At 34.4% G+C, this 144,179-nt stretch overlaps 2 protein-coding genes across 2 annotated transcripts; both read left to right on the plus strand.

Moving 5' to 3' along the window:
- Positions 1-40,066: 40,066 nt before the first annotated feature.
- Positions 40,067-44,719, plus strand: LOC133199854 (uncharacterized). The gene has a single exon (XM_061335676.1). It carries the CDS (start codon positions 40,067-40,069, stop codon positions 44,717-44,719), a length of 4,653 nt encoding a protein of 1,550 aa, XP_061191660.1.
- Positions 44,720-66,914: 22,195 nt separating this feature from the next.
- On the plus strand, positions 66,915-94,588 carry LOC133199855 (uncharacterized). The gene is made up of 5 exons (XM_061335677.1): positions 66,915-67,023; positions 68,430-68,462; positions 69,004-69,068; positions 93,737-93,852; positions 94,018-94,588. Exons 1-5 carry the CDS (start codon positions 66,915-66,917, stop codon positions 94,586-94,588), a joined length of 894 nt encoding a protein of 297 aa, XP_061191661.1.
- The last annotated feature ends 49,591 nt before the right edge of the window (positions 94,589-144,179 follow it).

The following is a 144,179-nucleotide window of genomic DNA, read 5'->3' on the forward strand; positions in this document are numbered from 1 at the left end:
CCTGGGGCCATGAATTTCACAATTTTGGAAGAGGCACTTTTGCTCATCATACCTATGAACTTAGTAACTTTATTTAATACCCAGGAGCAGAGAAGAAGATTTTTAAAGAATTAATGCATTTTCACTATATAATCTATAGAGCCCCGTCCTAACACCAGAACCCCTGACCCTGGGGCCATGAATTTCACAATTTTGGAAGAGGCACTCTTGCTCATCATAACTATGTACTTAGTTCTTTTAATTAATACCCAGGAGCAGAGAAGAAGATTTTCAAAGAATTAATGCATTTTCACTATATAATCTATAGAGCCCAACCCTAACACCAGAACCCCTGACCCTGGGGCCATGAATTTCACAATTTTGGAAGAGGCACTCTTGGTCATCATAACTATGTACTTAGTTCTTTTATTTAATACCCAGGAGCAGAGAAGAAGATTTTCAAAGAATTAATGCATTTTCACTATATAATCTATAGAGCCACGCCCTAACACCAGAACCCCTGACCCTGGGGCCATGAATTTCACAATTTTGGAAGAGGCACTCTTGCCCATCATAACTATGTACTTAGTTCTTTTATTTAATACCCAGGAGCAGAGAAGAAGATTTTCAAAGAATTAATGCATTTTCACTATATAATCTATAGAGCCACGCCCTAACACCAGAACCCCTGACCCTGGGGCCATGAATTTCACAATTTTGGAAGAGGCACTCTTGCTCATCATAACTATGTACTTAGTAACTTTATTTAATACCCAGGGGCAGAGAAGAAGATTTTCAAAGAATTAATGCATTTTCACTATATAATCAATAGAGCCCAGCCCTAACACCAGAACCCCTGACCCTGGGGCCATGAATTTCACAATTTTGGAAGAGGCACTCTTGCTCATCATAACTATGTACTTAGTAACTTTATTTAATACCCAGGAACAGAGAAGAAGATTTTCAAAGAAATAATGCACTTTCACTATATGATCTATATAGCCCCACCCTGGGGCCAGAACCCCTGACCCTGGGGCCATGAATTTCACAATTTTGGTAGAGGGCTCAATGCTTATTACAATGATGCCAACAGTTTGACTGCTTGATGTCCAGGAGTAAAGAAGATTTTTAAAGATTGCATTATTTTTGGTGGTTTTAGCCCAACTCCTCAGGCCCCAGGGGGGCAGGGACCATGAAATTCACAATTTTTGTTCCCCTTCACCTATAGATGCTATATACCAAATTTGGTTGAAATTGGTTGAGCGGTTCTAGAGAAGAAGTTAAAAATGTTCAAAAGTTAACGCACGACGGACGACGCCGGACATAAACAGATAGCAATAGGTCACCTGAGTGACTCAGGTGACCTAAAAAGTATACAAACTCCATAATTTAAACTTATATTCTTCAAAATTCTATTTAACTTAGAAGTTTGAATTCTTTTCAAATTTTTTTAAATCGAAATTTCTTTTCTCGCACAGTTTTAACGTACCTGTGCTCAAAGTAGGTCTGGAAGCTTGAATTCCTAAGACCCTCCCAAGTTTCTTCTCTTTAGCTGCACTAGTCTTACTTAGGGAGTTTGTGGTGGTACTTTCATAGGTAGAATGCCGACTGGTTCTCGTGGTTGTAAAATTGACTGAAAAATGAATATTTAGGTTTATTTATTATCCTCACTTTGATTTGCTTTTCTAAATCAATAATTGTAATTAAGTGTACTTCATTATTTTAACTTCTTTTCTTCATAATTCTATTAATTTTAAAAGATTGAATTCTTCTCAAACAAATTTTTACAAAATTTTTTTTTTTCATTTCGGAGTGTTAAAACACCTATGCTCAAAGTAGGTCTAGAAGCTTGAATTCCTAAGACGCTCCCCCGTTTCTTCTCTTTAGCTGCACTAGTCTTACTAATGGGGTTTGTGGTGGTACTTTCATAAGTAGTATGCTGACTGGTTCTTGCGGTTGTAATATTGTCAATGTCTGAAAAATAAATAACAAGGTTAATTTAATATCCTTACTTAGATTTGTCTTTCAGATCATAAATGATAAAAAAAAGTACACAAACTCCATAATTTAAACTTATATTCTTCAAAATTCTACTTTACTTATTCTTTAAAAAAAAAATTATATCAAATTTTTTTTTTCATGTGAAAAGTTTAAAATACCAGTGCTCAAAGTAGGTCTGGAAGCTTGAATTCCTAAGACCCTCCCAAGTTTCTTCTCTTTAGCTGCACTAGTCTTACTAAGGGGGTTTGTGGTGGTACTTTCAAAGTTAGAATGCCGACTGGTTCTCGTGGTTGTAATATTGACTGAAAAAGTAAATATTTAGTTTAATTTAATATCCTTACTTAGAATGTTTTTATAGATCATAAATTAGAAAAAGAAGTATGCAGATGTAAACTTATTTTCTCTTCACAAATCCACATGTTAACAACTTCATTTTTTTTCCAATAAAAAATCCCGCATCCTCCATCATCATCCTGTCCCATTAAATTATTTAACCTTTAAATAGAACAAGTGAAGGTTTGACATTTGACTTTAAAAAAGGCGCCAAAACAAATGATCTAGGCCGTGGCACACTTTTTTTTTCTTCGTTCTTTTGAAGTTATTTCCATTAATATCCCGTCCCCCAGCCTACTTTACGAAGTTAAGTCTTATTAGCTTAGTAAATTATATGAAGTAAACTTACCACAGTTTGCACGATTGGCAGTTTTAAATGAAGTAAACTTACCACAGTTTGCACGATCGGCAGTTTTAAATGAAGTAAACTTACCACAGTTTGCACGATCGGCAGTTTTGATCACAGCACGACTAGGTGGATAAAAGAAAATTGGGGCGTCGCGTCGAGAGACCAAGACGGTTGTAACATATCCATACACTCTGTAACATGGTGCCGACATCAAACATTTTGCAACTGTAGATACTTTAGTACATTTAGTACACATTAGTACACATTGGATCGGCGACACTTAAACATAATACTGAAAATAATGCAGCCAAATTCCACATGCTGCAGCAGCACAACATTGTAAACACCATGTGTAAAGAAGTTAGCCTCGTTTTCAATAAACCGCGGGAACAGCCTAATATGCGCGGATCTCAAAATTCACAGATATTGACAACATTAGATCTGAATACTAATAGTTAAAAGATGTAAAAATACACTGAATTTAACGACAAATACTTTGAAACTAACAAAAAAAATATTAGGAAGAAGGAGAATGATAATAAATAAATTTATATACCAATATATATATATATATATATATATATATATATATATATATATATATATATATATATATATATATATATATATATATATATATATATCATACACCTATTTACTGGCCATGAGGAAAATAGCAAGTTTATCGTCCCCCAAGACAGCGACTATTTAATATATTTATACCTTTGTGTACATATAAAGACACACATTTTCAATTTAAATGAAGGCATTACAGGCCGGTGCTGCACCTGTAATTGCACAAGGTTGCTTATTAGGGATTGGAATTTGATATGCTCGTCACTCCTTTTCTATAAATTTCTTTCTTTGCTTCTTTCCTAGTACGTTTTTCGCGCTTAATAATGACATATTTTCTCAAAAGTTCAAGGTCACTAAAAAGGTGATCTAGATAGTCTAGGATCTCTTAGGTATACGTTTCGCCGTAATTATAATCATTTTAATTCACTGAGCTTGAATGAATCTTAATTTTTTTTTTAGTTAACACTATTGGAACATTTTCTTTAAAGAAAATATATATCTGAAGATAAGTAGTTCAAGTAAGCATCAATTATATCATTGCTTGACACAGTAACTCTTTAGCGCCAAAATATCGACATCATCTCTAAAATAATATACAGATGTTAGTGACCTGCATGCATATTAAAACTTAAGTATTTCAAGATCATTTATTAAGGCCAGGTCATTAATATATTTTAAAACAGGTTACAAGCACGGTATATAAATGTTTGAGAAGGTAACCTTTTTTCAATTCAGTTTTTTCAACAGTTATTTGACGATCTTCTGGTAGTTATCTTAGTTTGTGAAAATGGCAGAGGCTCAGTTATCATTCATGCAAGTAATTTATTTTCCTTTTCCTTTATTTAACTTTAAAAAACTTAAGACTTGAAAAAAGGCCTTATTGAAATTTTTTTTTTATTTTGAGTCATTTAGACTAATACCGTTTTCTTAAAATGTATTTTTACATGGACAAAATGAGTACACTTTTAGAGATAGTGTGTAAGTTTTTATTCATGGATCATTTTAATCTTTGATAAGCAAACATTAAGTAAAATTTTGACACGAGAGACAATGAAAAGATAACCATGATAGTCTTGTGTACATGTGGACATAGTCAATATATACATATTTTAATATAATTAAACCTTCATTTCCTGAATCAGAAAAAAACTTTATTTCTTTTCCTATATTTTAATTAGGAACGCCGAAAAGAAAATTGAGGGGAGAAATAAAAATCCAATTCTGAGGGAAATCCTGTAAAAGACCAACTACAGGAAATTCAGAAGCAGCCTCAACAACAGCAAACAAAACAGAAAGATTCATCAAAGAACTTTTCGGAATTCCAAATGTTGTGGAACAACTTACAAATTGAACTTGATGAGAAGAATTTCGAGTCTAGGTGAGTATATTAAAATATTGAATTTTATAAGCAATATAGAAAAAAAATATGTATATATATATATATATATATATATATATATATATATATATATATATATATATATATATATATATATAATCATTTTGATTGTAAACAATTATGCATAATTCAATAAGCATGAAAGTATATGTATATATCATTTACGTATTAAAAGTATCAGGAAACAAAATCAGTACAGAATGTAGACTATCTTCACTAGTGATATAAATTGCAGAAACTTAAACTATAATTCATCTGAATAAAAAAGTAACAAAAATAAATGCAATTTTTTTCATATTGTTTAAATTTTCAGTAACTCTCCACCACAACTGTTTTCCAGTCTCGACTTCCAAGACTTAGAAGACGAAAGCGTGCTGTTTCAAAAATACTTAACACCTACAGTTATTGAGGGTACATCAACACACCCCACTCTGAAACGAGGGAACTCGGCACCAAACGGTGCCCCTAAAAAAGATGCCTTCCCTGTATTTATCCCAATATCACCCCCAAAGAGTACGGCTGCTGCTTTCACAGACTCTCCAGCCACGGATACAGCTGCTACATGTATTAAGTCCCCAACACAAGGAAGCCAGGGAACATTCACGGGTGTGGAGGACTCAATTTTAACGGAATTAATGTGAGCACTTAAGCCGTCTTTTTTTCTCATTTTAAATTGAACCAATTTTCATTTAATGTATTTCATAACACGTATTCTTTAGATTTAATTATTTTTATTAAATGTTAAGTATCATCACTCTTGTATACATCAATATTAAAAAGCACACTTTTCATGCTTTCTAGAAGACGTCACAAGCTAAAACGAAAAATGGTGCAGAAATCATCATTTCCTACCTACCCCCTACAAGAGGAGCTGCAAACTTTAAGATCGTTAAAGGATGCCATGAATGCCAATCTGCAGCAGATGGAGATATTAATTAATTTCATGGAGGACTATTTCAGAAGACGCAGAGTGCAATTTGTATCCGTGTAATTTTCTTGCTTTATGAAGGACAGCAGTGGAAAAAGAGGAGACTATCACTGGCATTGAACTACTTATAACCTTCATAAATGTGCTAATTTAAGTTACCTAAGCTCCAGTTGCAGAGTGCTATGATTTTATAAATAGACGAAAATAGCTTAAATAGTGATCTGTAACACTTGTGTAGAGGAAGACTAGTTTTAATATATATATTTTTCACTAAAATTAAAGTTTCTTTATCAGAAAGATAACATTTGATCAAAGACCTCTGTATTTCATGAAATTTTTGTACTTAATGCTTAATGAATTTAATCATATTTACTGTATTCATTTTCTGTTATTTTTTATGTTATCACATATATCCTATTTGTATAAACAATCAAATAAATATTATAATCTTTACATCAAACTTGAGTTGTTTTTTTTCCCACTACATGCAAATTTAAAACAGAATTTTTATTGTTAGAAATTCGATTGGAGACAATGTATATTGTGTTCAATATTAATATTTTTAAAATGCTATATGGTCATGTATCCTTAGCAATTCAAATTTTCAAAACATTTTAATGTTTTATTATTTTGAAATAATTCTATATTTAAAAAAAGTGAAATACTGTTCATTTATTTTTTACTATTTTAGAAAATTGAAAAATCAAATAAATGGACAAAGTTTTGATTTAAAACAAAAATGGATTCTTCAATGAAAATTTTTAAATTAAATTTTTTTTGTTTTAACTTTTAGAAAGTTTAAGTTGAGATATTACATACAATAAGAAAGAAAGATTTTTTATTCAAAATTTTAGAAGATAAAAAAAAACGAGAAGAAATTAATGCACGTTGCACTTTGTAGAAATTTCAAAATTTTAATTAACAAATTAAATTTCTAAAACACCAAAACAGTTTGAAATTTTGAATTGGTACATTTTACTTGGATCTACTTAATCTCAGAATCGAGTCAATTTTCAATTACTTAAAAAAAGAAGAAAAATTTAAGAAGGGAAAAATCTACAAAATACGAAATGTTAAAAAAAAAACTAACAAGAGGAAAAAAAATACAAACCTGTCAGTTTACGAAATAATGTTAACCCTATTCTCTATTTTGATGTCACAACTGTATGAGTCGAACTTATATACAAATTCCTTGACCTTATTCCTAGATATACTTTGTAAATTTGAGAGCTCAAGGTCTTAACCTACTTTTTTGTTAACATGACCTAAGCCAGATTTGAGAATCATGATCTCTACATGACTTAGTTCAAGGCCTGGTCTATATGCTTTAGGTCAAGGCAATGTAACGTGACCTAGAAAAGAATCGAGACTTACGACCTTAAAATGACCTAGAACATGACCTAAGGTCAAACACTTCAGGTCAATGTTATGACCTTGTCCTTGTGTAATGAGGTCAAGGTTATGACCTACACTCCAAGGATTGGGTCAAGGTCATGACATTATTTAGGTCAAGGTATGACCTAGACCTTATGGAATTAGGTCAAGGTCATGACCTTGACCTTATTTTCTTGAGTGTATTGAGTGTTAAGTATACCCCTTGCTGCTCTTGTTACGGTTTTTCTTCTCCTTTATTTAAACATGATATATAAAACCTTTAACCGTAACTGCCTCTATTGATGACTGTTTGCAGGATGTCATTCAAACTGGAATCTGCTTTTTCTATAACAATAACTGAGTCATTACCGACATCGAACAATGGACAAGTTCTGCTCAGAAAAGTTTACTTTAGTTGTTAAGCTTTTAGCTAAATTGAACTTGATAATATATTTTACCTTAACAAGTGTTTTTTACTGTAGTAGACAAGCTGATGTAAATGTCAACGGACAAGAAGTAACAATAAACATCCCATCAAAGCTTCTTGATGACATATTCCAAACTAAAACCTTCATGTCTCGCTCCCAATTAATGGGACAAGACAAGGGACCAAATAAATAAAACCATAAGTACATATAATGAATTGTTGAAAGACCACAATTATAAGTGATAATGTTTACAACTCTTCATATGCATTTACCTCTTTTCAGGGATAGACATTAATTGTTAGATTCAATTGCCCGAAGGGCAAGTAATCTCAAACTTTGACTTGCCCTACTGAAAAACTTGGTTGCCCGTATTTAAGAAAGAAGAAAATAACTTGAATCATTGCTGGAAATTTCTATATGATGAGAAAAAAAATATGACTAGCTACACTTACTGTCTATTTGGCAGGTTGAGCTACATGAAAAAAAAAACCAATTCAATGCTTTGTTTGGACATGAAATTCAATGTTTACCACTGTCCTTGTCAATCTAACCTGGAAACACACACTGCCATCCAGCAAAAAACAAACCACTCTTGTTTTCTTCACTAATAAAATTCATACTTCTAAAAATTATTTTCGAGAAGATCCTTTCTGAATTTTGATTTTCGAGATAACTTAAGGTAGACTTGCTACGAAACGTACATGTCTTGATCAGGATTGCCAATCCCTGGAACTTTTTCACTCTATTTATGTAGCCACAGGAGATGGTTTATGAATGGTTCCGCATACACCTGCTGTTGGCATCCACCATTCCGTGTCCAGTGAGGATCAGGATACCTTGTGTTACTTATATTCTTTGAGTGAATAAGTAATCTTAATATTTCCTTATCAGTAGGCAACAGATTGTTAGACATAGAGCGTAATTACCATGAAAGACAACAATAACGAACAAGACTTTTAAATTGAATTATATTATTGAATTATAATATAGAATGCTACCGAGGGATTCCGAATGCAAAAACAATGTCAGGCACGTACCTGGTAGAAATCAACTGCTATAAATTTGTTTTTACACGGAATATTTCAAGAATCTGATTACATATAAATGTTGTTAGAATTATAAGTTATAAAGTTCCACAAAAAAACGAAGGCTTATCAACTGGCAAGACGAAATTGAGAATTCACTGTTGTATTGTGTAGTCTTAAGCACTGGGATTTGTCCAGAACAAATGACAAAGTCTGATGCTCAGATATCCAAATACGTTCTCATTCAGAAAATGGATATTAACAACAATGTAATTGGGTTGTTTTTCTTTTTGCAAGATGTCACTACTTTAATTTGTTATATTTCGTAAGTAAATCTCTATAGGGACGTTTCGTTGCCCGCGTGGCGCAGTAGTTAGCGTGGCGGAGAAAGGAGTTGATCCTTACGTCGCGGGTTCAAATCCCACTGTGGGACATGGAGACTGGTCCTTCGGATGAGACCGTATAAAGCGAGGCGCCGTGTCGCAGTAGGTGCTGGCACGAGAAAGATCCCACACTGCTCAATGGCCGTAAGTGCCGAGTATAGGTCAAAATTTGCAGCTGTCCACCGACAAGTGATGGCGTCTCCATATGAGTGACAAATTCTCGAGAGGGACGTTAAACAATAAACGAACGAACTATAGGGACGTTTCTCTGAAATTAATAAGTTAAGTATTTTCTTGATAATTCCTTTCAATGATGTTATAAGTTAGCAACTTTATAATACCTAGATGACTTAATGCCACTTAATGCAAAGAAAGGAATAAATTTGAGAAAACATTTCAAAAAATATTGAATGCAACGTCTCAGTTATCGGGACACTTTCCCTGGTAATATTTTTCAAATTTTGATATATCTCAATTAACAAGTAAGAACTTCCATCTGAAACTTTCAGTGGATACTTTTGCTTGTTCCTGTTGATAAAATGCGTCCAATATTTCGGAATTTTTTTCCCCACGGATTTGGACGCATTAAATTAGTTTAATATTCTTAAGTTTTTGTTTTAAATTCTTTTTGTATTTTTTTCAAACTTGATTCAACCTGAGCCTTTTCCTTCTGGTTATTTATATCTCCGCATTGCTGGCCAGAGATACACTTCTTCAGGGGGTAACCAATATTATCATATTATAATTAAAAACAAGAAAGTTTAGAGCTTGAAGTCCATAGAGACAGTGCTTTGAAGCATTTACGAAATATGAAAGACAAATTTTGTGGAAATATTACTCCCGGATTTGGAAAACACTGTTCGAATAATCATTCAAGACCGTGCAAGACAAAATTTGCTTAAGCTTTGGGTATTGTGATATTACAAAAATATACGAGAATAAAACTTTCGCGAACAGACTGGCGTAATTACGCAAAGATAAAGTTATCGCAAGAAAAGCGTGAGTTACAAACTAAATATATTGCAAATACATTTAGACAACTGTAACCCAACTCAGTATTTTACAATTTACTTGTAAACCTTTCTCAATATTACACAGGTACGCAGCTGCGATTCAACTCTGGATTTTATAGATGTCATTTTATGCTAGAAAACAACCAGGACCCGTGGGAGTAAATCGATCGATTTCCCATTGGGCGCGGGAAGGGTACGCTACCAAAGGTGTTTCAAGAACCCACAAGCAGGTTTCCGTAGAGGGGAAAAGAAGCAGGAAACGGCGTAAGTGTCCTGTTGAGGACTGCCCCGCAGAGGTTTTCTGACTTGAGGCGTCATTTGAAGCTGTGTCATGTCGTCGAGTTCGCCGACTGGAGAATGTCTGAGTTGGTCGGGCGACCCAAAAAGAAGCGCCGGGCTGAGGAGGCCTCGGTAGAGGACAGACCTGACAATCCTCCTCCTTCACAGAAGGTTGGCTGCCCAATCTTCAAGAAGCCTTTTCGAAGGCTTGAGAAGCACTTAAAAGCAGTACACGAGTTAGAGGACGAAGAGTATAAGCCATACCAGAACGCATTGTTCTCCCAGCAGGCTTAGGTAGCCCCAGAAAAGCTGCAAGTGCAGCATTCAAGGAGAGGTTGTTGGAGAAGTTCGAAACATGGCTGACCAGCTTAGGTGGCTCCAATGTACCGGCTGCGCAAGCAGCCAATACGTGCAGAATGGTAGGCCGTATCCTGGACATGTTGGTTCAGATGAGCGACGGCATAACCCTATAACCCTCAACCTTATGCCATTTCATGTCACTCGGAGATAAGGGAAAAGTCCTCGACAAACTAAACGTCAAGTACCAGTTGAGCATCGGTACGGTGGCTAACTATGCATATGCTGCCAGCAAATTTATTGACTTTCTTGGTCATGATTGGCAGCTTGTTAGCCCCTGGAGTACCTAAGAGGACTTTTTGCAGCTGAGCACTTGCGTGCACAGAATCAAATCGAATTTAGCAAAAGAACGGCGTGCCACTGCCCCTTAGGAACGGCCACGTACTGTGACCGAGTAAGATATCCCGCAAGCCGATCATGTCAAGGGCTACTTCTGCTCCCTTCCTTACAAATGGGTCGCGGAGGTATTGGACTCTTATAACAGGATCCTCAGTTTCCTTTATTGGAGATTTGTTTCTCCAATGCTAAAAGGGCTGGGGATCTATGTAACCTCACCCTGCATGAGTTTTCTCAAGCTCAGAGAAACAACGAGGTTCACATTACAAGAGTCTCTAAACACAAAGTGGAAAGTAAGGCCTGCCTTGTAGCATTCACCTCAAAGCAACCTCTGTGGATGCTTCGATTCATTACCTCCATGCGGCCAAAAAGCGACCTACAGAATCTTTTTGTCAACAGTAAGGGTCGGAAATTACCGCCTTCCGATGTGGTTCGGAACATGAACCACCAGTGGAGTTTGTACTCCACTGAAATCCGGGAGAAACTACCATGGTTTAGCACAACCACAATCCGCAAGGCAGTGGATTCTTACCATTGTCAGGGCAGGCACACCCAAGAAGAGGAAGCAGATCTGGCAGTACACATGGCTCATGACAAGTCGACTGCAGATTTGTATTATGACCTAGAGAGAGGGCGAGAGCGAGTAGCCGCCTCGTCAAAGGTCTTGCACTCAATGTGGAATAGGGATTTACATGAATCAAGATCCGAGTCCTCCTCGTCGGAAGAGGAAGACTCTGGAGACCATGCAATCCCACCTTCTAATACGGTTGAGAGCGAGGCGTCTTCGGACGATGGAGAGGATATAATCCCTCCTTCACCAAATCGGGCATCGACATCTCGGGAGAAATCCCCAGTCATTGCCCAGCAGGCGGTAGAGGAAGAGGCAGCGGCGGCCCCTCTACCAGCTCTCAAGAAGCCGGTTAAACAATGGGTGCGTCGGTTTAATGAGGCCCAGGAGGGATGGCGGATTATTTTTAGGGTGAAGGTGGTATGGGTGGGCTGCCTGAGAGGTAGGGTCCCCGTCCCGCAGTTTGGATACTGGCAGAAATGCTTGCCGATACCTCTCAAATGTCTCAGCTTATGCTCGTCTTCGCCGTTTGGGAAGTTGCTGTTCGGGTGAGGCAGAGTTCTCGTGCATTCGAGTTTTCAGTCTTTTGCTTGACAATGCTACCTAAGAGACTTAGCTTTGTTTGATGCTACCTAACAGACTTTTCTCTTCATTGACATGGGCACCTTGATTCAGTGCCATTTTTCATCCTCAGGCTTACTATGACAATGCTTCTGATGTTTCCATCAGTTATTATAATAAAAATAAATCCTGGACAGTACTCACATGGAGAAAATTCTTTAATTTTTTTTGTTCTTGACTGGGACGCTTAAAAGGTATGATTTCTGATGCTTTGGTATTGTGAGTGAAATTTCCTTTGCTGATCATATAATTTTAAGGGGGAAAAATCACACTAAAAGTGTCGCAGTACAGTTGAGGCTACAAAAAGGGGGCGGAGCCTTATTTGTACGGGGAATGCTAACTATGACATCATACAAAACCAACAATTCTTAAAAATACTACAAAATGAAATGATTTGCTATTTTAAACTATAGGAAACCATCAAAATACATCTAAACTTACTATAACATGCTCTTTTGTATGTAGTTAAATTCCACATAGCAAAGTATAAACAAATCACTAATCGCGATGCACTTGTCGATGTGACGTCATTTCGTAAAATCTGACGCAGTTTGTATGCAGTGAGAGGTGGATCAAGAAATATTTTCACAACGAAAAATGTATTCTATAAATAAATAAAATATTATTTAAAGATATTTAAGAGGCCATTAACTTGGATGCAATGTCATCTTTATGATTTTATTCATATATATTCCGTATATTTCCTATTTAATTGCCGTATATTTGTATGCAAATACATCGGAGGGTAATGTAAGGGTCTTAATAAATCTGTCTAGTGCAAGGGCATACACTCTATGAATCATAGTAAGTTTTTACAAATAAACTCTAGAAGTATTAAGGTATCTGAAAAGTGCTGCGATCCTGGTGAAATCTTGAAAATGAATTAATTATATCTATATTTAATGCCGTTGACCAGCACAAAATACATAATGCGGTCATATAAATTTGATTTTAACAATGAAATAGCGGAATCTATAGAGCATCGCAGCACTTTTCAGAAACTACGATGCGTGTTCAAAATATTTAAACTCTAAATTTAGAATTTTAACTTGATTATGCCCTTGCACTAGTGAAATTTATAGGTGACCTCAATACTGCAAGTATATGTGCTATATCATGTGACTGCCGCATCACGTGACGTCTAAATATAAAATCTTCTCGTCCTCAATGTATAGTTATTAACCATAATTAATTTGTCGGATAACAATAGTGTACTGAAAAGAATCGACATCCTGAGTAAGAATATATTTTCAATTCCAAAAATTGCCGATATTTCCATTGCTTATCTTAATTGAAATATATGGAGATATCGAACAGTATTCAAGCTCAAAAGTCCATTAAACAATACAAAATAGGAGCAGAGCAAACACGGACCTCTAAACATCAGAGGTTGGATCAGGTGCCATGAAGGAGTGAGCATCCCCTGCCGACCGGTCACAACTGTACTTATTCGTCTTAACTTATTCGACTTCTGTACTGCGGTAGGCTTAGTACCTTATATAAATAGGAAAAAACATATTTCTTTTAGACTTAATGATGCTAAAGAATATTTTTAGGGAATGCTTTGACACCAAAACAGAGTAAAACCAATGTTATTAGTGATCATTTTTCGCAAGAATCTGGAGAAACCGTTTCCGTTAATCATTTTCAAGTAGGATCAATTTTGAAAAATGAATAATTTATGGGTAGTCAACATGTTCAAGTGGTTTTACATATGTTTATTAAAATTTATATTTAACTCTGACTGTTAGGGCTAAAATGTCTGGCCCCCAAGAACAAACTCTATTCGTTTTCAAACCAACATTCTACAAACACATCAGGAGAATGTTTCTGAGGGCCTTTTCCCCCATCTACATCACAGATACCAAGTAAGAATACATTTAATCTGGTAATTTGAAAAGTGAATAACTGTCAAATAGTCTTACGTCCAGTAAGAATTATATTTCAGTGACTTGCAGGACTAAAATGACCGACCCCCAAGAGCAAAGTGTGCCTGTTTGATTTATTTTACTACATCTTCATTCATTTAATTCTTTATTTTTTTTTATTGCAAGAGAGTCTTTCACAAAACCCGCCTTTGATCCTTGGCATCACGGTAAACACGATAACTTTTTATAAACGCCAGCCTACTAAGAGACATATTCTCCTGACGAGTTGACAACCCCTGAATCTTGGTTTGAAAACAGGCACACTTTGCTCTTGGGTGTTGAATGTTGTGAAAAGAACTTTGTGCCATGTGCGTGACCTAGATCATAGTTTTGACGATTAGGGAATTTAAGTCGTAAGAGAAGAGACATGAACAGTTCAAGATCAGGAGAAACGAAATCGAGAAGAGTTGAAATCTGCATATTTAAGCTTGGGGTTCTAGCAGATGGACCTAACAGATGTCCCTTGTCGCAGTAGCTGCTGGCACGAAAAAGATCCCTCAATGGCCCTGAGTGTCGAACATAGGTCAAAATTTGCAGCTCTCCACCGGCAAGTGGTGGCGTCTCCATATGAGTGAAAAATTCTCGAGAGGGGCGTTAAACGATAAACAAACAAAAATCGAATTTTAATACGGAGCGTTAGGGTTAGGGTGTTAATTAATTTTCCAAAGAAAGAAAATGCATTCTTAGCATGTCATATTATGTAGAAAAAAACTACAAGAGTTTATAAGAATTATGATATACAGAGAAAGTAAATCGTATATAGTTAATTCTAGTTTTTGTAGGAATAACTTCAATATTGCAGTAAAGTGAGAAAGTATTTATTGAATAGCTCGTATAAGAAATAGGAAGAGTTATCTCACTTTGTGTATTTCATATATGTGTGTGTGTGTTATTGTGTGTGAAGTAATTAATGTCTATGTTTACTTCAGACTGTTGAATATTGAAACCTCAACTCCTGTTACTTTGTGAACCCAGTAACAATTAGATGGCAGCGAGAATGTTATTTGTTAGAAAATTGGCGAAAAATTCCATAATGTGTTCGACCAAGAAGCCTTACCTGCAATTGCATGCAATTTCGAGGGACAAGGAGCCACACGGTTACAAATATTAGCGGCAACTCTGAAAAACAACCTGAACCCTTCAAAGAGTGTTTAGTAGACATATTTTCAAACAAAGAATCAAACACTCTCCTTGGTTTAAGACAAGGCACCACGGAAACAACTAGTGAATATTTGGCAAGAGCCAAATTACAAAAAATAAAACACCCCATCTCTTGGTCATGATCTACCTGAACCTTATAAAGTCCAATTTGCTATGAACGGATTAAGAAACAATGTCAAGAAATGTGTTATTCCTAAAGAACCCAAATGTTTCCACGAGCTGAGACACGCAATGGACTTAGCGAACAAGAAATAGATTGTGATTCAAAACAAGATCTTAATATTCATGCTCTCACTTTACCTATTAGACAGACACTGAAAAATGAAATTAACGCTCTGTCTACCAATCCAAAGGTACAATTTCAAAACAAGTTGCATAAATAAGTTACATTAATAATTGCATGTTAAAATAATTATTCTGCATGTTGACATAAATGAGTCGCATGTCTACATAATTATGTTGCATGTTAACATAAATATCTTGCATGTTAATATACATGTAATTATCTTGCAGGTTAGCACAAATATACGGAAACGTATAACCGCCTCGTGTTGTTGCGTTAGAACGCGATATATTATTATAATTATATTGTCAAATACAATTGCTTCAAAGTTTGGCAATTTATTTATGACACCAATCTCATATGAATGACACTTTTTGAGATGTTTTGGACGACTTACACACTTTCATTTATCAAAGTTGAATTTATCAATGTCGCACTAAAAAAATGCGTACAAATTTTGCCGCCTAATTGAATATCGCAGACATTATTGCAACGCATCGCAGATATTATTGCAATATATTATACATGACGACTTCATGTTGGCAACTTGTTTAAATCAGAGAGGATAAGTCATCAAAATTTGGACGGCTTGTTATAGTAAGTGCAGCAAAATTGACATAAATTTGTCAATATGATGTATTGTATCAAATTTGAATCGTTTGAGTTGTTCATTTTTTTATTTGCCTCACAGTGGATAGGAGCTGTAAGTATAAAAAGAGAGAAAAAATCAGCAATGGTTATTATTTTCATTTATTAAGGTCTTCCGCTCCAGGCGGAAGACCTTCTACTGATTCTGATGGTTAAGATTATTAAGGTCTTCCGTTTCCAACGGAAGACCTTCTACTGATTGTGATGATTAAGATTATTCTTTTTTTTTTTTTCCTAGACGCCAACTTTGACGCTTCATATCTTCCTCATTTTTAAACAGATTTTGTTCAAATTTTCAGAGCTTTTAACCTTTACAAAACACTGTCAGAATACCGTAATACAATTCGGAAATTACCTTCTGTTCACGAGTTATTCCCCTTTGATTGAATTTTGCATGCCTTCGATTTCCAGACAAAGGCTCAGAAATGGTTATAATTGGAGCACAAAACCCTTTGAAATTGAAAAGAGGAAGCATTGAAGTTGTGCACATCGGTTTTTGTTTTTTGATTTTTGCATTAAAATGGCGCTAGAGAGGGGTCAAAAGTTAGAACGCGGAAAACAGCAAAAATTTTGACATATTTTCCTTTATATCTTGAAAACTAGAAATATTTTGTTAAGACATGTAGAACAAAAGTTGTGCATAATTGCAAGGGCTTTCATATTATACTATTTAAAAGGGGCTGGCCCCTATGATTAGGGATCTTGGGCCCTTAAAAGTTTTTGCTTTATAACTCAAAAACGGTAAATATTTCGATCTGGATCTTGGAAACAAAATTGTTCTTTTACACCTTTTTGATCTAATGAAAATGTTGTTTTGTTCGAGTATACCATGGGTATTGCGTAATACGTATTAGAAAGCTGGCCAGGTAAACAGGTAACATTTTTCATTCGGCAAGGAAATCAGACCTCTTCATGTGTATAACTTAAACAGACTTGCTATCAATAATATACCCTGCGGTATTTAATGTTAATTTTCTTTTTAATAAGGTTTAAAACGTGGTTTATGGTTCACTATTAAATTATTTATTACAACTAGTCTTTCTTTTCTTCTTTTTTAAATTAGATTAATAGTGTTCAAAAGCGGAGAATATTAAACACTGTTAAATCTATCTTTCTACGTTTATTATTACAACAAACTTTGTAAGTGATTTTAAACTGTATGCATTGAATAATTCACGATCATTAGCTGTATGCATATTACGGTCTCCATGTTCAGCTCGATGTTTAGTTATGTAACCCAACGCGCGAATCCCACGCCTTGAGGTCACCAGTGTACTAGCCACCTGTGGCCATAAACAAAGCTAGTATTTGTGATCGCGTATAATGTCAATTTTGTACAAAGGGCTATTAATTAATGGAAAGTTATGTTTTTAATTATATCGAATCAGTAAGATTACTTTACCGATTTTTTATAATCTTAATTCCAAACACTGGTGCATAAAAATCATTTTGAATTTTAATCGCTGTTTTTGTCTGTTCATGCAACAATACATTTACATCGAAATATTTCGAAAAAGCTGCCGTAATTAAAGTTGTTAGTTAACATCTTACTGATCTCAAGAAAACGTTATTTTGTTTGAGTCTTGTGTTCTAAATGAGCTAGAAGCATAACACATATACAGATAAGCGTTTTCATTCAGCAAGTAAACAAGAGCTCTTCATGCGTGTAATTAAAATAAACTTACTATAAATAATAAACCTAGCTACATTAGATGCTAATATTCTTTAGAATCGGGTTCTTGAAGTGTTCTGAGCTTTATTTCTAAATTATTTACTGACAACTTTCCCTTTTATTTCGTTTGTTTTCAAATTTGGATAAACCAGTCTACTTTACAGGGAAAAAAGATAACCTTTTCTTTTTATCATATAAAAACAAACAATAAAGTTAGAAAATAAAACAAAACTTTAAACATAGACCATTCACAGCCATTAAGTACACGCCTTTTACATTCACCTTGTGTGTTTACAATTATGTAACCCCTCCCTCGATAGCGCGTGGCAAAGGAGGTCACCGGGGATCAATCGGCGTGTGAACCAGCGACCTAAGGTCATACACAAAACAAACCATAGAATGGCCTTTCCAAATACATTTTGTAAACTAAGTGATGAGTGGATAAATATGTTGAATCTTTCAGATTATTTTATAATATCTTTAATTAAGTCGCTAGTACATTTCAATTTATATTTTATTCGCTGAATTACAAGAAAGTTGCATATTAATTTTATTTTTATAAACATTGTATTTCTCGATATCGAGATAATTGCGCTTTGTGAAAAATTACTTTAAAATCATTCAGAATCTTTCATATTATTTCGTCTTACTGTTTATCACTCGCTCGTTTTAATCAACTAGTCTTAACTGACTTCAAATTCAATGCATTTCGAATGCCGAAAAGACCACTTTGTTTGCGTATTAAAGAAACAGTTTATTTATCTCTCTAATGTTATTATTTAACGAGTTGCTATTTCTTTCATGAACATTAAACAGCATGTATATAATTATCACGATAATTGTACGTAGAGGTCACATTTTTAATTGTCAGGAAAATCGAAAATAAAATTAACTACTTTTGAGTTTGTATTATTTTCTTCCTAACTTACAATATTATTGCATTCAAAATACTAGGTCGGACGCAAGTAACCTAAATATTTCACTTGTATTTGAAAATTCTATCGAGCGTCGAATGAATTTTACCCGTTAAAAAGTGTACAAAAAAACCTTCCTATGCAGTTTTCTTTGGGAATCAATTGGCTTAGATAGTCTACTCCATGTGTTGACAAAACTCACGCAATGAGAAGCCATACATTTCAAACTTGTGACCTCTTGGTCAGTGCATGTGAAGATTACGCATGGCAATTAGTGTCTGGAAAACGAAGTATGTTTTATAAATGATTTGACAGGTTAAGATTTGTTCTCATTCCAAATTAAATACAACTTTACACAATCCCGTTATTTCTTTGTTATTTCATACCGTCAGTTATATTAGAGATTGTTTTAAAAACGTGTTGTTTAGGAAGATTAACCTTATGCATTTGTTTTATTTCATCTAATAAACTGAATTTTCCCATGATACGAATTACTGGTACATGCATGTAAGTACGCGTAAATGCGGTCTTATTTGTTTATGTGGAAGAGCGCCCAAAATAAATACACTTCGAACTCTGGAATTTCCCTACTTTACTGTTTAAATCATAGGTCCGCTCAGCTGACGAGTTGTTTTAATAACGGTTATAAATTATATTCAAAAAAGTCCTGGCCATCGATTGTTACGCTTGGTTACATTGCAATTAAACAGGTATATACTAATAAGATATTAAGATACTATCGGTATATATATTTTCACCTAATATGTTTTCATTGAGTGTTTTCATAAAAATAAATTGCTGGAGAATATCATGTTCTGCCTGATCATATCGATAGCGCGTAGAAACAGCAGTATATGAACACACGCTTTTGTGTACAAAGCAAACGTGTAAATCAAAAGGATGGGGGAAAACGATGAAATAAAAACATTTCTCTATCAACTGAAATTATTGTCTTTAGACAGATAAAAATAAATGAATATTCGCCTGAGAACATGTGAAAATTATACCCAAATACAATGTAACGAAGGATTTTCGGTTTAATCCGAGTACACAATAACAATGTTGTGTACATGTACATGCAGAATACCACTTTTTTATCCTTCGCCCATGTGTTCCTCCTTAACGGAAAAAATTATCAGTAAATTATATTATACCGAACAAGGTTTTTCTCATATCACTGTAAAAATGCCCTAAAAAACTAAAACCGTCTGGTTTGACTTTGTCAACGCGTTTTAGATCGGGTTCGAGATTTTTATTAAATATCTGGAGTATTTCGCTTATTCTGCAAGTCTTTATAACAAGATTTGCTTTTAAAAAAAAAAGCTGAGAGTCAGCCACTGGAATACAGAAAGTTTCTTTCCTTGTTTGTGATGGTATATGATTTGTTTTATCCATCATGTTGTGTTCATTAAAAGTCATTGTCGTCTAAGTTAAAATTCGCCCAGTCGTTTTCTTATTTGTAACATAATTCTGTACATAATAAATAATAAAGCATAGAATAAATTTTAGTTAAACTACATCGTGATCATTATGATGACCTCCAATTAATTTCTCTTGGGCGCGGACATCAGATAAAGTTCGTCTCAGAAATGAACAAAGCCACTATGATCCCAATCATTGAACGTGTAAGAATGTATACATTTTCATTTTTACTGTTAAATTCTATAAATAATATAGATTATGATGCTGAAAAGGAAGGTAGACCTTGGGTCAGATTGTGTTAATTATTATTAGATAAAAGTTTTTTAATCGTGCAGGTTCGAGGCAATGCATGATAGGGGAAAGGGGAGGGTGCATACTGTATGTATATTTAATTCAATTTCTAAATTTAAGCATCCATTTTAGTTTTATCAGGGACCTATATACTAGTATATAGGTCCCTGGTGTTATTAGGAAAGAAAAGAATTGCTTCCAAAATAAAGTAATAAACTGGAGATCGATTCAACATATTTTATACACACAGTACGTATACCCTAAAATGATACTGGATTCCATCTCGCTCACTCTCTCCAATGGGGGGGGGGGGGGGCTGTCTATAAATCCGCGCAGTTTCTCTCAACTATCGCAGTTCTACTGTGGTCAGTTTCTCACCTGTGGGCGCGTTCACGTGCACAAGCGGCACTTACATGTACATGTCTATCATCGTGTAAATTATAAGAATTTACACATCTTAAGTGATATTCTGACGTTTTCATAACTTTCATCATTAAAGTAAAGAGATTCTTTTTTTTCACTGTCTTGGGACCTTTGTGCAAGTGGATTATTGTGTGAATTCCGACCCGTACCTGTCTTATGCAAGGTATTGATCGAGGGAGTCTTGCATCAGGCATTCAGAGGAATACACACAAATCCTTGAACTTGCAACGGCGATTGAGGGTATATATCAAGTGTTAAATGTGCTCTGCATATAAACTTCTCATCTTCTATAAGAAGCACTGAAATATTTTCATAGTATCATATTTCCCACTTAGAACAATCTCTTCTTTAATTTTTCGTCGAGAACGACGAAGAACAATGCAGTCTATAAATAGATCGAGGTCGCGTCTTTGTTTAGAGGTGTTTGTGAAGAATCACGCCCTTTGGTCAGCTCTGTTGGTTGGAGCAAATAGCACGAGTTGTACATCTTTTTCCCAGAATTCCAAATTATGCAAGCGTACTTGCAGTTTTATCCCACCGTAACTAGTCAGCCCACGGGCTGACTAATGAAAAAAAAAAAAAAAAAACACTGGCAGATTTAGAGGAGGTTCAGGGGGCCTGCAAGCCCCCTTTTTGTATCCAAAATATACACAAGATTTAATAAATCAATTTTTATGTGGCTTTGGGCCCCTACCCCGACCCAAAACTGGTCGGGCCCCCTTTTCTAGATTCCTTTATCCGCCACTGAAAAAAAGAATGTGTTGTTCTCTTGGATGTCGATATCTGAATTATATTTTAATTAAACATCCTGTCTAATATATCATGGGCGCCCATAATAGGACGATTATTTCTTTTTTAAAATAAAGTGGTTCTTACAAATGTTAAAAAAAAATTACAAACGGCTAAGTAATTATTTAATTCATCTAGAACAAAAGTTATATAATCTAACTTTTATAAATTATCACGAAAGTCGTGCGATCGTATACAAATACTCAGAAGCAATCTTCATATTTAATGAACGTATAGGTGAATAAATTGCCTCTCATCGCTATACGTATACCCCCATCCCCGAAATAAATAGAATGTTTTCCTTCGCAACCGGTTATGTAAGTACAAGCGAGGATGGAGCTTTACAGAAGCAGGTGATGAATTCCGAGAGAAAGGCACTGCCTATTTTCACAGGTACTTGTGGACAGGACCCCCCCCCCCCTCCAATATGCCCCACAGGTCAAAAAATATTTTTATGTATTTTTTTCATAAATTATTCTTCTAGTACACATTTACAATGTATTCCATAAGAAAAATCCAAAAAATAACGCAGAATTAACGTTTTACTAAAAAATCATACCCGCGGTATTATGAAATAGAGAAGGTAAGTCACTTCCATTTGTTTACACTGGACCCCTCTTGGATATCAGGCCCGAAATATCATTTACCTAATACATGTCACCGAAATGTGTCATGATATCTGTTTCGGAAGATATTTTTGTCTTTAATCGTGCTATTTAATTGCCCAGGCATCCCATAATAAACCGAGTATTCATCGTCAAACGTGAAAAATGCTACAAGATTTGGAAATGTCAGAGTAGAAATTACGGAAGTGATGCAAAAACGACACCTAGCGTGTAACTCTCGAGTTCCGAGTGTTATAGAACTAAAGGAAAAGTCAGAGGTCTACGAAAAAGTTCGGGAAAATTTTGATAAAGAAGTCGAAATTGATTCATTAGAATTAAATTCTGCTTAAGATTTTCGAGATGAGCGAGGGTAGTCGTCAATATTCCCTTTAAAGGATGTTATCATTGATACCAAGTAGCGGTTTAAAAATCGCTTAAACATTATAAACTTGACATGTAACCCCCCCCCCCCCACTCCACCTCGGCCGCCTTCCCCATCTGCGTGGACATGGAATTTTCATTAAATTGTGTCTGCGGAAAGGTGGATATCCGTTAAATTAATGTGGTATTAAATATAATATTTAGAATGATAAACTAGTTTTAAAAATAAGTAAAGACAGAAATGTGATTATTTAAAACTGTACAAAAAAATCTCTTTGTTTCCCATTTGTTATGAATTCGCTACATGTATTTAATCAATATTGATTAATTTGGGGACGGGGGCTGTGCAACGTCATTACAAGTTACAGTTTTGGAGAAAAACAAATTGACTGGTTGATGAATGGTTGTACAACCCATGCAATGTTTAAACGTCAATTGCTACGTAATACAAGTTGCAATTATCTAACTATGACCGTTAGAAAAGGCGTACCTAAAGAACTTTTTAAAAGTCTTTATTTTATAGAAGTTAAGCTTCCGTTTGTTCAATTAAAATAATAGCAGCTTGATATATATGTAATCAAGGCCAGAAATAAACTCAGCAGTGCGACGCGAAAGTAAAGAAGAGCATGAAAATTATTTTTTAAAAAAAAAGGGGGTTCTGATTTTCATTCTTAAGAATTAATTTTGAAAAGACTCACATTTAAATTCCTTGGCAAATGATAATCATCGCATAAGAATATTAAAAAAATACACATAATTATTAAGCTTAGTATTATCGGAATTAATTGCAAGCATGTCCATGTAGAAGGGGAAGGGGGGTTACATATCTTGTAAGTTGTAAATAAATGTTTAAGCGATTTTTAAACCGCTACTTGGTATCAATGATAACATCCTTTAAAGGGAATATTGACGACTACCCTCGCTCATCTCGAAAATCTTAAGCAGAATTTAATTCTAATGAATCAATTTCGACTTCTTTATCAAAATTTTCCCGAACTTTTTCGTAGACCTCTGACTTTTCCCTTAGTTCTATAACACTCGGAACTCGAGAGTTACACGCTAGGTGTCGTTTTTGCATCACTTCCGTAATTTCTACTCTGACATTTCCAAATCTTGTAGCATTTTTCACGTTTGACGATGAATACTCGGATTATTATGGGATGCCTGGGCAATTAAATAGTACGATTAAAGACAAAAATATCTACCGAAACAAGATATCATGACACATTTCGGTGACATGTATTAGGTAAATGATATTTCGGGCCTGATATCCAAGAGGGGTCCAGTGTAAACAAATGGAAGTGACTTACCTTCTCTATTTTATAATACCGCGGGTATGATTTTTTAGTAAAACGTTAATTCTGCGTTATTTTTTGGATTTTTCTTATGGAATACATTGTAAATGTGTACTAGAAGAATAATTTATGAAAAAAAATACATAAAAATATTTTTTGACCTGTGGGGCATATTGGAGGGGGGGGGGGTCCTGTCCACAAGTACCTGTGCCTATTTTATATACATGTACATTCCTAGGGACCTGGTTTTCTGAACCGATGTCACTGTTATTCAAAGACCTAGCTAGAAATTCTCTCTCTCTCTCTTTGAAATGCAGGCCCGTCGATCGTAAAAAAATGACAAAATAATTTCAATTTTTATTATTTACATTTGCAAATATTTTTCTTAGGTGAACCTATTGAAGAGAAAATATGTTCAATTCTGTACAAACTTATTAGGGGGTCAGAGGTCATGGCGTGACCGTATCACACAGCGAGATGATATCTTGTCTACATATTTCTGTCTCGGTGACACTGGTTTCGGAACTTCTAAACCGTTAAAGCGATGAAAAAGATAAAATTATTGAAACATATATGTTTTTTTTCGTTCAACAAATGATCATTAGTTCTTTCTTCGGTGTGAAGAATGTTTTTAATTAGCCTAAAATCACGCTTACCTTTTTAACCCGAAATTTCTTTGAAGGTATGTAAACTGAGGACGATATCACCGCTTTTGACTTCATATGAAGAACTCAGATCATTCTCAGTAGCGATCATTGTTTTTTTTAATATATTCGATCAGTGCATATTATCTAAAGTCAGGTACTCTTCACACAATTGCTCCAAAGAAAATAGTTCCATTCATGATCAGTAGATACAACATTACAACAAATTTTAAGAATAATGATGAATATCTAATACGTTAAAGAAAACAAAATTATCGTGAAAAGATTTTAAGAAAATCACTTTTTCCCCAGAAAAGCAAAGAAAAAGTTTTCGTATTCCTACGCTCGCTGCCTCCTCAGTCTTTTTCACGAAATATATAGGTCATACTTCGATTGATAATGATAAATCTTTTCACCAATTATATTACTGTCATGATTATTGTTCGTTAATTGCCGTGTATTTTCTCTTGAATTAGAATATTAATCATTAACTGTTTGTTTGTTTTTTCCCCTCTTTTTTAAGCAACGGAATGGTTATTATTGTTAAACACCTGCAATCGTAACTTCTCGGCAAAGCAACGTGATTTTCCGAGCTCGTCGGAAAGGATCTTCGAACGTGTGTAGACCTAGGCTATTTGATCTTGCAAGCACAGGTGTGTGCACCGTTCGCTAGTGACGCTTAAATCATGTAGACTGGGTATCAGTATTTGCTACGGACATGAAGAAATTTAGAACTATACACCAGTTTCATAACAAGTGCAGGTTTTTTACTCAAGCCTTAGACTGGGCTAGAGGGACTGAGTTATCTAAAACGATGGTAGGTCTTCGATTTACTCAGTTTTTAATCAAGAAAATATACTATTTTTGTAAATAAAAACATTTCTTGAAACAAAATGAAGTTTTCAAAACGTCTGTATATTCAAAATCTATATTAAGTGTTAAATGTCGGATTCTATTCTATGACGAAGGACTATTCAGTATTGCTCCACAGCCGCAACCAATCTCGCGATTTCCTTTGCGTTTAAACAACGGCCGTGACACCGTCAATGCATCTCTGGACGAGTTCATTGATTACTCTAAAAGGTGACAGGTTGACCCATCTTTAACATCTGCCTATACTTTGAGTGATAGTACTTTAATAGCACAAAATTAAAAAATGAATTAAAATCTATCCTTGATAGATCTATGATAGTTTTGCTATTTAAAAAAAAATTGGACTATCTTTGATAATCCATAACGGCTTGAATTTTTTTCACAGAAGATTCTATCATTGGAAAGTTAGATGCATGTAGCACAGGCCCATAGTACGCGGGATTTTTTCGGAGCCCCCCCCCCCTTTCACTTTGAAAACGTTGCTATGCCTGTAACATGCTATTTGGATTATGAGTGAGGTGTTAAATACATTTTTAAAATTATACCGTAACGATTAATTATATTTAGTCTATGTTCTATGTGAAATTAAACCTATTTTTTATGCATGTGCAACTTTGTGATAAAGTCACTACAAGCATGTAACGATATATATATATATATGTACATACAGTTTGTTTCCTAGTACATGCATATTTTATTCAACAAAAGATGTTGAAACTCAGTAGCCTAAATAATATGTCATTTTAGGATATTTATGGCACTTTTATAGTTGACTTTCTACAGCTTGAGTATCTCTGACGTTTTGTCAGTACATGTAAATACTTGTTTTTTATTAGAAATCATCTGAGCACAATGAAAATTCGAATAAATTAAAAGTCGAATATCTTGGATATGGGGTAACCCATATCTTTTCTTGTTTATTATTATTATGAATAGATATTTCCTGAACTGGACTGCTGAACAGCAATATAAGTATTCAAATGTTGAGAGCGAGGCGAACTCTCAAGACCAAACAGCTTTTAGGTCACTTCGCGTCACAACATAGCATGAATACGGCGGGCCGTTCGTGTAATAAATGCAGTTCTTTTCAGAAAATTCGTCTCAAATGTAAATAAAAGTAATAAACATCAATGTTAAAAAGTTCTCTGGGAAATGAACTTGGTTGGTACCTGATCAAATCTGAGAAGCCCTTAGGGCTTCACAGGATTTGATCATGTGACCAACCAAGTTCATTTCCCAGAGAACTTTTTAACATTGTTGTTTATTTCTTAAATAAGTATCTCATCTCCCAAGCCCAAAGGCCCAAAGTAAGCTTTTCTGTTCATAATTCTTCAGCTTTGTTTGCTTTCTTGGTGTATATAAGCGTTATCGTCGTTGTCGTTCTAAAGTTACTTGTAAAATTTTCTCATTTTTATCTTATCAAGAACCACTGGGCCATAACAACGAAAATTAACATAGAATATTTTTGGTAAAGATTTGTTCAAATGAAGGGTCACATCCTCTTTTAACGGATACATGTAGTAAAAATTAGATGGGGTCCAGGCGCGGATCAAGGAATTTTTTTTTCCACGGGGGGGGGGGGGGGAGAGGGGATCCTAATAAAAAAATATTTCAACCCAGAAATTTCTTGACGAGCCAAAAAAAGGAAATTCTTTTCAGAAATGTGAAAAACCTATTTCGTGTGTGTGTTTGTGTGCGTGTGTGTGTGTGTGTGTGGGAGGGGGGGGGGTTCGTTGACTTTTAAAGCTTCATACCTAAGACTTTTCATACCATTTTAACACAGATCCGCGTTATCGAGGAAGGGTCTGCGTTTTCTAGGGGGGGGGGGGGGGAGTGGTTACTTTTACTTGCTTTAGTATATACATTTAACTGCCCCCAACCCCCTCTAGATCCGCGCATGGGGTCATTTGAAAATAGTATTCTCAAGAACCCCTGGACTAGAATGAGAAAATTTCCAACATAGCATACATTCATTTTATTTTTCAAATCTTGATTCCAGGGAGAAGGTTTGGGCCGAAAAGAGTGTTCATAATTTAACATAGGAATTTATATATCCCCCCAAACGAAGTGTGTTGGTTTGGGGTGGGGGTGTTTTGAGTCTTGGAATCACACTGTCCGTCTGCCTAGCTGTCCGTCTGTACGTGATAGTTTGCCCAGGATATAACTTTGCTATGAAGAAACTGGAAGGTCATACTTGGTACAAAGATTACTAATGATCCGAGGGTGTGTCATGGTTTTGATCCAACATCATTCCGGCAAGTTCAAGGTCACTTAAAAAAAAATAGCTAAGTTTTGTCCGACTCATTTATCTGTAATAGAGAGTCACCGGAAGCTCACTGGATACAGGAATTGCTTATGACAAAAAGGGTTTGCCACGACCTTCATTCAAGGTCATTCCTGTAAGTTCAAGGTCACTGACAGAAAAGTGTAAGATTACTGTATGTGCTATAATTTTGGAAGCTCATACTAGGAACAAAGATTGCTTATGATCCACCGGTTTGAGATAACATAGTACTAGATTGGCAGAAGAAGTGGCAAAACTCGTGCCTGGATTATAAATTTATAAGGGGTGGGAGGAACACAGGAAACTTTTTCTCAGATTGCTTGAGATGGGTTTGTCCTGACCTTGAATAGAGGTTTTTCCCGCAAGTTCAAGGTCACTGGCAGATAAATATTAATTTTTTTTCCATGCTATAACTTTGTAATATAAAATCACTGGAAGCTATTACTTGATACAGAGATTGCTTATGATCCAAAGATGTGTTTTGACCTTGATCCAAGGTGTTTCTGGTAAGTTCAAGGTCACTGACAGAAAAGTGCAATATTCTTTTTCAGGAATATCTTGGTCATTGAGTATCACTGGAAGCTCATAATTAGTTCAAAGGTTGTTTTTGACCTTAAAATAGGTCATTTAGGCAAGTTCAAGGTCACTGATATAATAAGTGTAAAATTCAAAAAGGTCTAGTCGCCCACGTGGCGCAGTGGTAAGAGTGTCTCCTCTAGAGTCGTGGATTAAGGAGTTGATCCTTATGTCGCAGGTTCGAATCCCACTATGGGACGCAGAGACCGATCCTTCAGATGAGACCGTATAAACTGAAGTCCCGTCTGGCAGTAGGTGCTGGCACGAAAAAGATCCTTCACTGTTCAATGGCCATGAGTGCCGAGTATAGGTCAAAATTTGCAGATCTCCATCGGCAAATATGGTGGCGTCTCCACATGATTGAAAAATTCTCGAGAGGGACGTTAAACAACATACACACAAACAAACAAACAAAAAGGTCTTTAATTTTGTAATAGAAAAAATTGCATGCATTTGTATTTCACTGAAAAGATGATAAATATATCATCCAAAGTGTGTAATGGCCTTGACTTAAATTCGATGTCACTTAGAATATGATGTTTTGGATGAATAGTCTGAAAGAATACGTGACTGTGAATTTTTTTTGTCGATGACATACAGATGGTGTTTGCTCTTAACCAGCTGCAGAATGTGTCCTGGCTTGACGCACGATTATTTGGACAAGTTCAAGTTCACTGACAGGGGAATTTTACATTCTTTTACTGTCTTTCTACTGTTGAAACGTTGGAAGTTGATGCCCCTTACAGGATTGTTTATAACCTTAAAATGTTGCATGACCTTGACTCAAGGTCGTTATGTTCTGTCCGGAGCTCCGACGGAAGACCTATTCGTTGCATTGCAACGAGCTCGGCTCTAGTTCTTATTATTCTTTTTTTTTTTTCCTAGACGCCAACTTTGAGATCTCATATCTTGCTCATTTCTCAACAGATTTTGCTCAAATTTGCAGGGTTTATAGACGTTACAAAACTCTATCAGAATGCTGTCAAACACTTCAAAAATTCACTTCCGCTTTTGGGTTATCTCCCTTTAAATGAAAATTTAGGACGCTTCATTTCCAGACAAAGGCTCAGAGACTACAAAAGCTGGAGTAGAAATTCTACCGAATTTAAATAATAAAAGCACTGAAGTTGTGCACATCTGTTTTTGTTTTTCAATTTCTGTATTCAAAATGGCGCTAGAGAGGGGTCAAAAATTAGAACGCCTAAAAGAGCGAAAATTTACACATATTTTCCTTTTTATCTTCTAAACTAAAAATATTTTGATAAAACATGTAGAATAAAAGTTGTGCACAATTTTAAGGCCTTTCATTTGACACCACTAAAAAGGGTCTAGCCCCTAAAATTAGGGATCTCGGGCCCTTTAATTTTTTTGCTTTATAACTCAAAAACGGTAAATATTTCGAAATAGCTGCCGTAATTAAAGTTGTTATTTAACATCTTATTGATCTCAAGAAAATGTTATTTTGTTTGAGTCTTGTGTTCTAAATGAGCTAGAAGCATAACACATATACAGGTAAGTGTTTTCATTCAGCAAGTAAACAAGAGCTCTTCATGCGTGTAATTAAAATAAACTTACTATAAATAATAAACCTAGCTACATTAGATGCTAATATTCTTTAGAATCAGGTTCTTGAAGTATTTTGTGCTTTATTTCCAAATTATTTACTGACAACTTTCCCTTTTATTTCGTTTGTTTTCAAATTTGGATAAACCAGTCTACTAAACAGGGAAAAAAAGATAACCTTTTCTTCTTATCATATAAAAACAAACAATAAAGTTAGAAAATAAAACAAAACTTTAAACATAGACTATTCACAGCCATTAAGTACACGCCTTTTACATTCACTTTGTGTGTTTACAATTATGTAACCCCTCCCTCGATAGCGCGTGGCAAAGGAGGTCACCGAGGATCAATCGGCGTGTGAACCAGCGACCTAAGGTCATACACAAAACAATCCATAGAATCGCCATTCCAAATACATTTTATTAACTAAGTGATGAGTGGATAAATATGTTGAATCTTTCAGACTATTTCGTAATATCTTTGAATAAGTCGCTAGTACATTTCAATTTACATGTTACAAGAAAGTTGCATATTTATTTTTATAAACATTGTATTTCTCGATGTTGAGATAATTGCGCTTTGTGGAAAATTACTTTAAAATCATTTCGAATCTTTCATATGATTTCGTCTTACTGTTTATCACTCGCTCGTTTTAATCAGCTAGTCTTAACTGCCTTTCACTTATTCACTTCAAATTCAATGCATTTTGAATGCCGAAAAGACCACTTTGTTTGCGTATTAAAGAAACAGTTTATTTATCTCTCTAATGTTATTATTTAACAAGTTGCTATTTCTTTCATGAACATTAAACAGCATGTATATAATTATCACGATAATTGTACGTAGAGGTCACATTTTTAATTGTCAGGAAAATCGAAAATAAAATTAAGTACTTTTGAGTTTGTATTATTTTCTTCCTAACTTACAATATTATTGCATACAAAATACTAGGTCGGACGCAAGTAAGCTAAATATTTCACTTGTATTTGAAAATTCTATCGAACGTCGAAAGAATTTTACCCGTTAAAAAGTGTACCAAAAAACCCTTCCTATGCAGTTTTCTTTGGGAATCAATTGGCTTAGATAGTTTGTTCCGACATGTGTTGACAAAATTCACGCAATGAGAAGCCATACATTTCGAACTTGTGACCTCTTGGTCAGTGCATGTGAAGATTACGCATGGCAATTAGTGTCTGGAAAACGAAGTATGTTTTATAAATGTTTTAACAGGTTAAGATTTGTTCTCATTCTAAATTAAATACAAACACAAACCCGTTATTTTCTTTGTTATTTTATACCGTCCCTTATATCAGACAGATTATTAGCTCACCTGAGCCGAAGGCTCAAGTGAGCTTTTCTGATCACATTTTGTCCGTCGTCCGTCCGTCCGTCTGTCCGTCTGTCTGTCCGTCTGTCTGTCTGTCCGTCCGTCTGTAAACTTTTCACATTTTTGACTTCTTCTCAAGAACCACAGGGCCAATTTTGACCAAACTTGGTACAAAGCATCCTTGGGTGAAGGGGAATTTAAATTGTTAAAATGAAGGGCCAAGTCCCCTCACAAGGGGAGATAATCAAGAGAAGACAAAAATAGGGTGGGGTCATTAAAAAATCTTCTTCTCAAGAACCACAGGGCCAGTAAAGCTGAAACTTATATGGAAGCATCCTGGGGTAGTGTAGATTCTAAATTGTTCAAATCATGACCCCCGGGGGTAGGGCGGGGCCAAAATGTGGAATCAATGTTTTACATAGAAATATATAGGAAAAATCTTTAAAAATCTTCTTCTCAAGAACCACTGGGCCAGAAAAGCTGAAACTTATGTGGAAGCATCCTGGGGTAGTGTAGATTTTAAATTGTTCAAATCATGACCCCCGGGGGTAGGGCGGGGCCACAAGAGGGAGTCCAAGTTGTACATTGAAATTAATAAGAAAAATCTTTTAAAATTCTTCTTCTCAAGAACCACTGGGCCAGAAAAGCTGAAACTTATGTGGAAGCATCCTGCAGTAGTGTATATTCTAAATTGTTCAAATCATGATCCCCTTGGGGTAGGGCGGTGCTACAATAGTGAGTCAAAGTTTATATTGATATATGTAGAAAAATCTTTTAAAAGTTTCTTAAAAATCAAAAGCCAATGGGTCATAAAAGATTAAACTTATATGGAAGCATCTTTAGGTAGTTTTTATTTTAAATTGTTTAAATCATGGGGAAGGGTGCTGTTTTTTTTCCGTAGTCTTTTTTTGCGATCGGGTTCGTTATTCCGAATATTACGATATCCGATATCAGAACGAGGCTCTTTGTTATAACAGCCACGGTTGCGTCGGGCGAAAGACAGCATTCGAGAACGGATCCAGTTTTAACTTAATTCAGATACCTGATTTGTTTTAGTTCATTTGTAGAGGTAATATAACATGCATTTTAAACATCGAACCGATTGAATGATGGAGATGCTACGTTTTCATTTGCGCATTTGAGTTGACCAAACTTTTTAGTTTTTGAAGCTTTTGACGTTGCAAATTTATTACGAATTCAACAGTCATTCGGCAATCAGTATGTATCGCCAATAAAGCCTGATGTCTAATGATTTTATAAGGGAAACTATTTATTTTTAACGCCATATTTGTGCAGATATGGTCCATGCTTATTCACATAGGTTAAAAAAAATAATAATGCACCGAAAAGGACGTGATTCAGGGGCTGACAAATAGATGTTAAAGGCACTTGCCCAAGGGCAAGTACATGGTCAAAATTCACTTGCCCTACCTGAATTTTTGCCTGCCCTACCATTAACTTATACTGTATTTATAAATATATATAAAAAATACTGAGTAGAATATTGGCATACATATTGATTTTATTTTTGATAATTGATTAAGTCACTTGCCCACGGGCAAGTGGATGATAAAATTTCACTTGCCCAACCCTAAAATTCACTAGCCCCGGGCGTCGGGCAATGGGATTTTTCATCCCCTGAGTGATTGAAACTCGCACTGTAACGCAGTAGATATAGGGGCGAGATGTAGAAAATGGCAAAACAATTTAGAATAGAAGATATATATTCTTATTGATGAATGATAATCGAAATGTACAGGTTATGGATAAAAAAGTATAACAGGAAAAAAAAAGAAAAGCATGGTATAATGTATTATGGAATCCAGTAAATTTGAAGTAACATATGCCAGAGTCTTCTGGCTGTAGGGTCATGAAACATACGTAGACTTCAGTCAACTTTTCAACCCCTTGTAGAATGTTTATCAACGATGTAATTAATCTAAATACTTGCAAATAACAACATTGTTTGAATTAATACTAAAACATTTTTTTAAATAAATTTTAATTGCTTGATATCCACAACATTGAAGGATAATATAAATTTAGACTTAAGCTAAAGATGTTTCATGATCCAAGGGCCAGGTTGAATAATAAATAAAAAAGACTAATTGATTTGTTGTTGTGTTGTTGCTTGATTATAATGTTATCTATGCAGGGATTACTCTACGTTTTGGGAGAAACTACCTTTCCTGGAGGAATACAGGTGGTTTCACCCCGATTTCTTGTTTGCTCTGAGTGGTTTCTCCCCAATTACTTGTTTATGCTGAGTGGATTTGACCCAGTTGGGTTTACCCATAATTATTGTCTGTTTGTCGGATGGTCGTTTGTTCAGTAGGATAATGATAAGCAGCTGAATAAAAATTAAAGATGAAGGCTGTCCTTTGTGCTTTTACATGAATCTATACAAAAGTTTTGTTTGCTATATCATTTTTTTTTTATAATGGCTACATGAAGCTGTATTCATTGCAAATAAACTGTTAGTATTTTTTTTTCTTTAACTAAAAAATTATAGGAAAATATTAAAATTTAGGCCTTATTTATTTGTCTATTTGAAATATGAACAGATATGTGTTGCATTAAAAATTCGTAAAGAATTTCATTCTATATCTGATATTGAAATGTTATTTAATTATCTACCGGGGTAATTATGACTGTGTATAAGTCACTTAAAAAAAGAACATATAAATTTATTACCTGTTACAGTGTAGTTAAACGAGGTGAAACCACTTGGTGCATACACTTAATCGGGGCAAACCCACCCGTTTCATTCTGGAGAAATGGGGAAAATTAGCCAGGGTCGGAGGACCAGTTCAAATAGGCAGATCCAGGGGGGGGGGGGGGTTACGGTATTGCAAAAAAAAAAGAAAGAAGAAAGTCCCAAGTTTTTGTTTGGTTTACATGTCTACATGTATATGTAAAATGTACGTTATATTAACTCTACCTCTTCACCTTCAACCCCCCCCCCCCGCCCCTTTGAAAAATTTTCTAGATCTGCGCCATCCAACGGGTGCAGGGTGAGCCCTGCTGGGAGGTCCAGTTTAATATCAGCATTTTTATGACCATTTAAAGTGCATAAAATAGCAAATTAAACTATATTTCACACCTCATGATAATTTATTTCTTCTATTTTCCAGTTTTTTAAAAGAAAAGAAATATTTGAGCTTTTTATTATTGTAAGGGAAAATTTTTACTCATTAAAGGGGAAATTGGGATATTCAGGGGAAATTTTCTCTTAGGGAAAAATACCAAACATTGGTAATACTCCGGGTAAATATGCCCTAGAAAATCCCTGTATAGTAACAATGAATTATCTTGATTGGAAATTGTATGCTAAAGATTTAATTATTTTATTTGGCGCTTTTTGAAAAAGAATAATTAATACCCTCCTTCGAAGAAGGGAGGGCATATTGCTTTGCTGCTGTCTGTTGGTTGGTCTGTCGGTCCACTTAGTTTCCATTCATTATCTTTGCAACTGTTGCACATACTGAAATGAAATTTGGTATACAGGTATATCTCATGAATATCTAGGTCAAGTTCTGTTTTGGGTATGATCACACCAATTTTGTCAGAGTTAATGCCCCTTGGACTTAGAAAAATTCCGATCATTTGCAGTTTCCGTTCATTTTCTTTGCAACCATTGCACATACTGGAATGAAATTTGGTATACAGGTATTTCATATGAAAATCTAGGTCCAGTAGTGTTTTAGGTATGATCACACCATTTTTTACAGAGTTATGCTCCTTGGACTTAGAAAAATTCCAATCATTTGCAGTTTCTGTTCATTTTCTTCGCAACGGTCATACATACTGAAATGAAATTTAGTATACAGATTTATCATATGAATATCTAGGTCAAGTTCTGTTTTGGGTACTATCGCACCATTCTTGACAGAGTTATGTCCCTTAGACTTTGAAAAAATTACAATTATTTACAGTTTCCTTTCATTAGCTTTGCAGAGGTTGCACATACTGAAATGAAATTTGGTATACAGATTTATAAGTAAAATATCTAGGTCAAGTTCTGTTTTGGGTAGATTGCACCATTTTTGACAGAGTTTTGGACTTGGAAAAATTCCAATTTGGGGGGAGGAGGCATAACTGTTTTACAAACATATCTTGTTAAATTATATTCCATTACTGGTAAAGACTAATCTCCACTTGAAATACTTTTTGCTTTAAAAAAAAATAGCCTTGATCAAACATCCCATAGGCAATAATTTAATGGGGAAGAAAATTACATTTCTGGTTAATTGCACAATATTCAGGTCATCTTGGTCATGCATACATATATACAGTTTTTGGTCAATGATTACATGATGGGTAGGCTTATCGAAGAAATTTCAATTTTGTTCATAAACAGCCTCTGGATAGAAGGAAAGATTTGCATTTTGAGTTTAGTTGGTAATGTAATAGATCCAATGGATAGGAGGAGTTGGGGAGAATTTCTTAATATCTAATATGAGGTTTAAATTGATTGGAATGAAAAATATGGAGACAACGAACAGAACTCAAGATCAAGAGCCCATAAAACAATCACACTCATTTATAAAAAAAAAAAAAGGGGGGGGGTAATTGAAAGTAATTAATCACACTCCCATATTAGTACATACATGTATAATCTTCCTCAATGTTGATCTTTATGTATTTAACAGATAGAACAAAATTTAAGTCAATTTTGTTAAGGTCAACAGTTGTGGCAACAAAAATACAGTGATGTGCATTGAAATGGTAAAAAATTTCATTTGAATGGAACATTTGTTTTTTTCTTGTATACCATCAAGTGTTGCATAACCTTGTGCCCATTTCTTAAAAAGAAAAAAAAAATGAGATAGCAATTTTCTGTGCAATATTGTTTTAAGACAACCCCACTTTGAGACTTAGCATGTATCAAAACCTGGTTATACCCCCTGCAAACGAAGTTTCGGGGGGGGGGGTACATAGGAATCACCTTGTCCGTCTGTCTGTCTGTTAAAACGTGTCCGGTTCATATCTTTCTTTCGGAGGAACATAAGAATCTACTACTCCACACAAAGATTGCCCATGACCTAAGGGTGTGTCATGACCTTGACCCAAGGTCATTTGGGGAACTTCAAGGTCACTGGAAGAAAAATTTCATAATTTGTGTCCGGTCAATATCTTTCTGACGGAGGGACATTAGAATCTACCACTCCACACAAAGATTGCCCATGACCTAAGGGTGTGTCATGACCATGACCCAAGGTCATTTGGGGAAGTTCAAGGTCATTGGAAGAAAAAATTCATAATTCATGTCTGGTCCATATCTTTCTTATGGATAAACTTGGTAGGTTCTCATTCCACACAAAGACTGCCCATGACCCATGGGTTTGTCACGACCTTGATCGAGGTCATTTGGGGAAGTTCAAGGTCACTGGAAGAAAAATTTCATAATTCGTGTCCAGTCCATATCTTTCTTATGGATCAACTTGGTAGGTTCTCATTTCACACAAAGATTGCCCATGACCTCAGGGTGTGTCATGACCTTGACCCAAGGTCATTTGGGGAAGTTCAAAGTCACTGGAAGAAAAATTTCATAATTCATGTGTGATACATATCTTTATTATGGAAAAACTTGCTTCTGAAAAACCCAGCGGGGGGTATTTTGTCCCGTTTGGACAGTTCTAGTTTTAAATTGGCAATTTACTTTTCTGTTTTGGTTTAATTTATTAAATATACTGCCTATCATTTGTTTTTTTTTCTATAAAATATTAAGATGATATGTCAATTGATTACTCAATTTATTTGATTGGTCATTTTAAAAATGGGTTAAAAATTTTGAAATTGTGCAAAACTTGAAAGAAAAGTTATTTTACCTATTCTTTCCTCCCTTTTCTATTATATAGAAGGATGTACAGTTGAGTCATGGTAATCAGGATACTTCACATTACTGATGAGGTGTGTTAAAAACAGAATGTTTAGATCTACAAGTAATTCGGGATTAAATTCGGTATTCCTGATGCTTCATAAACCAAGATTCTAAGAAGTGTCTGTATTAACAAGGCTTGACTGTACATCCGTAGTATCTATATTCATTATTTACTTTATCCTTTGTAGATGCCTAGAAGAAAGTATTGGAGGATGAGTGGTGCCAGGAAAGAGTTACGGACTGACAAGACTGAGGAGACTGGCCTCATGAAAAACAGTAAAACAATGTCTGACCTTGACTTGACTGAGGAGACTGGCCTCTTTAAAAACAGTAAAACAATGTATGACATTAGAATGACTGAGGAGACTGGCCTCGTGAAAAACAGTAAAAGCAATGTTGACACTGAGGATCCTGCCCTCAGCTTACAAAAAAACAGGTCAAACAAAGAAACTTGTGCAACAAATCTGCTGAATGATTTTTGTAAGACAAATTTGCTGAATGAACTATGTGAAACAAATCTGCTCAATGAATCTCATGAAAAGAATTTGCAAAACATTACTGAACAAAAATTGACAAACAATGCCTCAATCACTAAAACTGTACAACATAATCATGGTGTAACGGCTGAAGAAGGCAAAGCACTTAGTCATGCAATCGACCAGGTATGCAATACAAAATTTGTATTTGGGTCATTTCATCAAGGGGATGCAAGGTTTTCATCATTTTCTAGAGGAAGTCAGTGTACCTGCAATGCGCTTACTATGCTGATAAAAAGTTACGAAGGATTTTCATTCTCAACAGAATTTATTGATAGCACTTTAATAGCAGGAGATCAGGTTTATGTTATGTTGGTCAAGAATTTGCAGCAAAGACAATTGTTTCTTAACAAACTACTTAAATTTGATGAGTTGCCAAGTACCTTAACTTTAGGAGAAAATCATCATGTCATTGAGAAATTTGAAACCATGTGGGGAATACTTGTCTCTGATGAACAAAGTAGTCAAGTGAAATCATTGCATCAAGCTTTAGAAGAGGCTTTCCAGGTTTCTAGATATTTGCTGATAATGATAGGGGCAATTTGTTCTGGTATATACAAAGTGTCAGACAATGAATTTTACTTTTTTGACTCTCATCCACACGACAGTGCTGGCATGTCTGCCTGTGATGGTAAATCAGTACTAGTACAAAGCAAGACTATTGATGATTTGGTGTCATATTTGTACAGTATGTATAACAGCATGCATATAGATTTTAGAACGCAGTTTGAAATCTTACCAATCTCAATTAAGACTTTGCATCATAGTTTTCCAGAGAAAAGCCCATTGCAGAAAAGATTTTACAAAATGGATGATCATCTCTCATCTAGGACAAAATCGGATCAAAACCCATGCAGAAAAGTGTATATGAGAGATTACATGAGGAGAAAAAGACAGAATGTACAATTTAAGCAATTAGAAAGAAACAAAGAAACACATGCAAAAAAGTTACGAAGACAAAATGATGATATAAAAAGCAGAGAAACTGAAATTGCAACATTTGCAAGGAAATTGAAAAGGCAGAATGCTGAAATAAGACAGAAAGAAAATGAAAGAGAAGCAGCTGCTAGAAAGTTAAAGCGACAAGATACTGAAATTAAAACGAAAGAAAGGGAAATGGATAAGCTTGCAAGAAAATCAAAGCGACAAGATGCTGTAATTAAAGAGAAAGAAAGGGAAATGGATAAGCTTGCAAGAAAGTCAAAGCGACAAGATGCTGTAATTAAAGAGAAAGAAAGGGAAATGGACAAGCTTGCAAGAAAGTCAAAGCGACAAGATGCTGTAATTAAAGAGAAAGAAAGGGAAATGAATACTGCAGGTAGAAAGTTAAGGCGACAAGATACTGAAATTAAAAAGAAAGAAAGGGAAATGGATAAGCTTGCAAGAAAGTCAAAGCGACAAGATGCTGTAATTAAAGAGAAAGAAAGGGAAATGGATAAGCTTGCAAGAAAGTCAAAGCGACAAGATGCTGTCATTAAAGAGAAAGAAAGGGAAATGAATACTGCAGGTAGAAAGTTAAGGCGACAAGATGCTGAAATTAAAGAGAAAGAAAGGAAAATGGATAAGTTTGCAAGAAAAGTAAAGCGACAAGATGCTGAAATTAAAGAGAAAGAAAGGGAAATGAATACAGCTGGTAGAAAGTTAAAGCGACAAGATTCTAAAGTTAAAGAGAAAGAAAGGAAAATGGATAAGTTTGCAAGAAAGTTAAAGCGACAAGATGCTGAAATTAAAGAGAAAGAAAGGGAAATAAATACGGCTGGTAGAAAGTTAAAGCGACAAGATACGAAAGTTAAAGAGAAAGAAAGGGAAATGAATACTAAAGGTAGAAAGTTAAAACGTCAGAATGTTGAGGTGCAAGAGAAAGAGAAAGAGGGCAGTAGAGTTTCTAAAAGAAAATGCCGAGAAAATCCAACTGTTCTTGAAAAGGAAAGGTTAAGAAAGCAAGCTAAACGAAGTAACATTTCATTAAGAGAAAATGAGAGATTCCTAAATAGGGAACAGAAACAGAAGCAAAGAGCAGATAAAGAATATTGTGAAAAAGTAAATGAACGACAGAGACAGAAAAGATTTGGAGCAGATATAGGAGATTGCATTCAAAATTTTCATGAGCAGATTAGACATGGTCCAATTTTTGTATGCTCATGTTGTCAGCAAACATGGTTCAAAGAAAGTGTTTCTAAAGTGGAAAACATCATACTAGATGATAAATATAAAAACAAGTTTCTTACAAGCACTGTGTCTGTTGAAAATATGGAATGGATTTGCAATACTTGCTGTTCATCAATAAGAGAAAACAAAATTCCGAAGTTGTCTGTCTTAAATGGTATGATGTGGCCACTTAAGCCAATGGAATTAGATTTGTTTCCTTTAGAAGAAAGGCTTGTATCTCTGAGAATACCTTTTATGCAAATAAGTTGCCAAGGGGTGGACAGTATTCTGTAAGAGGAAATATTGTGAATGTTCCTGTTGATATTCAACCTACTGTAAATAGCCTGCCAAGAAAATTAAATGAAAATGTCACAGTTCCTGTCAAATTAAAGAAAAAGTTGTCATATCAAAAATGTGATTATCACGAAAATGTACGACCAACAAAAGTACTGATAGCGTTGCACTGGCTTATGAACAATAGCGACTTTTACAAGTATGCAAATATCAATGTTGATGACAACTGGTTTCAAGAAATTACAACGTCAGCAAGTGAAATTGTTCAGGAATTAGTGAAAACACAAGAGAGAAACAACCAAAATGCTGATGATCTTGAGACGATTGATGATGATGATGATGATGAATTCTGTGAAGTAGATGGAGTTGGTAGAGATGGTAATTGTGATACTCTTTTAGATGATGCTTCACGAGACATGAATCAGGTATACACATTTGCTCCAGGTGAAGGACAACGCCCGCTTAGTTTATATCAAGATCAGACAGCTGAGTATTTATCATTTCCAACAATTTTTTGTGGAAAGGGAAGATTACAAGATGATGAAAGACAAGTTCGTGTCTCATATGCAGATATTGCTAAATGGGAATTAAGGAGTGTTGATAGACGTGCTGCCCAGTCGGTTCCAAATTTGTTTTTCAAGTTGAAAAAAATACAAATGAAGCAAGTGACAGACAAATGCAACCTGGCTCTTAGGAAATGCAAAACCAAAGGAAAATCCATGACAGCAAATGAAATGAAAAATCCTGAAAATGTTAATAATCTTGTTAGACACGATGAAGGCTTCTTCGTGTTCAGGCAGTTACGAAATTCACCTGCATATCTTGAGACTAGAAAAAAAGATGTATTTGCTATGATCAGACAGTTAGGTCTACCAACATGGTTTATGTCTCTGTCAGCTGCAGATACAAGATGGAATGATCTCATCAGAGCACTTGGTGTGTTAAATGATGGAAAAGAATACACTGATGAAGAAATCGACAGTATGACTTGGTTTGAAAAATCAAAATTAGTACAAAAGGATCCTATCACTTGCTCTAGGTACTTTGATCATAGGTTCCGTATGTTTATGAATACAGTGTTGAGAAGTGATCATCATCCAATTGGGATTGTAAAAGACTTCTTCTACAGAACTGAATTTCAGCAAAGAGGATCACCACATATTCATATGATTGTTTGGATAGAAAATGCACCAAAATATCATGAAAATAATGAACAGGAGATAGTAAGTTATGTAGATAATTACCTGGAATGTGAAAAGAATGAAGAGAAGGATTTGACTGACTTGCAAGTGCACAAACATTCACAGACATGCAAAAAGAGAGGTAAAGCTGTATGTCGATTTGGTTTTCCCCTCCCTCCTCTTGAAGAAACTTTGATTTTGGAGCCACTAGAGTGTGATGTTGATAAGTACAAGAAAATGTATGATGATATTCAGAAACAGCTGAATGATATGAAAAATGGATGTGATTTGCCCTACAAGGAGCTCCTGAGCACGGTTCTAAAGATATCGGAGGAAGATTACATGAAATGCATTAGAAGTTCACTGAGAGGTCCAAAGGTTTTTCTAAAAAGAAATCCATGTGATATGAGGGTAAACTCATACAACAGTGTTGTTCTTGATGCTTGGAAAGCTAACATAGACATTCAATTTATTTTGGACCCATATGCCTGTGCAATGTATATTGTTTCATATATAAGTAAATCACAAAGAGGGATGAGCGATTTACTTAACAGAGCTGCAAAAGAAGCTAGAGAAGGAAATCTTGACATAAAAAGACAGGTACGTCATATTGGAAATCATTTTCTCAACAGTGTAGAAGTTGGAGCACAGGAAGCAGCATATTTAGTATTGCAAATGCCAATGACCAAAGCTTCAAGAGATGTTGTTTTTATAAACACAAGTCCATCAGATGACCGAGTAATTCTCATCAAAACAGATGCTGAATTGGAAAAGTTGACACCAAATTCTACAGATGTGGAATGTAGCAATGTTATTAAACGGTATGCAAAACGCCCAAAGCAGCTTGAAAACTGGTGCTTAGCTGATTACGTATCACAGCTAGATGTTGTCTTCCCTAAAGATACTGAAAAAGAGTTCACTGAAAATGAAGTGAATGATGATGATCAGGACAATCAGTCAGATAATGAAGACAATTCAGATCTTGAATTTAGTGAGAGTGATACACTTGTTACTCTGAGAAATGGCATAAAAATTAAACGACGGAAAGTACCAAGGGTAATTAGATATGTTCGATTTAATATCAAAACTGATCCAGAAAATTACTACAGAGAAAAACTCATGTTGTTCATGCCTTGGAGAAATGAATCAACTGATCTAATATCAGGAATGGACACGTTTGAGAAGTCATTTCATCTGAAGAAGTCATTTCTTACACACAAGGTCAAAGAATATGAATTCAATGCTGAACAGCTTGATGCAGCTTTGCAAATGGCAACTGAGGATTTTTCAGAAGCTTATGATGAATTGGCACCAGATGTTCAGCAAAGAGAGGCAGAAGATGAAAATGAGGGATCTCTTGAATCTGAAAACTTTGTTCAGTTTAATCCTGAGAGGCCTATTGAACAGAGACAGTATGATATAGGATCTGACCTTGGAATTCCATCAACAAGACAAATAACTGAAGAAAGTTCCGTTAGATTACCAGACGATGAATACTTGAAACTTTTAGGAAGTTTAAATGTAAAGCAGCGAGAATTTTTCAATCATGTCTTGCAATGGGTCAAAACAAAGACAGAACCTATTTATTCATTTTTGTCTGGAGGTGCTGGTGTTGGCAAATCTGTTTTGATAAGGGCACTTTATCAAGCTCTGCACAGATTCCTATGTTCCACAGAAGGTGAAAATCCAGATGACATAAGAATACTTCTTTGTGCTTATACTGGCAAGGCGGCATACAACATTGGAGGAAAAACTATTGCATCTGCTTTCCATCAAAAAATTAATCAAAGTCAACAAAGTTTGCACTGTGATGAATTGAACACTTTTCGTACAAAGTACAAAAACCTAAAATTGATCATTATTGACGAGATATCAATGGTTGGAAATAGATCATTAGCACTCATTGACAGTCGGCTACAACTTCTCACAGGCATCAAGAAACCATTTGGTGGTATTAGTATCATAGCTGTTGGTGATTTTTTTCAACTTAAACCTGTAATGGACCGTTGGATCTTTCAGGATTTAAATCATGATGCTCAAGCTCTTGCAAACAATCTCTGGAAGGAGCATTTTTGCATTTTTGAGTTGGATGAAATAATGCGCCAGAAGGACGATCTTGAGTTTGCTCAACTTTTAAATCGCCTTCGTTACAATATTATGACAGAAGAAGATATGAATGTGATACACAGATGCATGATAACGGAAACAAGTGACAATTATCCACATCATGCTCCTCATCTCTTTACACAAAATTCAAAAGTAGATGCATACAACAATCACTTGATTGAAAAACTTGAAGGAGAAAAGGTCACAGTAAATTCAGTGGATAGTGTTCTAAAGGATTATTCAAAGGAACTTAAGGAAAAGCTGCTTAGATCTCTATATAAAGCAGATGATGTTAGCAAAACTGCTAATTTGATGCAAAAACTGATTCTTGCTGTTGGGATGATCTATGATATCTCGGTGAATGTTGATGTATCTGATGGTTTAACAAATGGGTCAACATGTAAGGTACAATTAATTGAAAGAAAAATGGAAGGAATATCAAGACCAAGCATCGTGTGGGTAAATTTTTTTGATGCTGCTATTGGAAAAATTACTCGCAAGAAATATAAACATTTGTTTCATGAAGGAATTAAAGTGGACTGGACACCAATTTTTGAAGTTCAGCGATCTTTTGTATTGAATTACAATACGTTTCAGAGAATTCAATTTCCGTTACGGCCAGCTGCAGGAAAAACAGTTCATAAAGCGCAAGGTTGCACTGTTGATGAAATTGTGATTGATTTGTCTCAGACTAGAGTGAGGAAAAATCCACATATTCACTATGTAGCATTAAGTCGAGTACGATCCGTGGATCATCTGCACATCCTAAACTTCAATGAACAGGCATTGGCTATGGATGAACAAGTAGTAGAGGAAATGGAAAGAATGAAGAAAGATGTGCCGCTGCTACTTTGTTATGTCCCATTATACCAGGTCGATTTGCATTCTTTTAAAATTGCTTTCAACAACTGTGGATCACTTCATAAACACTTCCCACAAATTCAAGATGAACCAAATATTGTTGCATCAGATGTAGTTGGATTCTCAGAGACAAGATTAACTAGTGTTGATGTAGCTGAAAATTATCAACTGGAGGGATACACAGCAGTATTTAACCATGAGCCTACGTGTAATCTGGACAGACGCCCATATCATGGAACAGCACTGTATGTGAAAAATGTCTATAACACAACCTGTATCTCAAAGCTGAATACTGGGTCTGTGGAGTTTATCATGGTAAATATGCATTTAAACCAAAGCAGAGATGTTCAAGTTGTAGTTATTTACAAATATCCATCTTGCTCTTTTGGGGATTTCAAACAGCATATGAATATGCATATAAAGCCCTTGATTGATGAACAGAAAGACGTGGTATTCTTAGGAGATTTTAATTTTGATTTATTTGCTGGACATACAGACTTTCTAACTTTTATGGAAAAGGGCTTCAGCTGTAAACAAATTGTGTGTAAGGCTACTCATGACTCTGGTTCTAAACTTGACTTGATTTTTACAAATATATCGCAGTGTGAAACAGATGTTGTTGAAGCATACTGGTCAGATCATAAAATGGTGTACTGTGCATTTGATAAGACTTTGCATTAAATACAATGGGGCTCCAAAGTAAAAAAAAATTCAGAGGGAGATTCAAAATAGTGCCCCCTCCCTCATCCCTTTGTCCCAATCCTAGTATACCCCTTAAAATTTTAGGGGTATACTGGATTCACCATGTCCATCTGTATGTGTCGTAATTTGTCAAAGCCTGGAGCTATTTTTTTTATGATATGCTGTCATGACCATCTAAAAAAATTAGATCAAGGTCTCAAACTTAAAATGTTTAAAATTTTTGGTTCTGGATGTATATATTATATGTTATACTTTGGCAGAGAATGCTTACGAAAAAGGGATCTGTCTTGATCTCATTGGATGTCATGATTGTACAAAATCATTCTGTAATATGACTAAGAAGTTGAGTATTCTTTGATCCAAAAGCTTGAACTGTAGGTAATTGTGTTCTTCACTCAATGGAGAATAACATGACCTTTAACTAATTATATCTCAACAAAATTCAGGCCATTTCCTTGGTCATTTGCAATAATGTTAGCCAAGTATATGTCTTTCCATATTCGCTTGTTGGGGTATTAGCCCTATTTGGACATTTTTTTAAATAACCCACTATTTGAAAATTTGAATTTTGTACTTTGTATCAAATCAATTTTGTTTTTAAATGAAGACATCTATGTTTTAGACCTGACTGTCAGTTACATATTGAATTCTTATTGTACTTACGTACGTGTATATACTGGGTATGTTTAATTTCTTAAGATTTTAATTGTATGGATTTAAAAAATTCATATCTTTTGCTATGACTACAATTTATGCTGAATTTATTATGCATATTTAAATTGAAATGAAAGGTCATATTCATAAATAAATGCATTATTTCTGACCATAACCAGTAGATTGATCAACTGTTGATTTTATATCTGAGGATTTGTAAAACTGTGAACATCTCTTTTTATGTATATGTATAACAACTATTAACTTTTGAATATATAGTTTGTAAATTTCTTTGGTTTTTTATTTACTTCCATTATTGTTATAAGTATAATCATGTATATTCATTTCGTAGTTTGTTCAATGTATTGGATATATCCATTCTGAGAACAATGTATTACCATTTCGAAAGTTCAGATATCTTACAAACAATATTGATGTTTCAGAAATTGAGAATCATCTATCCCATAATGTGACTTTGGATTTAAATACCGATAACTGGATATTAAGTTGGGAGCTTTTTTTATCCTGATATTTTGTGATCTTTCTTGATGGACATTGAAGAATATACTCTTTGATATACTGGAGTGATTGTGACTCTAGACCATATGCCATATTATCTGTGAATCGATCTGACTCTTCCAGCTACTTCGTGTGACATTCATATCTTCTCATAATATTTGCCAGATATATCATTGCAAAAATTAAATGTACTGTGTCACCTTATAGAATGTGGACACCACTGAGTTGGAGCTCTTCATTGACTGCATGACTTAAAATGATATTTTGCTGAAATATTTTGAAATTTTATTTGGATTTGTGGCTTGTTAAGTTTTTTTGTTAAGCAAAAACTTGATAAAACCTGACATACAAAAAGGAATTATATTTTACTTAATCATGTCTTATTTGTACTATGAACTTCTTTGTAAATATGTTTCTTCAAAATAACAATGCCTTATTAACAGTTCAAAAATGTCATTACATTGTCACAGCTATAGTCAGATTTTAGAGTTGAGATCTCAGATTCCCTGATTCAAATGAATACTATACATAAATCATGTAGATTTTTGTGAGCATCAAGTGATTAAAGATTACTTCTATTAGATAAAATTTAATATGTACAAAATGTATAATTTACAGGTAAGTATGGAAAGAGGGGGTCAATGGCCAGCCCGTAAAGGGAGGTAAACCTACCTCTTTTAGAAAATAATAAAAATACTTATAAATATGATAGCACATGATATGCTACATTTATAATAAAAAACTTTATAGGAATAAAAGTGCTCCCTTCAATTTTTCAACAAGATTCTTTGAATCAGGGGTTCTGAGAAAGCATTTATTATGTAAATGTAAAGTATTATGCATATTGCTAAAAACTGAAGAACCTTTTTTTCCAATCGCTTACACGTAACCTTTCCTGTTTTCGCTTTCATTGGGAAAGGTATGTATTATAAAGTAATTGTATTTTTTTTTAATTGACCAATATATTTAAGACAAAAATGCATATTTTGCCTGCATTTTCAAATGATTTTTCCCATGCTATATACATGTACAGTAATACTCTTTCAAATTATTAAGATTTATTGTAATTTTCAATTGTTATGTTTTAAATTTAATTATACATGTACTGATTTTATAAATACATGTTTTTGACTTACAGCTTCATATGTATGAAAGCAAGTTTCAAAATAAGTAATATATTTCAAATTGTATATTCTTATATCAAATGTGTCAATTTGGTTTAATATGTACCACATTGTTAATCGTTTTATCTGTTATTTTACTTAAAAAGAAAGTTCATATTGTTAACTACAGATAATCATGATAATCACCTAAGACTTAATGCATAACTTAATTTCTGGTTACTGAATAAAGTTTTAAGCACAATCATGCATTTTTCGTATTCACTGAAGGGAAGTTATTAACCGTTATTGCACTTTTCAAACTATCTTTGGCTCAGAAAAGGAATTACAGTATGTGCATGTATGTCTGAAGCCTAGATGTTCAACTTTTGGTATATGAAAAGAACACAATTTTAAATTTAAATTTAAGCATCTCCATAACGTCTGGTTTTAATATACTACTTGTATTCTTTCGATTGGAAAGAATATGTATACCAGTATTGAGTGATTGTAATTTTTAGAATAAGCAATTTAATTAAGACATTAATCCATACTATAATATTAATGCATTTTCATGTGACTTAATTTTCATTTATGATTTATATTGTTATTTGCAATCTTGATGTTTCAAATTTAATTATAATTTTATTATAATGATTAGTGACTACATGTGTACATGTTTTTTTCTGTCTTATAGATTTCACATGATTGTTATAATGTACATGAAAGAAGTTGCAAAACAGATGAGTAATATATATCTAAAATTATATATCTCAAATGTGTCAACATAATTTTTTATACCAGCTTCTTTTAACATTTTGTCTTTTCTTTTACTGAAGAAAGTACATATTGTGTTACCTGCAGATAATCACTCATCCTTCATTAGTCAATATTTGTATAAATTTCTAATGCTACTTAATAAAGATTTTAAGCACAATCATTGACAAGCATTTTTCTTATTCATGCACTGAAGGGAGGAACTTGTTGATGCAAAATTAATTCTTAACAGTATTTTGGTCATAAAACAAAGAAGAAGGTACGGTTTGGGCTTTATTGTGCCTTAAACATTTAATGTTCTTAAAAAGCTATGAAATTGACTTTTACAATAGTTGAGTAGATGAATATGATAAAGCATTTGATTTAAGAATATGGCATGAAGGAGGAGGATGTCAGTAATTAGGTATATTTCTAAGATTAGTGTAGAAAAGCCATAGATTGACTCATTTCTGTTCTTATTTTCCTTTAGAAAATAGTGTCTGCCACTGTCGCCCACTTCAATTTTTGGATATATTATGTAAACTTCTATGAAAAATCTATATCTCAAATTCTTTGTGGCTCTGGTGGGAGAGTTTGTTTTCTGAAAGAAATTAATTCCACTGAAAATTGATTTCTTCTGCAAATTTTTTTTTAAAGAAAATACAGGCAAATTTACTTAAGATATAAGGTATCAATTTTATTTAGTTTTATTGGCATGCAAAACGGGTTGGTCAGGTTTCATAATCATAATTATGTGTTTTTCCTATTGACGGAAGGGAGATAAGAAAACTGATTGCCTTTGTAAATACAGAAAACTAGTAAATCTTGATCTTGTCACAAGGATTACATATGTGAGGTATGAAAACCCTATAGTCCTAATCGTTCAAAAGTAATGCCAAGATTAAAGTTCATAAAAAGTAGGTCAAGCTCCAAGGTCAAAGTTTTTTGTTTCCAGAATAAGGTCTTGTTACAAGGATTAAATATTTGAAGTATGAAAGCCCTAGTCCCAACCATTCAAAAGTTATAGTCAATGTTTGTGATTAAAAAATTGAATCAAAGTCAAGGTCAAACTTTTTGATATACAAAGAAAGTTCTTCTCACAAGAACTAGATATATGAAATATGAAAACCATAGCCCTAATCATTCAGAAATCACAGTCATGGTTAAAGTTTTGTTTGATGTATGTTAATCTCCAAAATCTAAAGGTCAAAGTTTTGGACATCCAATGGAAACTCTTTAAAAAAATACTTATTGTTATTATGTTAAGTATGAAAGTCGTAGTATTAGTGTGAAAAAGTTTGTGTCAAACTCCAAGGTCAAAAGGTCAAATTTGGTGGTAACCAAAGAAAAGTCTTGTCACAAAGAATACAATTTATGTCAAATATGACAGTCATAGCTCCATCAAATCCATTAAGAAATAAACGTAAAACTTAAAAAGTGTTTTGGTATAGATATCAAGCTTGAAATACCCGCTGTAAACACATAGTGCGACTTCGATTCGTATCCGAGCATTAACTCTTGGTTGATGTCACATGACCGGTTACACCAACTTGTGGTTTTCAAGCGAACTCGTATAAGGGTAGCAAAAATAACGGCGTACATACTTGCTCTGTACGATAATTTTAGCAATAAAGTGGCAATATACATTTTATATACATGTTCTATGTCTCAGCAACAATTTTAATGAAAAGTTAGGTTCACAATTTAATATTTCTTGCAAACCAACAAAAATGGGAATGAATTCAATTTCGTCCAGACCAGTTTCTTGATACCTAACACCCACAGCCGTCTTTTTTTTATCGGATGTCGTAGCCCCCCCCCCCCTCCCGCACACCGCCTCTCTAAATACAACACCAAATATCTGGAACTACATGTATACATATATTCAACGAGTAATGATATTTTCTCCCTTATATCAAAATGTTTGGAACGGTACACAATTGTCATTCTTTTCAGTTGATGATATGCACTATCAGTTCAAAAAAACAGCAAATACAAACGTTACGAATGGTAACGCAAGAGCACTGCACTTAAAATTGTGCAATATTAACCAATTGCTCAAAATACAAACATTCAATCACTAGATATCATTGAGATGGTGGCCATCTCAAAGGACCCCGCTTTCAACAATGAACATGAAAATGTAAGGTAGTTTAAAAGGGTTTATTTTGAAGAGGAACATTTGTGTACTACAGTAGTACGACTTCATGGATATTGCAAATTTACAGATACATCGAAGTTATCTTGTATCCTCAGTTATATAAATTTACTGGAACTAAGGGGAAAAAATTATACACCAAACAAAGATTTTAAACAGAGAGGCTAATTCTGAACATGACCTAGAAACTTCGACCAAGGTCACTGCACATCCATTGACCAGGCAGTGGGACTATGTGAGTGAAGTAGGAGCCAGATTGAGCCAAGGAGAGAGAAGATATGCTCCGGACAAGGATTTTTCACATGACTCTGCTATGACCTTGACCTTTGACTTAGAAAGATGGTTCAACGTCACTGCACACCGTTTACCCAAGGGCACTCTGTTGGTCAAGTATAAGCCAGATTGGGCCAAGGAAAGAGAAGATATGCTCCGGACAAGAGATCTCGGACGGACGGACGGACGGACAGCTAGACGGGCGGACTAATCACTATAGGGCGCCCGCTAATCGGAGCCCTAATTTAACCACAATTTTGATAGTGAATAATATTATGTCATTATTTCATATCACACGGATGTGAAAGATATTAAGTAAAAAATTTCGCCTTTGCTCTTCCATTTGCATCTCTGCACTTTTGTTACAGAAAAAAAAATCCATTGTAAACAACAATGTTTTTCTTATTTTTTTTAAATAATAAAGATTCACTTGCAAATCTGTTCAAACAGCTTTAGAGTTTAATGTTTTACTTCAAAGCACAATAACATAAATATAGGTGACGAATATATCGGTAACGTAAATATCAGTAACGTAAATATTTCTCTGAGCTTTATCGTTTCTTTTAATGTTGTTGTTTTATTATTCCATTGTTAATCAAAGCTATATTCTAATGCTTGATTGAAAGGCAATTTGATCCATAGGAAACAGTGTTGTTCTAGCTCTTTCTTGATTTGTTAATAAATTCTAGCACGTAAATATCAATGAATTTTATAACCATTAAACTTATAAGAAAAGGGGGTATATGAAGATATTAGAATATTTTATTCAACCAATTTGGGCCCACAGTGGACTCTCAGTGGAGCATACAGGACAATGTCCAAAATTTGTTTCATATTTGTTGGGGGGTGGTGGTGGTAGAGGCCACTTTTTTTCAATGCCAACTACTTTCAGTACCATTTTTTTTATACTACATATTCCTTATATCACTTACAGTTGGGGGGGGGGGGGGGGCAATCAGCCTTTCAATGAACATTTCCTAATGTCGGGAAAAAGTTGGGGGCAGCCCCCCTCCTCCTGTTGATAATTGCCTGAAAATTATTGAAAACTTGTGACATATGTGTAAAGGGTGTGATATTCAGATAATATAGCTCAAATCTAGAACAATCTTACTGAGAAATACTAATAGATTTGTAATATATATGGTTTCAAGTTTCTCTTTGATTTAAAATACTATAGTAAAATCTACACGATGGCCGGTGACGGTGACGTAAATATCGATTTCTGCTATAAAATGTTATTTTCTCTGAAGACAATCATTCATTTAGTTACAACAAACATTTGTTGTATTTTTATCAACAACCAACAATGGTTCATATGAATGGCAAAAAATAAAATTAATTTGAAATATGATATTACTTAAAACACCGTACATTATTTAAAGTGAATTGGGACTATTACTTTGAGAATCAGTGTTAAATATCCTCGATATAAGGAATAATTAATCCCGAGATACAGTGAGTTAGGTTTAGTTTCATCTGACCCAAAAAAAGTAAAATATACCTGGGAGATAAATCTTGGAATATCAATAAAACGTTTAATATAACATTAAATTTGAAGTTAATTATGAAGCGTCAAAATGACGAGCGTTACGATCCCGATGTGAATAATGGGAAAAATTAAAATAAAGATGTTTTGAATTTGGTTTCTTAAGAAATTACAACATTTATCCTAGAGCATTTGCCAAATAGCAATAAATTTCTCCCCCTCCCCCTTAAAGAAGAAAAAAGATTCTTTAAATTTAATCTTTAAAACCACATAACATTGAGATGGCTTGTATTTATTCTTTTCCCCTCTGTTGTGAATTATTTCGGCACACCTTGGTTGATTTCGTTTCAACAATGTTGAAAAAGGCGGCAAATTTTACACTTTTTTGCAAATATATACATAATAATAAAGGCATTGGAAATAGGGGTTTACCTTTTTAATTGTTGGTTTAGCGCCGCCCCCCCCCCATTTCAATTAGCCCCCTCCCTTTCAATTTGCTTCCGACGCCTATATGGGCAGTCGAGCGTCTGGTAAACCTATCACGTAGTAGGGCTAAATAAATGACAGGAAAAAGATAATGAAAAAATACAACAAAATTCCCAAAAAATAATGCACTCTTATACGTGTATAAGCCAATTTACTGTTTAATCTTGTTAAAAACATATGCATTATAGAGTTTGCAAATACAAGTATTTTTTTCTTAAAAAAAAAAACATCGTTTAAGCAACAGTTAAACCACGTGTTTTTGTTAGTTTCTCGTGGGCTTGTCGGAATGCCGTTAAATGATTGGTCAGAAACATAAGCAGTTTGTTTCCTGGTATTTATAGCAATGACGGTTATCGTTCTTGACTTCCATATTTGGAAATTGTCCAGATCTTTTCCTGGAAAAGTCAAAAGGTCGACTGGAGGCATTTGACACACTAACACAGAAAAAGAATTCCCGCGACAATGAAACCACCTGATATTTCTTTGTAATCCAATTGGTCAAAGTGAAAAAATTCGCTTTAGCGCTTTCGGTTGGGATATTCTTACGCCGAGCTTTTTATTCTTTCACCATAAAATATAGATCGTACATTTTTATTAAATGTATAATTTACTGTAAGCAGTTACTCTATTTTGTTATTAAGAAAAGGTTTAACATCTAACAGTGAAGTAAATTGAAGAACTGGCATTACTTTACACTGAGTACTTGAACAAAACCCCATCGTGGTTTTTCTTTAAAACATAACGAGTTACGGGTTACAGATTACGCTTAACCACGAGGCTACATTTCGCGCCATTCTCTCACAAGACTTGGAGAAAGATGGCCACGCCGAAGAAGCTTGCGAAATTAATTGTAAAGTCGGATGAAACGCCTGCCGAAAACATTCAAGGTTATGTACACGAGGTGTCCCCATTGAAGACTTCCAAAAATAACAACAAGTATTTTAATGCCAAGTTCCAGGATAATGAGTCTTTTTTGGACATGGTGTGTTATCGCAGCGATTTGCTAGAGCAAATGAAAGAACTAGAGAAGAACAGGTAAGATCAAATGTGTCTGTTAAAACGAAATGTTTCAAAATGTTGTTTTCGGGGGGTGTGTTGCATCTGTTAGGATCTTTCTTGCAAATTTGGAAAAACTGAATGCATTTCATCACCGGCAATCGGCCGAGGGGTTCCGAGTGGTATTACCGGATGTCCAAATTTTATACAAAATGGCGTAGCTTCCTGTTAGGTAGCTGAACACTCTTTCGTAATATGTTTCTGAATCGTAATAATATACGATTGAATATTGTTAAAATTCTGGATAATTTATGATTCTTACATGCAATATTGTAATTGTTGCTCCATTGTATATTTGTATGATCAATGGTGACGGGTCCGAATCCAGAAAATTTTATCGGGAGAAGAGGGGGGGAGGGTCAATGAGTTCCAGCCCAGTTAGAAAAACGGTTAAAAGCAACAAGTGTAATTGCCCTCATCCACTTCTGGTTGCAGTAATGTGAAGTTATGGAAATATGAAATGAAAGTTCTCTAATATGAGTGATAAATTTGGTACTGATTACTAGTAAGAAATTGGAACATACATTTATCCCCCCTTCACCCCCCCCCCCCCCCGATGAACTGTACTTTACTTGCACTTAAGTAACAAAATATATTGCATATTTCTGCACCATGCATACCGTCAGATACCTATGATATTTTGTTTTCAAAAAATCCTAAACCTGCTTGAAAATGAATCCAATCAATTTCACTTTTGTCTTATTAGAACACCAGTGATGCTACAAAAAATCGGCAAAGCCATAAGTCTCACCAAACCAGGAAAGTTTGATGTCAAAATATTGAAGGACACTAGGATTGCTCCCTGCAAGAAATTGGATTTTAGATTTGAGAACCCACCGGAGTCGGAGGTAACCAGCATTGCAGACATAAAAGATCATGTCTTGGAATATGCCAAGGTAACAATCTGTTTTATAAAACTTGTATACTAGTAGTATATAGGGCTGTCATAATTCAAATATTTTGGGGACTGAAATTCAGTAGTTTACATCAATTTTTTTTCGGGGGTTGGGGGGGGGGTTACTAAATATAACTTGATACTCCTAATTACACCCCTGCTCTGAAGGAGAGGGGTACGCTGCACTAGCGTTTACCTTTGGGTGTTTAGTGACGTCGCAACAAATTTGAAAGTTGGAAGTAACCAGACTGTGAGAGGAATTTTTTTTTTACCTGCGAGAAAAAAATCCTATTCCGGGGGTGGGGGGGGGGGGGGGACGGATATAAGGGTGAACTTTTTTTCCTCACCAATTTCTTTCAGTGCCAATTAGCGTAGTACCATGCATCAGTAGTATATATAACTAGATTACCCTTGTATAGATTTACTGTATCAAAAGCGGGGGGCAACCAGCCTTTCGTTGAACATTTTTAATAGTGAAATTAATGCTGTGTTTGGAAAAAAAGAGCCCCCCCCCCCTGCTATGTGCCTGCTGTCTGTGTTAATATGTATGTCGAACATTACAAATTTTGCTTCAAAGTTTTCTCTGCAACTCTGCTGAGGCATACTATATGGTGGAATACATTTGTGTTCAAATCTGATGTTAAATTTCTTTGTATACCCCTCCCCCTCCAGCAAACTAATTTTTTGGAGGGTGGGGGTATACAAATTGCCACATAGAGTTATTGTCCATGGTGAAGGGGGCCGAGGGCATAAGTGTTTCAAAAACATTTTGTTGAAGATGCAAGAACACGATAAGTAATATATATAATAATTGTTTATTATTTCTACTACAGGTGACCGTTGCAGCGAAAGTCCTAGAGGTGGGAGACATTGATAACCAGATAACAAGTTCAGGAAAATCGTTGAAGAAAAGGGAATCTATCATAGCTGACAACAGTGGGGCCATGGGGCTTACCATATGGGAGGAACAGATATCACTTGTTGAACCTGGGAAATCATACAAATTCAAGAATTTAACGCTGAGAATCTGGAATGAGAAGAAAAAGGTGTCCACGGCCATAAATTCTAGCATCAAGGAAGTTGAAAACATCGAAGCAGTAAAGGACTATGGATATGAAGACATCACAATAAAGAAGGAAAAAAACCAGCTTTTCATTTTGTCAGCTTCATGCAGCAAGGTGAGAAAGTGTACTATTTGCAATAGTACTATACAAAACCTTAATGAAGAAGTGAAAACATTCAAATGCACTATCTGCAATATGCGGCAAAACATTACAAGCATAAATAAATTCTTAGAGTGCGAAGTAGTTGGGATGCTGGACGGGAAACAAAGGAGACTCTTAATACCAAATCAAACACTGAAATCGTTCGCCCCAACGCAAGCAATTGAAGATTCTGATGAAATAGAGGATGCATTTCTGTCGGTGAAAGAATTGCAAGTAGTCGTTTCAGGATCCAGTGTTATCAACATTTACATCCCACCACCGAAAACTCCTGCAAAGAATGCAGTTTAAAATTGATCAAGTTTCTGAACAAGAAATACCCCTTGATTTTTTTTTTCGAAGAGTTGTATTTTATCCAAAGAAGGATATATTGCATTTATATACTGCTTATTTCTAGTACAAGGACTTGTCGCAATTTTCTTTTTATGAAAATCCTAATGAATGGATGATGTGCACTTTTTTTGTAAAGACTGAACCTTGCAGTTGTTAAAATAAGTTGACCCTAAAAATACATTTTATGTGGCATATTTTGCTCCTGAACATGAGATACCCCTTGGGTTTTATAGAAGAGTTGTGTTTTATCCAAAGAAGGATTTATTGCATTTATATAATTGCTCATTTCTAGTACAAGGACTTGTTACAATTTTTCTTTTTTATATGAAAATTGAGATGAATGGATGATTTGCATTTTTTTTTCAAAGACTGAACCTTGCAGTTGTTAAAATGATAAGTTGACACTAAAAATATACTTTTATGTGGCATTTTTTTTTAAATTAATTCTGAAGTACTATTTTGTGCACACTGACTATGATGAAAATTAACAAAATTCCAGCATGCAAATTGATTGAGACAAAATTGATGATCACTACTGTCAGAACTTTTTATTTTTTGATTGCAATTTATTATTCCATTTCCTAATATTAACTGTGACACTTGGAATCTCAATTTTTTGTTGTTTATTTTTAAAGAATTTTGAAGGGGAAAGTGGAACTTTAAAAGTCAACTTGTAAATTCAAGTGGAATGAAAATTTAATTTGCAAAATTTAATATCAGAATTTAGTTCTAAAAGTAAAATGAGTGAATATTGAACTATATTTATCAGTTTCATAAAGTTCACCATGATCATGTCATAGGAGGTGTGTGATGTGAAATTTACATATTTATGTTCATATGAAAACTAGAGAACTATTTAGAGTTTTCAGTTTGTAGTCCATTTAAAATCTTTTGAGTTTGTTTACATAGGAGATGGCATGTTAACCACATTATAGATGCATAGGAAAACAGAATTGCAGTTATTACATTTTTTTAAAACTTTTTTCTTTGTCTCTTTAAAGTATCTTTTGTAATGCTTGAAATCGTGCTTCATATGAACCTTTGTTTCCTGAGGATAAGTATTGTACTTGCTCTATAGTTGTTAATAAACTTGCTCTCCAACAATCATTAATTTATTCTTTCAGCTAAAGTAAATCAACAAATTGCAAAATGAAAGTTTGCATAATTTGCAAATATCTTCTGACTATCACAAAAAAGTGTCTGGAGCCCGTTTTACAAAAGGACTTGCGACTTAAGACCAAGTTTAATTATTCATATAACTTTTTAATTAACATTATATCGAAAATTATTTTAAACTTTTTAAATAGAATTTGGTAAGATATTTTTACACAGACAATTTCAAACAGAACAATTAATTTTGCAAAATTTTACTATAATCTGAAATTTTTGGTCTTAGTCGTAAGTTCTTTTGTAAAACGGGCACCTGGTCCGAGGGTCAAGAAACAGACTAAGACCAAGTCAAATTTTTATTGGCCTATAAAAATACTTATTAATTATTCAATGAACCTCTAATTTTGCAGATAACAATGAACACCTTAATTTGTAAATCAACATTAAAAAATATTTTGTAATTATTATCTACTTGACTTGATCAATATTTAGACTTGTTCTTAAGAATTTTCATGATCCTGGGAACTGGTCATAACTTGATACCAAATTATCTCGACCTTGTCAGCTGTAAATCTTGGAAGATATTTTGCACATTTAAAATTGGTCATTTTGATCTTCAAGGAACATGCTACGAACTGTTAGACCTGGGATTGTAAAAAAGCCCTCTGTTGATCAAATGATCTGTCACTCCACCATTTCTGTTAAATTTTTTGGCAGAGAGAGCATGTGTCAAAATAAAATTGAATTTGGAACATAAATTTATCATAAGAATAGTCGCATTCTGGTTTGAGTACGATCGAGCGATTTTGAACAGTTATGTCCCTTGGACTTGAAAAATTCCAACTAGAAGCACTTTTCCGTTCATTTTCTTTGCAGATGTCGCACATATTGAAATGAAATTCAGTATATAGATTTATCATAAAAATATCCAGGTTAATATTTGTTTTTGGTCAATCCAGCCATTTTTGACAGTATGTACTTTGAACGTGGATAAAATTGCAATTAATATTTTTTTTTTGGGGGGGGGGGGCATATGTGTTTTACAGACATCCTTTCTTTTGGGTGTAAAATAAAAAGGTCAATGTTATGTGGGTCCTAAAGTCTAAGGTAATACGGGTCTGGGGTCAAGATCTTAGAAGCAGGGTGGTAGATCTAGCTGTGAACGGTTACATCTTGATAGAAATATATTGATGAAAACATGTTTGGAGCAGAAAAGAAATGCTTGAATTGAAAATGAATATATGTAAAATATATTTCAAGATTTGAAAGATGACTTGATCTCCATTTCATAAAAGTTGTACTGCAATGTTCTACCCGGTAATTAATGAAGCCATCATTGATTTGGTATTTGTCATCAAATAATTATGTTACATGTAGTAACTAGGATACCTCTCTGTTCATGTGAAAATCATGGTAAATGCAACTTTAGAACATATAAATGTTTCTGTCAAACATGGAAACCCTTTTATTATTCACACAATATATCCTACAGTTTTTGTGACAGGTTTTAGACAAATGAGATTATAATGGTCCTCTTGTATTCACAAAAAAAAAAAAAAACCCTGAGGACATGATGGATTTTGCAGATGCCTAAATGCTGAATAACTGGGTAATTTACCATGAATGTTTTACTCTTGAACTTTAAAAAATATTAAAATTGGTTACATAATACTCAAGTGACCATTAAGGCCCATATTCCTCTTTTTGCTTTTTCATAGCCACAATGCTCAGGTGAGCGATGTGGCCCATGGGCCTCTTGTTTTAAAAACGTGTTGTTTAGGAAGATTAATCTTATGCATTTGTTTTATTTCATCTAATAAACTGAATTTACCCATGACACGAATTACTGGTACATGCATGTGAGTACGCGTAAATGCGGTTTTATTTGTTTATGTGGAAGAGCGCCCAAAATAAATACACTTCGAACTCTGGAATTTCCCTATTTTACTGTTTAAATCATAGGTCTGCTCAGCTGATGAGTTGTTTTAATAACGGTAATAAATTATATTCAAGTCCTGGCCAGCGATCGTTACGGTTGGTGACACTGCAATTAAACAGGTCGATATTCAGGTACTAAGATACTAACGGGTATATATATTTTCACCTAATATGTTTTCATTAAGTGTTTTCATAAGAAATAAATTGCTGGATGATATCATGTTCTCCCTGATCACATCGATAGCGTGTAGAAACAGCGGTACATGAACACACGCTTTTGTGTAAACCAAAAGGATGGGGGAAAACGACGAAATAAAAACATTTCTCTATTAACTGAAATTATTGTCTTTAGACAGATAAAAATAAATGATTATCCACCTGAGAACATGTGAAAATTATACCCAAATACAATGTAACGAAGGATTTGGGGTTTAATCCCGAGTACACAATTATAGCAATGATGTGTACATGTACATGCAGAATACCGCTTTTTTATCCTTCGTCCATGTGTTCCTCCTTAACGGAAAAAATTATCAGTAAATTATATTATACCGAACGAGGTTGAAAAATGACGAACTTTATTTCTTAAAATTAACAGCAATTATCAGACTTTTCTCATATCACTGTAAAAATGCCCTAAAAACTAAAACCGTCTTTTTGACTTTGTCAACGCGTTTGATAGATAATGAAAAAAAAAAAAAAAAAAAAACGCTGGCAGATTTAGAGGAGGTTCAGGGGTCCTGCCCTCTTTTGTATCCAAAATATACACAAGATCTAATAAATCAATTTTTTTATGTGGGTTTGGGCCCCTACCCCGACCCAAAACTGGTCAGGCCCCCTTTTCAAGACTCCTGTATCCGCCACTGAAAAAGAATGTGTTGTTCTCCTGGATGTCGATATCTGAATTATGTTTTAATTAAACACCTTGTCTAATATATCATGGGCGCCCATAATAGGACGATTATTTGGTTTTTTTTTTTTAAAAAGTGGTTCTTACAGATGTTAAAAAAACTTATAAACGGCTAATTAATTATTTTATTCATCTACAACAAATGTTAGTTTAGTTCTTTGCTTACATAATCCAACTTTTATAAATTAACACGAAAGTCGTTCGATCGTGTACAAATACTCAGAAGCAATCTTTCATATTTAATGAACGTATAGGTGAATAAATTTCCTCTCATCACTATACGTATACCCCCATCCTCGAAATAAATAGAAAGTTTTCCTTTCGCAGTCGGTTGGTTTTACCAGGTACATGTCAGTACAAGTGAGGATGGAGCTTTACAGAAGCAGGTGATGAATTCCGAGAGAGATTAGGCACTGCCTATTTTATATACATGTACATTCCTAGGGACCTTGTTTTCTGAACCGATGTCACTGTTATTCAAAGACCTAGCTAGAAATTCTCTCTCTCTCTCTCTCTTTGAAATGCAGGCCCGTCGATTGTAAAAAAAAAAAAATGACAAAATAATTTCAATTTTTAATAAGTATCTCACCTTCCAAGCCAAAGATCCAAGGAAGCTTTTCTGTTCATAATTCTTCATCTTTGTTTGCTTTCTTGGTGTATATGAGCGTTATTGTCGTTGTTGTTCTAAAGCTACTTGTAAATTTTTCTCATTTTTATCAAGAACCACAGGACCATAACAACGAAAATTAACACAGAATATTTTTGGTAAAGTTTCATTCAAATGAAGGGTCAAATCCTCTTTTAACGGATACATGTAGTAAAAGTTAGATGGGGTCCAGGCGCGGATCAAGGAATTTTTTTCCACGGGGGGGGGATCCCCCCCCCCAAAAAAAATTTCAACCTAGAAATTTCTTGACGAGCCAAAAAAAGAAACTCTTTTCCCAAACGTGAAAAACCAATTTCGTGTGTGTGTTTGTGTGTGTGTATGGGGGGGGGGGGGGGGGGTCGCTGACTTTTAAAGCTTCATACCTAAGACTTTTCATACCATTTTAACACAGATCCGCGTTTTCGAGGAAGGGTCCGCGTTTTCTAGGGGGGGGGGGGGGAGGGGCATGGTCACTTTTACTTGACTTAGTATATACATTTAACTGCCCCCAAGCCCCTCTAGATCCGCGCATGGGGTCATTTGAAAATAGTATTCTCAAGAACCCCTGGACTAGAATGAGAAAATTTCCAACATAGCATACATTCATTTTTTTTTCAAATATTGATTCCAGGGAGAAGGTTTGGGCCGGAAAGAGTGTTCATAATTTAACATAGGAATTTATATATCCCCCCAAACGAAGTGTGTGGGTTTGGGGTGGAGGTGTTTTGAGTCTTCTGGAATCACACTGTTCATCTGCCTAGCTGTCCGTCTGTACGTGATAGTTTGCCAAGGATATTATAACTTTGTTATGAATATACTGGAAGGTCAACTTGGTACAAAGATTACTAATGATCCGAGGGTGTGTCATGGTTTTGATCCAATATCATTCCGGCAAGTTCAAGGTCACTGGAAAAAAATAGCAAGTATCATACTTGATACAGGAATTGCTTATGACAAAATTAAATGGTTTGACACGACCTTCATCCAAGGTCATTCCTGTAAGTTCAAGGTCACTGACAGAAAAGTGTAAGATTACTGTATGTGCTATAATTTTGGAAGCTCATACTAGGAACAAAGATTGCTTATGATCCACCGGTTTGAGATAACATAGTACTAGATTGGCAGAAGAAGTGGCAAAACTCGTGCCTGGATTATAAATTTATAAGGGGTGGGAGGAACGCAGGAAACTTTTTCTCAGATTGCTTTAGATGGGTTTGTCCTGACTTTGAACAAAGGTTTTTTCGGCAAGTTCAAGGTCACTGGCAGATAAATATTATTTTTTTCCTCATGCTATAACTTTGTTATATAAAATCACTGGAAGCTTTTACTTGATACAGAGATTGCTTATGATCCAAGAATGTGTTTTGACCTTGATCCAAGGTCTTTCTGGCAAGTTCAAGGTCACTGACAGAAAAATGCAATATTCTTTTTTAGGTATATCTTTGTCATTGAGTATCACTGGAAGCTCATAATTTGTTCAAAGGTTGTTTTTGACCTTAACATAGGTCATTTAGGCAAGATCAAGGTCACTGATATAATAAGGGTAAAATTCAAAAAGGTCTAGTCGCCCACGTGGCGCAGTGGTAAGAGTGTCTGCTCTAGAGTCGTGGATTAAGGAGTTGATCCTTACGTCGCAGGTTCGAATCCCACTGTGGGATGCAGAGACCGATCCTTTGGATGAGACCGTACAAACTGAGGTCCTGTCTGGCAGTAGGTGCTGACACGAAAAAGATCCCTCACTGCTCAATGGCCATGAGTGCCGAGTATAGGTCAAATTTGGAGACCTCCATCGGCAAATGGTGGCGTCTCCATATGATTGAAAAATTCTCGAAGCTGACGTTAAACAACATACAAACAAACAAACAAAAAGGTCCATAATTTTGTAATAGAAAAAATTGCATGCATTTGCATTTCACTGAAAAGTTGATAAATATATCATCCAGAGTGTGTAATGGCCTTGACTTAAATTCGAGGTCACTTAGAATATGATGTTTTGGATGAATCACAATCTGAAAGAATACGTGACTGTGATTTTTTTTATGTCGGTGACATACAGATGGTGTTTGCTCTTAACAAGCTGCAGAATGTGTCATGGCTTGACGCAAGGTTATTTGGACAAGTTCAAGTTCACTGACGGGGGAATTTTACATTCCTTAACTGTCTTTCTACTGTTGAAACATTGAAAGTTGATGCCCCTTACAGGATTGTTTATAACCTTAAAATGTTGCATGACCTTGACTCAAGGTCACTATGTCCTGTCCGGAGCTCAGACGGAAGACCTATTCGTTGCATTGCAACGAGCTCGGCTCTAGTTTAATTTATTGTATTCGTAGTCAGATAAATTTATATATATATATCATGTGAATTTAACGTGTACAAAGTCTTTTTTTTTCAAAATGAGAGCAAACCTTATGGGGATGGGTGCATAATCTTAATCCAAATTTTATGTGTGAATTTTTTATTTAAAAATTTTAAACATGTTAAAATCGGATGGGCGATGTCCCTTCCTATGTGTACCATGGCTCTGAAATGTTTCAATTTTAGAAAACGCAGATAAAAAAAGCGGTTTAGCTGTTAACACACACACGTTTTGTTTTTTTTTTTTAAATCGTTACCTTGTCGATGTTGAAAATAACAGTTCGACCCACTCAGATAACGAAACATATACACTAATTAAAACTATGAAACTTATTTTCAGAATATTTTACTTGTTTTTTGTTTTGTTTTGTTTTTGTTTTTTGTTTGTTTTTTTTTTTGTTTTCTCTCTCTCTCTCTCTCTCTCTCTCTCTCTCTCTCTCTCTCTCTCCTGGCAGAAGCATGCTAATGTTATTTATATATATGTCTTTGACCGTGTAATAGAAACAAATCAATCGGGATCGGGAATCCGCAAACTTCGCATCAGAGGAGTTGAGAACGTATGCTACTTTTGAAAACAGTTAAACAGGCAAGTTAGGACAAATCTTTTGTTGCTTCCTTATTTAATACGAATCAGTAAGAACTCGTGTTTAAATGATAACTTAATGTTGAAACGGCTTCATCTACACAATACGCAACAACACAATCTGCAGTAGTAAAAAGTCATGAATCTTAAACGATTAACAAATGTACAGGAAATATGCAAGAAGTGTTTGAACTGCTTTCGTTTTCACTGTATATTGTATGACAGTTTTACTTCATGCATGATTTATATTCATCTCTTTGTATTCTGGTGTTTCCTTGGTATAAATAAAAAAGAAATATAATGATAATGAAATTCATAATTTCATATTGTGAAGCCTAGTTGTTCATGTTGTTAGCTTTGTTTAATTTTCAAATAGAATATTTCAATAACATGTTGAAATGCAAAATAAACATTGTATTTCATAACCATGATAACAGTTATCATGCATTCCAATACCATGGTTTGTAAGTAGGAATTCCTGTTTTAAAATTTAAAATGGAGCAAGCTTGGAAAATAATTTTCTACTTAAATGTTAGTTCATTGTTAAGTTAATGAAAAAATTTGATGAATAGTTCGAGTGAAAAATTGGTATTTTGTGTTTTTTTGTTTTTGTTTTTGTTTTTGCTACCGAAAAGAAATAAGTACTGCACTATTATAATGTTACCAGTATAAATTAAAATTACTGTAGATCACTAAATTTTTGCGACACCTTATTTTCAAGAGATAGACATTATTAAGGAGAAAAAACTTTCATGAATTGTGGTTACTTCTCTATATGGTCTTTAGGAATACTAATATAAACAAGAATAATATTTTTTGCGAGCACGCTGCCTTGCGTTATAACTAGCAAATAAAACAGGTTCCACTGGACAGTTAATGCATAGTAATCTAATACACTTTAAAATTTTTAATGTCTAATGAGTGATTGAAATCCACCAAAAATCCTACTGTGCAGCTCTAGAAAAAGATACATGCAGAAATGTGTACATCATAAAATTTTTTAAAAAGTTTTCGTATGATATTGATAACCAATCAAAATTATATGAAAAATTAGTAAAAAAAAAAACACACACACAATTTATATTTTCTTTGCTCCAATGCTTCAATTTTTTCTTTAAAAATCCTTATAAAATACTGTATAAAGTTTTTATTATATGGGTATAACAAAACTGTTACAGTTGTTGACAGGGTCTCGACCAACAGTTGATCTATCAAATCGGTGTGCAAACTGTTCCCCAAGGTCCTTGACGTTTAGGACCTTATCATGAATATTGTTAAAGTTGTTGAAAAAAATAGTGAGTGCAGGGATTTCAATTGAAAATTTGATATCAACCGCAAGCATGTTTTATTAGATATTAATACACATCATACTTTTGCAGAGTAGAATGGATCAACCGGGAGGTAGTGGGTCCAAGTGGTTTAAAGTTTGGACCAAAGATCAAAGAACCAAAAAAGCCATCCTTGCTGGATCTTTTAATGAATTGGTGGAAAAAAGTGAGCAAATGTGTAATACAAATGTACATTTATTATCATAATATTAACTAATTAACTATCTTTTAATAATCTATATACCATTGTCTTCAACTTTCCCAAATGTGGTTTATTATTATTTCCAGCTATCTAATTGGCTCAAACTAGATCCGAATCACATGATCAAGTATAAAAAGTGTTAAAAACTGGAAGTTTCTATTTTAAGCTTCTAAAAAAATTTATAGACCTGCTGTTTCTAAAATTAGAAACATTCTTCTGTAAACCAATAATAGTGCTGAAGTCACAATAGTCTTTATAAACTGAAATTCTAAAAACAGATACTGCAGCTGCTAATCTTAACTGTGATATCATAATGTGAGTGACATAACAATGCCTTATATTACATGTAGAAAGTATTGAGCATTAGAAACATGGTATTGGATTTAGGACATTTCTAATAAACTGAAAAAAAATAAAACAAGTACATCCTTTTGATTCAGTACAATCCCTAGATATTTACATGTAGACCTTAGAAAAAGCATATCAACCTCGCACTTCATGCTCAGTCAATATGCATTCCCTAAGGTCTATATATATCTACTAGGCATTGACCACATCAAAAGGCTATAATTGTATATAATCTCTACCTTATGAGTCTGCTTTGTTTTTTGCAAATTATAATTTAAAACTGATTGTCAAAAAACATTTATTTTATTGGAAAGCCAAACAAATGACCCAAATATGTACAAAAGTTACAGATGGCTTTTTAGCTCACCTGAGTTGAAAGCTGAAGTGAGCTTTACTTATCACACATTGTCCAGCATACCGGTATGCCCAACTCAACTCAACTTCTCAAGAACCACCAGGCCAGTTTTAACCAAAATTGACACAAAATATTTCTAGATAAAGAGTATTCAAAATTATTAAAATGATAGGTCAAGCCCCCTTCTGAGAGAAGATAATCAAGAAAAGGCAGAAATTGTGTGATGTCATTAAAAAATCTTCTCAAGAACCACTGTGTGAAAAGCTATAATTTATGCGAAAGCTTTCTAAGGTACATTGTAAATTGTTCAGATCATGGTCATCAGGAGTAGGAAACTACTGAAACAATCATTAAAAATTAACCTTCTCAGGAACTAGTGGACCTGAAAAGGTAAAACTTATATGGAAGCTTCCTTTGGCAGTGTAGATTTTTAATTTTTCAGATTATGGTCCATGTGGTTAGGGTAAGGGAATCCAAGTTTTAAATTGAAATAAAAGGGGAAAGAAAATGTTTTAAGATCTTCTCAAGAACCGCTGGACCAGAAAAGATGAAACTTGAGTGAAAGTTTACTGAAGTAGTGTTGATTCTACATTGTTCAGATCTTGGTCCCCAGAGATAAGGTGGAGCTATAATAGGAATAAAGTAAGGGAAATTTTCTAAAACTTTTCTGAAGAACAGCAAACAATATTAATGTGGAAGTATCCTCTGAGAGTATAGACATTTTTTTTTTCAAATCACTTCCGAACAATAGGGCCAAAGTGACTCAGGTGAGTGGTGTGGCCCTTGGGTCTGTTGTTTACTGTAGCATTACTATTATTAGACAAATTTTAAAATTCAAAACAGAAATATTTTAAGTTCAAACTCCATTGATGAATTCAAATCCAAACTAGTATAGAGCTATATCAATCAATTTACAGCCTTCTCAGAGACTTCTGCTTGATTTTTTTTTTACATAATTATAGTCTGTAAAAGTCTGAATTAAGCTGACTTTAGTATGGAATTAATGTTTTATGATGTGACCATTGGGGCCAACACAGTTGTACACATACCATCAAAAAGCTTTACACAGCTTAAACTAATATAACAGTAATATTTGATCTGCATCTTACATGAGACACATGCAGTCTAGAATGTGATGTTATGATGTTGTGTGTAACTAAGTTGTATTTCCGTAACTGAGTCTAAATGAACCTAACACATTTTTTAAACAAAAAGCATTGCAGAGTAGATGCAATTATAAGCAGAGCTAAATCTTCACAATAACTGCAAGCCAGTTATATTTGCCACTATTGCATTGAATGCTGGTAATATATCAAAGGAATTCTGGGAAGTTTTTGCACAAAAATTTCCTTGACAAATATACAGATTTCGTTTAAAAAAATTTCATGCATCTACAAATATATAATTTCTTTACAGCAAAGGTGAAGTTCAATATTGAAATATTTCAATTTGTATTAATGGAAGATGGGACAGAAGTGGAGGATCAGGAGTACTTTGAAGTTCTCCCCAATAATACTATCTTGCTGCTGCTTAAGAAAGGGGAGGTCTGGGAGAGAAGCAACCCAGGCAAGTGATGAATTTATTTTATTTATAGTTTAATTGTATTTCATTGCTGGAGATTTATGCAGAAAAAAAGGATCAGGAAACATAATTTAAAAAATTTCTAAATTTTGTTTTCCCTGTACCAAACATTCTAAAAAATGCTCATGAGCAGCTCATGAGACTCACACGAGAATCTTATATTAAGTAAGAAATGTATGCAAATTAGGTAGAATTTGATTTTGCTCATATGCAGATTGTTAGTCTCTGTATTAAGGGTCATGCAGGAAAATACTAACCATGCAAAATGCACATGTGCAAAATTATGCTCACTTGGATGCTCATGAGCAATAGTCTATTCAAATTGCTCATGTAAGAACAGCCTTATATAAAGATATACCATTGGTAGTAATTTTTTCTAAGTTCAATTTTCTCACGTGAGCAAGAGCTAGGTTAGGAAATTGGACAATCCGACATAGTCAAAATTCGGTATTACAGGTAAAACCAAAACCAAAGAATTACAAGTCTCATTTCCTCACATGAGCATTTCAAATGCTCCTCTGAGGAAATACAATATTAAAATTGTCACTCTATGGTCCAAGCTTTCACAAGTCTTCATTACAATTGCCCATGTGTTACTGTTATAATGCTTCCTGTTGATAGCATCACATATAATTGGAGGCCAGGCAGGGATTTCTTATCAATTTGCAAATGCTATCTTCTACCTAAACAACCTGCTGTGTCCCCCACAGTTTCTTAAAACTAGGGCTGTGTCCAATGAGGGGAGCCAGTCAGGATTTGTGCATGCTTCTCAAACCAGTTCAAAATTTCAATACAAAATATTTGTATCAGATTTTAGTATTTAACATGAAAGTATAATAAAATATATTATCATGTCTTACATGTAGTATGATTATCACCCTTTGGTGTGAGCACCCATAGGTGAAAACCCTATACTCAGACCTGATCATTTGTGATGTCTGATCTCTACTAAACAGTCCATATTTCTATGTTGGTCCACATTGTACCATAATTAATAAAGCTTTGTACTAATGGTACATGTAATATGATCGATGTTTGAGTTTCAAAATTTTAACTAAAGTAACATAATTGTTGACACTGAAAATTGCTATTTTCTATATCTTGCAGAGTGTTTCATCACATACTAGTTTACATTATTACTGTATTTCTGTGATTTGGAATGTTTAAAATTTGATCTGGAAATTGTTGAATTCCATTGCATTTTTAATTTGGAATTTCTATGCAGTCAGTTATAATAAATTTAGGATCTGTAGAAATATTTTTTTTTATTCTAACAGCAACATGTTGCATGGTGTAAAGCATTTTTTTCCTCCAGAAATTGCCTTTTTTAAATGCACAACTTTATCCTGTCATTGTTTAATATTAGAATTTTTACTATCATTTGCTTTTAGAAAGTCAAGATGAAGTCAAGAAAGAAGATGACGGTAAGATTCACAAAAATGAGAAATTAAAATTGATTTTATCTCAAAACTTAAGACCATTGAATTCTAGCTTCCCCTTCTAAGACAACCTGCTTTAGATTCAAGTACAGTAAAACTTGTTTAGTACAAAGTAAGGTGATGTCTTTTCTCTATAATGTTTATAACCTGGACTTTATGCAAACAAAAATTGTGAATTCAGTGATCCCTGTCCCACTGGGGCTTAAGGAGTGGGGCCTACTTACTCTTGCACATATAGCTGACAACTTTTTTGAATGATGATATGGAGTAATAAGATTTCGTTTTTCAATTATTACTAGAGCTTGCATTTGACATGAAGTTGACATGTATATAAGTACAAGGAGTATAGAAAAAGTTTGCTGCATGATATCCAGGTGATCACCAAGGCCTATGGGCCTCTTGTTAAGTGTACTATTATGATGAATTGAAATGTTATTTATGCAGTATAAGGACAATCTGTATTTAATAAATATAATCTGCTTTGATAGAGTATGAATTACATGTATTTTGTTTTTCAATTTAACAGTTCCAAAATCTGAAGTACTTGGACTTTTAGAAAAAATAAGAAAGAGGAAGGGAACATCAGCAAAGGTAGCAATTTATAGATCCATTTTGTCAGAATCAGTACAATATTACATAGCTAGTTAATATGTCTTTTTTTCTTGACGCCTGTTTTACTTTTTATACAGTCTAGAATCTGTAGAGCACAGTTTTACTAAACAATACTTGCATGTACAAGACAGAAATGAACATCACACCCAGTTTAGCCTCTATATAGACATGCACTGCTCTCCATGTACAAAATGTTTTAACATTTCTGTATTTTTGGCCAGATTGTGATTCACTGGATTGATGATGTCTGACCGGGTAAAAGTTTTATGAGCAAGTCCATTATAAAGTAATTACATTGTATAAGCCCTACCTTGACCATACTTGCACGGATGATGCATCTAGAGATGGACATTTCCAGACCTGTTTCAGATGCTGGATCTGTCCTACATTTTCCACATAAGTGGTCGGGTTAAAGTTTTTAGATCAGGTCCATTCCCAAGTAACTATAAACCCTACCTGGACAAAACTTGCATGGATGATGCATCAAGGGATGAATTAAAGACTTGCTTCAAAAAGTTTTATTGTGCTTGCTAAATTTCCAAAAATCCCCACTTTTATGATAACTTCCAGGCACATTGGCTCCAAATGTAAATTAACACTATCATATCAGAATCAAGTGGTGAAAGTATGCTATTTAAGTGCTTGTGACTTTATTTTGACTCTGATTGGAATGATGGAGATATAATTTTACATGCAAATAATTCTAGTGGTTCAGAATTTGAAGTGTCTTCACTACATCTGCATCAGGAGCCATTAAAAGGATTTCCCCACACTGTTCCAATTTAGATATCAATATCAAGCTTAATTAACTTAAACATGTATGTTATAAGATGCTGCTTTTCTTTTTGTATGAGAGGTGAGGTTTTATATACAGAAATTGAAAATTAATTATGACCAAATGTTCCCTCTAAGTAACTTGGATTAGATTTTTCCAATGCTTGCAGCCCTCGGAGTTAACCAGTAGGCCATGACTTTTCACCTTGAAATTGGTAAATAATAGACTTAATCCACTGTGCACTTACAGGGATAGAAAGTGGGGTGGAAGTTTTTTATATTAGGGTTAGTCATACGGTATGGCCATCATGGCCATGGTCATGCAGTTCTTTTTTTCTATATATATCACATTTCTGGAAAAAAAAAGAGAATATAATGTAGGAAATCCTAGTTTATTGATTTGTTCCATTGAGTACATTTAATTATCAGTTCAACTAATTGCTCTAATCAATGTAAAACATCACTTCAATATGTAATCTTGCATAGATTTATGTTTAGCCATATAAATGTCACTTACACATTTTGTAGGGGAAAGCAGCAAAGGAAAAGTTAAATCGAATACAACTAGTTATAATTGTAACGGGGACCGTTACAGATGTTCCCCAAACGCTCCCCAACTCCCTTTTGGTGTCTTATTTCCTGTAAGCTTCATTAAATAAGGCAATAAAGTATATTGGTCGGTTTTTGCATTTTACGCGCGCGCACGTGCATGCATGTGCAGGATGGCCATGTAACCCGTCTATACTATTAATGCATCTTTATATTCTCAGTATCAAAACATTTCATCAAAAAATATATAGGTTCCGGCTATATCAAGTATACTGGTCATCTGAGTATTGCGCGCACGCGCACCTGCATGCATGTTTATAATGACCATGCCATCTTGTCTACACTGATAATATGTCTGTTTATTCTTAGTATCAAAGCTTTTCATAAAAAAAAAATATAAAAGTTTTGGCTATATTAAGTATACTGGTCATTTAACACATTACACGCGCGAGCATGTGCATGCATATGCATGCATGTGCATGATGACCATGTCATCTTGTCTACACTTTTAATATATCTGTATATTCTTAATATTAAAGCTTTTCATAAAAAAATATAAAAATTACGGCTATATTAAGTATATTGGTCATTTAACACATTGCACGCGCGCGCACGTGCATGCATGCTTGCATGTGCATGATGACCATGTCATCTTGTCTACACTTTTAATATATATAAATATTTTGAGTATTAAAGCATCTCATCAAAAAGAATAAAAGTTACGAGTATATCAAGTATATTTGTCATTTTACACTTTGCGCGTGCGCACACGTGCATGCATGTGCATGTTGACCATGTCATCTTGTTTACACTTTTAATATATCCGTATATTCTGAGTATCAAAGCATTTCATCAAAAAATATAAAAGTTACAGCTATATCAAGTATATTGGTCATTTTACGCATTGCACACGCACGCACGTGCATGCACGTGCGCGAAAAATGACCTTGATTCCGCAAATCTACATAACATGCCTATTAACCCTAAAAAGGTTTCACCTCAATCGGATGAGTAGTTGACGAGATCACTCTCGGACAAAAAAGTACCCAGGAAGAAGAAGAAGAAGAAGAAAAATAACTAGTTATAATTGTAACGGGGACCGTTACAGATGTTCCCCAAACGCTCCCCAACACCCTTTTGGTGTCTTATTTCCTGTAAGCTTCATTAAATAAGGCAATGAAGTATATTGATCGTTTTTTGCATTTCACGCGTGCGCACGTGCATGCATGTGCAGGATGACCATGTCATCTCATCTATACTATAAAAGCATCTTTATATTCTCAGTATCAAAACATTCCATCAAAAAATATATAAGTTCCGGCTATATCAAGTATATTGGTCATCTTAGCATTGCACGCATGCGCACCTGCATGCATGTTCATAATGACCATGCCATTTTGTCTACACTTATAATATGTCTGTTTATTCTTAGTATCAAAGCTTTTCATAAAAAAAATATAAAAGTTATGGCTATATTAAGTATATTGGTCATTTAACACATTGCACGCGCGCGCATGTGCATTCATGAGCATGATGTCCACATCATCTTTTCTACACTTTTAATATATCTGTATATTCTTAATATCAAAGCTTTTCATAAAAAAATATAAAAATTACGGCTATATTAAGTATATTGGTCATTTAACACATTGCACGCGCGCGCACGTGCATGCATATGCATGCATGCATGCATGTGCATGATGACCATGTCATCTTGTCTACACTTTTAATATATATAAATATTTTGAGTATCAAAGCATTTCATCAAAAAGTATCAAAGTTACGACTATATCAAGTATATTTGTCATTTTACGCTTTGCGCCTGCGCACACGTGCATGCATGTGCATGTTGACCATGTCATCTTGTTTTCACTTCTAATATATCCTTATATTCTGAGTATCAAAGCATTTCATCAAAAAATATAAAAGTTTCAGCTATATCAAGTATATTGGTCATTTTACGCATTGCACGCGCACGCACGTGCATGCACGTGCGCGCAAAATGACCTTGATTCCGCATATCTACAAAACATGCCTATTAACCCTAAAAAGGTTTCACCTCAATCGGATGAGTAGTTGACGAGATCACTCGCGGACAAAAAAGTACCCAGGAAGAAGAAGAAGAAGAAGAAAAATAATAATAACTAGATGAGATCTCGTTGCGAGCAACGAGTAGGTCTTCCGTCCGATTTTTCGATAAGATGAGATATGATTTTGACTATGATCTTTGTTAAAAGATAATAATATATATAGACTTCCCTAATTAGATTTCAATCCTTTGATTTTATATACATTATCAAAGAGCTATCGATGAATTGCTTTTGGCCCCTCTGAACCCCTAGTTTGAGGGGCAGCCCCTTTTTCTTGATATCAATTGAAAGGTCTTGTGATTTTGAAAACGTTTTGTTCAACAACTATTCAGAGATTTCTTTCCGTTGTGGAAATATGCTGAATGGAAATATTTAGGGGCCACCCCTCCAAGTCCTAAATGGGGCCGTTTGACAGAAATTGAAAGGGTGCATATTGTTTAAAACATTATTCTGACCATCTTTTGTTCAGTATTGCTTTTCAAAATATTCCCCCTTTTCGAGATATAAAGCGTCAAAGATTTAGCATTCTGGCCCCTTGTGACCCCTTATTACGTAACATATGATCGGAATCTTATCATATATTGTCGTAAATCGTTAAGATAAGCATCTTTGCTTCAGTAATGTATTACAAATTATTGATCGTTAAAGAGTTATAGGTTGAAGACTTTTGGCCCCTCTGAGCCCCTAATTTGAGGGGTCAGCCCCTTTTTTTAATATCAAATGAAAGGTCTTGTGATTTTGAAGACTTTTTGTTCAACAACTATTCAGAGATTTCTTTTCGTTATGGAGATATGCTGAATGGAAATATTTAGGGGCCACCCCTCCAAGTCCTTAATGGGGCGTTTGACAAAAATTGAAAGGGTGCATATTGTTTAGAACATTATTCTGACCATCTTTTGTTCAGTATTGCTTTTCAAAATATTCCCCCTTTTCGAGATATAAAGCGTCAAAGATTTAGCATTCTGGCCCCTTGTGACCCCTTATTACGTAACATATGATCAGAATCTTATCATATATTGTCGTAAATCGTTAAGATAAGCATCTTTGCTTCAGTAATGTATTACAAATTATTGATCGTTAAAGAGTTATAGGTTGAAGACTTTTGGCCCCTCTCAGCCCCTAATTTGAAGGGTCAGTCCCTTTTTCTTGATATCAAATAAAAGGTCTTGTGATTTTGAAGAATTTTTGTTCAACAACTATTCAGAAATCTATTTTCGTTTTTGAGATATGCTGAATGGAAATATTTAGGGGCCACCCCTCCAAGTCCTTAATGGGGCCGTTTGACAAAAATTGAAAGGGTGCATATTGTTTAGAACATTATCCTGACCATCTTTTGTTCAGTATTGCTTATCAAAATATTCCCCCTTTTCGAGATATAAAGCGTCAAAGATTTAGCATTCTGGCCCCTTGTGACCCCTTATTACGTAACATATGATCAGAATCTTATCATATATTGTCGTAAATCGTTAAGATAAGCAAATTTGCTTCAGTAATATATTACAAATTATTGATCGTTAAAGAGTTATAGGTTGAAGACTTTTGGCCCCTCTGAGCCCCTAATTTGAGGGGTCAGTCCCTTTTTCTTGATATCAAATGAAAGGTCTTGTGATTTTGAAGAATTTCTGTTCAACAACTATTCAGAGATTTCTTTTCGTTATGGAGATATGCTGAATGGAAATATTTAGGGGCCACCCCTCCAAGTCCTTAATGGGGCCGTTTGACAAAAATTGAAAGGGTGCATATTGTTTAGAACATTATTCTGACCATCTTTTGTTCAGTATTGCTTTTCAAAATATTCCCCCTTTTCGAGATATAAAGCGTCAAAGATTTAGCATTCTGGCCCCTTGTGACCCCTTATTACGTAACATATGATCAGAATCTTATCATATATTGTCGTAAATCGTTAAGATAAGCATCTTTGCTTCAAAAATGTATTACAAATTATTGATCGTTGAAGAGTTAAAGATGAAAGACTTTTGGCCTATCTGAGCCCCTAATTTGAGGGGTCAGTCCCTTTTTCTTGATATCAAATGAAAGGTTGTATCATTTTGCACAACTTTTCTTCTATATGTTTTAACAAATTCTTAACATGTATGAAGATATGAAAGAAAAGGTGTAAAATTTTGTGAGATGTTTCTGAGACATTTCTTGAGCCCTACCGAGCTTCGGCGCCTTTTGCGCTAGAGAGATTTGGACATCTGCCTGCAAATCTACAAACCTTCCCCTACCTTCACTGAAAATCTTGACTCAATATCTGAAGTCGTTTCGGAGGAGTTTCCAGGACAAGCCGACCCTCTGAAAATCAGAAAATCCTAAATATCTCGAGATGGAAAGTGACGTCATCAACGAAAAAAATTTCCAATAAGGTTCAGATCAATACCTATTAGATCTGAAAGTTTCATGAAAATCGGCCAAGACGTTACCGAGAACTTGCGTGCACAAAATCGGTAAGAATAATAATAATAATAACTAGATGAGATCTCGTTGCGAGCAACGAGTAGGTCTTCCGTCCAATTTTTCGATAAGATGAGATATGATTTTGACTATGATCTTTGTTAAAAGATAATAATATATAGACTTCCCTAATTAGATTTTATTCTTTTGATTTATATAAAATTATCAAAGAGCTATGATGACGGCTTTTGGCCCCTGTCAGCCCCTAATTTGAAGGGTCAGCCCCTTTTTCTTGATATCAATTGAAAGGTCTTCTGATTTTGAAAACGTTTTGTTCAACAACTATTCAGAGATCTCTTTCCGTTGTGGAAATATGCTGAATGTAAATATTTAGGGGCCACCCCTCCAAGTCCTTAATGGGGCCGTTTGACAGAAATTGAAAGGGTGCATATTGTTTAGAACATTATTCTGACCATATTTTGTTCAGTATTGCTTTTCAAAATATTCCCCCTTTTCGAGATATAAAGCGTCAAAGATTTGTTATTCTGGCCCCTTGTGACCCCTTATTACGTAACATATGATCAGAATCTTATCATATATTGTTGTAAATCGTTAAGATAAGGATCTTTGCTTCAGTAATGTATTACAAATTATTGATCGTTAAAGAGTTATAGGTGAAAGACTTTTGGCCCCTCTGAACCCCTAATTTGAGGGGTCAGCCCCTTTTTCTTGATATCAAATGAAAGATCTTGTGATTTTGAAGACTTTTTGTTCAACAACTATTCAGAGATTTCTTTTCGTTGTGGAGATATGCTTAATGGAAATATTTAGGGGCCACCCCTCCAAGTCCTTAATGGGGCCGTTTGACAAAAATTGAAAGGGCGCATATTGTTTAGAACATTATTCTGACCATCTTTTGTTCAGTATTGCTTATCAAAATATTCCCCCTTTTCGAGATATAAAGCGTCAAAGATTTAGCATTCTGGCCCCTTGTGACCCCTTATTACGTAACATATGATCAGAATCTTATCATATATTGTTGTAAATCGTTAAGATAAGCATCTTTGCTTCAGTAATGTATTACAAATTATTGATCGTTAAAGAGTTATAGGTGAAAGATTTTTGGCCCCTCTGAACCCCTAGTTTGAGGGGTCAGCCCCTTTTTCTTGATATCAAATGAAAGGTCTTGTGATTTTTAGACTTTTTGTACAACAACTATTCAGAGATTTCTTTTCGTTATGTAGATATGCTGAATGGAAATATTTAGGGGCCACCCCTGCAAGTCCTTAATGGGGCCGTTTGACAAAAATTGAAAGGGTGCATATTGTTTAGAACATTATTCTGACCATCTTTTGTTCAGTATTGCTTATCAAAATATTCCCCCTTTTCGAGATATAAAGCGTCCAAGATTTAGCATTCTGGCCCCTTGTGACCCCTTATTACGTAACATATGATCAGAATCTTATCATATATTGTTGTAAATCGTTAAGATAAGCATCTTTGCTTCAGTAATGTATTACAAATTATTGATCGTTAAAGAGTTATAGGTTGAAGACTTTTGGCCCCTCTGAGCCCCTAATTTGAGGGGTCAGCCCCTTTTTCTTGATGTAAAATGAAAGGTCTTGGGATTTTGAAGACTTTTTGTTCAACAACTATTCAGAGATTTCTTTTCGTTATGGAGATATGCTGAATGGAAATATTTAGGGGCCAACCCTCCAAGTCCTTAATGGGGCCGTTTGACAAAAATTGAAAGGGTGCATATTGTTTAGAACATTACTCTGACCATCTTTTGTTCAGTATTGCTTTTCAAAATATTCCCCCTTTTCGAGATATAAAGCGTCAAAGATTTAGCATTCTGGCCCCTTGTGACCCCTTATTACGTAACATATGATCAGAATCTTATCATATATTGTTGTAAATCGTTAAGATAAGCATCTTTGCTTCAGTAATGTATTACAAATTATTGATCGTTAAATAGTTATAGGTGAAAGACTTTTGGCCCCTCTGAGCCCCTAATTTGAGGGGTCAGCCCCATTTTCTTGATATCAAATGAAAGGTCGTATCATTCTGCACAACTTTTCTTCTATATGTTTTAACAAATTCTTAACATGTATGAAGATATGAAAGAAAAGGTGTAAAATTTTGTGAGATGTTTCTGAGACATGTTTTGAGCCCTACCGAGCTTCGGCGCCTTTTGCGCTAGAGAGATTTGGACACCTGCCTGCAAATCTGCAAACCTTCCCCTACCTTCACTGAAAATCTTGACTCAATATCTGAAGTCGTTTCGGAGGAGTTTCCAGGACAAGCCGACCCTCTGAAAATCAGAAAATCCGAATTATCTCAAGATGGAAAGTGACGTCATCAACGAAAAAAATTTCCAATAAGGTTCAGATCAATACCTATCAGATCTGAAAGTTTCATGAAAATCGGCCAAGACGTTACCGAGAACTTGCGTGCACAAAATCGGTAAGAATAATAATAATAATAATAATAATAATAATAGGGAAAAAGAAACCGAACGAAAACAAGAAGGTCTTCCGTTGGAGACGGAAGACCTTAATAATAATAATAATAGGGAAAAAGAAACCGAACGAAAACAAGAAGGTCTTCCGTTGGAGACGGAAGACCTTAACTAGACGAGCTTGTTGCAAAGCAACAAATAAGTCTTCCGTCTAAATTTTAAGGAGATGAGATCGAGTTCGGGAGACATCTACGGTCATATGAGCAAGAATGAGCCATTTACCATTACTTCCGGTGTGACCGGAAGTGACGTCATTTTGACGACTTTTGATGATCTCCTTAGCTGCTACTTGTCGTTTTGAACAACTTTGCTTCTATGATGCTATACAAATTCTCAATACTTTTTGAGTTATCAGGAAAACACTTTTGGCCCCTCTAGCTCCCTGATTTTAGGGGCCAGCCCCTTATTGTTGGTATCTTTTGAAAGATCGTATCATTCTACACAACTTTTGCTCTATATGTTTTAACAAAATATTTACAGGTAAAAAGATATTGTAGAAAAAGTGTTAGAAATTTTAAAAATCCCGATAGGACTTTTTTCGGGCCATAGCGAACGACGAAGTACGGCACTTCCGGGGAAAAAGAAATGCGTATGTCACATCTACACATAATGCTCTATCATCGCTGAAAAATTTCATGCTTCTACCAGGAAGCCCTTTTGGGGAAACTGCCGGACAAAGTGACCCTCCGAAAATCACTAAATCGCGGAAAGCTCGGAACCGGAAGTGACGTCATCAAAACAAAAAAATATACATCTAGATTTTTTAATCTTCTATCAGACCTGTAAGTTTCATGAAAATCGAGCGAGCCGTTTCCGAGAACTCGCGTGCACAAAATCGGTAAGAAAAAAAACAATAATAACTAGACAATTGCAGTTTCAATAACATATGTAAAAATCATCTCAAAAACTTTATCAATAAGTGATATTTTTGGGAATGTTAAAAATCCAAATAACATTGTTTCTTTCTTATAACCGGAAAGTGTCGTTTTTTGTTTCCAGTGAGATCAACACATATAGAAACTGTGAAAGAGATTCAATTATATGATGCAAGTTTTATTTCAAAAGTGAAAAGTTGAAATTTTCGATTTCTTTGATCACTTCCTGTAACGACCGGAAGTGACGGCTGACGCTATTAACCCAAAGAGTTTTGCCTACTCATTAAGTTCTATTACTCATATAAATTTGGTGTCTTAATCTCTTACCGTTTCTGAGATCTCACTTTGACAAGTTCTTATTTTGCGGACAGTAAAACATGCGACCGGAAGTGAATTTTACCAAGATATTTGACGTTACTCTAGACATTTGCAGTCTAAATAACATATCTAAAAATCATTTCAAATACTTCATCTATAAGCGATATTTATTGGAAAGTAAAATACTCAAATTATGTAGTTTTTCGCTTATAACCGGAAGCTGACGTTTCTGTTTCCGGTGGGACTAACATATTTCGAAACTGTAAAACAGATGCAATAATGCGATGCAAGATATAATTAAAATAAGAAAAGTTAAAATTTTCGATTTTTTTTATCTCCTCCTGTGACGACCGGAAGTGACGGCTGACGGATTTAAACATATTCTGCAAACGTACTTGTCATGATCTATAATCCCTGAAAGTTTGAGGACTTAATCTTTTACAGTTTCTGAGATATCGTCCGGACATGATCTCTTTTGAAAAAAAACGAAAATTGGACATATCTGACGACCGGAAGTGAATTTTGCAAAATCCTTAAAAATATTTTTAGTTTATTTTATTTCTCATAATCCCTGAAAGTTTCAAGAAAATCCATTGAGCCATCTCTGAGAAATCGCTTGGACAAAAAACGGGAAAAAAATAATAATAATAATTAATACAATTGAAAGGTCTTGTCATTTTGAAGACTTTTTGTTTAACAACTATTCAGAGATTTCTTTTTGTTGTGGAGATATGCCGAATGGAAATATTTAGGGGCCACCCCTCCAGGTCCTTAATGGGGCCGCTTGACAAAAATTGAAAGGGTGCTTATTGTTCAGAACATTATTCTGACCATATTTTGTTCAGTATTGCTTATTGAAATATTCCCCCTTTTCGAGATAGAATGCATCAAAGATTTAGCTTTTTGGCCCCTTTTGACCCCTTATTACGTAAAATATGATCAAAATTTTAAACCATATAGTTGCAAATCGTTAAGATGAACATTTTTGCTTCAGTAATTTATAACAAAATATAGATAGTTCAAGAGTTATACATAAAAGACTTTTGACCCCTCTGAGCCCCTAATTTGAGGGATCAGCCCTTTTTTCTTGATATCAAATGAAAGGTCTTGTTATTCTGAAGACTCTTTGTTCAACAAGTATTAAGAAATTTATTTTTGTTTTCGAGATATGGTGAATTGAAATATTTAGGGGTCAGCCCTTAAAGTCCTTAATGGGGTCCTTTTGGAAATTTTGAAAGGTTGTATATTGCTTAGAACATTATTCTTAACATCTTTTGTTCAATTTTGCTTTTCAAAATATTCCCCCTTTTTGAGATATAAAGCGCCAAAGATTTAGCATTCTGGCCCCTTTTAGCCCCTTATTGCGTAACATATGATCAAAATTTTAAACCATATAGTTGCAAATAGATATGATGAACATTTTTGCTTCAGTAATTTATAACAAAATATTGATCGTTCAAGAGTTATACATAAAAGACTTTTGGCCCCTCTAAGCCCCTAATTTGAGGGATCAGCCATTTTTTCTTGATATCAAATGAAAGGTCTGATCATTTTACACATCTTTTGTATTACATGTTTTAACAAAATATTTACAGGTAAAAAGATAGAAAAGAAAACGTGTCAAATTTTGCGAGATGTTTGTGAGCCTATTTTTCGAGCCCAGGCGAGCTTCAACGCCATTTGAGCTGGAAAGATATAGATGCCCAATTGCACATCTACAATCTTTCCTCTATCTTCACTGAAAATCTTAACTCAATAGCTTTAGTCGTTTAGGAGGAGTTTCCAGGACAAGCCGACCCTCTGAAAATCAGAAAATCGTCAGTATCTCACGACCGGAAGTGACGTCATCAAAAAAACAAAAAACCTATCAAGATCAATTGAATATCTTTTACATCTGAAAGTTTGGTGTAAATCGGCCCAGCCGTTTCTGAGAAATCGCGTGCACAAAATCGGTTGGAAGAAAAATAATAATAACTAGATGGTTCTCGTTGCGAGCAACGAGTGGGTCTTCCGTCTGATTTTGGATAAGATTAGTCAAGATCTTGACTGAGATATTCGTCTATAAAAAATTAAAGGATGCATATTGTTAAAAACATTATTCTGAGCATCTTTTGTTCATTACTGCTTATCAAAATATTTCCCCTTGTTGGAGGTGTCAAAGATTTAGCATTCTGGCCCCTTTTTACGTAACATATGATCAAAATTTTATAATATATAGTTGCAGAATGTTAAGATGAACGTTTTTGCTTCAGTAATTTATAACAAAATAATGATAGATGAAAGACTTGTGGCCCTTCTGAGCCCCTAATTTGAGGGGTCAGCCCCTTTTTCTTGATATCAAATAAAAGGTCTTGTGATTTTGAAGACTTTTTGTTCAACATCTATTCAGAAATTTCCTTTCGTTTAAGAGATATATAGAATAACAATATTTAGGGGCCAGCCCTCCAACTCCTTAATGGGGATGTCTTGCAAAAATTAAGAGGGTGTATATTGTTTAGAACATTATTCTGAACATCTTTTGTTCAATATTGCTTATCAAAATATTTCCCCTTTTCGAGATATAAAGTGTCAAAGATTTAGCATTCTGGCCCCTTATGACCCCTTATTACGTAACATATGATCAAAATTTTATAATATATAGTTGCAGATTGTTAAGATGAACATTTTTGCTTCAGTAATTTATAACAAAATATTGATCATTAAAGAGTTATAGATGAAAGACTTTTGGCCCTTCTGAGCCCCTAATTTGAGGGGTCAGCCCCTTTTTCTTGATATCAAATAAAAGGTCTTGTGATTTTGAAGACTTTTTGTTCAACATCTATTCAGAAATTTCCTTTCGTTTAAGAGATATATAGAATAACAATATTTAGGGGCCAGCCCTCCAACTCCTTTATGGGGATGTCTTGCAAAAATAAAGAGGGTGTATATTGTTTAGAACATTATTCTGAACATCTTTTGTTCAATATTGCTTATCAAAATATTTCCCCTTTTCGAGATATAAAGTGTCAAAGATTTAGCATTCTGGCCCCTTATGGCCCCTTATTACGTAACATATGATCAAAATTTTATAATATATAGTTGCAGATTGTTAAGATGAACATTTTTGCTTCAGTAATTTATAACAAAATATTGATCATTAAAGAGTTATAGATGAAAGACTTTTGGCCCTTCTGAGCCCCTAATTTGAGGGGTCAGCCCCTTTTTCTTGATATCAAATAAAAGGTCTTGTGATTTTGAAGACTTTTTGTTCAACATCTATTCAGAAATTTCCTTTCGTTTAAGAGATATATAGAATAACAATATTTAGGGGCCAGCCCTCCAACTCCTTAATGGGGATATCTTGCAAAAATTAAGAGGGTGTATATTGTTTAGAACATTATTCTGAACATCTTTTGTTCAATATTGCTTATCAAAATATTTCCCCTTTTCGAGATATAAAGTGTCAAAGATTTAGCATTCTGGCCCCTTATGGCCCCTTATTACGTAACATATGATCAAAATTTTATAATATATAGTTGCAGATTGTTAAGATGAACATTTTTGCTTCAATAATTTATAACAAAATATTGATCATTAAAGAGTTATAGATGAAAGACTTTTGGCCCTTCTGAGCCCCTAATTTGAGGGGTCAGCCCCTTTTTCTTGATATCAAATAAAAGGTCTTGTGATTTTGAAGACTTTTTGTTCAACAACTATTCAGAAATTTCCTTTCGTTTAAGAGATATATAGAATAACAATATTTAGGGGCCAGCCCTCCAACTCCTTAATGGGGATGTCTTGCAAAAATTAAGAGGGTGTATATTGTTTAGAACATTATTCTGAACATCTTTTGTTCAATATTGCTTATCAAAATATTTCCCTTTTTCGAGATATAAAGTGTCAAAGATTTAGCATTCTGGCCCCTTATGGCCCCTTATTACGTAACATATGATCAAAATTTTATAATATATAGTTGCAGATTGTTAAGATGAACATTTTTGCTTCAATAATTTATAACAAAATATTGATCATTAAAGAGTTATAGATGAAAGACTTTTGGCCCTTCTGAACCCCTAATTTGAGGGGTCAGCCCCTTTTTCTTGATATCAAATAAAAGGTCTTGTGATTTTGAAGACTTTTTGTTCAACATCTATTCAGAAATTTCCTTTCGTTTAAGAGATATATAGAATAACAATATTTAGGGGCCAGCCCTCCAACTCCTTAATGGGGATGTCTTGCAAAAATTAAGAGGGTGTATATTGTTTAGAACATTATTCTGAACATCTTTTGTTCAATATTGCTTATCAAAATATTTCCCCTTTTCGAGATATAATGTGTCAAAGATTTAGCATTCTGGCCCCTTATGGCCCCTTGTTACGTAACATATGATCAAAATTTTATAATATATAGTTGCAAATTGTTATAATGAACATTTTTGCTTCAGTAATTTATAACAAAATATTGATCATTAAAGAGTTATAGATGAAAGACTTTTGGCCCTTCTGAGCCCCTAATTTGAGGGGTCAGCCCCTTTTTCTTGATATCAAATAAAAGGTCTTGTAATTTTGAAGACTTTTTGTTCAATATGTTTTAACAAAATACTTCTATTTAAAATGTTATTATAAGAAATGTCTCTAAAATTCACTCGTAAATCACGTCCTAAATTTCGACCCCTACCCAGCTTCCATACTTCGCACTTCCGGAAAATTTGAAAACCAAGGTGCACATCTAGAACATGTCCTCTATCACCACTGAAAGTTTCAACACTCTAGCATTTGTCGTTTTTGAGTTTTTGTGCAGACACAAGGTCTATGTAAAAATCGATCAAAGGGCGATAACTTCTGACCGGAAGTGATTTTTCAAAAACCGAAGCGGCGTTATAAACTTCAGATAGCAACGCATTAACCCTGAAAATTTGAAGCAAATCGATCGAGAGATCTCCGAGAAATCTTCTGCACAAAATCGGTAAGGAAAAAAAAAAGAATAATAATAATAAAAAGAAAAGTGAAAAATCAACAATAGAATAATAGAAGGGTCTTCCGCAGAAGACGGAAGACCCTAATAATAATAATAATAATAGGGAAAAAGAAACCGAACGAAAACAATAAGGTCTTCCGTTGGAGACGGAAGACCTTAATAACTAGAGCAAAGCTCGTTGCAAAGCAACGAGTGGGACTTCCTTCTCAGCTCGTAAGTTAACGTCGTAATAAAAGGATAAATATTTGTTTAATTTCCACCTAAAGGTTACATGTTTCTGTTTATATTGTCAACTTTGCTAACATTCTCTTTCTTCTTTGACCCAAATATCAAGACCTCATCTCCAGAACTCTGAATCTGGAGTGAGCATGAGGATACATAATTCAACTGTACTCTCTCCAACAGTACTCCTGAAATTGTATCCAAAACACTAATACTCCCAGACCCTCATTTCTTGAACTTCGACTTTTGATTTTTAATTTCTAGACTTTTCTATTCATCTAACATCTTTAATGCAATCATGTTAGTAACACGTGTCATACTACAGAATCATCAGTGTTTTGCTACATCACTGTCATAATAATTGCTTGACAAATTATTTACACAGCATAACTACATAGTAAGTAATCCCAATGTGTTACTGATTGAGGATATCCATTGTTTGACAATCAGTAAGTAGAAAAATACTCTTACAAGAAATGCACAGGGATGATTTCAGTAAGACATGGTGTCACTTGTGGAAAATTTTAACATAACATCTTTTTTAGCCTTTAACTTAAAAGTTAAACTTCATTATCTCAACAAGAGGCCCAGGGGCCACATCGCTCACCTGAGCACTATGGCTAGGAAAAAGCAGAAATCAGATCAGTCTTGAAAGGTTGAAAAGTTTAAACAAACCCGGGGGTCATGATTTGAACAAACTAGAATCTACACTACCTGAGGATGCTTCCATGTAAATATGACCAATCATGGCTTTGCTGTTCTTGAGAAGAAGATTTTTAAAAATTTTTCCTATATATTCCTATTTAAAACTTTGATCGCCCATTGTGGCCCCACCCGACCCCCGGGGGTCATGATTTAAACAAATTTGAATCTACACTATCTGAGGATGCTACCAAATAAAGATGACCAATCATGGCTTTGCTATTCTTGAGAAGAAGATTTTTTAAAGATTTTTCCTTTATATTCCTATGTAAAACTTTGATCGCCCATTGTGGCCCCACCCGACTCCTGGGGGTCATGATTTGAACAAACTTGAATCAACACTATCTGAGGATGCTTCCATGTAAATATGACCAATCATGGCTTTGCTGTTCTTGAGAAGAAGATTTTTAAAAATTTTTCCTATATATTCCTATGTAAAACTTTGATCGCCCATTGTGGCCCCACCCGACCCCTGGGGGTCATGATTTGAACAAACTTGAATCTACACTATCTGAGGATGCTACCATATAAATATGACCAATCATGGCTTTGCTGTTCTTGAGAAGAAGATTTTTAAAGATTATTCCTATATATTCCTATGTAAAACTTTGATCGCCCATTGTGGCCCCACCCGACCCCTGGGGGTCATGATTTGAAAAAACTTGAATCAACACTATCTGAGGATGCTTCCATGTAAATATGACCAATCATGGCTTTGCTGTTCTTGAGAGGAAGATTTTTAAAAAATTTTCCAATATATTCCTATGTAAAACTTTGATCGCCCATTGTGGCCCCACCCGACCCCCGGGGGTCATGATTTGAACAAACTTGAATCTACACTATCTGAGGATGCTACCATATAAAAATGACCAATCATGGCTTTGCTGTTCTTGAGAAGAAGATTTTTAAAGATTATTCCTATATATTCCTATGTAAAACTTTGATCGCCCATTGTGGCCCCACCCGACCCCTGGGGGTCATGATTTGAACAAACTTGAATCTACACTATCTGAGGATGCTACCATATTAATATGACCAATCATGGCTTTGCTGTTCTTGAGAAGAAGATTTTTAAAGATTATTCCTATATATTCCTATGTAAAACTTTGATCGCCCATTGTGGCCCCACCCGACCCCCAGGGGTCATGATTTGAACAAACTTGAATCTACACTACCTGAGGATGCTTCCACATAAGTTTCATATTTTCAAGCACAGTGGTTCTTGAGAAGAAGATTTTTTAATGATGCCATTAATTTTTCACGAATTCTTAATTATCTCCCCTTGGAAGAAGGCGTGGCCCTTCATTTGAACAAACTTGAATCCCCTTTACCCAAGGATACTTTGTGGCAAGTAGGTTGAAATTGGCCCAGTGGTTCTTGAGAAGAAGATGAAAATGTGAAAAGTTTACAACAACAACGACGACAGACAACGGACAAATTTTTATCAGAAAAGCTCACTTGAGCCTTTGGCTCAGGTGAGCTAAAAACCGATATCTAAATACATGTACCATTTATATGGTGAAGTGAGTTGGTACTCCCAACCCCTTATTCTTTAAGTTTTTTACCCTGCATGGTTATCTGGAGTCATTGGATATCTTGATGTTTAATCTTGGTCCAGTTGAAATTGAGAAAAAATGGTTTTACTGTACTTCTTGGGTTCATTTATTCAAATGTTTTACAAGGGGGGAAAAAGACACATGTATTTAAATTTTTGTAACATGTTAAAATAATCTTTTACATGTACATGTATATTACACATATATTCAAGTAAATTTTTTTAATAAGAATTCATTAAAAATATTTGAATCCATTGAAGTAAATTGCAGTAGATATAATGTGAATTATGAGCCTAAGACACAACAAGCAAATTTAAAGAATAGTGGTCTCATTCTGTCATTTGTCAACTGAAAAAGTTTGATGACAATAGGCCTGAAACTGTTCAAAATATGCCTCTAAATCATTTTGAAAAAGAATGGCTGCAAAATTTAAAAAGTAGGTAACCATGAACTACTTTTGAGTCAACATGATACGAGGTCCTTAGATGCATCAACTGACAAGATTTGATGATCCCAGTCCTTATAGTAAGCAAAATATCAACATTTTAATAAATGTAATTTTTGGTCAACTTTGAAGTGACCTTGAGACCAAGCCCTTTGTCTCAGAGTGATTCCCTGTGCAAATTTTAATCTACAATATATCCTCATCCTTTTGTGAAAGTTTGGTGATAATCTGCCCAGTGGTTCTTGAGAAGACGATTTTTTAGCAACCAGTACTTTTGGTTTTATTTACCTAATTATCTCCCCTTGTTTAAGGGTCACAACCCTAAGTTTACTATAAACGGGAGCCCTTGGGCCATGGATACACTGTGACAAATTTGACAATAATTGGCCAAGGGGTTCTCGAGTTATGGCCCATATTCTAACAAGAGGCCCATGGGCCACAACGCTCACCTGAGTTACTTTGGCCCTGCTGTTCGTCACCAGACCCTCCCTCCCTTGTAATACTTATTGCGGCCCCACCCTACCCCCGGGGGCCATGATTTGAAAAATTAGAATCTACACTACCCCAGGATGATTCCACATATGTTTCAGTTTTTTTTGCCCAGTGGTTCTTGAAAAGAAGATTTTTGAAGACTTTGCCTATATATTTTAAACTTTGATTCCCTATTATTGCCCCGCCCTACCCCTGGGGGCCATGATTTGAAGAATTTAGAATCTACACTACCCCAGGATGCTTCCACATACGTTTCAGCTTTTCTGGCCCAGTGGTTCTTGAGAAGAAGATTTTTAAAGATTTTGCCTATATATCTCAGTGTAAAACTTTGATTCCCTATTGTGGCCCCGCCCTACCCCTGGGGGCCATGATTTGAAGAATTTAGAATCTTCACTACCCCAGGATGCTTCCACATAACTTTCAGCTTTTCTAGCCCTGTGGTTCTTGAGAAGATTTTTTAATGATCCCACCCTATTTTTGTCTTCTCTTGATTATCTCCCCTTGTAAAGGGGGTTGGTCCTTCATTTTAACAAACTCCCTTTCACCCAAGGATGCTGTGTACCAACTTTGGTTAAATTTGGCTCGGTGGTTCTTGAGAAGAAGATGAAAATACGAAAAGTTTACAGATGGATGGACAGACAGACAGACGGACAGACGACGAACAACTGGTGATCAGAAAAGCTCAGTTAAGCTTTCAGCTCAGGTGAGGTAAAAAGTTTACATACACCGCACAAATGGCCATAGCATTAGCTCTTTGAGCCTTTGGCTCACAAGACCTAAAAAGATAAAAAGAATTATGTATCTAAGAGTTGTCTATTTGTAATCAAAGCTATATTGAAATCAGACCAATTTCTTGAAATAAAAAATTGCACTGTTGTAGTGCAAAAAAATTAATGATATTTTACATGTCGCTACAATATTCAACGAGGGCATGTTGCAAAATTTTGAACTAAATTAGAGGGGTTATGACTGTTTCATCGCTAATTATAGATGATCAATGCGAAAACACAAAGTTGAGAATTGCAATGTCATTGAAAGTCTTGGAGAGCACCAAGCTATTAAAAGACTATTCCTTCAGACAGGTCATTTTTCAAAGTGCACAGTAAATTTTCCTTAAATCAATGTGTCCACAAACTTTTCTAACAATCCTCGTTCATGTACATGCCCTTAGCACTGAAGTCATTTGAAATATGCACATATGTTAACATTTGTTGTTGTATATGCCAAAATAGCAGTTCTCTCTAAATTTTTTTTGTAAAAATACATATATTACAAGTTCTTAATGTATTAAGGCCTGATGTCTACATAATCCTAGATGGAAGGACTTTTATCCTTGTGTGACTGTTTAAATTTCACTATGCTGCTTATTCTTTGTCATCTCCAAACAGATGCTCTTCTGGCAAATATGGTCATGCTTGGTATCAAATTTCAGTTATCAGATGGCAGTCACACCTATCCAAAAGAAATTGAAATTTCTCATTTAAAATAAAAAAAAACTGTACAACTTATAAATGATAAATAGCGATGTTAATTTTACTCGGACAGTTTTCCAGGGGCTAATTAATTACACTTCATATGCCCATGGCTCACAAATTATTTCAACAAATTACATGTAATCTGCCTAGTAGAGTGCACATGTACCAAAAATACACCTGGGGTCTCCCCAAATTTTGGCTTGTTTTTGCAAGATTTGGGCCTCAGTCGCACCCATACAACCCATCCCCAGGCCGGAGCAAGCAGGATAAAACACCCAGTAGTCTGTAAATCAATGCATGCCCTAATGAAAATTCACCAATTGATATGGGGCCATTCATCTTCCCTCTGAGATACACACCTTCTTCTAAGGCCTACTGCTTTTCAGCTGAATTTCCTCTGCAACTGACCACGTGTCTTAGGTTCGCATTTACAACTCTGTATATGATAAGCATCATAGTGACACCTACAAGTTGCACATCATTTTTTTCAGCAAGCACTTTGCTACACTGCAGATGTGTCCCATAATTATTCTAATCATTTTTCTACATAAAATATCACATCAAACAGGGGATATCTCAATTTTTTAAGAAATTTGACCGAGTCTTTAGTACGAAACTATCCCCTGCCACCTTTAACTTTCAAAGTTTGCTTTTTAATTAAAATAACTTTCCATATTTAGAAAGTGCAATTAATTCTGAGTAAAAATATACTAAATATGTCTTATTTCAATGAAAAATAAAAAAGTTAGAGGCAAATAAGTGACCCCACCAATTGTCGGTCAACCACCTTAAACCCATATTCTTTGTGTTGTGTTACTTCAAAAATGACCAACTCCTACAATCCAAAAGAATCTATTTCTTATCAAAACAGTGTTTAATGGTAACTTTGATCAATTTCAAATGCAGCTACATATAAAAAAATTCAATAAGAATTGCATGCCTTCATGAAATGTACTCACATGAAACACATATTCTCCTATTTTTGATGTTTTGAGAAATCCCATTTTACCTCTTAATTGCTTGAATTTATACATCTATAGCTTGTTTGCAAAAAGAAAACCTAATCTATTTTTCAGGATATTTATTGTAATATACAAAAACCCCTCTTGCATCAAAGGTTCAAGAAGAAGTGTCCTGAAAGTTGCATTTATCTACCCTACCCCTCCAACCATTACCTGATTCTATAGAAAATATTTCAAAAACATTAAAATGTGCACCGTCACATATACTGTGGAAATCTGATTTTACTGACTGTCCTTTTCCTGAGTATATTTCCATTCAATTTCAATGTATCTGAGTGATCAAATACATGCATTTGATTCCCCTGAATAATTAAAGTGATCATCCTGTCCTTACTTGGCATTTGTGAGTAAATTTCAGGTGTTTAGTAGAATCCAATAATTACATGAAAAATGTACATATTTCTGATATTTTGTTCATTAAATATGCAAAAAGACCATCTTTTTTGTTATAATTTAAAGAAAAATATATAGTCTATATATGAAAATAATGAAAAGTTTAAGTTCTATCACATTATAGAAGACAAATGAGGAGGAAAATGAAGGGGAGGGTTTTTTTTTAATGTAATTATCAATAGTAAGATGGGTCTAATTTGAAAAAAAATTAAAGCACAGCAATTCTTTGAATAAATGTGGTTCCGTGAATTCTTTGAATAAATGTGGTTCCGTGAACTGATATTTTTGCATACTGACTCATTCTTTTCTCAAAATAATGATATTTAGTGAAAATACATGTAAAAAAGAGTAAGTTTATAATTTGTAATTTCAGTGATATCGCAATAACTGAGCCCCTTTAATTTTAATTAATACTGATATTGCATCAAAATTTGATAAAATATATGTGACAGTGCCCAAACTATTTCAAACAAATAAATTTTTTCAGACAAAAATCGCCTTACTCTGTTAAGATTTGTTAAGCTGATGCTTCAAACTCTTTGAAAATGTGTACTGGGAAAGGTTTACCCCCCTTGTGTTTAGGTCTCTATATCTAAATGAATAAGAGTCAAATAAAAGAAATATGGTGAGTTTTGAAAATGGCATACATCAATAAACTTATTTAGAGAAGAATTAGACTAAATTAAATATTTCTGAAAATTGGTGTTTTCTTGAAGGTGGCAGAGGATAGTTTTTTTAAATGCCAAACATGTGCCGAGGGGGTACACATATACATGCGATGCATAAAAACATGTACATGGGGACAGTTTTCCAGGGGCTAATTAATTACACTTCATATGCCCATGGCTCACAAATTATGTCAACAAATTACATATAATTTGCCTAGTAGAGTGCACATGTACCAAAAATACACCTGGGGTCTCCCCAAATTTTGGCTTGTTTTTGCAAGATTTGGGCCTCAGTCGCACCCATACAACCCACCCCCAGGCCCGAGTGAGCAGGATAAAACACTCAGTAGTCTGTAAATCAATGCATGCCCTAATGAAAATTCACCAATTGATATGGGGCCATTCACCTTCCCTCTGAGATACACACCTTCTTCTAAGGCCTACTGCTTTTCAGTGAATTTCCTCTGCAACTGACCATGTGTCTTAGGTTCGCATTTACAACTCTGCATGTATATAAGCATCATAGTGACACCTACATATTGCACATCATTTATTTCAGCAAGCACTCTGCTACACTGCAAATGTGTCCCATAATTATTCTAATAATTTTTCTACATAAATATCACATCAAACAGGGGATATCTCAATTCTTTAAGAAATTTGACCGGGTCTTTAGTATGAAACTATCCCCTGCCACCTGAACAACAAAACCTGCTTGAAAAACATGCAATAAACAAACTAAATTTGATCACATATTTTGTAAGTATTTCTTTGGGAAAACTTCCATTACATTTTGGGAAAATACAGGCATATTTTCAATTGGGACTGGGGCCGAATTTCGGCCCCAAGTCAGCTCTAAAAAAATCACTGACTGCACATTTTATCTATATACAGAACATCAAATGCTCGTATTTATCCTTTCTTTTCCTGCTGCTAGTACATGTACCCTTTATTGATTTCTTACCTGAAGCCATTTGAATGTGTCTTGTCAGTGACCCGTGATTGTTAAACAATTAAAGTGTAACTCTTATAAAAACAAAATTTTAACTATGAGATTTTTTGCATTCAATCAATACAATTTAAAAATGATTGATATTAATATCAGAAAGAAACACCTTTGAATTATGCTCATAACCATTCCCCAATTTACATGTATTTATAAAGTTTTATTATTCTTCATTAATTGGTAGTTGCATTATATGAGATCTGAGATCTTACGAAATTGCAGGTTGAAACTTTACAATTTGGATCCGACATCTTTTAAAGTATGCCAATGCATGTTTGTCCAACAACAAAATTCCTTTGAACAATTAACAAAGACTGGTTAAGCCTTTCCCTGAGTTTGAACACTGATACGTTAATAAATGAACTGAGCAGATCCAATTTTTTTTTACATTGAATTTAAGAGTAGCAAATTTTAAACGAACAACCGACTTAACAAATTTTAGTCGATAGTCAGTATGATTGAATGATAGTCGAGTACTCGAATATTCATTGACACCCCTAATGAAACCATCAAACAGAGTTCAAAGATGCTGTCACATTTTCCGTGTATTATTTGTAAAAAGTACTCTATTAAATAGATGTTTACATGCAGTCAATTTTGAGAATGTAATTACAAAATATAATATAAATAGGGATTAATTAGGAGGTTTTTTTTCATGATTTCACAAAAGAAATGCACATAACTTACACATGTAAAAAATTTATTAGGGATGGCAATGGTCAACTGGGTAACCATCTAATCAGTCAGAAATATAGTAACCGGTTTAGCATGGGATGACGGGTTATGATTTTCATAACCGGTTAGTCGGTATTTTTTGTATAATATGTACTTTTTAAATAATATACCAGTATACATATTTTTAAAAAAAAAAATTACCACTTAGATCATGTAGATAGCATGTGTAAAACTAGTCTCATTCAAGCAGATGCTCGACTGTCTCCATAAACTCCTGCTCGTTGGAGTTTACGGAGACAGACAAGCATCTGCTTGAACGAGATTAGTTTAAAACTGAAAAGTTGCTATCGACTTATTAAATTATTCACAATATACAGCCACTGTGAAAACAAATCCCCATTATTTTGTCATTACAGGTAAAACATGCTTATAAGTGCCAGGGACAAATAATTTTGATTCATTATAAATGTATTCATTTTTCAGTTTAGTTTTCAGTATGTTTTAAAACCACAGGGAATGAAAATCACTTCACTATATATGCTTCAATTCCTTATTTAAGTCTGTTCGCAGTAAGCGTGTTTTACTGTATAACCCAAATACCACTCTAAGTTTAAGCTGATCCTTACGTCGCAGGTTCGAATCCCACAGCAGGATGTGGAGATAGGTTCCTCGGATGAAACCGTATGAACCGAGGTTCTGTATCACAGAAGGTGCTGGCACGAAAAAGATCCCTCACTTCCCAAAGGCCATAAGTGTCAAGTACAGGTCTATATTTGCAGGCCTCCACCAGCAAGTGGTGGCATAATAATATGACTAAAAAAAAATTGAAGGGGTAATAAACAAAACACAAATCAATCCTGCAGTCTTATCACAGAAATAATTCAAACTTTTATGTATAAATATATTTCCAAATTTCTTTTGCAATTTAACTGAGTGACATTTTTGAGATTTTCCAATAATAATACACATTTACTAACTGGGTTCGAGGGCAACATGTGTTTTGTCGGACCCAAGAACCAAACTGTTTGCCTGAGGCCATTAGGCTGAAGGGAAACAGTTTGGTTCAAAGGGTCAGCAAATTGCATTTTACCCCGAGAACACGGTCAATATCTTTTACTTTCTTATTTTGTTTGACATACATGTATTTTGTAGTGGCTTCCGTGATGTAAATTTCCTTTACCAGCACTGAGGTAAAACTCTGTCAATTCCGTAACTTTCGAACACCAACGAATGCAAATGAGATTTAACTAATCCCACGCATACTGTAATATGTAAGCAGTCCAATGATCTCATCGACAGGTTCAATATCTCACTTTGCGGTTCAACATAGATTTTTTTATGATTGCTTATAAAACCTTGGAAATGTTAGACATTTTGAGTGTACACTGACTGGTATAGATTTATATAAGAACAAATTTTTAAAGGTATAACAAATTATAATATTAATTAAGTGGATGGAAAAATTTGTCACAACAAGAGCCATTACATCTGTGCAAGACATCACTAAGGTATAGGTTAGGTGTGCAGACAACCAGCATGATGAAGCCACACTGGCCATTGGATGGACTGCAAGGAATTATTTAACTGCTCATGATGACTTGCCACCAGAAACAGTCAACAAATTCTTTAGGTAAAAAAAATACAAGTAATAAAAACATGGGCAAATATATATATATATATTTTTAAAAATCCTCTTAATTAAATGTTAAGAATAAATCTTAGATATCTAGAACTCTAAACAATTTTTTGTATGTGTTGATTACAATTTTAATTGTTTTATTTATCTTTTATTCAGGTCAGTAAGAGAGTTCTATTGCACAACTACAGAGACAATGGTGAAGAAATTCCCTTTCAATGATAAGGTGCTCAAAGGAATTGGTTTTCTGAATCCCAGCACTAAAGACAAAATATCTACAGATGACATAGTCAGTTTGTCTGAGAGATTTTGTAGTTTCAGCCAGGAAGAGAAGAGAAAACTAGAAGATGAAGCTGCAGAATATATCTTAACCCCATTATCTGACCTTCCAAAATTTGACCCAGACACAACAACACTCAACCAATATTGGAATTCCTTGGGGAAACTGAAATTACCAAGAGGTCAGAAACAGTTTCAGCACCTGTATAACCTAAGCAAGAATGTGCTTACCCTCCCTCACTCCAATGCAGATACAGAGAGAGTTTTTTCAGTGTTGAAAAAAATACAGTCAGACTCTAGGGACAACCTTGCCGACAAGACAATACATAGTTTACTAAGTAGTAAGATTAATAATCCTATAGAATGCCACCAGTATAAGCCAGAGCCAGAAGTTGTGAAAGTAGCCAGGACTGCTTGTGCCTTGTATAAGCAGTCTATTTTAAGTTCTTAACACTTGTGAATGTGTGATATGTGATAGCATGCCTGGTGACTGTGAATATTCCTGTTAAATGTTACAAATCATTGTTATATTTTTCATAAGTAAATACACATAAATATGCAATATTCTTTTTTTTTTACTTTTGTAAGTCAGACATGTGTAATGTAGTGCATATATGTATACTAGTATAGTGTAAATACATGTATTGAATCTAAAGGGTAGTCATGATGTCCAATTTAAAAAAAAACCCAGCAAAACCTGTGTTGGAAAATGTCGATAAAATGTCGATAAAAAACCTCCAGTTTTTGGCTTCAATCTCCAGCTGAAAATTTTTAAATCTCCAGTTGTGACTTGACAGATCTGTCACATGTATGCACTGGTATAGATTTATATAAGAACAAATTTTTAAAGGTATAACAAATTATAATATTAATTAAGGCCCTAGTTATAACAGCTATTCATACTTGTTGAAGAATATATAACAATAATTATCATGTTTATACATGTAGTATGTTAGATAGTGTATTGTTGATTTTTTGCATTTTTTTGTTTCAATAAAAAAAATAAGTCTTGGTGAAATTACATGCTCTCATGCATTTAAATATAAGGTATAGCAATGGGATTTGACAATGTCATGTCAGGGCTAACAGACAGAGACTGAACCATAAAATAGATAACATACATCAGTGTTTGTGCGTACATTTATACATTTGCTGGCATATACATGTAAACATCAGTGCTGTAAGCAGCTGTTAAATTTTAGATAAGAAAAATTCTAACCTTCATTTCCATGGTTCACGCCAATCATATATTAAAATGTCACCGTGAACTCTTTCATCACTCGCTACATTTATCACAAGACTGTTCATCGCTGTTAATGTGATCGTCAGAATTTCCTCGTAAACAATTTGCGCAAGAATATATATATCCCTTTAAAACTAATGCTCCCTGTACGCAACCAAGGAGTTTATGTGCTTCGTAGATGTGGATTAAACGTGCATGTCTACATACGGCTCGTACGTTAAGAAAATGTACAACTGTCAATTTCACATTTGGCCATTTCTGTCTGTAATTCCGACTTGCATGGCTACTTTCGGGGACGTACTAAAGATTTGATATACTAAAGACCTGATATTCAACCTGATGATTTTTCAAAAAATAAAATAATCAGATTGAGTGTTAAACATGATTTATTTTTAAAAATTATTGATTATGAAGCATTATGCTATACTAAACTACACTTTTTTAAAAATATTTGCCAACAAAGCATCAGATCAAATCACGTTTTTCGTATATCGGGTCTTTAGTGTCTTCTTCCCACAATGCCGCTCGTGATTGTTTACATCCAGGTTACAAACAAGAGGCCCCGATTAAGACTCTTTCTATACGGATGCATTTGTAAATCTTGATTTACCTTTACTTGTGTAAATAACTTGCATTTATAAACGATTTAAATAACAGAAAATAGAGAAATCGAATCAAAACAATTTATTTAAAACACAACAAGTATCTAAAAGCGTACAAGCATGTGTTACGATGCCCTAAAAGGCGTGGCTGGTTTGTAGACAACTTGTTCCTGTACGATTCTCGAATAATTATTATATAAAATATAGCACGGAGCTTGTTTCTCTTAATACCACATGACAAGATTTAATATGTTAGAAATTATGTCATTCAAACTTTTTCATAATATTTTTAATATTTTTAGCTATACAAAAAATACTTTTATGACCTGCTGTCCCCTGAATATAGGGGCCAGCCCCTTTTTCTTGATGTTATCTGAAAGCTCTCGTAATTACACACAACTTTTATTCTATATGTCTTACCAAATTTTTATCAGTTTAAAAGTTATTAAACAAAAAGCAGCAAAATTTCATGGAAAAATAATTCTTAAAACTTGCCGTCACATAGCTTCCGAACTTAAAAAAATTAGCCTACAATTTTAATGTTCTGCGCATCTGCAATGTATTAGTTACAAGTTCTCCAGTTTTCATGCAAATATCATGTGTCGTTATTGAGAATTCTAATGGACAAGAGACCCTCCAAATATCGATTAAAGGGCAATAACTCATGAACGGGGGTATATATCAAAAATTTGAAAAAACCGTTTTTAGGCAATAATACACTGTATCTACCCTGAAAGTTTCATAGCAATCGGACAAAAGGTCTCCGAGAAATCGCCTGCTGAAAATCGGCGGGAAAAAAAAAATAAAATAATAATAAGAAACAGTAGAATAACAGTAGGGTCTTCCGAAGGAAGCTCGGAAGACCCTAATAAGAAACAGAGTAAAAACAATATGTTCCCCAACTTCGTTTGGGGAACATAATAATAATAATAAGAAACAGAGTAAAAACAATATGTTCCCCAACTTCGTTTGGGGAACATAATTAGGGTGGATGGATTTTAGTTTCAGCGAAAAAAGGTACAAACAAGTCAAGAATACAATAAAGAACCCAGATGTTTCAAACAGAAGCATTATGCTTCCGGGAAATACGGATTATGAAGAAACTTTAAGGCGTGTCATTATGGAGTTCTTCCCTACCGGGAAAAGTGTGAGAGGAAAAGAAATCTCTTTCTCTTTTGAACTTGGCAATAGCAAAGGGCAGCCCTTAAACAAAAACAATTTCTCAGTTCATAACTGGTTACTAAACCTAGAAACACAACGACCGAGACTGTACCTTCTAAGCAAGAGAAAGGTAATGGTATATCATATTGCACAAACATAGTACTGTATACAGGGAAATTTTTGCCCCCATTTTATTTTCGCCCTACTCACAGTTGGGCGAATTTAAAACGGGACGAATTCGAAGAACACAGTATAATTTCTTAAATAGAACTAATAATGACTGGGTGAATTAACGGGGCACAATTGTTTGCAAGTGTGAAAGGGCAAAAATAACCCTGTATACAGTAGTCATACTGCTTTAAATTACAATCCAATATAGAAATGTATTTTTCAGCAATATCATATTGAATGAATCAATTATATTTTGAGCAATTGAATTATTAAGTATGTTACTGGTTTTATAGGTAATAAATTTTACAATTGAGTCACATTCGGAAAGCGACTATGACTTTGAATTGCCTGATGTATCAGACTTTCTTAATGAAATACCAATCACATCATGTGGCTCAACAGTTACTGTTGGATCCAGTATTGTGGTAAGCACTAAAACTTACAACATACATGTATATACAATGGAATTTCTACATGTTATATGCATGGTGCATTCCTGATTTATCTGGAATTCTAAATACAGTTTTTTGTCAATGTACATTGGTCAAATTAATGCAACTGACAGAGATTGCACATATAGACAACATTGAAAACTTGCTTTTCTTAATTTGGTAATTTATAATATGACGATCAAGGACAGTAGGCTAGCTAGAACTTAGAGGTACTGTCCCAAGTTGCAAAAAGATGTGAAATATTTCTGTTATATCATATTTAATGTAAAAAGTTTAATTATTTACCCTAAAGAATGTTGACTATCACACCTGAAACAGTTATATAACACACAACTTGGTTCGAGATTTAATGATTTTGATTTGTAAGCAATTGAACATAGTTCAAAACATCATGAAAATATTTTTAGATTTTAATGATTTTGACATTTTTTTTTATATTTTAAAAATGTTAAAGAAACATATACAGATGTATCACAAGGCTTTGAGGGTGACTAAACCAGAATATTTGCCCTTTGATGACAGGAAATCCCTGGAGTGTTATGTCACCCTTGCCTTTGGCATCTGGTGACATAACACTCCAGGGATTTCCTATCCCTTTGGGAAAAACATTCTGTTATGTCACTCTTGAAGCCATGTGATATATGTACAATAAAACAGCAGTTTAATTCGACAAACAGTTTTGCCAATGTTACTATAAATAGATATTTCTTGGAAATTCTCTCAGAACACTACTCCCCTAACAGTTTTTGGTCCAAATTCAATATGGCTTGGTACACAAGTAGACTACACTAGGATACAATTAATTCTGCTGATCAGTTTCTGATTTTGAACAAGAGTGTTGCCATGGTTACTAAAAATAGAAATATATTTGAAATTCTTCAAAATACTAATTTTCCTACAGTTTTTGTCTTATTAGACTGACTATACTAAAATACACATCTTCCTTTAGTATAAGTACACACCAGTAGAGACATATGTTTTGACTGGATTTGTTAAAGTAATAGACATAGAGTAAAATTATGTTTCTAGATTAAATTTGAATTTTACAATGTTAAGTATCTGAATTCTTACCATCAATCTACCATAAGAAATGCAAATTGAGGCAATTCATTATACATCTTAATAACCTGTTACTGCATGAATTTTATCTTTTACAATTTTCAGCAGAGCTCAGTGGCTCAAGGTCACACACCAAGTGTAAGTATACATTGTACATTTCTGTTATTATAGATCATTCAAAATTTTTGTTTGAGTCTAATAAATTCAGTGTAACACTGTCTGCTTTTTGATGAAAAATAATGTGACATAAACAGAGAGCGTCAGGGGGAAACTGCATGATTATTGTCAATTTGTGCTTGAATGAACTGAAGACACAAATACCCTTGTGTCAATAAACAATATAGTCACTAAATCTAGCTAGTATAGACCAGTAATAAAAGATATAACAGTACATTAAACCTTAATCATTTCAAGAAATATTGTCCCATGCAGTGATACTGCTGAGTTACGTGCATGTATATATACCTATATTGATGCAAAGCTGTTCTAACATGGTCAGTTACTTTACTTGAGTAGGTAGAAATTAATGGCATTGTAGTTTAAAATGAACATTGTGCTTAAAAGCTGGATAAGGGTATTGATCTCAAGATTTAATTATGATATATTATCATTCTCATATCAACACTCTTTTACTTTCTTTTTTCAGTCAGGAATTCTTGCTCAAGCTAATGTTTCAACTGCAAGTACATTCACTGGTCATTATGGTCATTACATTGTCTCTAAGTTTTAGTTTTAAAGCTGACACTTTAGCCAGAGGCTTGAATGAATTCTATATTAATTGATATGTGTTCAGAGCCTGTCAGTTTAAATATGTTTGGATTCTCTCTGTTGCGTGTTAATATTGTCACTTAAGGACAGATGACACAAACTGTTATCAAAAATCTTGAAAATGACAACTTCAGTCATGTTTATAGAAGTAAAATGAATAAGTTTAACTGCATTAAGTTTTCAATTTTTTTTATTCAAAATTTCACAAAAATGGGATTTAAAGTGTCAAAAAGTTATATAGATTATAAAGGATGGTTGCAGAAGGGTAGAATTTAGAGCATCATAGAAAGTTTACAATTTCTTAGTTTTTTAAAAATTTATTATTTGAATAATTTACAACCCAAATTGGTCCAAAAATATACTGGTATACCGATCCAAGCATCCATTTTTTTGTTTGTATGATCATCTTTCTTTAAAGCATTAGAGCAGTATGTGAATCAACGGAAGTGAGCATATTGTGGCCAATGGGCACCTTGTGAAAATAATTAAAGGATAATAATGATTTTTAGAAAATGCAGATGCTCTGTAAGAAATCACTTTGTCTAGATCTGTTCATCTTTCAACACTTTTATGTGATGCAATTACTTGAGTATGATGTTCAACCTACAGGGTTCATATAACTACATACTAGGTGGATGGGAAAATTGGTAAGAAAAAGATACCTGTATAGTTTGGAGTCACTTGGTCAAAGGTCACGATAATTGATATATAAGTATATTGACTGATAAATACAGACATTGTGAATCATGATACAGTTTACCAGTTTTGTGCAGGAACACTTTACCATACATGCTTTATCTTAACAAGGATATTTGACAATGAATAGTTTGCATAGAATAGATTTTCATTAGAAATATACCTGGTCATAATGCATAAATCATAATAAATTCGCAATATAATATGAACCCAAAGGAGATGGGTGAACAAGGCGTGCAGAATGCCTATAGCTTCAAATATATATAAATCATATTCAATTTGTGAATTAAGTATTCAGAGTAAAGTTCTCATTATTGAAATGTATGAAATTATGATAAACAAAACTTTTCTGTGAAAAAATTTTTTCGACCAAAATTATACTTTTATTAAAAAAATAATGTGGTTTTCTTGGGATTCAAACCCTAGCAATAAAAATCCTTAGTATCATATTGCTTTTAGACTAACACCCTAACCACTATGCTACGTACTCATCTCCTGATGAACAGTGACATTTAAATCTTGTTTATGATATGGCCCTATATGTGAAATGGACTTAAAGTATTTCTCAAAAAGATGCGAATATTTTGTCATAAAAGTGTATTTTTGAGGTATAGTGGGCCTTTGCTCCATGTTTTTGTCAACCACAAAATGTACATTTTTATGCAAACTTTTAGGATTAGCTTTTGAAAAAATGGAGCGAAGTCCGTTACCCACTCATATTGAAAAATTGCGCTATTGTATGAGAAAATGAAAATTTTTACCCTCATTAGTATGTGTATGCTATTTCATAGGCAAAAAATTTCAATCTTTGTGAGATTTTTGCAAAGTGTAGAGATTTTACATAAAGTATACTTTAATGATAGATGAAATATCAAAGAAAATGTTTATATAATTGAGATGTGATTTTTCACTTCCATGTTTGTCACACTATAGGCATTTTGCTCACCTTACTCACCCATCTTCTTATGAAATAAAGCTCTTGATTTGAATATAACACCCAAAATGTTGATGTGAACTTGAGTACAGTCCAGGTAACTTAATTGTACCATTATAAAAGATGCAATAATTCAATTCTGCCAATGATATATTTTATAATTTTAGCCAGCAACTGTGACATTTGTGCAGACTGACACTCCAACTGTAAGTAATTTCATTTCCATATAATATGTCTTGTTAGCTCATCTGAGCTGAAAGCTCTGATCCCATTTTGTCTGTTGTCCGTCTGTCTGTAAATTTTTCACATTTTCAACTTTTTCTCCAGAACCACTGGGCCAATTTCATCCAAACTTGCTACAAAGCATCATTGGGTGAAGGGAATTCAGATCTGTACAAATGAAGGGCCATGCCCTCTTTCAAAGGGAGATAATGAAGAATTAGTGCAATTTGGTGATATGTATTAAAAATCTCTTCCTCGACAACCACCGAGACAGAAGAGTTGTAACTTATGTGAAACCTTTTACACAAAGTGTAGATTCAAGTTTATTCAAATCATGACCCCCTGGGGTAGGTTGGGACCACAATGGGGTTCAATTCTTTTAAAAAGGAATATGTAGGACAAAATCTGAAATCTTCTTGAGAACAGAAAAATCTTGATTAGTTATATTAATATCCTCAGGAAGTATAGATTCACATTTCTTCAAATCACAACCCCTTGTGAAGGGGGGGGGGGGGCACAATGGGCAATCAAAGTTATTCAAATCAGGAATATTTAGTAAAAATCTTTAAAATCCTATTCTTAAGAACAGCAAAGTCATGATTGGTCATATTTATATGGAAGCATCCTCAGGTAGTGTTGTTTCAAGTTTGTTCAAATCTTGACCCCCTGGGTTAGGGTGGGTCACAATGGACGATCAAAGTTTAACATAGGAGCATATAGAAAAAATCTTTAAAAAATCTTCTCAAGAACAGCAAAGCCATGATTAGTCATATTTATATGGAAGCATCCTCAGGTAGTGTAGTTTCAAGTTTGTTCAAATCTTGACCCAAGGAATAGGACGAGGCTGCAAAGCAATCAAAACTTTACATAGGAATACATTGGAAAAATCTTTAAACATCTTCTTCTAAAGAACAGCAAACCCATGATAAGTTATATTATATGGAAGCATCCTCAGGTAGTAAAGATTCAACTTTGTGAAAATCATGACCCCTGGGTTAGGGAGGTGCCACAGTCAACAATCAAAGTTTTACATTGTTATATGTAGGAAATATCTTTAAAAATCTTCTAGGTTGTGACCACTTATATATTTAAACTTTTCAATACTGATTTCTGCTTTTTCCTATCCAAAGTACTCAGGTGAGCCACATTGCCCATGGGCCTCTTGTTTTTTACATACATTTGGCACAAAAATGATTAAAGTGAATATTACTTAAAAAGTTGAAGATTAGGCCCAAAAAAATAATAGTCTTGTTTCCTGCTACCCGACCGACCCTATTTTTTTGCACGCGACCCTAAAGTTTTTTTTAATAGTTTTGAAAAAAAAAAATCAAGAAATTCTGGAATTTTATCGTTCTGTCACCGTAACTGGTTTCCATGTTAACACAAAACAAGCATTTCATGATGAAATTCTTTGTTATAAAATATGAACTTTCATAAAATACCACTTGAGTTGTGCATCAAAAGACATGAAATTGAATTTTAAAAGACATAATTGACCTGTGACATGTTAAAAAATTGACCTGTGACAAGTTTAATTTGATGTTGTACATGTATTAGTTCATATCCAAAATATGCTGTCGCAAAAAAAAAAAAAAAAAAAAAAAAAAATTAAGTAAAATAATTTTCCTACCCACCTACCCTATTTTTTTCAGGCTGGTAGCAGGAAAAAAGACTATTCTTTTTTTGGCCTTATTATAGAGCTTATATGGTATTGAGAATAGTGAGTCACCCTAATGCTGAAAGAACCCAAATGATTTCCCCTAAATGAAATAATTTCATATACAAATACTTTTATTATTATTTACATGCAAGTGAATATATGATTTCATCTTTTTTGAAACAGATATCCTTTAGAAGGAGTGAGAGAAACACAACTTGTGGAATTTGCCTGGACAGGCCCAAAAGTGCTTTTCTATTATGTGGCCACACCTTTTGTATGGTGTGTGCCACACAAATGGAGGCAAACAAGTTAGTTTGTCCCATTTGCAGGGACCCAATACTGAAAGTAAACCCCCTTTTCCAGTAAGAAGTAAATGAAGAGAAGTAAAGAAATGGCGTTCATCATTTGAACTTCATTTCTAGGCATATACTTAGCTCTACTGGTCAGAGATCAGAAGAGCTTATGTGATAGTGAGGTGTCCGTCATTTGTCTGTCCGTCTGTAAACAGTTTTTCAAAATGCTATTCCTCCTACAATATTAATATGGAACAGAAGTAGACTACACTAAGATAAATAATTCAATTGATAGGTTTTTGATTTCAATGAACCATGTTGCCATAGTTACTAAAATAGAAATTTCTGTTAAATATTTTCAAAATTCTTCTCCTCCTGCAGTTTTCATCTGATTTTATTATAATTTGGCATACATGTAGATTACACAAAGATACATAATTCTCTGTATCGGTTTTGATGATGTATTGTTCCATGGTTACTAAAAATAGAAATTTCTTTGAAATACTTTCAAAATGCTCCAACCATTTTGGTCTGATTTCAGTATAACTTGGCACAAAAGTAGACTACACTACATACATAATTCTATCTATTGATTTCTAATTTTTAGAAACGGTGTTGCCAAGGTTACTAAAATTAGAATTTTTTTGAAATTCTTTCAAATAGCTACTCCTCCTACAGTTTTTATCTGATTTCACTATAACTTAGCACACAAGTAGACTTTTCTATTTCTTTGTGAAAAGTACAAACCAGTAGAGCTACAGTCTCTTCATAGACTTATGGTTTATTGTTTTTCGCTTTTTTAACAAATTATACTTGTTATGTATCAATTATTTTTCCTTCTATGATGTAAAATCAGCTTTTATCTAAAATATAGTTTTTATGGTTAATTTCACATTTTTTTTCATCTATTAATAATTTGTAGAGGTATATGTTTGCAAATTGCTTCATTTTTGAATTTGAAATTTTGAACATTTCTACACCATTTTCAAAAGATTAATTTCCTGAAAACATAATTTGAAAAAAATTAAGAGCAACTAAGTGATGAAGACACTCTTTCTTTTTTAAGCATTTTGAAAGGAATTCAAGTGCATATTTTCTTTACTGTTAAAATAGTTTACCGTAATTATTTGTGTATTATTGTCATACTAACAACATGGGTTAGTTATTATACAATTTTGACTTATCTTTTAAGGTAGTGCAAAATAGATAGGGCAAAATTTTCCTCACATTCAATTTTTTTGAAACTGATATTTTGTTCTAGGATACGAAATCTCTCTGTATATTTAATATCAAAGAAATTCAACCGCACATTTTTTGCCCTCATGGTTTGAAATATGGCCTATCAGACTCCTGAAAGAAGACTGTGGAATCAGACATTCGACTTAAGAAAGTGCCTTATTTAAAATTTATCGATATATTACAAATTTGTGTGATGCTGTTGTTAAAGGCAACCTTTTTGTTACTAAAATTCGGTAAAATATAGTGATGCCGGTAAATTTGAGTAAAATATGATGTAAAAATAGAACACACATGCATGGCCATGGAATTGAAAATTCAATATGCTACACTTTTACCTCTTTTAAAAGAATACATATCGTTCAATTTTTACAAAAAAACCCAACAGAATGATTGAAATGTATCACAGAATAAAATGTGTCAAAATACGGAAAATTGAACCGGTGGTTTCAAACATTTTGGCAATTAAAAAAAAAATCAATGGCAAAAAACTCAAAGATTCAGTAGATGATGTCACAGTATTTGACCTTTGACCTCTTAATATATGACCTTGACCTTTATTGTACACAAAGAATGGAGACTCCTTATATATATCCAAATATCAGCCCTCTACTTTTTATGGATCAAAAGTTCCACTGCAAATATAATAACAGACTGTTCTATGGCATAAAGACAGCATAAACACAGTCTAAAATGTAAGCTCCCAAGTGACCAACATATAGGATGTCTCTGATTTTTTAACAAATTTGATGAAAACATGTTACAGCTTATTACTTTTCTTACAAAGATCAATGATTATAGACAATATAGTTGTATTATTCTTTTTTACTCCTGTACATTTTAAGAAATGAGTTGAAATAGGTTTCATGGGTGTTTTGTACTACCTTAATTGATCATTATTTTACCAAAGTCACCCTATTGTAGATAAAATGCAGGGATGCTGCATCTTTTTCCTATTTCAAATTCTTGTTGTTAAAAGGAAACCTGCATCATCCTCCAGCTCAGGAGATGTTTTACAGTGACCTGTCTGTCCATTTAACTGACATTTTACTTGTCTAGAGTATACTTTCCATTCTATTGGCCCAGTATCGTGTACTTGGGTAAAGACTGCACATGTACAGTGACTTTAAACAAAGTTTTCAACTGTAACATGTCAAAGGGGAAGCATCATATAAATTTTATTCGCAAAACTGTTTGTTGATTTGTGTTAAAGGGAAAAAAATCTTTAAAAGATAGTATTGAAATTCATTGTGATTTCATGAAGTACGCATAAAACTTGAATTTTTTCCACAGGAAATCGATGAGTTGAAGCACTTAAACTATAATGACGTCTGTATTTATGGCTTGTAAGGAATATTTTGACATGATTTTCCTTCATTAAATGTGAAAAAAAATTAAAATTAAAATAAATATATTTTACAATTGAGGGAACGAAATGTCAGATACTGGTTGTGCAGATATAGTTGTCAATTGCATGTATTTTTGTTGCAGGTACTCTCTTTAATAAACATAATTAAACAATTTAAACTTTTTTGTGTTTCAATATTTTTTTGTTGTGTCGACAGTGGGTAAATGTTGAGATTTTGAAAATAAGATCTTCGTATGCTCATTAAAGTCATCTTGCTGTTGCTGATTAAGGACCTCAAATGAAACCCCATGCTGTAACAAATTATGTATGCAGGACTAATGGATAGATTTGCACAAACTTACATACACTAAGGATTCAAGCATAAAGTAATTTTACAGATTGTACACTGAATTATCATCCCAGAAGAAAGTAACATGGCAAAGATAATTAGCGACCTTGTCAATACAGTGAAACATGCCTAATCCGGATGTTGTGTATTCCGAAATCATGCCTAAAACGATGTAAGCTTAAAGTCAAATTGTTTGAAAGGTTGTCTGATCCGGAATGTTGTCTAAACCGGCCAATTTCTTTGGAACCAGTGATGTTCAGATTAGACAAGTTTACTGTAATTATTTGAGGAAGGATTCTAATATATGAAGGTACATGTATTTTTATGTCAAAAAGAGAATTTTTTATATGAAGAGTTGAGTTCTTGATCTCTTAAAATGATTTCTTGATTTCTAAGAATCAAATATTTGTCAAAAATTCAATAAATTTGACTTAAAACTTTTAACGAATTTCTAACCTTGACTTATATTGTTTGTTTTCGTTAGCTTAGATTTTTTTTCTGAGGATTATCATAATAATGAAAAAAGGAAGATTTAAAAAAAGAAAGAAAATGTGCCAGTGTTTTGAATCATTCTTAGTTTGGCATTCGAGGCGTCTGTAGAATTGTATCTGAGGAACTCTTAATTAAGGGATGTTAGATACTGTATGTGTATCATTGGTTAGTAAGGTCCAGTATTCTCAATGGGAATTTTATATTTGCAATAAAACTTGCCAATTTCAGTTAGGGATGCAAACTCTTCTCACCCCAATATATTGCTTGATCCAACCATACAACTAGTAAAATACATGTAGGTATCGTTTGCCTTTAGTCCGGTGGGTTTGCCTGACACATATTTTGGTGATGCTGGCTTTTAGTGTTGCAGACTTGTCACTTGACAAATATGATCATGCAACCACAAGTGCTTGTGAATAGGACACCCCCTCCCTTCCCTACATATATACCCCAGGTCCAAGGATATTTTTGTTGTCTTTTTTCAAAAGTTATTCTTCTAACACACATTTACAATGTATTCTATATGGAAAATCCACACAAAAAAAATAACGTAGAATAAACGTTTATTAAAAAAAATAATACCCGCGGTAAATAAAAATCTTATATTTACAGCGGGATGATTTCTTCCAATAAAGCGTTTATTCTACGTTATTTTATTTATTTATTTATTTATTTATTTATTTATTTATTTTTTGGATTGACTGTATCAAGAGACAAAATAATAATAAAATAAAATACCATGAGCAATAACATTCGATTTTTTTTTATATCAGACTTTTTCTTTAAATGCATGTAAGCAGTTTGCAGTTTTCATACTTAAAAAAAAAAATTCTGCTGTGATGAACAAAATCCTTTAATGATATCAGAGAGTCTAATTTGTTGATGTAAATTAAAATGATAAAATTAAATGAATATTTTTGATATTTGTTATATCAAGAAAGTGAATATTTACAGAAAAGTCCTCAAAAAATAAAACAACACCATCCATACTTATTTGATTTATATCATTAAATTTGTCATTTGTTACATAATTGGTTGCTTGCTATATGATGCTCACTAATACTCTAGTTTCGACTTAGTGGCGTCGGTGATCGTTACATGACGCGCATGTTAAATTGGAACCGGGACAGTGCCCCTAAAATTCTGTATATGTATAGTTTATATATACTTTATGCTTGTGCTCCCCCAATTATAAAGTCTGATGGCATCCCCTATTTTGCTTGTCAATGAATTGTTGCTTGGTAGTCCCCTCCCCCCCCCCTCCGCCCCCAAAACTGATGGTGTTTCGTTGTGTCCCCCAAAGCGAAATTGCTTCCTACGGACCTGTTATTTTGGCATTAGCGGGGGATCAAGTGATCATTCTCACCAATTATATGTCTGTATTGTGTTTTCTAAAGATACAATTTACTAGTAATTTCATCCTTGGTAGGTAAATGGTTGTTCTATCATTAAATGTTGCAAAGACGCTCTTACAGTGTTATTCATTGGAAAAATATACAGTACATGTACTTCAAACAAATAGTAAATTGAGACGTAAAATACACTTATTCCAGGGTATAGATAGTTACACACTGTGTTGATCTATCAAGTGGAGGATCACCTGGTACAATTGAACAGCTTCTTGTGCATTGTTCGGAACAATTGTGTCCTTATCCTCTCCAGTAACTAACTCTACTAAATGCAAAAATTCCTCTGTACATCCTCGTTCTGGATTGTCGTCTGTGTAATTGTACTCAATATCTTCTAAAACAGAGCTATCGCATGGCAAGTGAAAGCAGAAATCTCTGGCCCCAAATCTTAATGGCTGATAAAATAATATATCTGGAACTCCTCCAATCAATTCTCTACCTCTTTGCGCTCGAATGCGGTGAATGTTCCAGGTTTGTTTGAACAACTGCAAGTGTTCTTGTATCAGCGGCATGAAACAAAAGCGTAAGCACTCAATGTGCATGGGATCTGCATTGTTAACTTTTCCTGAATCAATCATATCTTTGAAAATGTTCCTCCAGTACTGCGTGAAATGCCTTTTCAAAAAACTCCATATCATTTCAATTCTTTGATTAGCTGTTGATCTCCCAACTGAAACGCTTTTCCGTCCGTTCAAACTGTCTGTATGGTAAGAACGTAAGACTTCTTGTATACATATGACAAGTGAATTTTCAGTACCGGCATCACAACGCGTAAGCCTTGGAACTCCTTTAATCTCTTTCAGGTAATTGATGAAATATCTAGCAACAATTCGGGGATTGTTGTTAGATGGTCCAACTTCAAGCCAAAGAATTTTTCGAGAAAATCCATCTACCGCTCCGTGTATGGCAAAACCAAAAGGTTTAAGTTTATCATATCCATCCAAATGAATGACAAAGTTGGGTCCCTTACTAACATATTCTCTCCTCCTGAGACAGTTTCTACTTCTCAGTCTTACACCTTCGGGATCAAAAGTTTCTAACAACAGTCGAGTGGTTTCCTGAGTGACGCGCAATTTACAGTAGGTATTCAAAAGTTTCCACATAGCTTTGTATCCTAAATCAGTGTGTCCAGGTTTGTGCATTTCTAACATTTTAATCACTATCTCTACTAAAGGACTTTCATTTCCTCTACGTTTAAGTCCAAGTTTCTGCAAAATCCGTTCCACTGATCTTTTGCTAATCATGATATGGTGAGCGAGAAGTAAAAATCCATAAATATCCGTGGCATTAAAAGATAAGTTAAAATAGTGTCGAACCAGATCAATCGTGGTCATGTCATCAATTACACCTGGCAAAACAGCAGACACTTGACTTGTGGTAGCACCATACAAGCAAATACGCGTATAAGATGAACCTGAAATCAGAGATTCTATTAGAGTGTTACAGAAGAAACACACGGTCCCTTTTGGCCACAACGCTCACATAGGATATCGTTCTCTTCAATAAAAGAATCTGAAATCATAACCTTTCCAAACTACAATATATAAAAAATAATTATACTTTTAACTTAAAAAAATACAGCTTTGGGTTTTTTTTAACTGAAACTGTCTTTCATACATATTGTATATAGGGTACTCCATTTCTCCTAGTTTTCAAGATAAGACTTTTTTCGGATTAATTGTACATTTATCATAAATAAATATAGTGTTTAGTTTTTAATTTTCAATAATTTATTAGTAAAATAAAAGTTGTTGAACTTAGTCATCTTAATGCAAAATTCCGGTTTGTTGTCACATTGACACTGAACTTTCCACTTGTTGAATGTATATGTTCTTTATGTTAATCATTCGAACTCCTGTATGGACCCATCGTGAAAGTGCCTCTTTGAATTGAACGCACCCGAATCTTCCCTTTCAGTTTTCTGTCCAATTGTGTTCCAAGTAAAGATTTTTTTAAATGACCTCATCAGATTATACCTATCTCTTAATTATCTCTCTTAAAGCGGAGGGAAAAAAAGGGGGGGGGGTCACTCGAATAAATTTAAATCTCCTGTCCCAAAGGATACTTTGGGGCAAGTTCGATAAGAAGTTACTGAGTTGTTATAAAGAACTCGAAAAATATTTAAGTTATCATAGAGACGACAGATCGATGGGCAAACTTCAAACAAACTAATACTTGAGCCTTTTGCTCAGGTGAGCTATAAACACAATAACACAATAAACTTAAATTATACTTTTGTCCATAATGTCATAAACATTTGATGATTGACAATAAAATGGGCGGGCACGCATCTGAGAAAACCACGTGTCAAACATTTTAACATAGAAATGTTTAAAATTTACATCTTATATTACTATTCCAGAATTCTTTACATCGAAAGCTATTATACAAGTTATATATATTTACCTTGATCATCCTCTTACGCTCGTGGAGCTTATCAGGTTGTCAGTATGTGTAGAAATCTATATTTGTTTTGAAATATACCCAGTCAGTTAAATTTATACTTGCTCAAACGTAGTACGTCAAAAGTAAGTTAACATCCCTTGTTGACAGACATGAAGTTGTCAAAATATTGACGTGATAGCGTAATAAAGGGAATCATATCGACATAATTAATTCTGATTGAATAAAATTGTAAGAAACTTTCTACACATTTTTTTATTGTAACAAATGTAATTACGCAAAAATTTATCTTGCTTTGATCAAAGTCAGCAAAGCATTAACAGGGCGGTTAAATCATCCAAAGTATATCGTACTTTTCTGATCTTCTTGTGCAAGTCGACAAAATTTTGACGTTATATACATTTTATTGGCAGATAACATTAAATTTATTTTGCTATTTTGAGATATAACACAACATCACGAGGCGGTTATACGTTTCCGTACAAATAAGTCGCATGTCAACATGGTTATGTTGAATCTTACATGTATGATGTCAGATACCGGCGTTAGTAAGTAAATTTACCCATACTGAAATTTTTCTCTAATAAAATTTGTAACTTGCAGGTTAACATGATTATTAAAATAATTATGTTGCATGTTAACATAATTTATCTTGCATGTAGGGGACAAAAACCATAAGACAAACAACAATAGTCACAAAGATGTTCAAATTCAACAAATTCGACAAAGTTGTCTGATGATACTGTTACATTAAGTTATATCATAAGCATGCTACTTTACCGGAACACAACTTGATCCAGAGTGTTTATGCACTAAGGAATCAGCTGAAAGAATGTCAATTTCACTTTTTGGAAATTTTGTAGAGAGCATTCCAAAAATTGTTCACATTCATGCTGTCTTGAAGACCTTGCTCAGCTTGGAGCAATAGGTTCCTTCACCCGGCAACCAGCTCCGACGTATATAAGGAATAACAGAAAAAAAAATATGCCCCTGGTAGTGGGATTTTTTCTTACTTTATTCTGTTTTAAAGTGTAAAATGATATCAAGAAAATCGGCTAAAATTTTAGCAATGTATTCTAAAAGATACACTGCTTGTTAATATCTTGCCCACAAATTGACCTGTATATTGAACAAATTTATCAGTACGAGGTACGTAAATGGTATTTATTCGGAATGTCACTTTGAATTAAGTCAGTTTTGTAATTATCGCCCTTTCAGTTTAAAAATACTCAATGAAAGAAACCAAAACACTAAATCCATGGATAAAAGTGTTCGTTCAAGAAAATTTTCATCGGATTCATCCTCAAGAAAACTTCACTTCACTTGGTGCCTCATTTAGAAGCAGATCAATATACTCTTCAAGGTCTAGTAGTCCAGAACCAACAAAGAAGAGTTTAGAAAGCAGGTCCTGAGCAAAGCAATCTAAAAAAAAAACAGAAATGACAACGAAGAATTCCAAGATATAGGAGCAGATCAGTGAATAGTTTCTCATAATGGTTTGCAGGGGAAAGTTCTTCCAGATCTCCTAGCCCTAGTACCATATCAAAAGAGAAGAGGAGAATAGAAAGGCAATCGTAAAGGACGAAGGAATCCACAAGAATTAGAAGTAGATCTAGATCTCCAACTCAATCCAACATCAACTAGAACGGCCCAAAATGGAAAAATACCCCCAGCTGGGTTTTTCAGAAAAGGTGCCGTTACTTAACACACAAGCATCAACGAACATATGATAAGCACAGGTGAATCAACAACAAAGAAGAAAACAAAAGCTGCCAGCGCCTAGTCCTGAGAGAAAAACGGATAATGGAAAGTTATCCTGGATGGGATGTAAAGGATCCTAAGGTCTGCTAGAATCAGACTGTTGCTTCTTATTGACACTGATGTAAATTGCTTTTAGAGGATGGAATTGGCCATTTTTGAAATGGTGACATTGTGCTGGTTCCACGTCAGGCGTTATAAATATTAAGCTGTTACCGTTACCTTGAAGACAGGACTATGGATGTCGGTTATATGCAAAAACTTACATTTTCAAGTATTTAATGCAAATATTAATTCTTCCTCCTTTCTCCGAAGCTCTTGAAAGAATTACCACAGATAGAAAATGACAATGGGTACAATAAAAGGAAATTTCACAACTCTGGAGCAATCCATTTCGTGAACAAATGCAAATTTCATCAGGACATTACTCAGCATTTATCAAAGTGGGTTCTTGAAACACACATACGAACCATATACTACAGTGACTAACAACATGTCAGAAAGCATGGCAATTTAAAAGAATGTTGCAGTGAAAACAAGCTCCATTAGATGCGACAGTTTGATTTTCAATAATCCTAAATATTGTGTTCACGAGACAATGAGGGGACTTCGTGGTGTAGGAAAATAACAAGCTCAGAAATATTCACCTGTGTTCTGCTGTTCATAAAAGCGATCTAGCATTTCCAATTGTTGTTAGTACACCGGAATAAATTGTTTCCGAAGTAAAAAGAAAATTGGGTAGAAGTTAGAAGAATGCTGAGAAAAAGAAAGACCTGTTAATATATATATATACTGATAGCAGCCGAACTGATAAGACGTGTATTTGATTTCTCCTGATTACCTGTGCTTAATTGCTATGAGTGATAATGCTGTGGGTTCTATGGCTGAATACCTGACTAAATCTCAGAATAATTATGGATCAAAGTATTAACGCAAGCTTGTTTACATCTTTTTCTGGACTTTCACAATCATTTACTGAAACTGGAATTATCACACCTAATGAAGTGAGTATACCAAGTTTTTTGAATGTGACTTTTAACAAATACAGTATAACTGTATCATTTCAACAAGACAAATATACCACTATTTTGAACTATTTTATTTCCTAAACATATTGCAATTTAATTTCAAGTCAACTTTTATCGGAACAATTTAATAAAATTAATACAATAGTATTTGTTATCAGAGACTACTTTTTATGTATTTATTTGATCATTTCAAAATGTTTTTTTTTTATCATAATTCACTATTTGCAAAATTTTCGTGGCATCCCCATCAGATTATTCTTCCGTTTTCCCCCTTAGCATATTCTCTTGGTGTTAATTTAGCAAAGAATTATACATAAAGAGGCCACCCCCTTCTCATCTCGTTGTTGTAGTAGGAGGTTTGAATCTCCCATGATACCATATCTATATCCCCCTCCAAAAAGGATAGGTTCTCTTTTTTAGATTGAACTTTTACCAATTGCTTTTTTATTCAGAGATTTTTTTTTTGCTTTTCAATGATCTCCCCCCCCCCCCCCTTCCCTCTCAAACACACATTTTTTGATATCGACGCTTCACCCTGAGCTGGTGTAACTGCGTATATCAATATGATTAACAATGGATCAATATTTAAAATGGCTAAATACATTTTACATGAGGGTATTTTTTTTTAGAATAAAGAAGTGTATGTGTGCATTGATCCCCCTTCTCTCTCTCTCTCTCTCTGAAAAAAAAATACGTATATGTGGAATACCATTTCATATTAAGACTTAGTCTACTGAATATGAGTCTAATTTAAACATCTGCAAATTACTCAGAAAACAAATATACATTATCTTTAGCCATGCATCATATATACACATCGCTATAAATCGTCGTAATTAACAATGAGTTCAATGTCGTGTTTATTATATCAGGTAAATACTAAAACAGAATACTATTAATAAATGCATGTACATGTACTAGTGTGTAATTATATTATTTATCTAAAATTTTCATTTGAGGCCATCATTAAAAATATCTTTGTTTCCCCTAACCCGACCCTAAAATTTCAAGTTGAGTAGGTAGGTAGGTAAATTATTTTTTTTTTTCTGACAGCAGTTTTGAAAATACATTCTGAAAATTGAATAATATCTCTATAAATAAGAAAGAACCAAAGAACCCGATTTTTAAACTGAATATCATACAAATGATATTTAAAAGCAACATGTATGGTAAATTATATTATTCATTTGAACTTGTGAAATATCTCAGGCCAGCGTAAATTTATTGAAATTTAATTTTTACAACAAGACAAGATTCGCAAATACTCAACCATCGGCCATCCGAGTATATTTTTTTCAAACCTACTGTCATCTTCGAGTGCTTACACAGTTAAAATGTCAAGGGCCTCGCGTGGCGCAGTAATTCTAGTGTTTCATTTTGGAATCACGACGTAATTCAGGAGCTTATTCTAAGTCACAGGCCCCGACTTGGGGCGTGGAAACTGGTCAGTCAAATGAGACCGTAAAAAACGTACGGCCATGCAGTGTCACAGTATACATGTAGATGTTGGCACGATAAAGATCCCTTACTGATGCTTTATGATCAATGGCCATAAGTGCCGAGAAAAAGTCTAAATTAGGAGCCTTCCACCAGGCAGATGTTCAAATGTTGTCGACCCAGCAATTTTTAAAGGTATTTTAAAGCAAAGAAACAACCTATTTTCAAGGGCCCAACTAAAGAAAAGAAAAATACACTGGACGTCTCAGGAAGCCGTACCATAAGTCAACTTTAAAGATTTAAACACTATTTGAAAAGAGAGTACATGTACCTGTATAAACAATATTTAATTCACCCAAACCATATCTAAAATGATTAAAGTTTCATATATCTGATGTTATAGTCACGAAGTTTACCCCATAAATAAAAGGAATGAAGAAACGACATCCGAATTATATTTATCAAGATGAAATAATTATTCAAAGACATATTTACAACTCCTATGGTCCTATATCGTAAAAATAGAATCATACATGAAATGTTTTTAGATCGAAACGAATGAAATGCAGTGAAATTTATTGATATGCACACACAAAGTGGGCCCCTTATCTGCTCATGAGGCAGGCTTTGTCATGCTTACTACATACGTTAATTTTAGAGGACACATTTGTAAATACCATCTTAACACTCCTTAGTCATAGTATATTTAATTCACGAAATTTTTCAAGAGTGTAGGATTCTTCTATTAAAGATTTATAATAAGATTGATACATCGCCGTTGTTTTAAAACACTAAATAACCCTCTGTGGCCACATTTTGTGGGCGCCAAATGAGAGTAAAACAAAAGCCGCCATTCTGATAAAAAAACGTATTTTGATGAAATTGTATTTTATAAAGTTGATAAACAATAAAAATAAATATTTGAATAATCTTATTAAAAAAACTTTTCAGTCGGCACGATTTAAGTGGGTCGGTCGCGTTAGGGAAAACAAACCTATTTTTTATTTTGGCCTGATTTAACGTTTTTCTTGTAACACCTGGAAATCCAGTTTTATTTCTTGTTCACAAAACACAGTCGACAAAAATTACTTCCATGTTTACAATACCGCGACTTTGACGTCGAATTCTGCGCATTGTGGCGTCAAAAGATAAGGGCCCTTTTCTCATGACGGCAGTCATATATGGGTAATTTTACAGGGGCCAAGTTTATGTAGGGGTGAAAGACTTGGTATTTGAGCCATCATCACCAATTTGACACATAACTGAAGCAAGTAATGTCTTGAAACTTGAATAAGACCAGAAACCTATACTTCTGATATACAAAGATGGAGACCCGGACGACAGACTTACTTGACTGTTCAGTTAAACCTCATTTGCTTTTTTCTCCATGGGAAATATAATATGCTTGTTGTTGTGCGAACTCCACCCATGAACTCTTGGAAAAATGCTCTTGAGAGAATAATGTCAATTCTGAATTTAGCCTTACAAAGTGTTGGTTTGAAGCGAAAACAACAGTCAGAAGACTTCGAGGAAAAAATTAAAAGCATATCTACCATCTCTCAACTGACAGACATTCCAAGCCAAAATCATGACACAAGCAAGGGATGATGCACTCCATAGAACCAGTCAAGGTATTTTTAAATATGTTTAAAAGTAGATGAAATGAAAATGCAATTTACATTGTTCCTTAATACATATTTAGAATACGTCTTTAAAGACAGAGCCTTGAATGTGTATTTTCTTTAGATCCTTAAAGGTACTCTTCACCAAGTTCTTTAAGCGACTTTACCTTAACAAGGGGTCCAGCCTAAATTCCTTTGCAAAGGCGTATTTTTCTTTGCAACCGAAAAAATGGCGGATACGAAGCGGAGAAGAAAACGAGGTCAGTAACTCTCGTGTAATTTTAGGAACTATAATCATTAATTTTGATAAATGGATGTTACGTTTCGGTGCGCCTATCCATCCTTTCCAATGGGAAAACTAAGCTAAAGAGATTTACTTAAAGATGAAAAAATTATTGAAGAAAAACCATAGACATGTCTCTATTGTTTGTCGCATTCATAACCAATCATCGGTTATTTGTAACATACTGCACAGTCCAAAGCTGTAAAAATTACATATATTTGTAAATTTTCCGGTCAAATATTAGAAAAACACAATTTCCATTCACACAAAGCCAGTTTTAGAAATTTAATCCACAATTTACGACTTTAAGATTAAAATTACTTTGCAAAGTCGATATTAGGACATGTTTACTTTGCAACTCTGTGATTCAGAACATTGGTCGTTATATTGAAAAGGCCTCTTCGCCAAAATTACAGGCAGCAATATAGTGTTTGCAATCAAATTGTATACATACTTTTCACGATGAAAATCCCCTGTCACCCAGCATAATTTAAGTGGTGTGTACACAGTAAATCCTATGATTCTAATTGGGGAGGGTGTATTTTTTGTTAGTTTCTCCCTACCTCTGATACACTTTTTTAATTTTTTTTTCTCTCTAGACTAATCCCTTGATACGCTCAAACCCGAGGTTGGTAAATAAGGAAAAAAAATCTGGACAAGGGCATATGCAAGTTCCAAAGAGTATTTAGACTGTTTGCGATCGGATGGATTATGGTCGACGGATCTAAAATTCTATCATCGTTGAAAGTGGGGATATTGGAAAGGGAACTGTATAGGGTGTAGAAAATCAACTATATTTCTTGTACTGTAAGTCATGAATTACTGAAATTCAATTTTTATAATAATAATTTATTTTTACGATGAAAATTGTCATATAGTGATATACATTGTAAGATGATGACAATTTTATAACTGCCATTCTCTTTCATCATCTTAAAGTATTCGTACACAAGTATTAAAAAAAGTATCAAATGTTTCTTGTCGATATATACTGTGAACCCGAATAAAGGTTTTGACAGTTGAATCTGTACAATTTGCATACATGTATTTGAATATGGACATTTGTTTTAAAAATAAAATCATTTAAATTTGTCATACGTTCGTAATATAAAATGGGTCTTAGACACGTCATTTATACTTATATACATATTAGGTAACTAGAATGAACTTAGTATTTTAGCATAGGATTTGTTCGGCGAAATTTAAACATGTATCATGTATATCAAGACAGAATTTAAACATTTGGTGACTGAAAAAAAGATCACTCTGTATTAACTTTCTGGAAATGGTTTTTTAAATTTTCTTTTTTAATTTTTGGTAGAATTCTTTTGGGAACCCCCCCCCCCCCAACGAACAGATAGGCTTTGCATCAAATATTATTTACTCATGGTAAAAAAAACAACAAAATTAAATTTCTCCAATTTTTATTTCGTAAATAAAGACAATGCTTTCTAAAAAATAACAATGATATTCAAAAGTCAATCCCATAGCAATGTTTTCAAAAAAAGGGGGGATTCCAAATGGAAATTTACCTTGTTAAACTACATCAAAAAATATCCTTAGACCCCCCCCCCCATCCCCCCAACGCAGTACGGACCCGAAAGCATAATTCCATAAGAGATTAAAAAATGCTATGTGATGATATCATTTGAAAAAATATTTCAAGAAATATATTGCATTAAACCCTTCATATGACGATTAATTAAAGAATATTTCACATTTTGGATTTAATGTACTTGATTATCTTACACAATCTTGATGATTTCAATCAGTTCACGATATAAGTTTTTTTTTTATTCTTGGGATTTTTACAAGTTCCTGGCGATGCTGTTTTATTTAGATTTCACATTAGGAGGTGGGAAGAGTTTTGTGGCATACATTCTGTTTTCGCGGTACTTAATAAGACCTTTATTATAGAAATTATTTTTTTTTTTACACAAATCACACTTTTCATTGGTTCGAAAAGACTTCCCATAATGATTACATGAATACAGTCCTGCTGCGTCGAAGAAAATATTTGCTGGTAATAATCTTCCTGCATTTGATGCAGTGCTCTTCTCTGAAATAGATAAATCTGACCGGTTATGAAAACAGTTTTAAAGGAAGCAATACCTTGAAACTTCCGAACAGATTAAATCAAAATCAGATTGTATTTTTCGTTTTTGTAATCGTTGTGGTAGTGAATTTCTGTATTGTTTATATAGCAAAGTGATTTGCACAGGAAAAACAAGCCCTGAACCGCAATTTGCAAATGAAATATTTCCTATACTACCTTTATTTTGGAATTTAGACAAAATTTTGTCATTTTGTCACAGAAAGTCATGTTTAAATAAGGAGTCTTCATGTAATATGTGAGATAAGTTTCTCTTATTTTCCATTCAACATGTACTCTGTTGTAAAAGACAGTATTTACCCTCATATGATGACACACGTATTCAATCCGTGTCTGCAAGGCATGTCGTTTTATTTCAATAGATTTTTTGGTATGTAAGTCGTGGGTATCCAAAAGTATCCTTCCAAAAGACAAATAAATGCTTCACCGAAACGACATATTTTGATACCGAATTAAATGCGCGAATCATTAAAAATTTCGTGATGTTTACTGGCCTTCTTTCCAGTCTCCGCTTCGACTCCGCCATTTTCTCTGTTGCAAAGAAAAATACGCCTTTGCAAAGGAATTTAGGCTGGACCCCTTGCTTAAAGAGATAATATTTAAGTCCTTCTCAGCTGCATCAGCAGATGACATCAAAGAGTTGTTTGAAGAACCATGGGAGGATAACTTAAAACAAGCTGAACTCACCAAATGCTTAAAAGAGATTTGCTACCTTTTATTTTTATCTTCAAATGCTTAAAAATGTGGTAAAGTGTGCTAATTCTTGTTTTGTTTCTGTACGCATTTCAGATGGGATGCAGTGTTGGTAATAATGATGAAGCATTCAAAATTGTCAGAGTTTATTCTGTAAAAGGGAAACGAGCAGTATTCTGTACTTCATGCACTTCCTTGATCAGCACTAATAATTCTTTGCCGCCATTTGATATCAACTGGAGAGATATAAGTACCCACAACGAGCAGAGGATGGGAAACTGGTTTGGAGAACAACAAAGAAAAAAAATGAGTCTGCATTATTATTGTATCAAAAAGAAATGTCTACCGAGACGTCACCCTTACTTTTGGTTAAGCCTTACAGATATAAGTGCAGTAGTACTTCAAGAAATTCACATGAATATGTTAAGAGATGTTTTAGGATTTGAGATTTGAAGTTTTTCTTGAAATGGAAAACTGGTAGCATAAAGCGACATTTTACGGGCAGCAATTCTGAGTTTTAGGACAATCTCTTATACTTGTACATGTTGATGATAGTGTTAATTTCTCTAAGAAAGAGGTGATCATCCATGGAGATTAAGAAGAAGATGAAACTAAGAAACTTAAATTAGGAGCTGACATTTTGATGTTACCCCAAAGTATAGCAAAGGATACAAACTATGGTGCAGTGAGGCAAATGTATTTTCTACCTACTGTGAAATCATGGTGGCAACAATGAAACCCATCAACGCAGCAACACCTGTACGGCGGGAAACCAACATTGGAATCATCAGGAATCTAGCTATGAAGGGAGCAGGAGAGGGGGCATTGGTGGAGCCAGTACTTCATCTTTCACAGAAGACAAACAAAGGGATAACCCAAAGGTTAAACATCAACACCGCTGCACCATTATCTGCATCTTGTAAATCAAATATCAAGAACTGATTGTTACTTACATCTGCATGCAAAGCAATAGTTAGATCATTCATAGTTAACAAAAAATTAGAAGTTATTAGCATTGCTTGAGATAATGCATCATACAAATTCATTTGACCAAATTCGTCATTTTGGGAACGAGTCCCTGTACCTATGATTCCATCAAAAATATTCCAAAGTAAAGTCGTTATTTTAGTAATTCAACACTTTTTGCATTTGATTGTGAACTAAATATTGTAATGATTGTAATTCTTGAGAAATAATGGCATAAAGTTTGGAGCCATCGTGCAACATCTGATCTTATTGAAAAATTGTGAAATCTGACTGGGGACTCATAAATGTTAGCAAAGCAATGAGCGCTATTGCCGTATATTTTACTCCATTAAATGGTGCAAATATTTGACAACCTTGATGATAATTTGCTAAGACACTCCTTACCATTTTAGATGCGTTCCCTTCAACTGCCGGTATGGAAAAGAAAGCAGCATTTTCACATAGCGACGTGCTCATGGTGCTGATACCCTTGATCTATGTCACGTGACGAAGCCGATAACTTTTTTTGCAGAAGATACTCCGAAATACAAAATGCTACATTATGGTTGTTTTTTTAAGCTCGCAGAATAATGAAGAACAAAAAGTGAATTTAATCTGAAGCATACACATTTTTTGACATCGTTTTTTTTAATGAATTACTATCTGGAATCTCATATTCATAACGAGTTGCTTTTATAGCTTGCACACTCCTCTCCTGGGGAGCATTTATTGTTTTAAATCTAAGACAAGAGGCCCAAGGGCCTTAACGGTCACCTGAGTATAATACAATTTATAGGATCCATAGAATATAAAATACACAGATCGATGAAGCTTTGTTGCCCAAGGGCAAGAGAAATAGGATGATCAAAATCAATGAAATAATTAATCTAGTATTTAGTAACAACTCATACATTAAATTCTAATCTATCCTCCATTTAGCACTATCACCATGCAGACTATTAACAAACTATTAGTTCTTCTGTACTACTTTTAACCCCATATTGTGACCTCTCACATTGGTCTATCTTGGTCTTTGAAGAACATTTAATAAGTTATTATTGTCTCATTTCTATTTATTTATTATTTATAAATCTACTTGATCATTAAAACTATGAAAGTACTTTTTGTATTATTCAGTATTTTTTTTGGGCATAATTCTCTTATTCTATTATCTTCCAAATACATTATTTACAGTGATTAATTTTCAAAAGTGAATGGCAAAGGGGAATAACCATTTGAATACAAATTAATAGAGCCATGGCTAGGACCAGAACACTTGACCAAATGGTCCTGATATTCAACAAGAGGCCCATGGGCCACAACGCTCACCTGAGTCAATATGGCCCTGCTGTTCTTTGTCAGCAGATTTCTTATTCTATATATTCATACGTAAAGCTTTGATCAACTGTTCTAGGCATAACCTATCCCCAGTTGCCATGTTTTGAATGAAATTGAATCTAAACTTTCTGAGGATGCTTCTATATTCATATTCAACTAATCATGGTTTTGCTGTTCTTGAAACGGAATTTTAAAGATGTCTGCCATCCTACCCTAGGGGGTAGGAAGGGAGGGGGGGGGGGTTCAAGATTTGAACAAACTTGAATCTACACTACCTTTGGATGCTTCCATATCAATATGACTAATTATGGCTTTGTTGTTCTTGAGAAGAAGATTTTTAAAGATATTTCTTATATATATTCTTTTGTTAAACTCTGATCTCCGATTATGGCCCCACCCTACTACTGGAGGATGCCTTGAACAAACTTGAATCTACAATACTTGGGGATGCTTCAATATCAAAATGACTAATCACGGCTTTCCTGTTCTTGAAAAGATTTTCCCTATTTATTCCTATGTAAAACTTTGATCCCCCATTGTGGACACACCCTACCCCGGGGGTCTTGATTTCGACAAATTTGAATCTACACTACCTAAGGATGATTTCATATGAATATGACTAATTGTGGCTTTGTTGTTCTTGAGAAGAAAATTTTTAAAGAATTTTCCTATATATTCCTATGTAAAACTTTGATCCCCCATTGTGGCTCCACCCTACCCCCGGGGGTCATGATTTGAACAAACTTGAATCTACATTACCTGAGGATGATTCCATATCAAAATGACTAATTGTGGCTTTGTTGTTCTTGAGAAGAAGATTTTTAAAGAATTTTCCTATATATTCCTATGTAAAACTTTGATCCCCTATTGTGGCCCCACCCTACCCCCGGGGGTCATGATTTGAACAAACTTAAATCTACACTACCTGAGGATGATTTCATATGAATATGACAAATCATGGCTTTGCTGTTCTTGAGAAGAAGATTTTTAAAGAATTTTCCTATGTATTCTTATGTAAAACTTTGATCCCCCATTGTGGCCCCACCCTATCCCCGGGGGTCATGATTTGAACAAATTTAAATCTACACTACCTGAGGATGATTTCATATCAATATGACAAATCATGGCTTTGCTGTTCTTGAGAAGAAGATTTTTAAAGTATTTTTTTATGTATTCCTATGTAAAACTTGATCCCCCATTGTGGCCCCACCCTACCCCCGGGGGTCATGATTTGAACAAACTTGAATCTACATTACCTGAGGATGATTCCATATCAAAATGACTAATTGTGGCTTTGTTGTTCTTGAGAAGAAAATTTTAAAAGAATTTTCCTATATATTCCTATGTAAAACTTTGATCCCCCATTGTGGCTCCACCCTACCCCCGGGGGTCATGATTTGAACAAATTTAAATCTACACTACCTGAGGATGATTTCATATGAATATGACTAATTGTGGCTCTGTTGTTCTTGAGAAGAAGATTTTTAAAGAATTTTCCTATATATTCCTATGTAAAACTTTGATCCCCCATTGTGGCCCCACCCTACCCCCGGGGGTCATGATTTGAACAAACTTGAATCTACACTACCTGAGGATGATTTCATATCAATATGACTAATTGTGGCTTTGTTGTTCTTGAGAAGAAGATTTTTAAAGAATTTCCTATATATTCCTATGTAAAACTTTGATCCCCCATTGTGGCCCCACCCTACCCCCGGGGGTCATGATTTGGACAAACTTGAATCTACACTACCTGAGGATGATTTCATATCAATATGACTAATTGTGGCTTTGTTGTTCTTGAGAAGAAGATTTTTAAAGAATTTTCCTATGTATTCTTATGTAAAACTTTGATCCCCCATTGTGGCCCCACCCGACCCCCGGGGGTCATGATTTGAACAAATTTAAATCTACACTACCTGAGGATGATTTCATATCAATATGACTAATTGTGGCTTTGTTGTTCTTGAGAAGAAGATTTTTAAAGAATTTTCCTATATATTCTTATGTAAAACTTTGATCCCCCATTGTGGCCCCACCCGACCCCCGGGGGTCATGATTTGAACAAACTTAAATCTACACTACCTGAGGATGATTTCATATCAATATGACTAATTGTGGCTTTGTTGTTCTTGAGAAGAAGATTTTTAAAGAATTTTCCTATATATTCTTATGTAAAACTTTGATCCCCCATTGTGGCCCCACCCGACCCCCGGGGGTCATGATTTGAACAAACTTGAATCTACACTACCTGAGGATGATTTCATATCAATATGACTAATTGTGGCTTTGTTGTTCTTGAGAAGATTTTTAAAGAATTTTCCTATGTATTCTTATGTAAAACTTTGATCCCCCATTGTGGCCCCACCCGACCCCCGGGGGTCATGATTTGAACAAATTTAAATCTACACTACCTGAGGATGATTTCATATCAATATGACTAATTGTGGCTTTGTTGTTCTTGAGAAGAAGATTTTTAAAGAATTTTCCTATGTATTCCTATGTAAAACTTTGATCCCCCATAGTGGCCCCACCCTACCCTCGGGGGTCATGATTTGAACAAACTTGAATCTACACTATGTAATGAAGGTTTCCCATAAGTTTCAACTTTTCTGGCCCAATGGTTCTTGAGAAGAAGATTTTTAAAAGAAGACACCAAATTTTCACTTATTCTTAATTATCTCCCCTTGGAAGAGGGCATGGCCCTTCATTTGAACAAACTTGAACCCCCTTCACCCAAGGATGCTTTGTGGCAAGTTTGGTTGAAAATGGCCCAGTGGTTCTGGAGAAGAAGTCGAAAATGTGAAAAGTTTACAGACGGACGGACGGACGGACAGACGGACTACGGACAAAATGTGATCAGAAAAGCTCACTTGAGCTTTCAGCTCAGGTGAGCTATAAATCTGGTAAAAATGTCCTTGTTTATTAAAATTTTAATTCTGTTTGCATTCGATATGCAAAGGAGCAGAGAAGATTTTCAAAGAAATAATGCATTTCACTACACATTCAACACACCCCTACCTTACATTAAAACCCATGTCCCAGGGTCATGAAATTCATAAATTTGGTACAGGTACCCTCATCATCTTAACTATGCACTTATTTGAAAATTTTCAAAGAATTAACACATTTTTCACTTTATTAATAAATATAGCCCCCCCCCCCCCCCCCCCAGCAAAACACGAAAACCTGGAGACCACAGATTTTAAAAATTTGTAAGAAGCACAATTGTTTGTCGTAATTATGCACTTCGTTTTTCTGCTCAACACTAAGAAGCAGACAGGATTATTTAACAGAATTAATGGATTTTCACTATATTATCAATAGAGCCCCACCCTTACATCAGAACATCTGACTTACGGGCCATTAAACTCACAATTCTGGAAGAAGCACTCTTGTTCATTATAACTACAGACTTTGTTTCTTTACTTTATAACCAGGAGCAGAAAAGAAATATTTTCAAAGAAATTATGCTTTTTCACTGTATAATTATTAGAGCCCCCCTCCCCTCCCCAACCCTGAATTTCACAATTTTGGAGAAAGCATCCTTGTGCATCATAACCATGCACCTAGTTTATTTAAATAATATCCAGGAGCAGAGAGGAAAATTTTCAAAGAATTAAGGCCATCATTAAAAATATCTTTGTTTCCCCTAACCCGACCCTAAAATTTCAAGTTGAGTAGGTAGGTAGGTAAATATTTTTTTTTTCTGACAGCAGTTTTGAAAATACATTCTGAAAATTGAATAATATCTCTATAAATAAGAAAGAACAAAAGAAACCGATATTTAACCCGAATATCATACAAATGAAATTTAAAAGCAACATGTATGGTAAATTAATTCACAAATATTCATTTGAACTTGTGAAATATCTCAGGCCAGCGTAAATTTATTGAAATTTAATTTTTACAAAAAGACAAGATTCGCAAATACTCAACCATCGGCCATCCGTATATATTTGTTTTCAAACCTACTATCATCTTCGAGTGCTTACACAGATAAAATGTCAACGGCCATGCGTGGCGATTTAATTCTAGTGATTCGTTTTGAAGTCGCGACGTAATTCAGGAGCTTATTCTAAGTCACAGGTCCCGACGTGGGGCGTGGAAACTAGTCAGTCAAATGAGACCGTAAAAAACGTAGGGCCATGCAGTGTCACAGTATACATGTAGATGTTGGCACGATAAAGATCCCTTACTAATGCTTTATGATCAATAGCCATAAGTGCCGAGAAAAAGTCTAAATTAGGAGCCCTCCACCAGGCAGGTGTCCAAATGTTGTCGACCCAGCAATTTTTAAAGGTATTTTAAAGCAAAGAAACAACCTATTTTCAAGGGCCCAACTAAAGAAAAGAAAAATACACTGGACGTCTCAGGAGGCCGTACCATAATCCAACTTGAAAGATTTCAACACTATTTGAAAAGAGGGTACCTGTATAAACAATATTTATTCAACCAAACCATATCTAAAATGATTAAAGTTTCATATATCTAATGTTATAGTCTCGAAGTTTACCCCATAAAAAAAGGAATGAAGAAACGACATCCGAATTATATTCATCGAGATGAAATAATTATACAAAGATTTATTTACAAATCCTATGGTCCTATATAGTAAAAATAGAATCATACATGAAGTGTTTTTTTTAGATCGAAACGAATGAAATGGAGTGAAATTTATTGATATGCATACACAAATTGGGCCCCTCGTCTGCTCGATCATGAGGCAAGCTTTGTCATGCTTACTACGTAAGTAAATTTAGAAGACACATTTGTAAATACCATCTTAACACTCCTTAGTCATGGTATATTAATTCACGAAATGTTTCCAGAGCGTAGGATTCTAATAAGTTAAAGATGTATATTAAGATTGATACATCGCCATTGTTTATAACACTAGATATATAACCCTCTGTGGCCACATGTTGTGGGCGCTAAATGAGAGTAAAACAAAAGCCGCCGTTCTGATAAAAAACGAATTTTGATGAAATTGTGTTTTATAGAGTTGATAAACAATAAAAATAAATATTTGAATAATCTTATTAAAAAATAATTTTCAGTCGGCACGATTTAAGTGGGTCGGTCGCGTTAGGGGAAACAAACCTATTTTTTATTTTGGCCTAATGCATTTTGACTATATAATCAATAGAGCCCCGCCCTAACACCAGAACCCCTGACCCAGGGGCCTGGAAATTCGTAATTTTGGAAAAGGCATCAATGTTTATCATAACCATGCACTTAGTTTGTTTAAATAATACCTAGGAGCAGAGAAAAAGATTTAATGCATTTTCACTATATACCCGGTAATCAATAGAGCCCCGACTTAACACCAGAACCCATGACCAAGGGGCCATGAATTTCACAATTTTGGAAAAGGCATCACTGCTTGTCATAACCATGCTCTTAGCTTGTTTAAATAATACCCAGTAAAAGAGAAGAAGACTTTCAAAGAAAAAATGCACGTTCACTATAAGATCTCTATATCCCCATCCTAGCACCAGAACCCCTGACCCTGGGGCCATGAATTTCCTAATTTTGGTAGAGGGCCTTGTGCTTATTACAATCAGGCCAACAGTTTAACTGCTTGATGTCCAGGAGTAAAGAAGAAGATTGTATCAATTTTGGTGGTTTTAGCCCCACTCCTGGGGCTCCAGGGGGGCAGGCACCATGAAATCCACAATTTTTGTTCCCATTCACCCGAAGATGCTATATGGCAAAATTGGTTGAGCGGTTCTAGAGATGTTCAAAAGTTAACGCACGACGGACGACGACAGAAAAAACGGATAGCAATAGGTCACCTGAGTGACTCAGGTGACCTAGAAACTAAAAAAAAAAATTATAAATTTATATCTAATAAAAGATCTAAATAAAAAAAAATCTTAATGTAGAACATTTTTTAAATAATTTAATCGGAACTTTAACAACTGTCACTCGATAAAATATTCTTCTATCGAAATAAGAATAATAACATCCCATTTCCCCATGTGCACTTTCTAACACAACCACAAATAGATCGGCCCGCGGCCGATAGTAAAAAAATGTCACAAGGTGTCGCAGGCAGGCCGAATGGTCGCCTCATAAAAGGAATACAAGGACTATTCTTAGACTATATTACATTTATTGGCTTTGTACAAAATTTAAAAATTTCAAGATGGTTCGTTGTTTGGGCTGAATGGCTTCCTGGACCATATGGGATCTACAAAATTATTGTAAATTACATACATTATAACATTTGTATCTCAAATATATTAACTGGATTCGTGCTCGTGCGTATCATAACATTTACTGTATACTTTACATTTTACTGCATACTACATTTTACTGCATACACTCTAGCATTTTACTGCATATACTATAGCATTTTACTGCATACTGCATTTTACTGCATATACTCTAGCATTTTACTGCATACTGCATTTTACTGCATATACTATAGCATTTTACTGCATACTGCATTTTACTGCATACTCCGCAAAATATACGAAATATTTGCGTACTATACACATGTACTTTACACCATACATTGTAGCTACTACATACTTTAATATACTTGTATACTATTAGAATAATACTTGAAATGATAGCAATGCACAAATTACTCAATCACATAATTTACATCAAAATTAAGAACTAAGGTCCTTGGCCATTTCAGGAAACTGTATAAGATAAAACCTTTAAATTAATAAAACAAACTTACCTCAGAAGAGATGTGAAATCTGGTCAAAACTTTATGAAGAATACTATTGTCAATACTCGAGCAAGTCAAGTGCGTCTGCTCTACTCAATTGCTACACCTTAACTGACTACAAAATCGCACGGGATTTAAACCCGCCAAGTAAATTCTACTGAACGAATAAAATGTTATGGAACACAGTTATGACATTTATATTAGTTATTTACATAGCGAAAAATTGTATGGTAAAATATATGGAACCATGTTTGGACGTTAATTGTGACACAAGGAAATACATGAAATGTATGGTGTAGTGGAACGAGTTATCTATTTTTGTAATTCTACATCTTGAGTTAGTGTTATCGCTCGTTACATGGCCGTAGGAACCGCCAATAATTTTGCCGATATATTAAAGATTACTATAGTAAACATAGATACTATATGCTTGTGCCCCCTCAATAAAAACGTTTATTGATGACCTTTTCTTTTTTTTGGCTTGTCAGGAAAATTTTGGTAGGGCCCCCTCAACTGTCAACTGAAAAATGTATGGCTGTGCCCCCCCCCCCCCCCCCAAAAATGAAATTGCTTCCTACGGGCCTGCGTTATGTGAAAAAGGCGCAAAGAATGCACGCTTGTTTTTGTTCCATCATGTGATTGAGAACATTGTGTCTAAGAAAGTTAATCAAGCACCTTGTTGTCAGTGTATAATCATGTTACTTATTGTGTGTTAAAGTTACGCATATTGATATGTGATGCCAAAACTCTGAGGAGACACTAACAAAAGCATCAACAGAGCGTTTTGTTAGAAAAACCGTGATTACAAGAACTAAAGTAATACATGTGTATTCAGGAAACAATATCAAAGACTAAACGACTGCACCCTCAAAAACCAGAAAATCCAGAATTTGCTATCTTACAACTAGAAACCAAACCTAGTGTAGATCCCAAAATTGAACCCCAGTCAATGATGATGGATCCTACATCACTTAGTAAAGACATCCAAGAAAAAGGCCCCAGGATCAGCAACGAATTCTCGACGTTCCAAATACAGTTTAAGCATTTTCAGGTCTTTGTCATCTTCTGGCTTGATAATGCAACAAACAGCAAAAGTTGAGGCAGCAAAGGCCAAACTTATATATGTCAACCAAGAAGAAAACTTGCAAAAGAAAATCGTGCTTCTCACAGCCCATAAGGAAGCAGCTGAAGCCGAACTTAATGCCATGCTTGAAGAAATTGAAGATCTAAGTGAAATTCAACAAAAGAGAACAAAGAACTTTGTCAACGAGCAGAATCTTGCAATTCATTCAAGTGAGCATACTCTGAGCCAAAATACACTTGGTCTGTCAGGTCTCGTTGAATCACTTGAGTCTCAGCAAGGCCAAGTTCACACGAAGGACCATCTACCAGACCAGTTTAGTTTTGCTAGTATGTCTATCCCAGGTCCTGTTTACATCTCGCCTCCTCCTCCGGGACAAGTATTTAAACAGTATAAATCTACACCAATGAATCCTCTTGGACCCTCTTTCTTGCCGGAACTGCCACCATCTACGAACCTGCACAGGTCAAAATGATGGGAAGGGTAGTGAGTTAACCAAGTTTTTGTTGAGAAAGGATCTACTTATGTCCAGATTCTCAAATTTCAATAACCGACCTTAAACTTACTTTCTCTAGAAAACCTCATTCAGAGCTGTCCCTTCTGAATTAGAAGTAAGCCCACTGGAAGAGTCAGATCTAGTAGTTAAGTGGTCAGGACCGGAGTCGTCCAAATTTGTACAAAACTTAAGAATATCGAACATAGGGAATCCTGGGGAGAGCATTAGCGAAAATATGGGAGACTAGAAGAGAGCTATGCCGCTGAGATGATGAAGATGCCCTTAAAACCAAGGTTGGCAACTTTCCTAAAATAACGTTAAAGGATAGCAAGAAGTTACATGACCTGTATGATGTACTGAAGGAAACAGAAGCAGTGAAGAAAAATCCAAAATACACATATACAGGGCAACCAGATATAAGAGGGTACAAGATGTAGGGTTTCCACCATTCAGTGTGTTTTGCGATTTCATCAAAGATATGAGTTTGATGTTAAATGACCCTTTTTTATATTTGATCATGTGATCTATAGCTTAAGCCAATCAGATAGCTGGCAACAAAAGAGAAAAAATATTTTTTGTAATTGTTGAATAAAATTTATTTCCAATCAAAAACCATGAGAGATCCTCTCTCTCTACCGTTCATTCATATCATTTATTAATGTTTTGTAGTGATTCATGATACGTACACGAGAAACACACTCTCAGGTGCCATATCACCACATATTCGTAAGTTTTTCACTGAAGAGAAAGATGGAATCTCTATTCCACTTTCTTTCATAATGAACCAAATAAATTTGGTCGTTTTATCACTTTTAAAAAATATTCTAATCAGTTATGCATAACTTTAGAAAGGGTACTCTCTCTCTCACTCTCAGACACAAACTATTGTATGTATGCGTTTTGAGTGGACCAATATATACAAGCTACATGTAGCTTAGAAGAAAATGGAAACCATGGCTGATCTCTAAATTTTTCATTTGGAGAATGGGTCACTAAATCCTCATCATCATTAGAAGAGCTGGAGCTTTCCTGATCATATCAAGAAAAAAGGGCTGGTGCCTCAAATGAGAGGCTCAGAGGGGCCACAAATCTTTCATGGATAACTGTTGAACGATTAATATTTTGTTATAAATTCTTGAAGCAAAAATGTTCATCTTAACTACATGTATTTGCAAGTACATGTTTTAAAATTTTGATCAAATGTTACGTAATCTTTGAAGCTTTATATCTCGAAAAGGGGAAGTATTTTGATAAGCAACAGTGAACAAAAGTTATTCAGATTAATGTTCTAAACATTATGCAACCTTTCAATTTTTGCAAAACGGACCCATTCTGGACTTGAAGGGTCAGCCCCTCAATATTTCTACTTGGCATATCTCGAAAACGAAACTTCTGCAAAATTACAAGACATTTCATTTGGTATCAGGTAAAAAGGACTGAACCTTTAAATAATGGGCTAAGAGGGCCCAAAAGATTCAGATCTGTAACTCTTGAAGGATCAATATTTTGTTATAAATTGCTGAAGCAAATATGCTTTAATAACAATATACAAGAAGATATTGTAAAATTGTCGGTTCGTTTTTAGTCAGTCAGTCGGTCGGGAGAGAGCAAACAAACCTTTTTTTTTTTTAAATTTAAGATGGTCGGACTTATCAATTTCTCTCTAATCCACAATGTTTGTTATTGATTTATTGTTTTGTGTCCGACTGATCTAAACCATGTGATTCATAAACAGCAAGAAAAAAAAACATCTTTCCTCAATCATCAAATTAAACGAAGGTACAAGATTTACACCTTAAAATAACAGTAAACATTGTGTTTGAAGAAAGGGCATGTTCTTCCTGATACTCCGTGCCTGACTTGTAATTTTTATAAGTTAGTAAGCAATTAAATTAACAAAGAAGAAATTAAATTCAAAATTGGTACCATATATGATTTACATTCATAAATTATTGGAATGTATAAAACGTGATGCATGTTTCTTATTTTGCAGCACAATATAAAATAAAATGTTGACTAACAAAATTATGATTATCCCCTAGTACCCAAAAAGGCACTCTTAAGAGACAATTCCACTTTGCTTAAGGATGTTGGATCCTAAAGATTTGAAATATGAAAATTTCTTCAAACCATTTTATTTACATTAAATAGGTGTTACGATTATGAAAAATATAAGTGATATATATATACAAATTGCTGAAATAAGGGGCCCCAATGGCCTACTCTTTTCCTGAAAATGTCGAGATTTGCTTGAAATAACCATTGTCATAATTAAACCTTCAGAAAATGTCCGTGAGATCAATAATTTATAGAACCACTCAATAATAATTGCAATTAAACAAGTAATCTTAAAACGTTAAAAACTATTATATGATTTTTATTAGGTCACCTGAGTCACTCAGGTGACCTATTGCTATCTGTTTTCGTCCGTCGTCGTCCGTCGTGCGTTAACTTTTGAACATTTTTAACTTCTTCTCTAGAACCGCTCAACCAATTTCAACCAAATTTGGTATATAGCATCTATGGGTGAAGGGGAACAAAAATTGTGAATTTCGTGGTCCCTGCCCCCCCCCCGGGGCCTGAGGGGTGGGGCTAAAACCACTAAAAATAATGCAATCTTTAAATATCTTCTTCTTTACTACTGACATCAAGCAGTCAAACTGTTGGCATCATTGTAATAAGCATTGAGCCCTCTACCAAAATTGTGAAATTCATGGCCCCAGGGTCAGGGGTTCTGGCCCCAGGGTGGGGCTATATAGATCATATAGTGAAAGTGCATTATTTCTTTGAAAATCTTCTTCTCTGCTCCTGGGTATTAAATAAAGTTACTAAGTACATAGTTATGATGAGCAAGAGTGCCTCTTCCAGAATTGTGAAATTCATGGCCCCAGGGTCAGGGGTTCTGGTGTTAGGGCGGGGCTCTATTGATTATATAGTGAAAATGCATTAATTCTTTGAAAATCTTCTTCTCTGCTCCTGGGTATAAAATAAAGGAACTAAGTACATAGTTATGATGAGCAAGAGTGCCTCTTCCAAAATTGTGAATTTCATGGCCCCAGGGTCAGGGGTTCTGGTGTTAGGGCGGGGCTGTATATATTATATAGTGAAAAAGCATTAATTCTTTGAAAATCTTCTTCTCTGCTCCTGGGTTTTAAATAAAGTAACTAAGTACATAGTTATGATGAGCAAAAGTGCCTTTTCCAAAATTGTGAATTTCATGGCCCGAGGGTCTGGGGTTCTGGTGTAAGGGCGGGGCTCTATTGATTACATAGTGAAAATGCATTAATTCTATGAAAATCTTCTTCTCTGTTTCTGGATACTTAATAAAGTAACTAAGTACATAGTTATGATGAGCAAGAGTACCTTTTCCAAAATTGTGAATTTCATGGCCCCAGGGTCAGGGGTTCTGGTGTTAGGGCGGGGCTCTATCAACTATATAGTGAAAATGCATTAATTCTTTGAAAATCTTCTCCTCTGCTCCTGGGCATTAAGGTGATAAACTAAGTACATAGTTATGATGAGGAGGTAGGCCTTTTCCCGAATTGTGAAAGCCATGGCCCCTGGGTCAGGGGTTCTGGTGTTAGGGCGGGGCTTTATTGATTATATAGTGAAAATGCTTTAATTCTTTGAAAATCTTCTTCTCTGCTCCTGGGTATTATTTAAACAAACTAAGTGCATGGTTATGATGCATAAGGATGCATTTTCAAAAATTGTGTATTTCATGGGCCCAGGGTCAGGGGTTCTGGTGTTAGGGCGGGGCTCTATTGATTATATAGTGAAAATGCATTGATTCTTTGAACATCTTCTTCTCTGCTACTGGAGATTATTTAAACAAACTAAGTGCATGATTATGATAGACAAGGATGCCTCTTTCAAAATTTTTAAATATATGGCCTCAGTTTTTGGGATTCTTGAGGAGGGGGGGGGGGGCTCTATTGATTATATAGTGAAAAAGCATTAATTCTATTAATTAATCATTAACTAATCCTGTCTGCTCCTAAGTGTTGAGCTGATAAATAAATTGCTTAGCTATGATGAAAATGGGAGCTTCGAACAGAATTTGTAAATCTTGTGGTCCTAGGGTCAGGGGTTCTGGCATAACGAGGGGGGGGGGGTGATAATATAGTGGAAAAGTGTTAATTCTTTGAAGTCCATAGTTATGATGATGAGGGTAACTCTTCCAAATTTGTAAATTTCTTGACCCTTGGTCTTGGGTTCTGGTGTTAGGGTAAGGCTTTGTTGAATCTGTAGTGAAAATGCATTGTACCTGTGAAATTCTTCTCTGCTTCTGGGCATATCGGAAGTAAACTGAGTAAAAGTTTAAATGATATGAGTAAGCATATTTCTACCAGATTTTTTAACATCTGGACCATTCGTCTAAGCATTCTGGTCCTCGGCAGGGCTCTATTAACTTGTATTCTACTGAGAGAAGTTATTCCCCTTTTCCATTCACCTTTGATAATTAATCACTGTAAATAATGTAATTGAAAGGTTAATTATAGAATAAGATAATTATGCAAGAATGTTTATCGTATAATTAAAAAAGTACTTTCTTAGTTTTAATAATCAGGTAGACCTGTAAGTAATAGATAAATAAAAATGAGACAAAAATAACTTAACTTATTAAAAGTTCTTCAAAGACCATAAGAGAGGTCAATGCTAGAGGTCTTAATATGGGTGTAAAAATGGTACAGAAGCACTAATAGTTTGTTAATAGTCTGCATGGTGATAGTGTTAAGTGGGGGACAGATTAGAACATAATTTATGACTTGATACTGAATACTAGACTAATTATTTTGTTGATCCTGATCTTCCTACTTCTCTTGCTTTAGGGCAACAATGCTTCATCTATCAGTGTATTTAACTTCTAAATTGTTGTGTTATACTCAGGTGACCGTTAAGGCCCTTGGGCCTCTTGTTCTCTTAAAACACACAATATTGCCCATTTATACGGGAATTGGGATAATTTACACAAGCCAATGACTAACCATTTTAAAAGCTTAAAAAATAAAATATCTGATTATGTCAATTTTCTGATAATTTGAATATTTATTAATATTTTAATGATGGTTTCAATGAGCAATAAAAAATCTGCTTGTTTGTTTTATTTGAACCAGAGACATTACATCTCATAGGTATAGAAAATATGTACATAAATATTTATACATAAGCTTTGCACAGGATAAGTGTAGTATATGCTATACAATATACATTACATGTGGCAACTACATAAACAATAGCATTTAATGTATTATCACTTCTTATTGTACATTATTTAAAACATCATTTCTTAATTGATGAGAAAAATACAGAAATTTACCTAGGTTACATAGTTCTTTAGTATTTGTGGAACCCCGTAACTGTACTAATTTAAAAACTGATGGTTTTTTAAAATAATAACTCTTGATATATTTAATTCTTAGTTCTTCATATCGAGGACATTTTAATACAAAGTTAAATTCGTCATCTGATATACATATTTCACATTTTCTATCTTTTCTTTCTATGTTACAATACCTTCCCCTCTCTATCTTTAAATCATGCGCTGATAGTCTTAAACGACTAATAGGTATTCTATACTTTGAATGTAATGGTTTTCTTAAATACGTCTGTAGTGCAACATTATCCACTACATGTTGATATAAAAAAATATTTAGGAGAATTACAAATTTTTGCCATAATATCTTGTTTATAACCGTCATACATTCTTTGAAATACGATGTTCAAAGAATTATTATCAATACAATTGCTATTATACATGTCAGTTAAACCAAGCCTTTGAAATTCCTTCTTAATGTTTACAATCCATTCATCATTATTTTCCACCATATCTTGATAACATGATTGTAAAATACAATTATCACTGTTTTTTAATTTCACCCAATATTTCAAAATTTTCTTTTTCCTTTCTAGTATAAGTGGAAATCTACCTTATTCACAATAAACTGCATCATTACTGGTGCTTTGTCTGACTTTTAAAACTCTTTTACAATAAGTTAAATGAACATTTAAAAATCTGGTGTGAGCAAAAAATAGGGTGTTTCTCCTGTCAATCTTTCATTATGGGGTCTTTATCATAACACATATAAATTGTATGGCAAGAGGAATAACTTGTAAATATTTCTTGAAATTTTCAATGCAATCTTTATCTAAATCTTTATCTAAATCATCAATAAATAATAATAAAAAAAAAAAGAGTAAAAGGTAACAGAAAACAAGAAATCCAGTTTCTTTTTGTTTACTGAATCCAACTACAGTGTACAACTACAAGCAAACATGTTACATAGAATGAAGCAAAAATTTATTGATTTAAAACAAGTTTTCATGATATTTGACAAAAACATATTACTCATTCATTTTCATTAATATCTAAATAAAATTAAAACAATATGATAGACATCTAATAAAATTATTATCCCAAATTTTCTCTGTCAAATTATACTTAATATCGCTGTTTACACTAACAATAACAACCAAAATGTCACAGCTCCGTACTAATGGATCCAATTTATCCGATTTATTTTATGGTAACAAATCATAGCATTCTAAAATTATGAAGTAAACTAAGAAAGATGTTTTTAATTAAACAATCACCCGAGTTATTCTCGTCTCCACTTCAATGAAACTGAATATCCACATCGGTAATTACATATCAAGTCACGGTAGCTGTAGTTAAAAAATGTTCTCATAAATATTATAACCATTCTGCTACTGTCGCCCGGGATGAAACTGAGAGAAAAGCTGTATTTTATAATACAATTTTAATATATCAAATATTGTTGTAGGCGATGAGGGCAGAGATTTTGAATTTTGGTTGTATGTTGTTGAACGTCCATCTCGAGAAATTTCACTCGTATGGAAACGCCACCACTTGCCGGTGGAAGGCTGCAATTATTAACCAATGTATATTGTCGCCGACGACAATATGTACAACACGACAATATGTAGCGTCACACACCCTAGGGCAGGGAGTAGGAAACATCATATGACTCGTATTAGGATTATAATTCTTCAGATTAAGACTCTGACAGTGATACTTTTGTCAACTAGTTTCTAAGGGCTTGTTTATCTTTAGCAGAGCTTACAACTTTTACCAGCTGTCAGTCCTGTGTACCCAATTTTCTAACGAGTTTAAAACACTGGTTTAATTTATAGAAATGGAGATGTTACTATTCTTTGTTTGAAAATCAGTTTCTTTTCAAAATAGCCTGTGGATGGCAAGCCGATATCTGTCGAAAAATAGGCCACCTAGACCAAAAACGAGAGAAGGAAAGTAAGCAAGAAAATGAAAAGTTTATTTTTTTTATTTAGAGCTTTGACAAGTGAATTGCATGCATCATTTAAATAGCTAAACAGCTGGAAGGATACAGAATATAGCGATAACAGTACATGAATTTGTCAAGAATTTCTGGAGTTCATTTGCATAAATGCTTTTTTTTTTTTTTAGTCAAAGCTTTACAAAACCCATTATCCTTCTATTGCATTTGTACTTCATCCATCTTCACTTACATATTCAACAAAAATGTTGCATTATCGAATTCTTCTTAACGAAGTATTAAATAAGCTTACCATTGGTCTGAAAATGTTGTATAGGTTAAAACATATTTTTGTATTATTAGTAGTACTTAAAGCGTAACTGCAAAATGCATGTTATTGTTGCACGCTCAATCAGTCCGAGAACCCATAAATCTCGATTTCCTCTTCCATGATTATATATTTTTTTTTCTTTCATTGATTTCTACTATGCTGGTATCTACTCTTTTCACATGAGTCGCAAGATATCTAGGCAATGAATTCGTGCAAGCGTCAAGTCCCTTTATGCATGAAATGGCGTTGATGGATTTCCGGATAGGATAATATGTTTCGCATCACGACCTATCCTTTTAAGGAATGCAGCGATAAACAAATATGATGTTTTTTTTATATTTAAAAATATATATGAGAGACCAGGAATTCCAGAAGAATGGCGAGGCATACCATCTTTCCGTTTAAGCGCAGGAAAAATACAACGAAATGCAGGAATGCATATATAAAATTTCTGATTAAAAAATATGTTTACGAAAGTGAGATTATTTATTAACGAAAAAATGAAAATGAAATGGAAACGAAAAAAAAAGGTACAAGAATATTGCATGTGTTATTTGTTCATTTAAATCGAACTTTCAATGGATTTCAAGACTAACCCTAATCCCTCGGAAGGGTGAACGACTAACCTTATATCTTGGATTGTACATTACTACCTCTAATGTCTCGGAGGGGCGTAAGACAACCCTCATCTCTAAAATGCATTTTCACTATTTAATCAATAAAGCCCCCCACGTATCCCCTCCGACTACAACTGCTGATCCTCGGACACAAATTAAGATTTTTTATCCAAGAACATCTCAAGACTGGGAAGTTATCCTGCCTCATTCCCGACAACAAGGACTTTATTTCTAATCTACTAAAAGCTCTAAAATACGGCTCATTGTTTCCTTTATAGAGAAATGAATTGGGTCACCATGTCGCGATCTCGCTGTTCCATTTAACACCAGAGGGTCAATCTGTTTGTTTACTTGTGTATCGATTGCATAGAATGCAGACGATTTCAGCTTTCGTTGGGTTTAAAATATCCTTTTATTATTTGTAAGTGTCTGTCATATATTGATTAATTTTCATTGTTTTTTTTTTTATTAAAATCACGGAGTGTAAATGTGGGGAGGTCACAATTCAAAACATGAAATTTAACCGAGTGAAAATGCTGCTGATAATAACTGCAGGTGATGTTCCTAAAATCATCTCAACCAGAGTTTCTGTATTTAGAATTTGTTTTAAAATAAATAATGCAAATTCAAAAAAAAATTGTTTACCACCATTAAAGTTAATAAAATTTAACGTTTTGTTGAAACAATTTCACAATTTTGAGAAATCTCCTTTGTATTCTGTAGAACAATAAAATATAATATCTAGAGGATGGTACAACTTGGGGGGAAGAAAACTAACTCCCATAAAAACTTCGAGGACGACGACTAGAATGTCCCGAGTTAAATGGCAAAAACCCGCGAACAGAAAGTCAGAACCCTCGAATTCAAGCTCGTTCAGATCGCAGTTTTTCGACACAGATGGCAAATTATTTGCTTACACTATGAATTTCAGTCAACGGGTGCACATTTCTTGGACTTGTTTCAGCGACCAATGGCATTTACTGAAGATACCCTCCTGAAAACAGAACTGGGTATTACACACAATGACCAGAAAATAAGAAAAATATAAAAGGATAATATTTAATTCCTTTGTGTATTGGTGATCGTAAGGAAGAGACAAAGTGGAAAAAGCGTTTACAACATCTAATACGTCTCTCTACCATGGACAACAGTTGCTGGAGCCTAGTGGAGAAAATAACGAAGTTTCCTTCGACCACCATTTTTGCATTTCGTGAAGTAAGCCGTCCAATTGTGGACCAGATTCTTGAGATCTTGCAGATCTAGAAGGTCTTTAAGAAGGATATGAGTGTGGTGAAAATGAGGAAGTTCTTGAAGGAATGTCCTTCTCCTTCCGACTCGACAACACTTGCCTTACAAAGAATTAAAGGAAAGGTAGGAATCTGAAGATTTTATAAGTTAATGAGGATAGATGAATTTGACATCTATTGTTCTTTGTGAGAAAGAAGTAAACTATATGTTTAATTGTCATTCATAATTAGGCTAACAAAGAGAGAAAAAGGAAAACGAGGCCCCGTGTCACAGAAGACGTTGGCACTATAGAGATTCCTCACTACTCAATGGCCCCGAGTGCCTAGTAGAGGGTAACATTTGAGGCCCTTCACCGATATATGGTGACCTCTCTATACGAGTGAAAAATTTTCGAATGGGACGTTAAACAACATAGTCAATCAATCAAATTCTGTAGAAGAACTCTGTCGTTGACCTGGAAGGTGTGCCTAATTATATTGTTGTGTTTGCCGTAGTTGGTCTTCTGTTTCTCTTGGGCACGAGGAATATTGTCCCTGGGTTTCTGAAAAAAATTATTTCATTTAACAGCATATTTGAAGCGATTTTCAGTAATTTCAGAAAAGTTTACATGTTAGTGGACTGATATGTAGCTTGTGGAAGACTGAGTGGTCATGTTGATGGCAGCACAGGCAGATCTTGTTTTATCCCATCAAATATAGGATACTATTGCAAAGTTATTCGGGAGGAGGAAAGTGTGGAATTGACACTCCCCGACTCGGAGTCCTAATAAGGAAAAAGACATGAGGAACTCATCATCTATTGCCTCTTCGCTTCAACCTTAAAAAGATTATACTCGTAGCAAATAATTGGGACTGTTCACTTAAAATTGTCATTGTTTTACTACCTCTCTCTCTTTCTCTTAACATTTCCTAATCCGTCACTATCATCCTCCATTTTATGCAGTTTATGCTGAATATAAAAATGTCAAGGGACGTAAATCACAGAAATGAAAACTGACTTAGAGATTTAAAACAGGACAAGTTAAAAAAAAACAATTATGCTATATGCAGGGTCTTAAGTCAGATTCCTCTCCAATCATCGATAACTCGTCAATAAAAAATTATTATTACCAATGTGAAACAAAATGTGCGCATTATGAGTTAAAACTGCTATAGGACTTTCTACAATTAAGGAATGAACAGTGCAACTATGTATGGATAGACATGTTACTAAAGTGATAAAAAAAATCCACAAACAGTCCAATACAAAGTTCACTTTGTAACGGAAATTAATTTGAGCTTGAATTTTGTTCGTTTTCTAAATATTTCCCGAACCGTTCACGGTAGCTCAGTCAGTAGAGCGCTCGCTTCGTGATCGGGAGGTCATGAGTTCGAATCTCGGCAGCGACTGACCTAAGTCGATCAAAAATGGGTAGCAACTCTTCCTTCGCCATGCGCTCGGCACTTTGAAGTGAAAGTTGCGGGTCGTCCTTCGGATGAGACCTTAAAAACCCAGGCCCCGTGTCACGGCAGGCCTTGGCACGATAAAGATCCCTCACTGCTCAATGACCCTGAGTGCCGTGTAAAGGTCAAAATTTGAAGCCCTTCACCGGTATATGGTGACGTCTCTATAAGAGTTAAAAAATTCTCGAATGGGACGTAAAACAAACATACAATCAATCAATCGGCTGATCACGCAGAGCTGATTTTTTGAAATGCCATTGATGTATCTGTAACTTTTTTTGTTATCTGCCTTTTTACAAATTTCCAATACGCCAATACGCCGACTTTTTCATGTTAATGTTCATATATCCAGCGTTGGCTTAGGATCAATCAGATACATATTTTATGTCTGAGTATAGTTTCCTTTTATTCTCTTTGTGTCTTTCTTACTGAATATCTGTTTGAGTCGCCCGTGTGGCGCAGTGGTTAGAGCGTCTGCTCTAGAGTCGCGAAGTAAGGAGTTGATCCTTACGTCGCGGGTCCGAATCCCACTGTGGGACGTGGAGACCGGTCCTTCGGATGAGACCGTATAAACCGAGGTCCCGTGTCGCAGTAGGTGCTGGCACGAAAAAATCCCTCATTGCTCAATGGCCGTAAGTGCCGAGCATAGGACAAAATTTGCAACTCTCTACCGGCAAGTGGTGGCGTCTCCATATGAGTGAAAAATTCTCTCGAGGGACGTTAAACAACATACAAACAAATAAACTTCCTTCGCCATGCGCTCGGCACTTTGAAATGAAAGTTGCGGGTCCTTCGGATGAGACCTTAAAACCGAGGGCCCGTGTCCCTCACTGCTCAATGGTCCTGAGTGCAAGTCAAAATTTGAAGCCCTTCACCGGTATATGGTGACGTCTCTCTACGGGTGAAAATTCTCGAATGGGACGTAAAACAACATTCAATCAATCATATTTCCCGCCGAAATATTGCCGACCTGGCATTAAACAATAAACAATTATTCATGACACCCTCACCAGCTACAGAGTGAAGTGGTGTGTTTTGATTACAGATTAAAAAAAAATTGCAACATTCGATCTGGATGTGAATTTACTCGGTACAATTGCCGAGTTCAGTTAGGATGTTTAGGAGAAAGTCTGAGACGATTAAACAGACGAAACCTACAGCAAAATATCTGACAATTTTTGTGGTAACAATTTTTTTTTAATTATGTTTGGATTGATTCATTGAATGTTGTTTTACGCCTCATTTAAAAAAAAAATTCACTCGTATCTCTGATGTGCTGAGAAAAAATACAAGCAGCTTTGGAACATGGCACAGACGAGACATTATGAAGTGAATTCCGTGAGACCATGGTTACTAAATCACTACAAAAGAAAAATAAAATATTTCTGGAATTATCAGTTTTCCTTATGTCCCATGCAAAAATGGTAAATTGCACCGTTTTCGTTTAAAGTAATTTGGATTTTTTTGTGAAGTTATTGTGTAATTTACATTTCTTTATAGCCATTTTAATAAGATATTGTAAAATACTGAAAAGTGTGGTATGTTTCTAAAAGCAATACTATTGTTGGCCATATCATATACAAAGTGCGCTATACGTCTTTCGTGTGGACATAAATTACAAATACAATAGATGATTTCTTGAATTAACACCTATTTCTTTACTTCGATGTTTCATTGATTTAAAAATAATCTTAAAATGATTTTCATATAATATGATTAATTACTAAAAGCCACTTTTTTTCTCTGTGGAGCTCAATTGAAGCCTGATAATTCTCTCTGTAAGCCACCATGAGGTCCAATCCTAATCCACGTGAACACATCGTAGCACACCACATCACCGCCCTGAGGCCTTCTATTGATATAATTTTCTTCTTCCTAGTTTCTCTCTCTCTATAAGAAGTATACATACTGAAAATGATAATGGACATTTCGAATATATAATAAATTGTTTGTTTTTGTTATGTATTGTTGAGCTATATTAAAAACTATCCAAGAATATATTTTAAGTTTTTTACTGGGCATTATAAATTGGAAAATGACATTTTGTAAAAAGCTACTTCTGAGCATATATGTGTCAACAGTATTTAAATTTCTAACTATGCAATTATGATAAAATCTGCTCAAACTCATGACAGAAGTACATTGAAATACTCCTTCGCAGGGTGATTTTGTTCTTGGGCGCTTGGAACCCAAAGGTCTGCCGAGCTTTTCTACAAAATATGTTATACATGAATTATTATGTGTCATAATGTACATGTATACTATTGTTAAGAAATAAATAACAAGTTTAAAAACTTCAATGGGAATTGAAGTGGGTCGGAAGCCGAAGGCCTTCTCAGAAGATTTGATCACGTACCGACCCACTTCAATTCCCATTGAAGTTTTTAAACTTGTTATTTATTACTTATATATACATTTGAGACGGACAATCGAATGTAATCGAAAATAAATATTGCACTAACTGTGCGTCGTAGATTTTGACAAATTACGCTTGGTGTAAATCGGCTTGGAAAGCGGTTACGCTTCAAATTCATCTGGCAAAGGATTCTGTTTTGAAGGGAATATTCTGTGAAAGGCTACTTGTGATCAATTATAGTGAGCATATTGGTGTCTGGGAATTTTTGTATTCATGAGAACCCATATTCGATGTTAAAAACACAAGAAACACGTGTTTGATAATAAAAAGTTGGAGGAATTTCGGTAGGAAAGGGATGGATGGAGATACTTGTCCGGACCAGATAACTTGAAATCAAGTACAAAATTTGATCAAAAACATAAAATCTACGATTTCAGTAAGGCATATTTATTAATTTATGATGTGACACGGAGACACTGGCGACAGCTTACATTGTTAAGACAACGTCACAAAGATCTCGATGATGGAGGTGTGCCTACCGAACTTCCAAAGTGCAGTGTTTGTCAGCTGCTTGTGGCGTAATTGCATTACATTGATATTTTTCAAAAGATTTTCAAATTTATTGTGAGTAAAGTTTAATGAAAAAAAAAATTATAGCATTCTGAGGTCTGCGAGAAAAATGAGGGTAAACGTTGAGACTTTCAGCTCAGACATAAAACTTATAACACGTAGTTTTCTATTCTCTATGTCAAATTGATCAAGAACTGTATTAAATACTCGTTTACATTATA

This window comes from Saccostrea echinata, unplaced genomic scaffold, assembly GCF_033153115.1.
Source record: "Saccostrea echinata isolate AGI-Se365-2 ecotype Australia unplaced genomic scaffold, CSIRO_AGI_Sech_v1 ptg000036l, whole genome shotgun sequence".
Classification (NCBI taxonomy): domain Eukaryota; kingdom Metazoa; phylum Mollusca; class Bivalvia; order Ostreida; family Ostreidae; genus Saccostrea; species Saccostrea echinata.

What these genes read in the sequence shown, in the direction of transcription:
- LOC133199854 (XM_061335676.1), top strand. Translation starts at nt 40,067, where the DNA reads ATGAACAATAGCGACTTTTACAAGTATGCAAATATCAATGTTGATGAC.
- LOC133199855 (XM_061335677.1), top strand. Translation starts at nt 66,915, where the DNA reads ATGGAAGATGGGACAGAAGTGGAGGATCAGGAGTACTTTGAAGTTCTC. An exon ending in AGTCAAGAAAGAAGATGACG is followed by an intron (nt 68,463 to 69,003) that starts GTAAGATTCACA and finishes TCAATTTAACAG; the next exon opens with TTCCAAAATCTGAAGTACTT. An exon ending in ACAGTCAACAAATTCTTTAG is followed by an intron (nt 93,853 to 94,017) that starts GTAAAAAAAATA and finishes TCTTTTATTCAG; the next exon opens with GTCAGTAAGAGAGTTCTATT.